General features: G+C 42.1%; 7 protein-coding genes and 1 long non-coding RNA gene across 17 annotated transcripts; 4 read left to right on the top strand and 4 right to left on the bottom strand.

Annotated features, from left to right (window-relative positions):
* Positions 1-13,046: 13,046 nt before the first annotated feature.
* desi2 (desumoylating isopeptidase 2) lies at positions 13,047-59,505 on the top strand. Its single transcript, XM_024388180.2, has 5 exons — positions 13,047-13,591; positions 41,796-41,868; positions 43,782-43,875; positions 55,131-55,272; positions 58,494-59,505. The coding sequence occupies exons 1-5, from the start codon at positions 13,544-13,546 to the stop codon at positions 58,752-58,754; spliced, it is 618 nt and encodes a 205-aa protein (XP_024243948.1). The 5' UTR covers positions 13,047-13,543; the 3' UTR covers positions 58,755-59,505.
* Positions 48,624-53,755, bottom strand: LOC112224562. Of its 3 annotated transcripts, none has more exons than XR_002949467.2 (4): positions 53,151-53,755; positions 49,324-49,976; positions 48,870-49,041; positions 48,624-48,761 (listed from the first exon to the last, which is right to left on the bottom strand). It is a non-coding gene; the product is annotated as an uncharacterized LOC112224562 (long non-coding RNA). The 3 variants fall into 3 exon arrangements; XR_006079951.1 differs by having other exon boundaries at positions 49,870-49,976; XR_006079952.1 differs by lacking the exon at positions 53,151-53,755 and having other exon boundaries at positions 49,870-50,338.
* A 4,772-nt stretch (positions 59,506-64,277) lies between the features above and the next one.
* si:ch211-132e22.4 (ovarian cancer G-protein coupled receptor 1) lies at positions 64,278-67,157 on the top strand. Of its 2 annotated transcripts, none has more exons than XM_024388179.2 (2): positions 64,278-64,916; positions 65,443-67,157. In XM_024388179.2, the coding sequence occupies exon 2, from the start codon at positions 65,532-65,534 to the stop codon at positions 66,384-66,386; it is 855 nt and encodes a 284-aa protein (XP_024243947.1). In that variant the 5' UTR covers positions 64,278-64,916; positions 65,443-65,531; the 3' UTR covers positions 66,387-67,157. The 2 variants fall into 2 exon arrangements, with proteins under 2 accessions (XP_024243947.1, XP_024243946.1); XM_024388178.2 differs by having other exon boundaries at positions 65,438-67,157.
* Positions 67,158-67,228: 71 nt separating this feature from the next.
* Positions 67,229-68,875, bottom strand: lhb (luteinizing hormone subunit beta). 2 transcript variants are annotated; one of them, XM_024388177.2, is made up of 4 exons: positions 68,790-68,875; positions 68,179-68,315; positions 67,858-68,053; positions 67,229-67,657 (listed from the first exon to the last, which is right to left on the bottom strand). In XM_024388177.2, the coding sequence occupies exons 3-4, from the start codon at positions 68,038-68,040 to the stop codon at positions 67,412-67,414; spliced, it is 429 nt and encodes a 142-aa protein (XP_024243945.2). In that variant the 5' UTR covers positions 68,041-68,053; positions 68,179-68,315; positions 68,790-68,875; the 3' UTR covers positions 67,229-67,411. The 2 variants fall into 2 exon arrangements, with proteins under 2 accessions (XP_024243945.2, XP_024243944.2); XM_024388176.2 differs by having other exon boundaries at positions 67,858-68,041.
* On the top strand, positions 68,874-72,457 carry LOC112224556 (cytochrome c oxidase assembly protein COX20, mitochondrial). Its single transcript, XM_024388175.2, has 4 exons — positions 68,874-69,032; positions 69,407-69,521; positions 71,482-71,545; positions 72,052-72,457. Exons 1-4 carry the CDS (start codon positions 69,003-69,005, stop codon positions 72,197-72,199), a joined length of 357 nt encoding a protein of 118 aa, XP_024243943.1. The 5' UTR covers positions 68,874-69,002; the 3' UTR covers positions 72,200-72,457.
* Positions 72,458-73,192: 735 nt separating this feature from the next.
* Positions 73,193-75,231, bottom strand: LOC112224555. The gene is made up of 2 exons (XM_024388174.2): positions 74,761-75,231; positions 73,193-74,657 (listed from the first exon to the last, which is right to left on the bottom strand). Exons 1-2 carry the CDS (start codon positions 74,875-74,877, stop codon positions 73,992-73,994), a joined length of 783 nt encoding a protein of 260 aa, XP_024243942.1. The 5' UTR covers positions 74,878-75,231; the 3' UTR covers positions 73,193-73,991.
* A 93-nt stretch (positions 75,232-75,324) lies between these two features.
* On the bottom strand, positions 75,325-117,382 carry arfgef3 (ARFGEF family member 3). 6 transcript variants are annotated; one of them, XM_042306197.1, is made up of 34 exons: positions 116,999-117,382; positions 115,798-115,849; positions 111,583-111,664; positions 111,102-111,233; positions 109,930-109,998; positions 103,991-104,104; positions 103,586-103,631; positions 102,773-102,857; positions 102,352-102,456; positions 101,776-102,106; positions 101,476-101,588; positions 100,297-101,273; positions 99,897-100,063; positions 99,525-99,690; positions 99,252-99,359; positions 93,017-93,232; positions 92,459-92,569; positions 92,065-92,215; positions 91,566-91,853; positions 89,894-90,027; positions 89,623-89,768; positions 89,061-89,240; positions 88,844-88,985; positions 88,436-88,567; positions 88,166-88,269; positions 87,702-87,975; positions 87,366-87,542; positions 86,927-87,041; positions 86,731-86,833; positions 83,339-83,470; positions 82,873-83,003; positions 82,620-82,628; positions 80,462-81,704; positions 75,325-79,944 (listed from the first exon to the last, which is right to left on the bottom strand). In XM_042306197.1, exons 1-34 carry the CDS (start codon positions 117,081-117,083, stop codon positions 79,753-79,755), a joined length of 6,612 nt encoding a protein of 2,203 aa, XP_042162131.1. In that variant the 5' UTR covers positions 117,084-117,382; the 3' UTR covers positions 75,325-79,752. The 6 variants fall into 6 exon arrangements, with proteins under 6 accessions (XP_042162131.1, XP_024243937.1, XP_024243938.1 ...); XM_024388169.2 differs by having other exon boundaries at positions 88,166-88,266; XM_024388170.2 differs by having other exon boundaries at positions 88,445-88,567.
* A 2,897-nt stretch (positions 117,383-120,279) lies between these two features.
* Positions 120,280-126,897, top strand: LOC112224553 (p53 apoptosis effector related to PMP-22). The gene is made up of 3 exons (XM_024388168.2): positions 120,280-120,671; positions 123,976-124,116; positions 125,343-126,897. Exons 1-3 carry the CDS (start codon positions 120,467-120,469, stop codon positions 125,552-125,554), a joined length of 558 nt encoding a protein of 185 aa, XP_024243936.1. The 5' UTR covers positions 120,280-120,466; the 3' UTR covers positions 125,555-126,897.
* The last annotated feature ends 6,413 nt before the right edge of the window (positions 126,898-133,310 follow it).

Genomic DNA, 133,310 nt, shown 5'->3' with positions numbered 1-133,310 from the left:
TGGAGCACGCGCTATGGGTGGGTGCTGCTATGGTGACCAGGGAGCTGAGATAAGGCGGGTCTTTACCTAGCAGAGACTTGTAGATGACCTGGAGCCAGTGGATTTGGGGACGAGTATGAAGTGAGGGCCAGCCAACGAGATCATACAGGTCGCAGTGGTGGGTAGTATATGGGGCTTTGGTGACAAAATGGATGGCACTGTGATAGACTGCATCCAATTTGTTGAGTAGAGTGTTGGAGGCTATTTTGTAAATTACATCACCGAAGTGGAGGATCGGTAGGATGGTCAGTATTACGAGGGTATGTTTGGCAGCATGAGTGAAGGATGCTGTGTTGTGAAATAGGAAGCAGAGTTTACAGTCTAACCAGACACCTATGTATTTGTAGTTGTCCACATATTCTAAGTCAGAACCGTCCAGAGTAGTGCTACTGGACGGGCGGGCTGGTGCGGGCAGCGATCGGTTGAAGAGCATGCATTTAGTTTTAATAATCATGGCCTCTAAACCTTCAAGCTGCATACTGGACCCTATTCCAACTAAACTACTCAAAGAGCCGCGTCCTGTGCTTGGCCCTCCTATGTTGAACATAATAAACGGCTCTCTATCCACCGGATGTGTACCAAACCCAATAAAAGTGGCAGTAATAAAGCCTCTCTTGAAAAAGCCAAACCTTGACCCATAAAATATAAAACACTATCGGCCTATATTGAATCTTCCATTCCTCTCAAAAATGTTAGAAAAGCTGTTGTACAGCAACTCACTGCCTCCCTGAAGACAAACAATGTATACGAAATGCTTCAGTCTGGTTTTAGACCCCATCATAGCACCGAGACTGCACTTGTGAAGGTGGTAAATTACCTTTTAATTGCGTCAGACCGGGGCTCTGCATCTGTCCTCGTGCTCCTAGACCTTGGTGCTGCTTTTGATACCATCGATCACCACATTCTTTTGGAGAGATTGGAAACCCAAATTGGTCTACATGGACAAGTTCTGGCCTGGTTTAGATCTTATCTGTTGGAAAGATATCAGTTTGTCTCTGTGAATGGTTTGTCCTCTGACAAATCAACTGTACATTTCGGTGTTCCTCAAGGTTCTGTTTTAGGACCACTGTTGTTTTCACAAAATATTTTACCTCTTGGGGATGTCATTTATAAACATAATGTTAGCTTTCACTGCTATGCGGATGACACACAGCTGTACATTTCAATGAAACATGGTGAAGTCCCAAAATTGCCCTCACCAGAAGCCTGTGTTTCAGACATAAGAAAGTGGATGGCTGCAAACTTTCTACTTTTAAACTCGGACAAAACAGAGATGCTTGTTCTAGGTCCCAAGAAACAAAGAGATATTCTGTTGAATCTGACAATTAATCTTGATGGATGTATAGTCGTCTCAAATAAAACTGTGAAGGACCTTGGCGTTACTCTGGACCCTGATCTCTTTTTAAAAAATGTATTTTTTTTATTTTTTTTTACCCCCTTTACTCTCCAATTTCGTGGTATCCAATTGTTAGTAGTTACTATCTTAGTAGTTTACAACTCCCGTACGAGCTCGGTAGAGACGAAGGTTGAAAGCCATGCGTCCTCCGAAACACAACCCAACCAAGCCGCACTGCTTCTTAACACAGCGCGCATCCAACCCGGAAGCCAGCCGCACCAATGTGTCAGAGGAAACACTGTGCACCTGGCAACCTTGGTTAGCGTGCACTGAGCCCGGCCCGCCACAGGAGTCGCTAGTGCGAGATGAGACACGGATATCCCTACCAACCAAACCCTCCCTAACCCGGACGACACTAGGCCAATTGTGTGGCACCCCATGTACCTCACGGTCGCGGCTGGCTCGACAGAGCCTGGGCTGAACACAGAGTCTCTGGTGGCACCACTGCGCCAACCGGGAGGCCTGCCTGATCTCTCTTTTGACGAACATATCAAGACTGCTTTTTTCCATCTACATAACATTGAAAAAATCTGAAACTTTCTGTCCAAAAATGATCCAGAAAAATTAATCCATGCTTTTGTTACTTCTAGGTTGACTACGGCAATGCTCTACTTTCCGGCTACCCGGATAAAACACTAAATAAACTTCAGTTAGTGCTAAATACGGCTGCTAGAATCCTGACTAGAACCAATTTTTTAAAATCATATTACTCGAGTGCTAGCCTCCCTACACTGGCAAGGGCTGATTTCAAGGTTTTCCTGCTAACCTACAAAGCATTACATGGGCTTGCTCCTACCTATCTTTCTGATTTGGTCCTGCCGTACATACCTACACGTACGCTACGGTCACAAGACGCAGACCTCCTAATTGTCCCTGGAATTTCTAAGCAAACAGCTGGAGGCAGGGCGTTCTCCTATAGAGCTCCATTTTTATGGAATGGCCTGCCTACCCATGTGAGAGACGCAGACTCGGTGTCAACCTTTAAGTCTTTACTGAAGACTCATCTCTTCAGTAGGTCATAAGATTGAGTGTAGTCTGGCACAGGAGTGTGAAGGTGAACAGAAACGCTCTGGAGCAACGAACCGCCCTTGCTGTCTCTGCCTGGCCGGTTCCCCTCTCTCCACTGGGATTCTCTGCCTCTAACCCTATTACAGGGGCTGAGTCACTGGCTTACTGGTGCTCTTCCATGCCGTCCCTAGGAGGCGTGCGTCACTTGAGTGGGTTGAGTCACTGACGTGATCTTCCTGTCTGGGTTGGCGCCCCCCCTTGGGTTGTGCCGTGGCGGAGATCTTTGTGGGCTATACTCGGCCTTGTCTCAGGATGGTAAGTTGGTGGTTGAAGATATCCCTCTAGTGGTATGGGGGCTGTGCTTTGGAAAAGTGGGTGGGGTTATATCCTTCCTGTTTGGCCCTGTCCGGGGGTATCATCGGGCGGGGCCACAGTGTCTCCTGACCCCTCCAGTATGCTCTCTCTAATTCTCTCTTTCTTTCTTTCTCTCTCTTGGAGGACCTTAGCCCTAGGACCATGACTCAGGACTACCTTGCATGATGACTCCTTGCTGTCCCCAGTCCACCTGGCCGTGCTGCTGTTCCAGTTTCAACTGTTCTTCCTGCGGCTATGGAACCCTGACCTGTTCCCCGGACGTGCTACCTGTCCCAGACCTGCTGTTTTCAACTCTCTAGAGACAGCAGGAGTGGTAGAGATACTCTTAATGATCGGCTATGAAAAGCCAACTGACATTTACTCCTGAGGTGCTGACTTGTTGCACCCTTGCCAACTACTGTGGTTATTATTATACGACCATGCTGGTCATTTATGAACATTTGAACATCTTGGCCATGTTCTGTTATAATCTCCACCCGGCACAGCTAGAAGAGGACTGGCCACCCCTCATAGCCTGGTTCCTCTCTAGGTTTCTTCCTAGGTTTTGACCTTTCTAGGGAGTTTTTCCTAGCCACCGTGCTTCTACACCTGCATTGCTTGCTATTTGGGGTTTTAGGCTGGGTTTCTGTACAGCACTTTGAGATATCAGCTGATGTACGAAGGGCTATATAAATAAATTTGATTTGATTTAGTTTTAGTTTTACTTGCATTTAAGAGCAGTTGGAGGCCACGGAAGGGGAGTTGTATGGCATTGAAGCTCATCTGGAGGTTAGTTAACACAGTCCAAAGAAGGGCCAGAGGTATGCAGAATGGTGTCGTCTGGGTAGAGGTGGATCAAAGAATCACCAGCAGCGAGAGTGACATCATTGATGTACACAGAGAAGAGAGTCGGCCTGAGAATTGAACCCTGTGGCACCCTCATAGAGACTGCCAGAGGTCCGGACAACAGGCCCTCCGATTTGACATTATGAGCTCTATCGGAGAAGTAGTTGGTGAACCAAGCGAGGCAATCATTTGAGAAACCAAGGCTGTTGAGTCTGCCAATAAGAATGTTGTGATTGACAGAGTCGAAAGCCTTAGCCAGGTCGATGAATACGGCTGCACAGTAATGTCTCTTATCGATGGCGGTTATGATATCGTTTAGGACTTTGAACGTGGCTGAGGTGCACCCATGACCAGCTCTGAAACTGGATTGTGTAGCGGAGAAGGTATGGTGAGATTTGAAATGGTCGGTAATCTGTTTGTTAACTTGGCTTTCGAAGACCTTAGAAAGACAGGGTAGAATAGATATAGGTCTGTATCAGTCTGGGTCTAGAGTGTATCCCCCTTTGAAGAGGGGGATGACCGCAGCAGCTTTCCAATCTATGGGAATCTCAGACGATACGAAAGAGAGGTTGACAGGCTAGTAATAGGGGTTGCAACAATTTTGGCAGATAATTTTAGAAAGAGAGGGTCCAGATTGTCTAGCCTGGCTGATTTGGAGGGGTCCAGATTTTTCAGCTCTTTCAGAACATCAGCTATCTGGATTTGGGTGAAGGAGAAGTGGGGAGCGCAGGTCTGTTGACCGGGGTAGGGGTAGCCAGGTGGAAAGCATGGCCAGCTGTTTAAAAATGCTTATGAAATTCTCAATTATTGTGGATTTATCAGTAGTGACAGTGTTTCCTAGCCTCAGTGCAGTGGGCAGCTGGGAGGAGGTGCTCTTATTCTCCATGGACTTTAGTGTCCCAGAACTTTTTTGAGTTTGTACTACAGGATGTAAATTTCTGTTTGAAAAGCTAGCCTTAGCTTTCCTAACTGCCTGTGTATATTTGTTCCTAACTTCCCTAAAAAGTTGCATATCACTGGGGCTTTACACCACTCTAGCCGATGCGTGGCATTGCATATGGTGAGTTTAGGCTTGTGTATGGCTGTTCGGCCATGGAAACCCATTTCATGAATCTCCCAACGAACAGTTATTGTACTGACGTTGCTTCCAGAGGTAGTTTGGAACTCGGTAGTGAGTGTTGCAACAGAGTATGCGCTTCAGCACTTGGCGGTCCAGTTCTGTGAGCTTGTGTAGCCTACCACTTTGCTGCTGAGCCATGGTTGCTCCTAGACGTTTCCACTTCACAATAACAGCACTTACAGTTAACCGGGACAGCTCTAGCAGGGCAGAAATTTGATCAACTGTCTTGTTGAAATGGTGGCATCCTATGAAGGTGCCACGTTGTAAGTCACTGAGCTCTTCAGTAAGGCCATTCTACTGTCAATGTTTATCTATGGAGATTGCATGGCTGTGTGCTCGGTTTTATACACCTGTCAGGAACTGGTGTGGCTGAAATAGTCAAATCCACAAATTTGAAGGGGTGTCCACATACTTTTGAATATATAGTGTATGTGGGCCGTGTCATATCCCAGTAATCTGAGGGGGTGGAAGCCAAATGAACTCAGAATGTACATCACTACAAATTTTTTGTATTTGGTAGGTATCCGATACACATGTGATTGGTCTCAGATCTGCACAAATACAGAATAGTTTCTGGAAATTTAAAAACAGTTAACCTTCCAGTAACTCCATCACGCGGCTGCATACTTTGTTGGCCAAAAATGATTTTAACCGTCTCTGTGAGCGAGCCACAGCAGAGCTAGTTATCAAGTGGCTAAATATCAAGCTAGACACGATTAGGGGGGTAAAAAAAAAGACTCTTATTGTACTTCTGAAAACCTCATTAATTGTCCGGGTATGGAGGTAATTTAATTAACTAGCTACCCATTCCACCCAAAATAAATTCGATATCTAGTTAGCTAACATGGGCTAACATTCTTAGCAAGCTTTACTTAGCTACAGTAGGTAGCTAAGAGCGGAAGAGGCTAACGTTAGCTAGCTAAGCTTACAAAAAGGAGCAAGCTTTTAGGTAAGTAGCCAAACATTTTTTATATATATAATCTTTGAATTTATTTTACAGATACAATAATATTTTGTAGGATGAAACTTATTTACACTAAAAATGTTGTATGTGTGCCAACTTAACTAGCTAACTATTAGCAAATACCCTAGCCAGGTAGCTAACAAAATATATTTATAACTAACCCAAGATAGACCACAGCTGGTCGTTTCCAATGGGAACAAATTAGTCATAGTGGGCAGAGCCAGATACTAGCTAGCGAGATCCCATTGGCGTGTTCTAGTATGTACAGTATTTGCATATTTCCGTTGGGGAATGCCTACTCTGTGAAGTGCGCAGGTGCAATAGCTAAATCCACGAATTGAACTTCTAAACAACACTTTTTTCTTTGACAAAGGGTAAAATCAACAAAAACATTTTTAGTCCACTCTGTTCAAAACAAATTCAAGTTTTGGGAACAGAAAACTATTGAGAAAAATGTGCATAATGTCGGCAAAAATCCATCTCGCTCCATCTTCTTCCACTGCCGGCCACTGGGCTTCTTCTCATCATCATATTTGGTAGTGACTGGAAACGCCAAACGAGCGCTTCACACTTATACAGCCAGGGAAATATCTGGCTCATTATCCTGTCTGTGAGCAAACATCAGCTATATTAGCCAAAAAGATGATACACTGAACAAAAATATAAAACACAACATGTAAAGTGATGGTCCCATGTGTCATGAGCTGAAATAAAATATCCCAGAAATGTTCCATATGCACAAAAAGCTTATTTCTCTCAAATGTTGGAACAAATTGGTTTACATCCCTGTTAGTGAGCATTTCTCCTTTGCCATGATAATCCATCCACCTGATAGGTGTGGCATATCAAAAAGCTGATTGAACAGCATGGTCATTACACAGGTGCACCTTGTGCTGGGAGCAATAAAAGGCCACTCTAAAATGTGCAGTTTTGTCACACAACACAATGCCACCGGTGTCTCTCATTCTGAGGGAGCGTGCAATTGGCATGCTGACTGCAGGAATGTCCACCAGAGCTGTTGCCAAATAATTTAATGTTCATTATAAGCTGCCTCCAATGTCAATTTAGAGAATTTGGCAGTATGTCCAACCGGCCTCACAACCGCAGACCATGTGTAACCACGCCAGACCACAACCTCCTCATCCGGCTTCTTCACCTGCAGGATCGTCTGTGGTAGTTTGGGTCTGGAGGTACAGAGCTCCACTTTACTCTTTATATAGTTATCTTGATCTGTTTACATTTCTAACTGCCAGAAGTATATCCTGTCATTGTTCTAGACATTTATATTCTTCTTATCCCATTTGTATTTTATTTGTATTTTCCAGTATAGCTAAGCTGTCTGAACAGTGACATGATTAGCCTGAAAGCCTGAGGGAATTTATTTGGAATTTGTGGAATTGTTGGGGATAACATTGAATTGGGAATTTAATTATTGGAATTGACCTAACATTGGAATTGAGAGGTATTTAATTATCTCTGAATTCAAAGACTTACCTGGAATTTGAATTGAATTCATTGGAATTTACAGAGCGAGGGAATTTATTTAAAATTGAATTTGTGGAATTAATCTCAACCCTGCCACTGTCCTGTGGTTTTATCTGGATCCCCCAGTGGTTGCAAAACAAATAACTTACTCCATCACATTTGAACCTGAAACACTATTGACCAGAGGGCAGTGGTGTAAAGTTCTTAAGTAAAAATACTTTAAAGTACTACTTAAGTAGTTTTGGGGTGTCTGTCCTTTACTTTACTATTTATATTTTTGACAACTGTTACTTCGCTACATTCCAAAATAATTTTTACTCCATACATTTTACCTTACACCCAAAAGTACTTGTTACATTTTGAATGCTTAGCAGCTATACTTTTACTCAAGTATGACAATTCAGTACTTTTTCCACCACTGCCAGAGGGGTATACTACAAAGCAAAAGCAATGAGTTAGTTAGCTAACTTTGATAAACAGCCAGAACTAACTATTGATTTTCTGATTCATTCAGAAAGATAAACGTAGAGATGTGTTTTTGGTTGTTGAGTCAATTAGATCAAGCTTATTTAAAAAAATTAAATAAAAAAACAATGTTATTTCAGAATATTTTGACAAGTCATTGAACCTGCCTTGTAGTATACACCTCAGAAATGTTATTTAGGTGACATTGTTGAATGGACTTGTTTGTGAGCCTTTCTTAGGTCCATGCCTAACTGCCTAAAGTACAGTCATTGGTCCATGCTCATCCTTTCTTGTAGTAACAGGTGGAGGCCACAAGTCGGCAGCTGTCAACCACATTTTGAACTCATCAGTCATGTCCATCAACCATGTCCATAGACTGTCACTGCTTTTTAGCAGGTCTTGGGAAAATACATTTCTCTATACCAGGGTTTCTTGAACTGGGCCCTAGGCTTGTGAGAGGTGGGGCGCGAGTAATGAGAATACATCCATAATCACATTATTTCTTCTTAATTTGGCCGTTGGAGAACGATTTGGGGTCCAGGGAGAACAAACCATTTCTCTTTTGGATCTCAAGGTGAAAAAGTTTATGATCCCCTGCTCTCTACCAAAGATACAAATGTAATGGAATTCTGCCTTCAACCAGCTTTATCTCTTTTCTCTTCTCCGCTTCTGTGACCTTCATGTTGTGTGTGCTGTCCAGACCTACAGTTGAAGTCAGAAGTTTACATACACCTTAGCCAAATAAATTTAAACTCAGTTTTTCACAATTCCTGACATTTAATCCTAGTGAAAAATTCCCTGTCTTAGGTCTGTTAGGATCACCACTTATTTTAAGAATGTGAAATGTCAGAATAATAGTAGAGAGTATGACTTATTTCAGCTTTTATTTCTTTCATCAAATAAAATCAAATGTATTTATATAGCCCTTCGTACATCAGCTGATATCTCAAAGTGCTGTACAGAAACCTAGCCTAAAACCCCAAACAGCAAGTAATGCAGGTGTAGAAGCACGGTGGCTAGGAAAAACTCCCTAGAAAGGCCAAAACCAGGCTATGAGGGGTGGCCAGTCCTCTTCTGGCTGTGCCGGGTGGAGATTATAACAGAACATGGCCAAGATGTTCAAATGTTCATTAATGACCAGCATGGTCAAATAATAATAATCACAGGCAGAACAGTTGAAACTGGAGCAGCAGCACGGCCAGGTGGACTGGGGACAGCAAGGAGTCATCATGCCAGGTAGTCCTGAGGCATGGTCCTAGGGCTCAGGTCCTCCGAGAGAGAGAAAGAAAGAGAGAATTATAGAGAGCATACTTAAATTCACACAGGACACTTGTTAAGACAGGACTTATCCAGTGGATACTCCAGATATAACATATATATATATATATATATATATATATATAGATATATATATATAGATATAACATATATATATAGATATATAGATATAACATATGTAGCCACCCGACACAAACTACTGCAGCATAAATACTGGAGGCTGAGACAGGAGGTGTCAGGAGACACTGGCCCCGTCCGATGATACTCCCCCGGACAGGGCCAAACATGAAGGATATAACCCCACTCACTTTGCCAAAGCACAGCCCCCACACCACTAGAGGGATATCTTCAACCACCAACTTACCATCCTGAGACAAGGCCGAGTATAGCCCACAAAGGTCTCCGCCACGGCTCAACACAAGAGGGGGCGCCAACCCAGACAGGAAGATCACATCAGTGACTCAACCCACTCAAGTGACGCACCCCTCCTAGGGACGGCATGAAAGAGCACCAGTAAGCCAGTGACTCAGCCCCTGTAATAGGGTTAGAGGCAGAGAATCCCAGTGGAAAGAGGGGAACCGGCCAGGCAGAGACAGCAAGGGCGGTTCGTTGCTCCAGAGCCTTTCCATTCACCTTCACACTCCTGGGCCAGACTACACTCAATCATATAACTCACTGAAGAGATGAAGATGAAACCAAGGCTGTGGAGTCTGCCAATAAGAATGTTGTGATTGACAGAGTCAAAATCCTTAGCCAGGTTGATGAATACGGCTGCACAGTAATGGCTCTTATCGATGGCGGTTATGATATTGTTTAGGAACTTGAGCGTGGCTGAGTTGCACCCATGACCAGCTCTGAAACCAGATTGCATAGCGGAGAAGGTACAGTGAGATTCAAAATGGTCTGTAATCTGTTTGTTAACTTGGCTTTCATAGACCTTAGAAAGGTAGGGTAGAATAGAATCAGGTCTGTAGAAGTTTGGGTCGAGAGGTCGATTAGAAAGGCCTGCTCGCTGAAGTTTTTTAGGGAGCGTTTGACAGTGATGAGGGGTGGTCGTTTGACCGCAGACCCATTACGGATGCAGGCAATGAGGCAGTGATCACTGAGATCTTGGTAGAAAACAGCAGAGGTGTATTTGGAGGGCAAGTTGGTTAGGATGATATCTATGAGCGTGCCTGAGTTTATGGATTTGGGGTTGTACCTGGTGGGTTCATTGATAATTTGTATGAGATTGAGGGCATCAAGCTTAGATTGTAGGATGGCCGGGGTGTTAAGTATGTCACAGTTTAGGTCACCTAGCAGCACGAGCTCTGAAGATGGATGGGGGGGCAGTCAATTCACATATGGTGTCCAGGGCACAGCTGGGGGCAGAGGGTGGTCTATAGCAAGCGGCAACAGTAAGAGACTTGTTTCTGGAGAGATGGATTTTTAAGAGTAGAAGTTCAAATTGTTTGGGTACAGACCTGGATGGTAGACAGAACTCTGCAGGCTATCTCTGCAGTAGATTTCAACACTGCCCCCTTTGGCAGTTGTATCTTGTCGGAAAATGTTTTAGTTAGGGATGGAAATGTCAGGGTTTTTGGTGGACTTTCTAAGCCAGGATTCAGGCACGCCTAGGACATCCGGGTTGGCAGAGTGTGCTAAAGCAATGAATAAAACAAACTTAGGGAGGAGGCTTCTAATGTTAACATGCATGTAACCAAGGCTTTTACGGTTACAGAAGTTAACAAATGAGAGCACCTGGGGAGTAGGAGTGGAGCTAGGCACCGCAGGGCCTAGATTAACCTCAACATCACCAGAGGAGGAGTAGGATGAGGGTACGGCTGAAGGCTATGAGGACTGGTCGTTTAGTGCGTTCAGAGCAGAGAGTAAAAGGAGCAGGTTTCTGGGCGTGAGAGAATAGATTCAAGGCATAATATACAGACAGAGGTATGGTAGGATGTTGGAGGTAAACCTAGGCATTTAGTAATGATTAGAAAGATATTGTCTCTAGAGACGTTTAAACCAGGGGATGTCACTGCATATGTGGGAGGTGGACCTAAATGGTAGGTTAAGGCATATTGAGCAGGGCTAGAGGCTCTACAGTGAAATAAGACAATAATCACTAACCAGGACAGTAATGGACAAGGCATATTGATATTAGGGAGAGGCATGCGTAGCCGGGTGATCAATAGGGGTGTGAAATTAATGTAGGATAATATAACACATTAGATCTGGTAAAACATAATACAAACAAAAAACATGCTTTTTCAATTTTTTGATCTTGTTCCATCAGGTTTGAATGCAAGATAAAGGCTATAATATAATATTGGAGGTTAGGGGCAATTTAGATTTTGGCCCCTAGATGGGAGCAGTGTGTGTGCAAAGCTTCAGTTTGATCCAGTGAAGTGTTGCAAATGTGCTGAATTGGTCAATTGATACATTTTCAAGTACATAGCTATAGAGAACATACAACAATGATATGGTAATACAAAATTTAAGTTTACACACTCCCAGGAATGTGTCACAATGGATCACTAGCTTATACACTATCTTATACACATAGGCCGTCATTGAAAATAAGAATTTGTTCTTTAACTGACTTGCCTAGTTAAATAAAGGTAAAATAAAAACTAAATAAATAGATGGTGGGGTGGGTGTGGAGCCATAGACAGGAGGGGCTCAAACTGTAGAACCCAATTCCTACATTTGAATATAAAAATAGATTTTATCAAACAAAACTATGCTACATTTTATCTCTGGGACCCTCAGGATGACAATTACTACATGTAAGTATATTGTTGGATGTTGCATTTATATTTTTGTTCAATATACATGCATGTATGGTGTTTACCTTATTCTCACTCTGCTATTCTATAGTTACTGTCTGTGACAATTTTCAGGAATCAGCTGGCAACTAGAATGCATTACTGTTTCTAATGATACAGTGCCTTTGGAAAGTATTCAAACCCCCTTTTCCACATTTTGTTACGTTACAGCCTTTTTCTAAAATGGATTAAATAAATAAAAATCCTCAGAAATCTTCACATTACCCCATAACAACAAAGAGAAAACAAGGTTTTAGAAATTTTAGCACATTTATAAAAAAACAAATAACAGAAATACCTTATTTACATAAGTATTCAGACCCCATGCTATAAAGACTCGAAATTGAGCTCAGGTGCATCCTGTTTCCATTGATCATCCTGAGATGTTTCTACAACTTGATTGGAGTCCAGTAGTGGTAAATTAAATTTATTGGACATGATTTGGAAAGGCACACACTTGTCTTACAAGGTCCCACAGTTGACAGTGCATGTCAGAGTAAAAACCAAGCCAGGTGGTTGAAGGAATTGTCCGTAGAGCTCAGAGACAGGATTGTGTCGAGGCACAGATCTGGGGAAGGGTCCCAAAACATTTCGGCAGCATTGAAGGTCCCCAAGAAGACCTTTTGGTAGGCCGTCATTGTAAATAAGAATTTGTTCTTAACTGACTTGCAAAGTTAAATAAAGGTTAACAAAAATAAACAAACTCAGCGGCCTCCATCATTCTTAAATGGAAGAAGTTTTGAAACACCAAGACTTTTCCTAGAGCTGGTCGACAGGCCAAATTGAGCAATCGGGGGAGAAGGGCCTTGGTCAGGAAGGTGACCAAGAATCTGATTGTTACTCTGACTGAGCTCCAGAGTTCCTCTGTAGAGATGGGAGAACCTTCCAGAAGGATAACCATCTCTACAGCACTCCACCAATCAGGCCTTTATGGTAGAGTGGCCAGAAGGAAGCCACTCTCCAGTAAAAGGCACATGACAGCTCGCTTGGAGTTTGCCTAAAGACGGATGTTTAAGAACCAATCCTAAAAGTAATGTTGAACCTTTTGTATCTTTATTTCTTGGTATATGAGTACTCTTTAAAATAATTGATAATAAACCAAGGAGAATATAAACCAAGGCCGGGTAGTTATGTCTAACCTTTAATTTTCATGACGATTTTGCTAGATTAGCTGGATCATTTAAAGCAATAGCAATTTGATAAAATGTATCTGAGGCTTCATAAAATTTTGTATTTATAAATGTTAGGTTGAGTAATGGATAGCCGATCCTGTCAAATCTCATCAGCGATATCCAGGTTGACTAAACGACTGTCGATGTATCGTTCAAAACAGCACAGCAGTGGCCACCCGTTACCTGAGAATACAGTCGATTTTCAGTTGGATATTTTTGTGGGGGGAAAAAATTCAACTTGGAAAGTAGTTCACATGATTTGGGTTTATTAGAAGAAATGTCATTTTGGTGTCTGAATGGCAATTTCACGCAGAAAATATTCACTTTCGCTAACGACTCCCTTTCATCGCGAACTGTCTCCAGTAGCTAGCCTGCCAGCTAGTCGACTGCCGTGCACAGCTGTTTGCTTATGGAGAAAATTGGACAAAGCTTTCGGATGCGGGGCTCTTGTGGTGAACTGAATGTTTAATTTGCCTGTTAGTACGATTAACTAAGTCAAGTAGTTAGCAAGCTAACTACAGAAAAAAAAAAGATTACTAGTTAACTAGAAGAGGGTGTGTGGATCGAAGCAAACTGGCGAAAGTGCACCAGGATCCGAAGAAATTCCTGATGCCAGTGATGGCAAACGAGCCGATAATTTTGAACGTCTATGATATGGTAAGTTGTGTGTAGGTAAATGTATCATTTTCATTAATCGCATACGGTACATTTTAAGAACACACTTACCAGAACACACTAACTCGCATCTATTAATAACTCGGTAACGTAATTTAATTGGCGAGCTAACGCGTTAGTTAGCTATAAAGTGAGCTAGCTCTCCAGCTAGCTAACAAGATTCGTGTCTGAAACTGAGGATGTATACAGCATTGGAAGAGCACCGAACCATGACTGCTATATGGCTATGGAAATGTTAACCCCCAAACTAACGGTTTAGTTAGGCTGCCAGCCAGGATCAGGATGTTTGTCCCCGGGGCATCTGTTTTGTAAATTTGTCTAAATCAAAATCTGCCGTCGGTGGGAAACCAGATTTTGGACTCGCAATCTTCCAAATGAGTTTACTAACGTTACTAAGAGTGACCAAAATGTTTTAAAATTATATTTGTGTACTTTACTACTTTATATAAATAATTACCTGTCTGATTGAAAACACATGTGTATATAAATTACATACATTGAATAATGTATCATGAAGTTGGCTTGTTATCCTGTGAATGAACAATTTTAAATTGAATTTCCATATTAGGAGCTGTGCGAGATGAGTGTGTTTCTCTCCAAATCTGCTGCTGACTGACCCTGATTAGCCTAGGCCCTGTTAAGCAGACTATGGGTAAAACATTACCCACAGTGTAGCAACAAAAAAGTATTTGACTTTTAGGTCTAATCCAATGTGGTCCGGTGTTTAAATGTATTAAGCCACAACATTCTAATTGCTGTCGTTGTCTGTTTGATTTAATGACAGGAATATGTTAATACAGTTCAATACTGTGTCTAAAGGATACCAAATTATTATTAGTAAAGTATTTGCCCAGTAATTCTCTTGAAAACGGTCTGTCAGATGGTTGATGTGAATGATCTTTACACCTCACAATGTTCATCCTAAAGCAATTGAATCGGGACTTGGTTATGATAGTATCTCCTGTTTTAAGGAGCAGACTACTATTGGAAGAGTGCAAAGGTCCTCAGAACAATAAAGTAATTAATACATTTAAAAAAGCTCCTTGTCACAATCGGTCAATGACCAATGCTTTTGGAGTGTCACCTCCTATTTCCTCCCAGTCTAACTCAATAGCTCCTGTGTTCTAGGTTCCATAGCTCTGGTTTGCTGGAAAGGTTGTATTTCAGACTTCTCCAGTCCTGTTTAACCTTTCAGCTGACCCAAAGTACTGGACACTCAGTTTGTCTGTCAAGCTTATCCAAGCATGGTGCTTGTTAGATTGGTAAATTGCGTTCTGGCTTGAGTATGATAGCTGTGGATGACAACCAAGTGGAAAAAATGTAGGTGTTGGGTGTTTTGGAACTTTAATCATTTATGTTTGCTGGTGTTTGTGTCTTGTTTCAATGGTGGATTTATGTTGCTGTGTGACATTTCCTGTTAACCTTGTCTCCCAGTCTTGATGTCTGCACATTGACTGGAGTGAATGGATTTACCATGCTTTTAAAATAGGCTGACTGAATGCGGTGTTTTAGATGGCTGCTGCTTGACACCACCTGTCCTGTTGTTGATGAGATGTAAACTGACACTGAATGAGTTTGGTACAGGACTGTCTAAGCGGCCAAGTTAGTCTTGTATGCATAGGCTGATTCAGCTTATCCTACAGTTTTATAGTTGTACAGTATTTGCATTAAATGTCCTCTGGTCTATTTAGAGGATATTTTAGTGTCGATTCCCTTTTGTATGATAGCCTATATCACTCACTTGCACCAACAGCTATGGGCTTTATGGCTATAGTTTAAAGATTAGGTTCCACATTGAAACATAGCCTAAAGGGCTCTCTTCAATTTTTATCACTGAATTTTAATGTAATTTCCGATTTAGGTGACATGTGGCAGAATTTACTGTGAATACAGTCTCCCCTAATGTGGGAACTTTGCCTCTAAATTTCAATCATGCTGTAAAGCTGAATTTCTGTCTTACAGATTGAATAGAACCCCAAATATTTTCTATTCAAATTGGACATGTAAAAAAAAAGACTGAGCCTTTTCATATTTGGCTTTGCTTGTGTTTGCCACAAGGTACAAGCTCCATAAGTTATTCGCTCTATTTTATTGGATCTTGCTCTTAGAGGCTGCTGATGGAATGCCTGTCTTTGTGAGTGCACATTGTCAGCACTGCCAGGGGTGAGGCCTACAATCTGTCATGCTAGCCACAGAAGGCATGGTAAGAGGTCCTCTCTCTCCCGCATGGTTGGCCATTAGCCATCTCTGGACAGTGACAGAATCTCTTCTTTCACATGACTGGCCAATGTCCATGAATGGACACTGTCATACCTCCTCGTGTGTGTGTGTGTGTGTGTGTGTGTGTGTGTGTGTGTGTGTGTGTGTGTGTGTGTGTGTGTATCCTGCTGTCCAGCCATGTATGACACACACACCCAAACACGGTCGCCTATCCAACTGAGGGGATGATCATTATGTTGGACCACAATTCTACTGTCCATACTTCTGATTGGTTTTCAGTTTATTAATCCTCCTTTTTCATTAACTATTTGCCAATTAAAGATCTGTAGCCTACTTGAGCATCTTGTATACCCATCCTGCTGTATCCACATTCCACCCCCTTTATTAGCTCATTGACATTGGCCTGACTGAACCTTGGACACAGCAAATGTGGTAACCTTAGTGGGGGTAGGTAGCCTGAAGACATCTAATGGTATTGATTTCACTTGCTCAGTAAAAGCATGTGTCCAGCTGAGCCAGCCTTGTTAGTACTCAGTAGTAGCCTACCTCATTATGAGATTCTTGGAACTCACCGGATTCAAAATGTTCCACCATCGTGAGGCTCCTTTCGCTATGAGGCAGAATTACAATAGGAGCGAGTCGAAAATCACAAAAGTAATTTGGATGGATTTTTTTGTTTTTTTGTTGGTGAGGTAGGTTGTGATTATCATGAGCTCATTTAGGCCTGATTTTATATAGGCTATTGCCATATAGCTTGTTGGTTTATTTTGTGACCTGGAAGGAGAAGAGAAAGGGCAATGTTATTTAGGAGCTGTGACAGAAATGTTTAAGTGAGCCAACATAAAGTTCAGGAGAATCCCTAACGTGATTCAGTGTTGAAACTGAGTTCTCTTAAAGTAGGCTTTAATAAAGCCATCTCCAGCAGATGATAGCCAGCTTAATCTCAGAAGTAAAATCTTGCTGAATTTGTTCAGCTGCAAGATTTACTTCTGGGTCTATACGTGTTACAAATTGAAGGTGCCGGCGTTTGGGAAGTCTCCACCGTCGCAAAAGTAAACTCGGCCTTCTCCCAATCCTGATATGTCCATATAAACAGTGACCCATTCCAGCAGATTCTTTGGTCTACATGCAGAATCTTCCCAGGGGAGATTTATAGCCACCATAACCCAACATCCTATGGGGAAAAAAAGTGCGCACTCAAAGCAACAAACCCCTCTGTCCTTCAATCAAATAACAATAGGAGGTACATGTACATTTAGGAAACGAACAGGAGAAACCTAAACATACATTCTCACATCAAGCCAGTGTCTGGATGCCTGATGCCTCTCCTCCCTTGTGATTCATCTCACCCCACTCTATCCATATTGCCTTTCCCTTTCACAGAGAAACCAAGCCAGGGAGGCATATCTCAATCAGATCTGGGGAAAGCCCAGGGCTTGTTTGACTAGAGCAGCATCCCAGCATGTCAGCTGTTGCTATTTGCAGATTTGGGTTATTGCACTCTCCTTTCTCTACTTTAGATCTATCTGACAGGAGTTTCATTGCTCCTGCAGGCTCCCATCAGGAGGAAAGCAGCAGCACAGGGGAAAAAGGGGCTTTTCATGTGTCCTGAGGGGGATGAGCTCCTACATCCTAGTCCTAATGGAATCAGACTCTGTTATTCCTGCTGCAGAAATGAGCCTTCATTGAGGGGAATCAGTCTTTCCTTTGTCTCATTGATGCTTTTTAATTTATGCATGCACTGTAAGCATACTTTACATTATCCGTGGACTATGGATGACACATTTTCATAATCAAGAGAAATTGCATTGCTACTGAGCATTAAGTAGCTCTCTCGCAGCTTTAGTCTGGTGTTTTTCTTCCTTCCCCTCCTACAGTTTTCACATGGATCATTTCATGAACACAATACTGAGAGGTTGTTGTGTGACTCAGACTGATGGTTAAGACACTGATGCTGTTTTAAGATAGGCTCGCTCGATGATTCATTCATTGACTCCCCCAATTAGTGTGCAGTGGTTGATCAAATAAAGAGTGATGAAACTCCAGTGCATATCATATCTCCTGCATAACTGGATTTCCCTTGGAGAGCTGAGTGTTTTTGCAACATTGGTTAATGAGGAAATTATACTGTGCACCACCTGTTCGTGGTGATACCATTTGCCTTGTCAAGATGAGCTGGTATTAGGATTAGGACTAGCCGAGGAGAGCGCATTCACACTGCCCATTTTTTGCATTGCAGTGTCTCAAAGAATTCTGGAAACGTGTTCATATCACATGTACTACCAGATAATCACAAGGGATGTCTGGCTGCTATCCTGAGGCGGATATGGGTTGACTTGATCTTTTTTTCCCCATTATCCAGCCATCATGTATTGAATACAAAAAGTAAAATAGGCTTGCGATTTGTTTTTGCTAGGAAATCTCCCTGCCTCCTTAATGATAGCGGCTTCAGCCAGACTAGTTTATTCAGCGTTGGGAGTTTGAGGACCTTTCCCCTGGATAGACAGAGCTCTCCAGCTCCACTTAGAATCACATTAGAACAGTGCCAGACAGGTCTGCTCATAATCACAGAGCTGGGAGGCCAATCTCTCTCTGCACTTTGAAGGATGCCTTTAATAAGCTTTAATGTAATTGGGGTCAGAGGGATTCAAAGCTGAGGAGGAGAAGGTGTTAGTGTAGTGTGTATGCCCTCAGCTGTAGCAACCGCTTCTGTTTTGCGTTGTTCCCTTCTAGGTGTTGCTGCATATGAAAGCGTCTGTGCTATTTTAGTCTATTTGCAATGCTATGGTCTGAACTTGGAAGTCTGAGTGATACATTTATAGCCGTCTGTTTTTTTTCCCCCCAAAGTATTCCTGTAATGAGATGACTGTGCCCTCGTACATTGACTCTGTACCGGTACCCCCTGTATATAGCCTCGCTACTGTTATTTTATTGCTGCTCTTGAATTATTATCATTTATTTATTTATTGCTCTTAACTGCATTGTTGGTAAAGGGCTTGAATGTTTTTGGGGGAAAAAATGTATTTCACTTTTATTTAACCATGTAGGCCAGTTGAGAACAAGTTCTCATTTACAACTGCGACCTAGCCAAGATAAATCAAAGCAGTGCGACAAACAACAGTTACACATGGGATAAACAAATGTACAGTCAATAACACAATAGAACAATTTATATACAGTGTGTGCAAATGTAGAAAGGCTATAAATAGGCCATAGTGGTGAAATAATTACAATTTAGCATTACAACTGGGGTAATAGATGTGGAGATGATGATGTGCAAGTAGAGATACTAGAGTGCAAAACAGCAAAAAAATAACTATGGGGAGAAGGTAGTTGGGTGGGGTATTTACAGATGGGCTGTGTACAAGTGCAGTGATCGATAAGCTGCTCTGACAGCTGATGCTTATAGTTAGTGAGGGAGATGTAAGTCTCCAGCTTCAGTGACTTTTGCAATTCGTTCCAGTCATTGGCAGCAGAGAACTGGAAGGAAAGGCGGCCAAAGCAGGTGTTGGCTTTGGGGATGTCCAGAGAAATATACCTGCTGGAGCACGTGCTACAGGTGGGTGTTGCTATGGTGACCAGTGAGCTGAGAAGGCATATACCTAGCTATACCTATACCTAGCAAAGACTTATCCATGACCTGGAGTCGGTGGGTTTGGCGACGAATATGTAGCGAGGGCCAGCCAAAGAGAGCATACAGGTCGTGGTGGTTAGTATATGGGGCTTTAGTGACAAAATGGATGGCACTGTGATAGACTACATCCAATTTGCTGAGTAGAGTGTTGGAGGCTATTTTATAAATGACATCGCCGGAGTCAAGGATCGGTAAGATACCGTCGTAAAACTGACTGTTTGGCAGTGCGACTGAAGGAGGTTTAGTTGTGAAATCGGGACCTTTGCATCGGATCATTGCTGCTACCTCGTGGCTATAGCGGCTAACACCCCTGTCCCGAAGGTAGCACCAGTTAGCCGCGAGCCAGGCGCATCTCCCGGCTAGCAAGCGAAATAACTACAATACCTCGTTCTCCAACTGGCCTGGACCCTTTGTCAACACGGCGCCCCGACGTACCATCACGACTGGTCTACCGACGTAACTCCATCCGCTGTGCCCTTGCTGTGCCGGATGTCAGAGCAGACACTTTTACTTGCCCTGGCCTGCTAACTTTAAACGCTGTGTCTCCCGCTTGCTAGCATAGTAACGACTTCCCTGTTTCATCTATTGCTGTTCACTGGACCCTATGATCACTTGGCTACATAGCTGATGCCTGCTGGACTGTTAATTAATCACAGTTCTCCATTTTGTTTTATTTTTTGTTTATCTGTCGGCCCCAGCCTCAAACTCAGGCCCTGTGTGTAGTTAACCGACCTTCTCTGTCCATCCATCGTCATTTTACCTGTTGTTGTCTTTGCTGATTAGTTGTTGTCTTACCCGTTGTCTTAGCTAGCTCTCCCAATCAACACCTGTGATTGCTTTGTCTCTCTCAAATGTCAATATGCCTTGTCTATGGTTGTTTAGGAAGTTATTGTTTTAGTTTACTGCGGCGCCCCTAGTCCCACTCAACATGCCTCAGAAGATACCTCTTTTGTCCCACCTCCCAAACATGTGGTGACCTCACCCAGCATAACTAGCGCGTCCAGAGATGCAACCTCTATCACTCAATGCCTGGGTTTACCTCCACTGTACCCGCACCCCACCATACCCCTGTCTGTACAGTATGCCCTGAATCTATTCTACCACGCCTAGAAATCTGCTCCTTTTATTCTCTGTCCCCAACGCACTAGATGACCAGTTTTGATAGTTTTTAGCCGTACCCTCATCCTACTCCTCCTCTGTTCCTCGGGTGATGTGGAGGTTAATCCAGGCCCTGCGTGTCCCCAGGCACTCTAATTTGTTGACTTCTGTAACTGAAAAAGTCTTGGTTCCATGCATGTTAACATCAGAAGCCTCCTCCCTAAGTTTGTTTTACTCACTGCTTTAGCACACTCCGCCAACCCTGATGTCCTTGCCGTGTCTGAATCCTGGCTTAGGAAGGCCACCAAAAATTCAGAGATTTCCATCCCAACTACAACATTTTCCATCAAGATAGAACTGCCAAAGGGGGATGCATTTCTCTACGGCTGGCCATGCTTTCCTCCTGGCTACCTCAACCCCGGCCAACAACTCCGCACCACCAGCAGCTACTTGCCCAAGCCTCCCCAGCTTCTCCTTTACCCAAATCCAGATAGCAGATGTTCTGAAAGAGCTGCAAAACCTGGAACCGTACAAATCAGCTGGGCTAGACAACCTGAACCCTCTCTCTTTCTAAAATTATCCGCTGCCATTGTTGCAACCCCTATTACCAGTCTGTTCAACCTCTTTTGCATTGTCCGAGATCCCTAAAGATTGGAAAGCTGCCGTGGTCATCAGCCTTTCCCCCTGAAATACAGGGAAGGAGAGACTCTTGTGTTGCCCTTTGCATTTCTCAGAAATCTCATAGCAGAAATGAGATGACTGAAAGATCAATTCAGTTCTCCACCTCTACCCACAACCCAAATTGACTCTAACAGCTATTGGCCTTTCCTGAAAGAACACAAATTGAGTAAAAATCAGGTTACCCAGACCCAATTGAGTTTCTGTACCTCTTTTTGTTTATTGATTTACTGTACCTCTTTGTTTATCTGTCGGCCACAGCCTCGAACTCAGGCCCTGTGTCTACCTAATTGACCCCCTCTGCCCATTCATTGCCATTTACCCGTTGTTTTTTTAGCTCTCCCTACCAATTGCTTTATGCCTCTCTCTAATGTCAATATGCCTTGTCTACTGCTGTTTCGGTTAGTTATTATTGTTTTATTTCACTGTAGAGCCACCAGTCGAGAGAGAGAGATGTTCAAGTCCGGACACTGGCTAGCCCACTCAAGGACATTCAGAGACTTCCGAAGACACTCCTGCATTGCCTTGGCTGTGTGCTAGGCTCGTTGTCCTGTTGGAAGGTGAACCTTTGCCCCAGTATGAGGTCCTTAGCGCTTTGGAGCAGGTTTTCATCAAGGAGCTCTCTGTACTTTGCTCTGTTCATCTTTCTCTCGATCCTGAATAGTCTCCCAGTCTCTGCCGCTGAAAAATAACCCCACAGCATGATACTTTTGCCAAACATGCTTCACCATAGGGACGGTGCCAGGTTTCCTTCAGGTGTGACTCTTGTCATTCGGGCCAAATATTTAAATCTTGGTTTCATCAGACTAGATAATCTTGTTTCTCATAGACTGAGAGTCCCTTAGGTGCCTTTTGGCAAACTCCAAGCGGGCTGTGATGTGCCATTTACTGAGGGGTGTCTTCCGTCTGGCCCTTCTACCATAAAGGCCTGGTTCGTGGAGTGCTGCAGACATGGTTGTCCTTCTGGAAGATTCTCCCATCTCCACAGAGGAGTTCTGTTAATGACCATCGGGTTCTTGGGCACCTCCCTGACCAAGGCCCTTCTCCCCCGATTGCTCAGTTTGGCCAGGCGGCCAGCTCTAGGAAGAGTCTTGGTGGTTCCAAATTTCTTCCATTTAAGAATGATGGAGGCCACTTCTTGGGGACCTTCAATGCTACAGAAATGTTTTGGTACCCTTCCCTAGATCTGTGCCTCGACACAATCCTGTCTAGGAGCTCTACGGACAATTCCTTCAACCTCACGGCTTGGTTTTTGCTCTGACATGCACTGTCAACTGTGAGACCTTATGTAGACAGGTGTGTGTGCCTTTCCAAGTCATGTCCAATCAATTGAATTTACTACAGGTGTGGCGGTCACAAAATGAAGGCAGCCGGTGATTGTCAATTAAATAACCTGTAATTAACCGTTAATTAACAAACACATTTAGCATCTCCTAGCTTCCACACACAGCCTACAAGCCACTGATGAAGACCTTTGGAAAAAGTCTAAATCCATGTAATATGCCCCATTCAAAAAATGTTGGAACTAAGAACCGATCTATCCCTTGGTACACTCCAGACTGGTTCACTCCAGGCATTGAATAGTCCCCGCGATATGCAACTTTTCAGGGAAGTCGGGAACCAATTTACGCAGTCAGTTCGGAAAGCAAAAAATAGCTTTTTCAAACAGATTTGTATCCTGCAGCACAAATTCCAAAAGGTTTTGGGACACTGTAAAATCCCTGAAGAATAAGAGCACCTTCTCCCAGCTGCCCACTGCACTGAGACTAGGAAACACTGTCACCACTGATAAATCTGCGATAATCGAGAATCTCAATAAGCATTTCTCTATGCTTTCCACCTGGCTACCACCAACCCCGGCCAACAGCTCTGTACCCCCCCACTCCCCTGCTTCTCTGTCACCCAAATCCAGATAGCTGATGGATCCCTACAAATCAGCTGGGCTAGACAATCTGGACCCTCTCTTCCAAAAATGATCTGCCGCCATTCTTGCAACCCCTATTTCTAGCTTGTTCAACCTCTTTCGTGTCGTCTGAGATTCCTAAAGATTGGAACTCGGCCGTGGTCATCCCCCTCTTCAAAGGAGGAGACACTCTAGACCCAAACTGTTACAGACCTACGGTTGAAGTTTACATACACCTTAGCCATATACATTTAAACTCAGTTTTTCACAATTCCTGACATTTAATCCTTGTAAAAATTAGGAATGTGAAATTCAGAATAATAGTAGAGTGATTTATTTCAGCTTTTATTTCTTTCATCATATTCCCAGTGGTCAGAAGTTTACATACACTCAATTAGTATTTGGTAGCATTGCCTTCTAAATGGTTTAACTTGGGTCAAATGTTTTGGGTAGCCTTCCACAAGCTTCCCACAATAAATGTGTATTTTGGCCTATTCCTCCTGACGGAGCTGGTGTAACTGAGTCAGGTTTGTAGGCCTCCTTGCTCACAGACACTTTTTTTTCTGTTCTGCCCACAAATGTTCTATGGGATTGAGGTCAGGGCTTTGATGGCCACTCCAATACCTTGACTTTGTTGTCCTTAAGCCATTTTGCCACAACCTTGGAAGTATTTCCATTTGGAAGATCCATTTGCAACCAAGCTTTAACTTCCTGACTGATGTCTTGAGATGTTGCTTCAATATATCCACATAATTTTCCGTCCTCATGATGCCATCTATTTTGTGAAGTGCACCAGTCTCTCCTGCAGCAAAGCACCCCCACAACATGATCCCGCCACCCTCGTGCTTCACAGTTCAGATGGTGTTCTTCGGCTTACAAGCATCCCCCTTTTTCCTCCAAACATAATGATGGTCATTATGGCCAAACAGTTCTATTTTTGTTTCATCAGACCAGAGGACATTTCTACAAGAAGTACGATCCTTGTCCCCATGTGCAGTTGCAAACCGTAGTCTGGCTTTTTTATGGCGGTTTTTGGAACAGTGGCTTCTTCCTTGCTGAGCGGCCTTTCATGTTATGTCGATATAGGACTCATTTGACTGTGGATATAGATATGTTTGCACCTGTTTCCTATAGCATCTTCACAAGGTTCTTTGCTGTTGTTCTTGGATTGATTTGCACTTTTTGCACCAAAATACATTCATCTCTAGGAGACAGAATGCAAACGCATCTCCTTCCTGAACAGTATGACTGCTGCGTTTTCCCATGATGTCAAGCAAAGAGGCACTGAGTTTGAAGGTAGACCTTGAAATACATCCACAGATACACCTCCAATTGACTGAAATGATGTAAATTAGCCTATCAGAAGCTTCTAAAGCCATGAAATCTGTTTCTGGGATTTTCCAAGTTATTTAAAGGCACAGTCAACTTAGTGTATGTAAACTTCTGATCAACTGGAATTGTGATACAGTGTATTATAAGTGAAATAATCTGTCTGTAAACAATTGTTGGAAAAATTACTTGTGTCATGCACAAAGTAGATTTCCTAACCGACTTGCCAAAGCTAGGGTTTGTTAATGCAACCGCTGTGTCAGATTTCAAAAAGCTTTACGGAAAAAGCAAACCATGCAATAATCTGAGTATGGCGCTCAGACAAACGCATACATATATCTGCCATGTTGGAGTCAACAGAAGTCAGAAATAACATTATAAATATTCACTTAGCTTTGATCTTCATCAGAATGCACTCCCAGGAATCCCAGTTCCACAATAAATTTTTGATTTGCTCGATATTGTCCATCATTTATGTCCAAATAGCTACTTTTGTTAGCGCGTTTGGTAAACAAATCAAAACTCACGAAGTGTGTTCACTAGTTTCAGATGAAATTTCAAATAGTTCTGTGACAGTCCATAGAAACTTGTCAAACGATGTATGGAATCAATCTTTAGGATGTTTTAACATAAATCTTCAATAATATTCCAACCAGAGAATTTCTTTGTCTTCAGAAAAGCAAAGGAACGGGAGATACCTCTCATGTGAAATGCGCGTGACCAGCTGCTGGCAGACCTCTGACTCATTCCCCTCTCATTCAGCCCCCCTTCATAGTAGAAGCCTCAAACAAGTTTCTAAAGACGGTTGACATCTAGTGGAAGCCTTAGGAAGTGCAACATGACCAATATCCCACTGTAACTTCAATAGGGGCTGAGTTGAAAATCGACCAACCTCAGATTTCCCACTTCCTGGTTGGATTTTTTTCTCAGGTTTTTGCCTGCCATATGAGTTCTGTTATACTCACAGACATCATTCAAACAGTTTTAGAAACTTCAGTGTGTTTTCTATCCAAATATACTAATAATATGCATATATTAGTAACTGGGACTGAGGAGCAGGCAGTTTACTCTGGGCACCTCTGGGAACCTTATTCATCCAAGCTACTCAATACTGCCCCACAGCCATATTAACAAATTTGTGGAGTGATTGAAAAAACAAGTTTTAATGACTCCACCCTAACTTCATGTCAACTTCCAACTTAAACTGTATATATATATATATATATATATAATCTCTAAAGTCTTTGAAAGCCAAGTGAACAAACATATCACCGACCATTTCGAATCCTACCGTATATTCTCCGCTATTCAATCTGGTTTCCGAGCTGGTTACGGGTGCTCCTCAGCCACGCTCAAGCTGCTAAACGATATCATAACCGCCATCGATAAATGAAAGTACTGTGCAGCTGTCTTCATCAACCTGGCCAAGGCTTTCGACTCTGTCAATCACCGTATTCTTATTGGTAGACTCAACAGCCTTGGTTTCTCTAGTGACTGCCTCGCCTGGTTCACAAACTACTTCTCAGATTGAGTTCCGTGTGTCAAATCGGAGGGCCTGTTGTCCGGACCTCTGGCAGTCTCTATGGGGGTCCCACAGGATTCAATTCTCGGGCTGACTCTCTTCTCTGTATATATCAATGATGTCGCTCTTGCTGCGGGTGTTTCTTTGCTCCACCTATACGCAGATGACACCCTTCTGTATACATATGACCCTTTGGACACTGTGTTATCAAACCTCCAAACTAGCTTCAATGCCATACAACTCTCCTTCCGTGGCCTCCAACTGCTCTTATATGCTAGTAAAACGAAATGCATGTTCTTCAACCGATCGCTGCCCGCACCCGCCTGCCCGACTAGCATCACTACTCTGGACGATTCTGACTTAGAATATGCGGAAAACTACAAATACCTAGATGTCTGATTAGACTGTAAACTCTCCTTCCAGACTCACATTAAGCTTCTCCAATCCAAAGTTAAATCTAGAATCGGCTTCCTATTTCGCAACAAAGTCTCCTTCACTCATGCTGCCAAACATACCCTCGTAAAACTGACTATCCTACCAATCCTTGACTTTACATCCAATTTGCGGAGTAGAGTTTTGAAAGTCAGTCTATCACAGTGCCATCTGTTTTGTCACCAAAGCCCCATATACTACCCACCACTGCGACCTGTATGCTCTTGTTGGCTGGTCCTCGCTTCATACTCATAGCCAAACCCACTGGCTCCAGTTCATCTACAAGTCTTTGCTAGGTATACCTCTGCCTTTTCTCAGCTCACTGGTCACCATTGCAACACCCACCCGTAGCACGCACTCCAGCAGGTATATTTCACTGGTCATCCCCAAAGCCAACTCCACCTTTGGCCGTCTTTCCTTCCAGTTCTCTGCTGCCATTGACTGGAACAAATTGCAAAAATCACTGAAGTTGGAGACTTACATCTCCCTCACTAACTTTAAGCGTCAGCTGTCAGAGCAGTTTACCGATTGCTGCAGCTGTACACAGCCCATCTGTAAATAGCCCATCCAACCAACAACCTACCTCATCCCCATATTTGTTTTTCTGATCTTTTGCACACCAGTATTCCTACTTGCACATCCTCATCTGCACATGTATCATTCCAGTGTAAATTGCTAAATTATGATTACTTCGACACTATTGTTCTATTTATTTCCTTAACCTCACTTCATTTGCACACACTGTATACTTATTTTTATATTGTGTTATTGACTATGTTTGTTTATCCCATGTGTAACCCTATTGTTTGTCGCACTGCTTTGCTTTATCTTGGCCAGGTTGCAGTTGTCAATGAGAACTTGTTCTCAACTGGCCTACCTGGTTAAATAATGGTGAAAAGAAAAATAATACTGAACAGTAGTCTAGGTGTGACAACTAGGCCCTGTAGGACCTGCCTTGTTGATGGTGTTGTTAAGAAGGCAGAGCAGCTCTTTATTATGGACAGACTTCTCCCCATCTTTGCTACTGTTGTATCAATATGTTTTGACCGTAACAGTTTAAAATCCAGGGTTACTCCAAGCAGTTTAGTCACCTCAACTTGCTCAGTTTCCACATTATTCATTACAAGATGTAGGTGAGGTTTAGTAAATGTTTTGTCCCAAATACAATGCTATTAGTTATGGAAATATGTATTAGTAACTTATTCCTTGCTTCCCATTCCGAAACTCACTGCAGCTCTTTGTTAAGTGTTGCAGTCATTTCAGTGTTCTTAGGTAGCGGTATGACTATAGCTTCCCTCCAGGCCTGAGGGCACACACTTTCTAGTAGGCTTAAATTGAAGATGTGGCAATATCGTCCGCCGTTATCCTCAGTAATTTTCCACCCAGATTGTCAGACCCCAGTGGCTTGTCATTGATAGAATTCAAAAGTACAATTCTTGTCTTCCATAATTTGGTCTGATATACTTCGTTGTGTCATGTCAGCATTTGTTGCTGGCATGTCATACCTACAATTGCTTATCTTGCCAATGAACAAGTCATTAAATAGTTGGCAATATCATTGGGTTTTGTGATGAAGAGCCACCTGATTAACTGAATGATGGAGCAGAGTTAGTCTTTTTTCACAATTTTATTTTAATGTGCTCCAAAGCTTTTTAGAATAGTTCTTTATTTTTTTTTCATAGTATAATTTATTTAGTTTAGTCACATGATTTCTTAAATTGCAATATATTTGCCAAACAGTCGGGCTGCCAAACTTATTTGTCATACCTTTTGCCTAATCGATCTCAACCATACAATTGTTCAATTCCTCATCAATCCAAGGGGATTTAACAGTTTTTACAGTCATTTTCTTAATGGGTGCGTGCTTATTAGTAACTGGAATAAGCAATTTCAGAAATGTGTCAAGTGCATCGTCTGGTTGCTCCTCCTTACATATCACAGACCAGCAAATATTCTTATCATATGAATCAATATAAAACTTCTTGTATGTGACATCTTATACACTATATTAGGCCCAGCCTTTGGTACTTTGGTTTTCTTAATTATGGCTACTATATTGTGGTCACTACAGCCTATGGATTTGGAATCTGCTTTAAATCAAAATTTTGCAGCATTATTAAAGATGTGATCAATACATGTTGATGATTTCATTCCTGTGCTGTTTGTGACTACCCTGGTAGGTTGACCGATAACCTGAACGAGGTTGCAGGCACTGGTTAGTTAAAAAAAATATATTGAGTGGGCAGCTTGATGAGAGCCAGTCAATATTTAAATCACCCAGAAAATATACTTCTCTGTTGATATCACATTATCAAGTATTTCACACGCATTATCCAGAAACTGACTGTTAGCACTTGGTCTATAGCAGCTTCCCACAAGAATGGGCTTAAGTTGGTGAGGCAGATGAACCTGTGGCCATATTACATCAACAGTATTTAACATGAGATCCTCTCTAAGCTTTACAGGAAGGTGGTTCTGAATATAGACCGCAACACTGCCTCCGTTGGCATTTGTCTTTTCGGTAGATGTTATAAACATGTATTGCTAACACTGTATCAAAGGTATTATCTAAGTGAGTTTTAGATGGTCAGAATATGAATGTCATCTGTTAGAAGCAAGTTATTGACTTCATGGACCTTGTTTCTCAGGCTGCAAATGTTAATATCAGCTATTTTTAGCACTTCTGGGTTGCTTGATTGTTTTTAATGCTTTACTGGGAAGCTTATCAGAAGTAGACTTGCTCATGTTATTTATATTGGAGCTGATAGTGCAGGGTGAGCTGCACACAGTGGTCTTCCTACTAGGGCACACCACCTCAATGCTAACAGTATAACTCATAGTTTATAGGCACATGATTTACTGCATAAAATAGATGTAGGATCAACAAAGGTATTCAGGGCAGTTCGAGGGACAAATTAAGTTACTTACATTGTCGGCCAACGCCCTTATGATGATGTACATTTAATGCAGCATTTTGATGACGCATTGTCACAATGGTAGGGATTAACTGAGCTGGTCTTGGGTCATTGATAAATCATTGTTTCAACACAGCCTTGAAATGAGTGTACAGAGTCCAGGAGCCTTGATGATTTAGATGGACTATGTCATTCCTGTAGAGTATTTTCGAGAGTTGTCAAAGTTACCTATAAAAGTGATTCCAGCAGAGCTACAGTAATCTTTTAGGCAGATGTGTAATCCCAGTATCCTGTTGAATCTGTCACACCCAATGATGGTACTGGACCTGAAATGATTGGCTGTTTTTTGGAATCTTTTAATGTTAAAATCAGTTCTTTAAATTCCGTTTTCAGAGGTTCCGAGCTAGCCCTCCTGATGTTGTTTTGACCCCACATGGACTACAACAGCGTCAGCTCCCGGCATCTGTCGTAGAACAGTCAAAATCAGCCTTGTGATGTCCTGTACTCGTGCACCTGGGTAGCACAGGGTTTTTGCATTGGGAACCAAGATGTTTCTCACCATAGAGCTGACGACGATGACAGTTGGTGATGTTGAGTGGGCTGGTCTCTCAGGCAGCCTCACGGTCTGATGAGGGTGGGAGCTCTGAGGATCTGAATCTGAGGTAGAAGCCATCGGAGAGGGAGGCAGAACTGAAGACGAATACGCGGGTACCTCCGGATCTGATCTCGAATGGGAAGCCGCTAATGAAGAAAGCACCGGAACCTCTGTATCCAGGGCTGCAAACCAGTTTCTGGTCTGTGTCAGGTCCGGGCTTAACATCTCCAAGGAGACCCCAGTTGCCAGAGGACGCTTTCTCCGACTTCCACGGTGAGTGACGTATCTCCATGGCTGGTTGGGTCGAGAACAGCTTCGTTCTCCAGGGAAAGGGGAGAACCCTTCGGGATGGATCCCTGCTGAGCACTGGCCAGTTCGCTGTGGAGAGCCGACATGGCCGCGTCACTTCCACAAGAGCGGCGTCCGGCTACTGGGGTGAAATAAAAAGTAGGCGGTCATGGATTCCCCAGTAGCTTGTGTAGGTTTACTACCTGCTTGCTAAGAGTAGCCACTTCACCCCTGTAGTCCTCCACAAGCAATTGAAAGTCAGCGCGGTCCACATTGTCCCGGAACAAAGCAAAGTAAACAGCTCCTGCAGCCCTGGAAATGTTCATATAGCGACCTCTATTTGAGACCGCCGAGCCAGCTAGGCTAGCTGGCCTTCTGTGTCTGTCCCCCTATGAGCAATCTGTCAGGATCCCGGGGCAGACGGCAGAGCTCACAGCAACTAAGCTCAACAAAGCTGCAGGATCCAAAATAAAAGTATATAAAAACAATATGTATACAGGGCTCCCAAGTGGCGCAGTGGTCTAAGACACTGCATCTCATTGCAAGAGACGTCACTGCAGTACCTTGTTCGAGTCCAGGTTGTATCACATTCGGCCATGATTGCGAGTCCCATAGGGGGGCGCACAATTGGCCTAGCGTCGTCCTGGTTTGGCCGGGGTAGGCCGTCATTGTAACTAAGAATTTGTTCTTAACTGACTTGCCTAGTTAAATAAAGATTTTCAAGGGAACACTGTCAGCTTTACAAAAACAATATACCGAGGTCTCGCTTTTAGCATTCAGCATTCAACAAACATACGTCGCTCTTGGGGCTACATTAGTTCATTTAGCAGAGATTTGTTTTGAATTCCGTGGCAATATTTTATATTTTTTTAGTATGAAGAATACAATTGAACAAAGCTGAATAAAATAAAGGATATTTCTTTCCAAACCATTTGAGTGCACATGCAGCTGTTCTATGTTGAGCTGGTTAACAAAAAAAATATTAATTAATGTAACTTTTGTTCTACAAACAGGCTTTGTTTGGATTTTTAATACATTGCAAGGCTGCATGATTCAACTCTAATGATGTTTTGAAAAAAGTTGCATGAGCTCTTTTTTTTTTTTGCGCAGGCTGTACACACTAAATCAGTCTCTCATTCACAATTTGACAAGCACTTGATAATGCCTCGAATTTCCCGGCGTCCCCTTTGTGTGACCGTAATGCCCCGTAAAAAAAATCCATGCCTTATGCGGCCAGTGGCCGTTGTGCCTTTGGGCTGAATATAATAATTATCATTACCTTCTTCCTGAGTGATGTGTGCTCTGAAGCGCCTCACTCACATGGCTCTCCATCATGTGATTGGGTCTTTCTCACAGGCTATAAGTGAAGACAGACTCATACGGGACACAACAGCGTGCGTCCTTATCCTTACCTTGTGTATATTGAAGATATTGGAATAACTGTCCACATTTACTTTGTCTGCCAACAAGATGAGTAAGCCTAACGAACAGCAAAACCACTAGCCTATGGTAATTTACTATCACCCATAGTAAAAAAAAGTCAACCTATTCTATGCGAGAAGTAAATATTCTAAACCTAGTCTGGGACAGTTGTGGGAGATAGATCCCAAATTAATACAACCACTAGTATAAAACTAGTATAAAATGTTTTACGCAATGAGGCTGATGCAACATATTAGAATGTTTAGCTTAATATGCTGATAAACTATTAGGCTATTTCTTAACATTAGAAACCCAGCAAATCGCACACGGCAGTAGGCTATAAGCGTGAATGTTCCATTAGCGGATAAACACTTGTCAAAAGATACCGCAAATGCGATTATGCATGTAATGCTTTTATTATAGTGGTGCATTTTTATGGTAAATTCTTTCCCAAACTTAACTCACCCACTGCTTATGTATTCCAGTTAGGCTCTACACCCCTTGTAAAGCGGAATAATGTGCTTAATTTTAAGACGTTATTTGGCCACTTTAGTTGTGATCCAAACCTTATCAAAACATATGGGCTAGGCTACATGAGGAGGCGACTATGATACATTTTTTTGATAAAACATGCCATTGTTTCTTGCCTTACATCGGGCATCATTCACAAGTTCTTAAAATAAAAATTACCTTGCAGGAGCAGCACTATCTAGTGGTCAGAACCTGGTAATATCAGGATATAGGATAGAACATCAATGACACATTTTTCTATAGGGGCAGGACACAATTCACTGAGAATACATTCCATACATAGGATGAAGAAACAATGCTCCATACTACTTGGATTCCTCATGCCTTACTCATTGTTAGAAAAAAGTTAGGTCCAAATTGGATGTTGTGTACTATATTTATTGGATATTATATGAATCCTATAAATAAAAATAGCCAATTTGGCTGCAGTCAATTAGCTTAATTTCTCAGGTCAAATTATATTTCAAGATATAATGTTGCAGGAATGCTAATCTAATCTGTTTCTAACTACAGAAATTGTTTCAGAACAATCTGAGCTGGTGGGTGTCATCGCTTGCAGAAATGACATGGAACGACTACTCTAAATTGATCACTAACGTTTTGAAGCTGAGCAATTTGCTCGTGCTCTACGTAGTACAGTCATATCTGACTAAGATCATAACCGAGTCAGAAATGCGTTAATCCTGTTAAATATAAAACGGGAGAGATTATTTCACAGAAAAAAATAATCTTCCTTGAGTTTTGTCGGAGTTTACAGTGACGAAAAGAAGTGAACTTCTAACTTCCAAGCTGAGCCGTTGCTACGGATACTCGCAGACCCATGAGCAGAGCGCATGCAAAGCCTGCCGTGCACAGGGAGCGAGTGACAGGAGCAGCAAATGGATTTACTGAGGAAATTATGTATGATTTCGGACAGGCCCAGACCTTAAATTTTGAAGTCTCAATCGGACCTGGGTACTAGGGTAGGGCCTGAACACCGCAGTCATGGTTAGGGCTCGGGCTTAAAGTTCATGCCTGTCCAGGGCTCTAGTATGACTCACTGAGATGTCTCTAGTCATTCACTTTATTCAAACCAAATGCCCAGTGGCAGATTTTCTGAAAGAGCAGATTCAAGTTCTCCTTTTGATTCTAAAGAGAGCTTATTCCTAGCATTTCAAGCATATATTAGACGAGTGACTGAGTCAACCTGCATCTGCATCACTACTCATTTCTGTCTACTTTAGCAACTGTGGAAATTGGGAGACTCAATAATAGTATGTTAACCTCAGTGCTAATGTCACAGGGAAAATACAGATATTTTTTCAATGCAGATGGTAGTTCTGCAATAATACTAGCACTCTGAATGAGCCTGTACTCAATTTGCATGACTAAAGATGTCAAGCGGGATGGAAAAGATTATCTAACTGTTCTCAATTTGAAACGAATCTTGATTGGTTTTGCAATGCAAATGCACACTTATGCATGGAAAAACAGCTCTGCCAGTTAGGTTCAAGAGTGCTTCTGTTTATGCATCATTGCTTTTCATGTGCTTATGAGGGAATGGAGAGAATATGTGTAAGTAGGAAAGAACACACTCTAAAATGGTAGCTTTTCTTTCAAGTAGCCTACTTTCCACTCTTCTGAGCAGAAGCACCAGTCTGCAGTCGTCACTGTCGTGAAAATGGTATGTTAACAACAGGAGACCGTGGGTAGTCTAATAGATTTTAATATCCTGTGCTACAAACAGGAATGTATCATTGGGAAACATAAATGTATGGGCCCTGGTGACAATATTGTCGGCCTGTTTTCCCAAACGGATGTTTTGGAGGATTGGGGATGTAAATTGAGGATTCCCTATCTTCAATGACACAGATCAGGCAGCTGCATCAATAATTCAAGAGACTGGTCCAATCTCAGAGATAGGCTACTCCAGTCCTCAGGGGCCTGATTGGTGTCAAACTTTTTCCCTAGCACCAGTTAACACACCTGACTCCAATAATCAGCTAATCATGATCTTCAGTTTAGAATGCAATTATACTGAACAGAAATATAAACGCAACATGGAAAGTGTCACATTTTTCATGAGCTGAAATAGATCCCAGAAATGTTCCATATGCACAAAAAGCTTCTCTCTAAAATGTTGTGCTCAAATGAGTTTACATTCCTGTTAGTGAGCATTTCTCCATCGCCAAGATAATCCATCCACGTGACAGGTGTGGAATATCAAGAAGCTGATTAACCATAACCAGCATGATCATTAAACAGGTGCACCTTGTGCTAGGGACAAAAGGCTTCTCTAAAATGTGCAGTTTTGTAACTCAACACAATGCCACGGATGTCTCAAATTCTGAGAGTGTGCAATTGGCATATTGACTGCAGGAATGTCCACCAGAGCTGTTGCCAGATAATTGAATGTTCATTTATCGAGCATAATCTGCCTCCACAATGTCGTTTTAGAGAATTTGGAAGTATATCCAATTTGGCCCTACAACCGCAAACCATGTGTAACCACTCCAGCCCAGGACCTCCACATCTGTCTTCTTCACCTGCGGGATTGTTTGAAACCAGCCACCCGGACAGCTGATGAAACTGAGGATCAGCTTCCTTGATATGTCACATATGTCCGGTGGATGGATGACCAAATTTGTGCAAAGAATTTGAGAGAAATAAGATTACTGTGGGTATCAAATTTCTGGTATCTTTTATTTCAGCTCATAAAAATTGCAACCAACACTTCACGTGTTGCATTTTATATTTTAAGTATACACTACCGTTCAAAGTTTGGGATCACGTAGACATTTCCTTCAAATAAAATTACTTTTTTTTTGTCCATTTAAAATAACATCAAATTGATCAGAAATACAGTGTAGACATTGTTAATGTTGTGAATGACCATTGCAGCTGGAAACGGCTGATTTATAATGGAATATCTACATAGGCCCATTATCAGCAACCATCACTCCTGTGTTCCAATGGCACGTTGTGTTAGCTAATCCAAGTATATAATTTTAAAAGGCTAATTGATCATTAGAAAACCCTTTTGCATTTATGTTAGCACAGCTGAAAACTTGTGCTGATTATAGAAGCAATAAAACTGGCCTCCTTTAGACTAGTTGAGTATCAACATTTGTGGGTTCGATTACAGGCTCAAAATGGCCAGAAACAAAGACCTTTCTTCTGAAACTCATCAGTCTATTCTTGTTTTGACAAATTAAGGCTATTCCATGCGAGAAATTGCCAAGACACTGAAGAGCTCGTACAACTCTTGTGTACTACTCCCTTCATAGAACAGTGCAACCTGGCTCAAACCAGAATAGAAAGAGTGGGAGGCCCCAGTGCACAACTGAGCAGGAGGACAACTGCATTTCTATAACTTCATAAATATTTTTTCACACTGGTGGAGAGTGCCAAGATGGAGACACGGTTGGCTTTAACACAGCACAGCTTATCGGTCATTGTGTGTGTGTGTGTGTGTGTGTGTGTAAATCATTAGCCCCATCTGGTGCTTTTGGAAATTGTATTTTTTGGTACTATTTAGCTTTGTTAGGCCTGATAAGTTAACAGTGAGCTGGCTTCAGAAAAACAATTATGTAATTTTCCAGACATATCTCCTGTTTATTGGGATCTCTCTCTCTTTCTACACACCATGTGCTTGCTGCTCATAGCAGACAGAGGGAAATTAGGTCTGTGGAGGCCTCCAGCCGATCCAGGGGCCTTTGGCGGGCTACACGAGCAGCAGAGCATGTGTCTGGATGTGGTGGGAGCAAAGTAGACTGCCAGAGGCCTTGTCACTCCGCACTGACACAGCAGAGGAGCCAGCCGCACAGAGACCAGGGTTGTGTTCCTTAGGGAGATAACTTTTTGAAATGGGGAGCTACTATGTGTGGCTCAGTTGGTAGGGTTTGATTCCCATGGGGGACCAGTATGAAAATCTATGCACTCACTCTGGATGAGCGCGTCTGCTAAATGACGTTAATGTACTACCTTGTCCAACAAAATGTTTACTGTGGTGTGCCCTACTGAACGCAACCCAAGGGTGGTTGGGAAGAGAGCTAACCTTTAATAGACCACTGTTCACTGCTAGCCTCTGCATGCACTGTTCTTAAGTACTTGATGTTAAGTATGTTTTAACAGTCCCTTTTCACATGTATGTTACAATGTGTCCAGTCTTAAAGCTACATGCAAGAAATAGGCTTGCCACTACAGTCTGTTAGCTAGGCGATTTATAACTCTTTCTTATATCTCTGGTTCCTTGCTATTTCACAATCAAATAGTGATTGCGTTTTCTCTTTTGCTTCACTACCAGATATAGGCCTACCGTATGAGCTGTGTCTTCTCTATCAGTAGCAGGGACTCTCTTGGGTGTCGCTGATCTGTGCTGGATCAGCTCACTCAGCCTAGCTGTGATTAAGACATATCCCTGAGTTAATCGGGCTCTTTGCTGCTGCCAAGGTTGTAATGGTGCTGATGGGTGATCGTTTTAATCACCTGGCTAGCCTAGCTTAACACTGCCTTTCGGACAGACCTGGTCGAGCAGATTTTTTAGTGGTTAAGGCTGAAATTATGTTTTTGCACCTACACTTGAAGTCAGAAGTTTACATACACTTAGGTTAGAGTCATTAAAACTAGTTTTTCAACCACTTCACACATTTCTGGTTAACAAACGAAAGTTTTGGCAAGTCGGTTAGGACATCTACTGTGTGCATGACACAAGTAATTTTTCCAACAATTGTAAACAGACAGATTATTTCACTTATTAACTATCACAATTTCAATGGGTCCGAGGTTTACATAGTTGACTGTGCCTTTTAAACAGAAAATTATGTCATGGCTTTAGAAGCTTCTGATACGTTAATTGGCATCATTTGAGTGTACCTGTGGATGTATTTCAAGGCCTACCTTCAGACTCAGTGCCTCTTTGCTTGACATCATGGGAAAATCAAAAGAAATCAGCCAAGACCTCAGAAAAAAAATTGCCGAACTCCAAGTCTGGTTCATCCTTCATCTGGTCTGATGAAACAAAAATAGAACTATTTGGCCATAATGACCATCGTTATGTTTGGAGGAAAAAGGGGGAGGCTTGCAAGCCGAAGCTCACCATCCCAACCGTGAAGCATGGGGGTGGCAGCATGATGTTGTGGGGGTGCTTTGCTGCAGGGGGTACTGGTGCACTTCACAAAATAGATGGCATCATGAGGGAGGAAAATGATGTGGATATATTAAAGCAACATCTCAAGACATCAGTCAGGAAGTTAGAACTTGGTCGCAAATGGGTCTTCCAAATGTACAATGACCCCAAGCATACTTCCAAAGTTGTGGCAAAATGGCTTAAGGACAACAAAGTCAGGGTATTGGAGTGGCCATCAAAGCCCTGACCTCAATCCCATAGAACATTTGTGGGTAGAACTGAAAAGGTGTGTGTGAGCAAGGAGGCCTACAAACCTGACTCAGTTACACCAGCTCTGTCAGGAGGAATTGGCCAAAATTCACCCAACTTATTGTGGGAAACTTGTGGAAAGCTACCTGAAATATTTGACCCAAGTTAAACAATTTGAAGGCAATGCTACCAAATACTAATTGAATGCATGTAAACTTCTGACCCTCTGGGAATGTGATTAAAGAAATAAAAGCTGAAATAAGTCATTCTCTATACTATTGTTCTGACATTTCACATTCTTAAAATGACGTGGTGATCCTAACTGACCTAAGATGGAATTTTTACAAATGTCAAGAATTGTGAAACTGAGTTTAAATGTATTTGGCTAAGGTGTATGTAATCTTCCGACTTCAACTGTACCCGTACATTTTCAGATTTGTTGGTATTTTGGTCCATTTTTCAATTGAGTATTTTCAAAAAGTGAACCATGTCAAACTTGATGGAAATGTATGTTTTCTTTAGTTTATCATACAACTGTTATCAACATTTTGTATGGATTTTAGCCACTATAAAATGGACATGCATCAATAATTTCAAAGCTCACTACATTGTACATAATTTCAAAGCCCATTTCATAGAGAATGTTACAAACTTGACTACTTAACTTAGACCCAATGACCATCTCTTCAAACTAATTAGACGTTTGGTAGTCTATTTTTGGTAGTCTACCGCTATTTCCCGAAAGTCACTCTTCCAAAGCGTAAACAATTTTTTTCTCAGATTCAGAATAATCTTTATTCACTAAATTATGTGTGGTTATCATTACATTTATTTTCCAGATTTGCCCAGAGGGAATTGTTGATATGTTTTACATTTGTTTTATTCTAGATAACATTTTATTTGTAAAACTGCGGCAAAAATGCATTTTACATACACGTCTTGAGTGTTTTACAGATAGAAAGATGAAAAGTATTTATCCATAATCTGCTCTGGAAAATTCCGGTTCCGCAGTGTCTTAACAAGTTGAAACAAAATATTTAGGCTGACTGCATCCAGTGTCCAGATGTGTTTTTACATTTGTGTGGTAAACCTTTATTTTCAGAATGTAAAAGGCTGCTACTACAATTTCAATAAAGGAAATTGTCTGTATATTTCAGCTGTTTCCAAAACATTGCTTTGCTATAAAAAAAAAAAACATACTAGAAAAGTGTTGGCTCAAGGAGAAAATTTTGTTTACACTGCCCTGCTTAGTTTGGCAACTGTCGGGCGAGTGTCGTGTGCTTCCTCTGGAGGGAGTGGTCTAGCATGACAAGTTTGCAAGTTTACATTGCAATAATTTGTGTAGCCGAGGGTATTTTTACGAAAATTCTTCGTCGTCTGAAGACCCTTTTTGTTAGGAAAGAGGCTCCTGTTATTCTTTTGAGGTGTGATTATGCTATAATACTGATATTCCTATCGGTATGAATCTTTTTTTTCTGGGAGACTGCAGTGAAAGTGAGAGGCAGGAGGCCGCCATTTAATTAGCAGCTGTCAAGCTCTCTCTTCTCTGAGTTGTGACGCATGCTGTTAAGGACATGACAATGTGTGTTAGCAGGGGTGTGTGCAAGAGTAAGAATGGGGAAATTACAGGCTTATTACAGTGGTCTACGGGTTTTCTGTCAAATACACAAACGAACATCACCTTGAATAACTTGAATGTGAGTAATGGCTTGGACCTGAAAGTGACAGACTGAATCCACTGCAATGACAGACGGGCCTGCCAACAATATAATGATGTGGCAGTTCTAACGATCCGTCCGTATTTAATCTACAGGGGCGGGCACGACCAGATTGTACAAGTAGATCAAATTACTGTCCACATCGCTCACAGGAGGTTTTAATCAGGGATCTTTTGTCACTTAATTTATGTCCTTCCGCATATGCAGACATGAGCACTGAGCAGGCTTTTGGACTTCTGGGAAGGGGGTGTTATGCATTTATGCACGTCTGTGCGTGAGTCCAATTGGTTTCCATGGTTACCTGGGGATAAAGTCGTCTGCATGCTTCCGAGCCGAAACAGTTCATGCATACACTGAGTATACAGAACATTAGGAACACCTTCCTAATATTGAGTTGCATCCCTTTGCCCTCAGAACAGCCTCAATTCGTCTGGACATGTCTTTTACAAGGTGTCAAGTGTTCCGCAGGGATGCTGGCCCATGTTGACTCCAATGCCTCCCACAGTTGTTTAAGTTGGCTGGGTGTCCTTTGGGTGGTGGACCATTCTTGAAACACACAGGAGACTGTTGACCTGGCACATACTACCATACCCTGTTCAAAGGCACTTAAATATTTTGTCTTGCCCATGGCACACAATCCATGTCTCAATTGTCTAAAGGCTTAGAAATCCTTCTTTAACCTGTATCCTCCCCTTTATCTTCACTGATTTGAAGTGGATGTAACAAGTGACATCAATAAGGGATCATAGCTTTCATCTGGTCAGTCCGTCATTGAAAGAGCAGGTTCTTCATGTTTTGTATACTCAAAATATAATGTATATTATGATAACATTTTGTGACGTGTTGGTCTTCGGCAAGGTTTTCTTTCTCCTGTTCATGCGCACATTTTTCCCTGAGGCAAGCTGATGTTCGGTAGCTGAAGTCAACTCCCCTTCGTCAGTAATTGGTCAACAGTAGGGATTCTTCATTGAAGTGTTTGTTGTCATTAAACGAGAGACCTGGTTTCATACAAATGTTTTCACTTGAGAAATACTATACCAAACATCTTAGTTAGATGTAAAATTGCGCGACTAAGACCTCGGCATAGTCCTATAACTCAATTTTTTTATTTTTTTTATCTTGGATTAATTCAGACTTTTGATCCTGGTTACAGTGTCTTAAGAGGGACAAACGGTACTATTGCAACTTTTTTCTCGTATTTCAAGCGAAGGTCTTTTTAAGGGAGTATCCGTGGAACAGATGTTCACTTCGCCCAGTAGAGGTCTGCTAGGAGCAAACCAAACCTAGTATGCAGACGCTTTATTAGGTCACTGGCACTTTGGTTTTCCAATTTTGGCTCTGAGTCAGTCGTCTATGAAGCGCTCCTGTCTGTATGTCAGATCTGAGAGACTGCTTTGTTCAGTGGAAGGACTGATGGTCCAGATGTAACCTTTCATATTTGACATTTCCCAGGCACATCTCAATTTGAGCTCTGAACAATGTCAGCTATGTAGACTGACTGCATGGGACTCTGGGGCATCGACCAGAGAAGGAGGATTTTAGTTCATAGAAAACTATGCTCTCTGATTGTGTGCTGTTGGGCAGTGATTTATTGTTGTCTTGTCTTTCATTTAGAATAAGTGGATTGAGAACATGAAGTTAGGGCTATACCCTAACGCGTACTGTATAACCTTACATTACACTAAAATAGCCCAGAAATGTCCTATTCAAAACAAATTATGAGGGAGGTAACATCTATCTTCTGCTTCTCCTCCAGTTGTCTCTCAGCACACTGAGGGCATGTGGAACTCCGTTAGAGTTAACGATCATTAACATGCTCCATCTTAGACTCCCCTGTTTGCTGGCACATCAGAGCCCCGTGAGGCCTAATAAAATGGTGTTTCATTCAGTAGAACAGAGCCTTCAACCTCCTTAGATAATGACACTAGCTCTCTTACTGATGGCTCTCTCCATCAACTCGGAGCAGTAGTAGGACTGGGGACCTGGCTGATGAGAACACGGTGGCGCCAGATGCCAATTAAAAAATCAAAATAAAATCTATTTATTGGTCACGTACACAATATGCAGATGTTATCGCAGGTGCAGTGAAATGCTTGTTTCTAGTTCCAACTGTGCAGTATTACCTAGCAATACATTTAAAAAAAAAAAAAAACACATAATCCAGAAAAATAAAGAAATTAAGAAGTATCTCAACAAGCAATGTTAGAGAATGTAATATAGAATTGGTATGATGAATGTCATCCACATCATACAGGGTCTATCAACCTATCATTATCAAATGCATACATGTATCATTACTGAATAGAGTGAGAATGCACATCGTCTTGCAACAGATGATTAGTCTTTTGCTCACTGTTCAGACTGTCAAGCTTGTGTTTTCCACACACTGTCCTTTCATAGATAAGTGACTTTTACATGTTTTATTCACACCATCTGTTAACCTGTAGTAAACATTTGAAAGAGTCCCCTGTGTATCTGTGTATTACTCATACTTTTTGTCTGGAGGCAGTCGTAATGATCACGGGTGTTTTCGGTTTTCTTTCAGTACTGGATCAACGAGTTCACCACCAATCTGGGAATTGGCGTCTTTCACTCAGGGATCGAGATCTATGGCAGAGGTAAGGAAACCTCCCCGCTGCTATTTAACAGCCCTGGGTGGGGTTGACTGACCAAAGCTCAACCAGGCACTCCAGTGAACTGCTGGGCTGTCAGGTGCTGCTGGGTAGAACTCCTCTGTCTGCAAGGCCTCGTCAAGTAGAGAGGGCATTGAGTCCGATACTATGGTACTATTAGTACCTGACATCAGGACTGTAACAGATGGTGGTAGAAATAAAATAAGGATAGAAGTATAAACTTGTAAGAAGAGTTTCAAATTGTTGTAGCTGCTAACTCGTCTTTACTCATAATGCCTACACGTCTCAGATCCCCCCCCCAAAATACAAGCCACATCAACCCAACCTAACCATTTGTTAGCTAATTACCAGCTTCACTACAAACCAGACACACACTTTTGCCATTTTATTGTTTCTGGCTGTTTGTTATTCAGGATCAAATGGGTTCTTCCTCTAATTAAAAAATAGACCCAGCTAAATTACATTGCTATGAGCTGCACTGCAGATATTGCGATTAGCAAGATTCAAGACTGCTGTCACACACAATCTGCGCATTTGCCCACGTTCGTTTCACGGTGTTACAGCGTGGTAGCCAGGGCACCAAAATCGCAGAGAAGTTGAGCCTCACCCTTCACGTTTCACTCTTAATTCTTGCGGAAATTGACCACCTGGTTTACTGTCTGCATCTGTCATATCTCTGAGTCTATCTTTTTAAAACCGCTTTATTCTAGAATCAGCCTCCCAGTTGCTCTGTCTAGCCTGTGTGTCTTGGAGGATTGGCCTTCAGCCAGGATGTGTTCAGCAGCCACTGCTTTATTGATCAAGAAGGAGAACTGGAAGTGTTATTTTAGTTGAAAACACTGGTGGTTCAATCTGTTAAATCAGCGTCTCGCCTGTGGTTTCAACCTCACAGCTCAGCCTATTAAAAGCTGCTTTCATCTATACATTTTAAAAGAAAGCTCTGAGTTTAAATATATCCTCATGGCAACCCCTTCAGTTGCATGGTAGGATGGACCTGGGTATTTCTAATGCCTGGCTTGTTTACCCTTAATTGAGCTGATTCAGGGAGACTGACAATCCCAGCAACAGATGGTGTGGATTAGGCACATAATTATTGCCTTTTACATTACTTTATGAGCAGCGCAAGCTGGCAATTATTTACTGTGTGTCTGTCTTTATGAGAGTGTGAGTTTGCCAAAACTGACACTGTTTATACATTCTGTGAAATGGATGTGCTGTGTGTATCTATGTCATTCATGGAGAAAGTGCATGAGTTATTGTAATTCAGCACAAGCGTTCAGATCAGGAGTTAGTAGCAGGCCGGATGAGTACATCAGAGGGGTGGGAACAGGGTCTTTGGAGATCCCCATCCGCTGCATTCATCATGGAGCTGGGAGCTAGACGGACTGATAGCGCTAGACACGGACTGATAGAGCTATAAATACCTACCGCGTCTGCGACTTGGCTTCCTCAGACTGCCTCAGCCCATCACAACAGACTACAATACTACCCCACCTGCCCTACACTCACCTCAAACACAGCAATTCCATTATTTTACTTTTAGATCTGTGTATGTTGTTGTGAATTGTTAGATATTACTGCACTGATGGAGCTAGGAACACAAGCATTTCGCTACACCGCAATAACATCTGCTAAATATTTGTATACGCCCAATAGTTAGATTTGATTTGATCACTGGTCCACACTCACCTCAAACAGAGCAACTCCACCCGTTCCAACTCATCTCAAACAGAGCAACACAGCCCCACACTTACCTCAACACAGTAACACCACCCCACAGCCCTGTTAATTTCCCACCAACCTCTACTAGTACTACTGTTATGTGCTATGAATCTTTGTATAGTGTGTTTGACTTCCTCTGTGTGATCTGATCAATGGCCTGATCTTTGACCTTTCAGAGTTTGCCTATGGAGGACACCCATATCCATTTTCAGGGATATTCGAGATAACGCCAGGGGATGCCACAGAACTCGGGGAGACATTCAAATTCAAGTGAGTATCATGGCTTAAATCGAGGGCACTTAGGGTTTTCTCACTGTATTTCGAAAAACAAGTTATGGTTAGTTGCCAAATACTTGCGCTAAAACATGAGAACATCCTTAAACCTGTTTGAAGTGGAACTAGTACTGTTGCTGACGTATATGTTCTTCTTTCATTGCTTGTGATGGATTCTGAACTGGTAATTTCTATTCATATTGGTAAAGTTGATTTTTTTCTGTTTAAAGCAGAACATAGGATCACGAGAATACCGTGAAGTCACATAGGATTTCTGCTTCAAGCGACACAGAGGGTCACATCAATAGCTAATGGTTACTCACAGATTTTTTTTCTTCAATTGTTGTGGAGACAACCTGCATGGCCAATTTCTTGTCTTTATCTTGCAATCATTTTGTGACAATAATGCTCCCTAAAATGGTCATCATTATATACTGCCTTCTTGTAAAGGACACTCTGCCGAGTTGAAGTGTCGAGCCTTTACAGCTATGTTCAATGAAGCACACTGTTACAATGACAGTGATGGAGGTGGAAGAAGAGGAAAATCCCAGCTGGACTGACATAGAATGTTATGAATACACTTGACTGTATAAGAGTACAGAAGAATGTGTGTGTGTGGGGGAGTTGGGGTGTTTCTACAGCGTGTCATTGCAGATGTGCATGCATTCATGCAAGCCCCAAGTTGGTGTCTGGCTACTTTTGATTGTGTGTGCGTGCCTGGTTAAGTCTGGGGGGACTGTATGTGTGTGTGCCTGGTCTGTGTGTACTGTATGTGTGTCTGTGTGTGGGGCTCTATAGCTTGTTTGCATAAGTTATGCTCTAGGTCAAATCAAACTTTATTTGTCACATGAGCCGAATACAAGTGTAGACCTTAGCATGAAATGCTTACTTACAAGCCCTTAACCAACAGTGCAGTTCAAGAAGTGTTAAGAAAATATTTACCAAATAAACTAAAGTAAATTTATTAAAGTAACACAATAAAATAACAATAACGAGGCTATATACAGGGTGTACCGGTACTGAGCCAATGTGCGGGGGTACAGAACCTATGAACCTCAGCTATCATAGTTGTTGTATCAACTTCAAGTCTGAAATGCATGAATGAAGCCTATGGATAGAGTAGAATATAACAACTCTATTGTGCCAAGGATGCAAGTACCATATACATGTACTGTAGTTATTACCACACATGAGATCCCCACATTGTAGCCTGAACATTGAATATATTCACTGATCATGTACTTTTCCTTGGCAAATAAAGAAGCAGTTCAGTTATGAATCTCCGAAAGACATTCTTTTTCAGTCATATCCAATACCAGGTGTATCAAACTCCATTCTTTGAATGATGCTGTGTCTGCATGTATGTATTACAATTATACACTTCGACAGTGTTTACCGCTCCTGGGACATCAATGATTACACATTGTAACTATGCAATAGACTAGAAACGTGATTTAAGCAAAGGCTGATTTAATAATTCATATATACATTCTGGAAAAAAACTGCATCTAACTCCCTTCATCTGCATTAATCTGAGGACACAGGATAGTATTTTAATGAGATACTTAATTTCAACCAGTGGAGAATGTGAAACGCTTTATTGAAAGTTCATTATCCAGGTGTTATACATACATAATAAATGCATTATAATTGTAATATTATAAATACGAGTTCAATCTGTACATCAATGCACTTATGGTGTGCATTATAAAACGAGAAAGAAAGACGAGGTGGGGAGAGGTGTAGAAGACAGAAAGGGAAAGAGGTAAGAACAGAGGCAGACAGCATATGATGAATGAATTACAGTGCTACCCTAATTCTCTCAGTTCATCACAATTAATCAAATGTTCACATACACATGGTTAGCAGATGTTAATGCGAGTGTAGCGAAATGCTTGTGCTTCTAGTTCCGACCATGCTGTAGTATCTTAACAATTTCACAACAACTAACTGATACACACAAGTGTAAAGGAATGAATAAGAATATGTACATATAAATATATGGATGAGCAATGGCCAAATGGCATAGGCAGTAGATGGTATAGAGTACAGTATATACAAATAAGGTTAATAGTGTAGGGTATGTAAACATTATATAAAGTGGCATAGTTTAAAGTGACTGGTGATACATTTATTGCATCCAAATTCTAATTATTAAAGTGGCTAGAGATTTGAGTCAGTATGTTGGCAGCAGCCACTCAATGTTGGCCTTGAGGAGCTGTTTTTCAGTCTCTCGGTCCCAGCTTTGATGCACCTGTACTGACCTCGCCTCCTGGATGATAGCGGGGTGAACAGGCAGTGGCTCGGGTGGTTGTTGTCCTTTTATCTTTTTGGCCTTCCTGTGACATTGGGTGGTGTAGGTGTCTTGGAGGGCAGGTAGTTTGCCCCCGGTGATGCGTTGTGCAGACCTCACTACCCTCTGGAGAGCCTTGTGGTTGTGGGCAGTTTGTCCGTGATTTGTACGCTGAGGAACTTAAAACTTTTCCACATTCTCCACTACTGTCCCATCGATGTGGATAGGGGGGTGCTCCCTCTGCTGTTTCCTGAAGTCCACGATCATCTCCTTCAACTTTTTGTTGATGTTGAGTGTAAGGTTGCTTTCCTGACACAACACTCCGAGGGCCCTCACCTCCTCCCTGTAGGCTGTCTTGTTGTTGTTGGTAATCAAGCCTACCACTGTAGTGTTGTCTGTGGACCTATTGGGGCGGTAAGCAAATTGGAGTGGGTCTAGGGTGTCAGGTAGAGTGGCGGTGATATGATCCTTGACTAGTCTCTCAAAGCACTTCTTGATGACGGAAGTGAATGCTATGGGGCGATAGTAATTTAGCTCAGTTACCTTAGCTTTCTTGGGAACAGGAACAATGGTGGCCCTCTTGAAGCATGTGGGAACAGCAGACTGGGATAGGGATTGATTATGTCCGTAAACACACCAGCCAGCTGGTCTGCGCATGCTCTGAGGACACGGCTAGGGATGCTGTCTGGGCCGGCGGGCCTTGTGAGGGTTAACCCGTTTAAATGTTTTACTCACGTTGGCTGCGGTGAAGGAGAGCTCTCAGGTTTTGGTAGCGGGCTGTGTCGGTGGCACTGTATTGTCCTCAAAGCGAGCGAAGAAGTTGTTTAGTTTGTCTGGGAGCAAGACATCGGGGTCTGCGACGGGGCTGGATTTCTTTTTGTAATCCATGATTGACTGTAGACCCTGCCACTTTCTCTTGTGTCTGAGCCATTGAATTGCGACTCTACTTTGTCTATACTGATGCTTAGCTTGTTTGATTACCTTGCAGAGGGAATAACTACACTGTTTGTATTCGGTGATGTTTCCGGTCGCCTTGCCCTGATTAAAAGCAGTGGTTCGCGCTTTCAGTTTTGCGCGACTGCTGACATCTATCCACGGTTTCGGTTGGGGAGGGTTTTAATAGTCGCTGTTGGTACAACATCACCAATGCACTTGCTAATAAACTCGCTCACCGAATCAGCGTATACTTCAATGTTGTTGTTCGACTCTATCCGGAACATATCCCAGTCCACGTGATCGAAGCGTGGAATCAGATTGGTTGGACCAGCGTTGAACAGACCTGAGCACGAGCGTTTCCTGTTTTAGTTTCTGTCTATAGGCTGGGAGCAACAAAATGGAGCCGTGCCTTTATGGAGGGCGAGAGTTGGCTTTGTATGCTTCACCGAAGTTAGAGTAGCAATGATCCAGAATTTTCCCATCCCGGGTCGCGCATTCGAGGTGCTGATAAAAATTTAGGGAGCCTTGTTTTCAGATTAGTGGTGTCTCCTAACCTTCGGGCCAACTGGGGGCCCAAGGCCGGTTATCTTAACTTCTTTTGGCTGCAGGGGCAGTATTGAGTAGCTTGGATGAAAAGGTGCCCATTGTGAACGGCCAGCTCCTCAGTCTGTTGCTAATATATGCATATTATTATTAGTATTGGATAGAAAACACTCAAGTTTCCAAAACTGTCAAAATATTGTCTGTGAGTATAACAGAACTGATATTGCAGGCGAAACCCTGAGGAAAATGAAAACAGGAAGTGGCTTCTATTTTGAAAACTCCCTGTTCCATAGCCTCCCTTTGCTGGATTTAAAGGGCTATGAACCATAATCTTTTTCCTATCGCTTCCTCAAGGTGTCAACAGTCTTCAGACATAGTTTCAGGCTTTTATTTTGAAAAATGAGCCAGAACGATAACATTGCGTCAAGTGGTCACACAAGTTTTGCTCGCGCAACAGAATTTGGATAGGTATTGCTTTTCCCTCTCCTACTGTGAAAGACGTTTGCGGTTGATATATTATCGATTATATATTTTTAAAACAACCCGAGGATTGATTATAAAAAAACGTTTGACATGTTTCTGTGGACATTATGGAAACTATTTGGAATTTCCGTCTATGTTGTTGTGACCGCTCTTTCCTGTGGATTTCTGAACATAACGCAACAAACAAACTGAGGTATTTTGGATATAAAAATCATCTTTATGGAACAAACGGAACATTTGTTGTGTAACTGGGAGTCTCGTGAGTGAAGATCATCAAAGGTAAACGATTATTTTTGATTGCTTTTCTGATTTTCGTGATCAAGCTTTCTGATGCTAAGTATACGTTATGTTATGCTATCGATAAAATTACACAAACGCTTGGATTGCTTTCGCTGAAAAGCATCATTTCAAAATGTGGATTAACAAAAGGCTAAGCTGTGTTTTTCTATATTGCACTTGTGATTTCATGAATATAAATATTTATAGTAATATTTACTGTATGTAGCGCTATGCTATTCAGCGGTTGTTGATGACACTTATCCCGATAGGGGGATTGCAGCCATAACAAGTTAAGAGTGGGTGAGGTGGCAATGACGTGACTGGCTTCCTCTCTCATATCAAAACATACCTGCAGACGAGAGACAAATGGGTAGAGAGAGCATGATTAAGCCTTGTTTTTTTTTATTCTAACACAGTCAGTCATCATAATCATCAGGAAGTGAAATGCAAAACTGACCTTGGATCATTAACTCCGGGACTACTACATCTCTGTATTTCAATGTAAAGCATCTCTTTAATAATACTTCCTTGTTGACCCGACCAAGTGACCTCCCACCTATGATTGTGTTGTGCCCTCTGTGTCAGCCAGTTCAGATGCGGGATGGGTTTACCAACACAGCTGATATAACCTAGAGGATTTAGGGAGAAGGGGATGAAGTGAAGGGGAGAGAGAGACTGTTATTGTGTGTGGTCTAACTTGGTGTCCACACTAAGTGGTTACAGAGTACTTTATGCTGAAAAACAGAGACATGAGGACAAACAGGAGATGTCATTATTAGACATAAATACCACTTAAAGTTTGATGATGACTTGATCATTTGAATCAGCTGTGTAGTGCTAAGGCAAAAACAAATGTGCACAGGTGTTTGGAGCATTCCGATATATCACAGCTGTTGAGGTGTCAGGTTCACCTTAAAGGGTGATTATTCCAACTCTCTGAAAAGGTAGGAACACATATCCCACACAGAACAGGTGGATAGAATTCGACAGGTCAAGGTATCCTTCCTCCAAACTGCAGTAAGTTGTAGTACTGACATGTCACAGCACTCCAAACATCTCTCCATTAGTGTTCCACTCAAATCTCCGTGGTCCTGTGGTCTTCCTACATGAATAGTGAATGCTGAGGTGGGTCCGAGGTTATAGAAATGCAAGTTGTGTGTGGCTCTGAGGTGTCTGCATCACATGCATTCCATAACCTCTATCGGAGTAAACCTGAAACGTTTAAATATAGAGGGCTATGTCTCACCACTTGGTTATTGCAAGGCTAACCCCCAGGGAAATCATGACTTGGCAGCAACAGACAGTCCAATGAAAAATGTCTGAGTGTTTATGTGGTGTAAATCTGTAATTTAGCAGCATCTTTAAAAAAAAAAAATATGAATGCATGTGAGACAGGTTCCATGTACAACAAGACAGGCAGAGAGGAAGAGAAAAAGAACACAAAACAGTTTAACTACCTCTGGTTACGGACACTTTTGGCAGCAATAAAGCTTCCACGGCCTGTTCCTCGGACAGTGAACATCTGGCAATATCTACATTTTCGACCCCTTGATCAGCTCGCACTCTGAAAGTAAAGAAAAAAGGTTATTTTTTTTTGTAGATATGAACACAATAACAGATATGACCATTCAATCTAAAGCAGCAGATGTCATTTTCAGAATACATCAATACAGCACAGAAAGCTTAACACCAGACTGGTAATTGTGGTTGTTTACCAGGTGATGGGAAATATGCAATATGTATACAAAATGATATACTTCTTTGAAAATCCATCTATACCGCCAAAGATGACAATGTATCTTGAAAAAGAGCATTGGAATTAAAAGTGATGTGTTTAACCTATTAACCTGCTTCATTATTTACAGTTTAAGTCGGAAGTTTATATACACTTAGGTTGGAGTCATTAAAACTCGTTTTTCAAACACTCCACAAATTTCCAGTTAACCTCTCTGGGATATGTGGGACACTAGCGTCCCACCTGGCCAAACGCCAGGGGAAATGCAGAGCGCCAACCACTAGCCTAACCACTAGGCTACCCTGCCGCCCCTTTGATGAGCTTCTTTTGTTGGCACTCCAATATGTCCCATAAACATCACAAATTATCCTTTTGTTCGATTAATTCCGTTGATATAGATCCAAAATGTCCATTTATTTGGCACGTTTGATCCAGAAAAACACCGGTTCCAACTTGCGCAACGTGACTACAAAATATCTCAAAGTTACCTGTAAACTTTGCCAAAACATTTCAAACTACTTTTCTAACAGTACACTACAAGTGACCATCGTTCTGAACAGTGCTACTTCTTCCTTACACAAAGGAATAACCTCAACCAATTTCAAAAGACTGGTGACATCCAGTGGAAGCGGTAGGAACTGCAAGAAGGTCCCTTAGAAATCTGGATTCCCAATGAAAACCCATCGCCTGCTAAATCAGTCCTGCTGTACTCACAGACATGATTCACACAGTTTTAGAAACTTGAGTGTTTTCTGTCCAAATCTACTAATAATATGCATATCCTATCTTCTGGGGATGAGTAGCAGGCAGTTGAATTTGGGCATGCATTTCATCCGGACGTGAAAGTACTGCCTGCCCCCTGTTAACAAACTATAGTTTTGGCAAGTTGGTTAGGACATCTACTTTGTGCATGACACAAGTAATTTTTCCAACCATTCATTAGACAGATAATTTCACTTATAATTCACTGTGTCACAATTCCAGTGGGTCAGAAGTTTACATACAATAAGTTGACTATGCCTTTAAATTCCAGAAAATGAGGTAATGTCTTTACAAGCTTCTAATAGTCTAATTGACATCATTTGAGTCAATTGGAGGTGTACCTGTGGACTTATTTACAAGGCCTACCTTCAAACTCAGTGCCTCTTTGCTTGACACCATGGGAAAATCAAAAGAAATCAGCCAAGTTGTAGACCTCCAAGTCTGGTTCATCCTTGGATGCAATTTCCAAACGCCTGAAGGTACCACGTTCATCTGTACAACCAATAGTACGCAAGTATAAACACCATGGGACCATGCAGCTGTCATACCGCTCAGGAAGGAGATGTGTTCTGTCTCCTAGAGATGAGCGTATTTTAGTGCGAATAGTGCAAATCAATCCCAGAACAACAGCAAAGGACCTTGTGAAGATGCTGGAGGAAACGGGTACAAAAGTATCTATATCCTATATCAACATAACCTGAAAGGCCGTCAGCAAGGCAGAAGCCACTGCTCCAAAACTGCCATAAAAAGCCAGACTACGGTTTGTAACTGCACATGGGGACAAATATTGTACTTTTTGGAGAAGTGTTCTCTGATCTGATGAAACAAAAATATAACTTTTTGGCCATAATGACAATAGTTATGTTTGGAGGAAAAAGGGGGAGGCTTGCAAGCCGAAGAACACCATCCCAACCGTGAAACACGGGGGTGGCAGCATGATGTTGTGGGGGTGCTTTGCTGCAGGATGTACTGGTGCACTTCACAAAATAGATGGCATCATGAGGACGGAAAATTATTTGGATATATTGAAGCAACATCTCAAGACAGTCAGGAAGTTAAAGCTTGGTCGCAAATGGGTCTTCCAAATGGACAATGACCCTAAGCATACTTCCAAATCTGTGGCAAAATGGCTTTAGGACAACAATGTCAAGGTATTAGAGTGGCCATCACAAACCCCTGACCTCAATCCCATAGCAAATTTGTGGGCAGAACTGAAAAAGCGTGTGTGAGCAAGGAGGCCTACAAACCTGACTCCGTTACACCAGCTCTGTCAGGATGAATGGTCCAAAATTCACCTAACTTATTGTGGGAAGCTTGTGGAAGGCTATCTGAAACATTTGACCCAAATTAGACAATTTAAAGGCAATTCTACCATTCTAATTGAGTGAATATAAACTTCTGACCCTCTGGGAATGTGATGAAAGAAATAAAAGATGAAATAAATAATTCTCTCTACTATTATTCTGACATTTCACATTCTTAAAATAAAGTGGTGATCTTAACTGACCTAAGACAGGGAATTTCTACTAGGATTAAATGTCATGAATTGTGAAAAACAGAGTTTAAATGTATTTGGTTAAGGTGTATGTAAACTTCTCACTTCAACTGTATGTATCACCAACTCCAAGTTCATACATCATTGAAAATGTGTCTCTGAATAAGTAAGAATAAAAAAGTAAAATTAACTTCTTAGATTTGGTGACATTATACATCTTAGTACCTTATCAATTTATGATTTGTATCAATATGGATGAGAGACTGGGGAGCATGAACAGAGTATTTTTGCAATGCAACGAAGTGGGATCATTCTGGCAATGATACCTGCACCATCTACACGCTGCAAAGACTCCCTAACCCTTCTCCATTGTACACGATGGCCCATTGCTCTGAGACTTCCTTTGACCATTCTAAAGCCTGCATGGGGTATCCTCGCCTTCATGGCCCTGACTTTCTGGTCGAACTCTTCATCTGACACATCAGAATAGCAATCCCTGATAGACATATTGTGTTCTTTCATCCTTCCGTAAAAAAAGCTACCTGTTACTCTGTCATGAAATATGATTCTATATCGTCTATGAAATAAATAGGACATGGCCTGCTTATGAGTTGCCATGAAAGAATGTTAGATTAATTCATCTGAAAACGGCGAGAACAGGCGTTCATAGGTAAATGCTTTTGGTTAACTTGAGAATAGTAATTGCATGATTTATCATTCTACGGTATGTACGTTACGATACGTACCGACACTGAATCATAGGAGATATGTGAAAGTTGGATGGAGGACTGCCCAGTGTTGGTTACCTGAGATGCCATCATCTCACAGTCCTTTGTAGAGGTCCGCTATGACTTCCTTTGAATTGGAAAAAGTTGCTTTCAGAACAGTTATTGTCAAAGGTTTTGCTCTCGACAAAAAGACACATGTAGCTCCATAGCACATAACAATTTGCCTGTGAATAACCAGACAGTCATACAAACTTGCTCTGCAGAATTCTTGACGCACAACCGAAGGTGCTTCCATATCCTGCCAGCACGCCCACAGAATGACATGTGGAAGAGGGTGAGGAACGAGATGGGAGTAACAACAGTTTGTTGCAAGTTGGGGAGGGGAGCTAATAGCTGAACAATGGACTATTAAACCTTTTACTAAAGAATAGTCTAATAGCCGAGCTAGGTGTGAAATCCACCTATCACAGACCAGATTTGCCCTAACGACCAAGAGATAGCTTGCTACTCAATGTAATACAGTAATGACTTTTCAAATAAGTTACCTTACACGTTATGTTGGCTGACAATTTGTTAGCTACGCTGTCGTTACGAACCACATAGCATATCATTAAAGCAGTATGTACCGGTATGTTAGCTAGCTACCAAACGTTAGTAATTATACATCAAACTTGCCAGTATATGGGGGCCTCCCGGGTGGCGCAACGGTCTCTGTGCCACCAGAGACTCTGGGTTCAAGCCCCGGCTCTGTCGCTTGGGAGAGACTAAGGTCGAGAGCCAAGCCTACTCCCGACCGTCACATTGTACAGCGCCATATTTGGACACACCTACTCATTCCAGGATTTTTCTTAATTTTTACTATTTTCTACATTGTAGAATAATAGTGAAGACATCAACACTATGAAATAACACCTATGGAATCAGTTAAGAACACATTCTTATTGACAAGGACAGCCTACTCCTTCCTCTCTGTCGGGGAATTTAAACCCGGGGAATTTAAACTCGGTTGGCTGGAGAGCTTTGTATGCATCACTGTGTGGAGTGAAGGTCTAGAGTTTTTTTTTCTTTTTTTTTTTTCTGGTTGCCCATGTGACAGTTAAGCAGCCCCATGGCACCACATGGCACTCTGCTACTGATGCCAATGAGTAGAACATGTTCTAAGTAAACTTTGTGTGTTTGTGTATCTGCAATAGGAGGATACTACTGGGAGAGACTATAAACACCATAGTAATGTTGGTTGAATGATGCAATTGTTTTGGCGTTCTACTTAAAAATAAAATAAACTTGCAGTATCTACAATATAATAATTTCCAGGGGTTGCCTTACTATTGTCACGCCCTCTCACATAATGCCTCCAGCATGGATTTCTAGGTCTCTTTTCCTTAACTTACCTTTATCTATATAGCTCTATGTGCACTACTTATTTGTATATAATGTATGTGAACTCCTGTATGTATTCTGTCTCTAAATGTTGTCCTTCAAGAACAGAACCATATCACCAAGTACAATTCAGAGTGTGTAAATGTCCTTGGTGAATTAAGTTGATTCTGATCTTCAGATGATGGTGGTTGTTGAGTGATGAGGCTGCTCCTGTCTTAGTACAGAATGCTCCAAAGATACTATAGTGGCTAACACTGTGGTCCCCTTCTCCCCCATGGCTCATTTTGGTTAGGCTGAGTCACTCCTGTGAAGATGAAGAGCTTAATCTATAATTGAAGTGAACTCTGCCTGTGTAGTCATTGTGCAGATGGTTGTGTAGATTCCATGCATACAGTAGCATTTTTTATCTAAAAGATGACAAGGGGTAGATTATGAAGTCTTAGGCAACATTTTACATCCGCAAAACTGCCCTTTGAGCTCGGCAAAAAATCTTGAATACTCACAATAAGTAGGAAGTAGGAATTATAATTTCTCATGGTAAAACATTTTCTTCTATGATGAAAAAATGTGCTTAGAAGTGACCTTCTCTCTCTGTGTTGATCCTGTTCCTGGAATCAGAGAGGCCATTGTTCTGGGCAGCACAGACTTCACAGAGGAGGATGTGGAGCGCATCATGGAGGAGCTGGGGAAAGAGTACAAGGGAAACGCCTACCACCTCATGCACAAGAACTGTAACCACTTCTCCTCAGCCCTGTCGGAGGTAAGGGACGCTCTGAACATACCCACTCTCTCTCGCTCCCTCTCTCTCACCCACTCACGTACATATATTATTTATGCCCAAGCTCTCCTTAAGGAAAGACAAAGGCCTATATCCCTGCGTTGTCCAGGGTGCGTCACAGGGCTGGGCTAGAACATTCTAGGTCAGGGTGCCTGGATGTAGTGCCACTTTGCCCTGACGTTGAACCTGCCAGGTCCAGCCTAGCACAGTCTCACAAAGAGAAGAGAAGGAGAATCCCCCACCTCCCACAGGACAGACGACAAATATCTCAACCTGTGTTAGTTCAGTGCATTGAGTAGAAGCCAAGCAATATGAGTTTAAAAGTACAGTGTTAGAGCAGATTGGTGGAGCGGGTGAATAATGAGTATGATTACACCCAGCATCTGTGTTGCAGACCGGGATTAGAGAGCTCTGCTACAAGCCCAGACACACTGCCCCAGCTGCCAGGCCTGTCATACACCATTGACAGAAACTCCTCCTGACTCATACACCTACATATGCAAATACAACACACACCTACTAGCAAACACAGACACACTCATTCTCACACACATGCATGCTCACACAATGCATAGGTTCAGGTTACCCCTGGAGATGGGGGCTCTTCCCTTCTCTGGGCTTTGGTCTCATGCTTACTAAATTAACATCCTCCTTGGAAGAGATATTAAGATTACCATAACATTTGCTCTGCGGTGTTTTACAATGTGACTGTTTGAATAGAATTTCTTGCATAGTTAAATGTTTTTTTTCTTTTTTCTCTACTGTATTATTGACTATGTTATGTTTATTCCATGTGTAACTCTGTTGTTGTATATGTCGAATTGCTATGCTTTATCTTGGCCAGGTCGCAGTTGCAAATGAGAACTTGTTCTCAACTAGCCTACCTGGTTAAATAAAGGTGGGGGGAAAAAAGAAAAAGATTTCCTCTGAGAACCCAGTGTAATCGACCCAAATTGTTCTGAGAGAGGAAGTTAGGCTAATTGTCCATTCTTACCGAGCATTCTGCCTTCTCCCATCATTTATACCCCTTGGTCTTGTTGATTCCCATCTTTATAATGAAACACTGCACTAATACAGTGGATATTCACTTCTGTGGTGGTTCCTGTCTATTAGGGGCCATCTTGAGCTGTGAAGTATGTGTGAGTGTGTGTGTCCTGGGGACGGTGAAGAGGGAGGTGACTAATACTCCAGATAGTCTTTGATGTCTCTGACACTGATAATGTCTCTGCATTTGAAAGGCAAATGAAGTGGGCCTGATGACACTCTGGATAAGAACATATTTACAGTGAAACCAGCTCCTCCCTCCTCCTGAAGTGTTGAAACACTCATTTACCTCATTGTCTTGTTAACACTTCTACAACCACACACACGTCTAGTATGACAATGTATGGCTATATTGTGTAGACTGAGTCAGAGCGTTGTTTCTAGTCATTTACGATCCCCCCCCCCAAAAAATAAAAAATAATCTGTGTTTAATGTAAGCAAATCATTATTCAAGATGATATACATACTATGCATAGCCTAGATATGTACTCTTGTTGTAGAGTCCTCTCCCTATTGGATGATATAATTGTTCAGGAATAGAATGGGAATGTCCTCCCCGGTCTGCCTCAGGCATACAGCGCTTCTCTCCCTTCCTTGTTGTAGAGTCCTCTCCCTATTGGATGATATAATTGTTCAGGAATAGAATGGGAATGTCCTCCCCGGTCTGCCTCAGGCATACAGCGCTTCTCTCCCTTCCTTGTTGTAGAGTCCTCTCCCTATTGGATGATATAATTGTTCAGGAATAGAATGGGAATGTCCTCCCCGGTCTGCCTCAGGCATACAGCGCTTCTCTCCCTTCCTTGTTGTGTGGGAAGTATCTGTTTGACAGTTTCATTTTCTGCCAGCCTGATTTGCTCCTGGGATTGTGCACGTTTGCGCCGCAGTGAAGGAATCTGTGAGAGAGAACTTGGAATGGGATTAGCTCTGCAAAGTCCACCACAGATCCCTATCTCTATGTGTGACAGTTATTTATTTCAGACCTGTATGGTTTCTGTACTGAAATCCTACATCCAGAACGGCAGCCTGTAATTGTCTTTTTCTCTGTGGTCTATTTTAGGTGATATTTTGCAAAAATGAAGATACTGTATGGGAGAACACAGTATTCCTACTGAAACGGATTACTCAACCGTGGAGAATCAGTCCACTGATTGGTGGCCTAGTTCTCATGGGAAGCCTATATAGACATATGTATGTCTGCCTACATCAAGCCTCATGAGCAATGTCTTGCCTTTTCATGTGAAATGTAGGCAAAGACTAACAACCTCACAATCACATTGTGCAGTTGAGAACATGAATGTCACTGCTCGCAAGGATGTTAACCCATGCACAATTGAAGCCCATCATAGCAGGCTTGTTTGTGGCATTAAGGCTATTTTATAGCTCCATCCCATCAGACCTCCAGAATGTGGCAGTGGAAATGATTCTCCTCCTTCTCTTCTCTGCCTCAGGGCTGCTGCTGTTATCACACGTGGCTAGTTTTTCACAGCCAGAGGCTTTTCCCATCCAAGACTGGGTTTTTCCAAAATGGAATAATTCAATTTGACGTCAGGAAGACTAAAGATAAAATCTACAGTTAATACCGCTTTGAAAGAAAGGGCCATTTGTGTTTCTCTGCATTTACTGGGTCAGTTGTTTGGTGTTCGCTTTGGACCACATGGCTTGAAAAGATTGGTTTTAATGGTTGCACTATTTTCACAGGAGAAATATTTTTATTCTGATGTGAGAAATTCTAAGTATGTCATAGGTGTTAGAGAAGTGATAGGGGACAGATAACAATTCAACACAGATGTCTTTGTCAGAGTCTTGAACAGAAGTAAACTCTTCCATTCACTCGGGTGATAAAAGGAATGGTCCTGGCTAGTGTCCATTAATGAAGGCATTACATTGTAATGATGTCCGTACTTAGCAAGACGATACAGACACACTATTTTCACATTGAAATAGCACCCAGTCCATCAGATGAATAAGGGTCCAATTGAATACAGTCTAGTGCAGTTCATTCTAATACCTCAATGACCATTAGCTCTATCCTGCTTAGCAGGGCCAAATGCCTTAATGCTACAGTGTCATCAGATCCATTTCCAGTAAGGCCTAGCACTCTAGTATCAGTGCTGCATGTCTCACTGTTCCACTCTGCACTCTTCCTGTCTGTCCATCAGATCCTGTGTGGCAGGGAGATTCCACGCTGGGTGAACCGGCTGGCCTACTTCAGCTCCTGTGTGCCCTTCCTGCAGAGCTGCCTTCCCAAGGAATGGCTGACCCCGGCCGCCCTGCAGTCCAGTGTCAGCCAGGAGCTCCAGGGGGAGCTGGAGGAAGCAGAGGACGCCTCCGCCTCTCTGAGCTCCATGCCTTCCCCCTCCCTCTCCTCTCCTTCTCCCTCCAGGCTGCCCAGAGTTCCCCGACATCAGCCACGCCGATAGGACTAGTCTCAGGGTTCACCATCGCCTTCAGTGACGGGCTCCAGCAGGGCCCCCCCACATGGACAGGCTTACTGTACTGTACACCACTCTGCCAATAGACACTACCCCAAACCCAACCCACCCCTACCCACCACCCCTGCCTACTGCGCTCCTGATGAGACTTGCCATCCACCAGCTGCATTGAAGCCCCGCCTACACTGCCTTGACTGGCAGACTTGAGGTAATGGCTACAGGCTCAGAGTACGGTTGTTTTACACATAGAAAAACAACATTCAGATCATGTTTTGTCATTTCTTCATTTTCTTGGCCTTTATTTTATATACTCAGGACTCTGAAAAATATTTTATATGTTTTGCTTCTTTTGCTTTTCTGACACTTTTGTCATCACTCTATATAGCATTTTTAATCCTCTTTTGTTTACAACCTGTTTGTGTGTGTATGTTTTGAGTGTGTTTTACGATTACCGAGAAGCTACCACCTGGGCCAAACTCCTCCACACTTTTCTTACAACACACACAGCTGATGTCTACCCCCGTGGCAGCTGTGCCTGAAGATTTTTACTGTACCTGCTCGTTGAGCTCTGCACTGTTTCTCTATAGTTGACCTGTTTCTCTCTTTGTAAAGCAGCGGACTCCTTCTTAACCTAGAATATCTAACTTACTTTAGATGTTTTCCACTGTTTTTAGAGTCTTCTGTGTAACTGAAAATATTTGTATCCCATTTTAAAGTTATTAAAGAAAAATATATGACAGATTGTTTTAATGAGTTATAAACTAAAGCTGTTCTCCCTACTGAGTGTGGTGCTGATGTCAGTATAGCTTAATTCCATTTCTAATAGCCAGGAGGGAGTCAGCCTATTTGTATGCTGACTCCCTCCTCCTCCATCTGGGCTGCTGCTGTTGCACTTGACTGCAATAACATCTCTGTGACGGAAATCTGATTGGCCTCCATTGTTTGGGATTGTACTTGGCACGTACCTATGGCTATTGAACAACACTCAACTTGTATTAACATGAGTTTTCCTGTTGAAGTAGCAGTTGTTGCCCAAACAGGATATTTTCCCACAGTATATGAAGGCTCCAGACTGATTAATGTTAGCAAAGAGAATCTGTAGATTTCCCACCATTCATGACTCCAAAAAAAAACTAGATTCAAGTTTACTGTATTTTCTCTCAAGATGATAAATGTTCTGTGAAACTGACCTACCTGCTCAGGATGTGCTACCTCAATGGGGATTTTCATGGAACTTTGTCAGATGTAGAAGTTCTGGAAAAGTGAGCTGTCCTTCATAACTCAAAAGCCATAGAGCTAACTACTGAATGTAATCCTTAATATTTACTCACTGTGCCTTTTTGTCGCTAGATACGCAATCCTGTTAGCCAGAATTTCCATTTGGAATGAGATAGCTTAGATTGTCAGACCACCAGGTCCTTGAGCGGTTGCTGGCAGTGTCAACTGTTCTCATTCAGATCTCTGTGTTGACATGTTTTCACCAGCCAAGGCACCAAAGGACAAAGTCCCCGAGATCTACTCTGTGGTGGTGACGTGAGTGTCACACTGCAGATATAGCTGTCGTGATGGCCTTTTCCTCTGGAAGTCTTGTTTCTGTTACACCTCTGAGGTGTGATGACCCCTAGTGGCGTAGTGAACACATTGCTCTGTGGAGTTTAAATGAAAAATATGTCCATGAACAGTGCTCTCTGTGTAGCATCAGTTTATTGAATGATGAGGATGAATTAATTGAAATTGATCTATCAAAGTCAAACAACCATTTTAAAATTATTCCTAAGCACCATTGTAACAGGAGAGGGCGATTATTGACAGAATTGAGGAATTCTGAATTTGAATTGATTTATTGTCCGTGCTAAAGGCGTGTCTCAGTGACCGTCTCTGACAGAGTAACCACAGTCTGTGTCTCTGGCTGCCGGCTCAGCTTTTTACAGCAAAGCAAGGACTCCACTACCTCTCTGGGGCCCTTAGTCATGAAGATGTAGAGGAACGGGTCCACTAGAGGATTCAGATACAGCAACAGATTGGCAATCAGCCCTAAGTAGCATACTTCCTCCTTCAACGACTCGAGCAGAATGTTCAGAATGAAGGGAAGAAACAGCACAGTATAATTGGTTAGGATTGCCGCCAATACAACCACAGACCTTTTCTTCTCCGCTGTAGAAGTTGACCTGAAACATAGCAACGCTCTCCATGAGTCGAGGAAGAAAAACAACAGAAAAGGGAAGGGAGTGAGAAGGGCCACTGCAAACCAGAACAAGTATTTAAACAAGGCGAGGGCCAGAACAGCGGAGGGCGCTCCCCACATAGCCAGGGAGATGATGAAGGACTGTTTAAGCTTGCTGCAGCAGCTGTAGCACTGGGGGTTCGTCACCAGCAGGTGTCGCTCTTGTGCAATGCAAACCATAAAAGTTATGTTGGATATGATGCCAAAATAAAAGATCAGGGTAGCAGTGTCAGCCGATAGGATACTCCCAGTAGCAGCCTGTGGTCTTCCAATGAAACTGAAAATGTCTGAAACAAGAAGGCTGATGACATGGACAGGAACAGGGTTTGGACCCTTGACCAGGTTCTTCATTGTGTAAAGGGCCAATCCAATGGCAGGTAGCCCAACGGCAAAGGTTATCCAGCCAATGACCTCAGCAACACGGTCAAAAGTAGTGTCAGTGTTGTTTGTGTTGTTGTTAACAGACCCTATATTCATATCTTTATCCATGGCGTTCTGGTCATTTGAGCTGGTTTATGATATGTTTTTGTGGTGTTTAGTTGCATTAACCGGTATAGTCATTTTGTGACAGTGTCCTCTCATCTTTCACACACTAGAATGACAGCAACAGGAAGAATGTATTAAATACCTTTAGAAGGAGTATGTGTACAACATTTTAAATATCACATTTGTTTAGTCTGTCAGTGACAGCCTATAGTACATTCTAGGCTACAAACAGCACATAGGCATTCTCCCAAAATCACTTCTATGTCACTCTACTTGTCCTCTTTAATAAGACCATGCTCTAACTAGCTACTGTTGCTTAAAGGCTACTCGCATAGTTCCGTCCCGTGTTCATGGAAATTTTACATTTAAAATGTTTCCTGAATTCCATTCATCCCCATAGCATTTAGATCATTTGGTACTGCCTCCCCTTGCCAAAAATAGACAGAGATAATCCATGGCCTTACCTGAAGTAGCTTTGGAGAGAACCGCATGGAAAGAGCGTTGTGAGTTCCTCCTCAGTGTGTTTTACCTTGCTGTTGATGGGTGAACGTCAATTACTGTACCTGGATGATCCCCACAGTAGATGGTGCGTCTGGTACCTGGATGATCCCCACAGTAGATGGTGCGTCTGGTTCCTGGATGATCCCCACAGTAGATGATGCGTCTGGTACCTGGATGATCCCCACAGTAGATGGTGCGTCTGGTACCTGGATGATCCCCACAGTAGATGGTGCGTCTGGTACCTGGATGATCCCCACAGTAGATGGTGCGTCTGGTACCTGGATGATCCCCACAGTAGATGGTGCGTCTGGTACCAGGTCCGTGCTATGAATTGGATTGATTTGCTTTTGGCTTTTTTATATAAATGTTTTATTGGTGCTGAATAGCATAGTCACTTATCTTCCTAGAACTGCTAGATAAGCGGTTTCACAGAAGCTATACAGACTCACATTTCCCTAAGTTCCAGTTGAGCTATGCTGATGGTATTGAAAAGAGTCAATTTGCATTTTGTACTTTCCTCAGTCTATAAGCCAGGGCCTAGTTCCTCCTAACAGACACTGATGTCATTTAAACACATTCCTGGAACATATCAATGAATCTTAAAGAAGCTCAGTCATCCTAACCAACAACACTTAAGAGTGGTTGAACTCATGAACTTCCCTGTCAAAGAACTACAGTACCAGTCAGAAGTTTGGACACACCTACTCATTCAAGGGGGTTTCTTTCTTTCTTTTTTTCTACATTGTAGAATAATAGTGATGACATCAGAACTATGAAATAACACACATGGAATCATGTAGTAACCAAAACATCAAACTAAAAAAGTTTTAAACATCAAAATATATTTTAGATTGTAGATTCTTCAAAGTAGCCACCCTTTGCCTTGACAGCTTTGCACACTTGGCATTTTCTCAACCAGCTTCACCTGGAATGCTTTTCCAACAGTCTTGAAGGAGTTCCCACATATGCTGAGCACTTGTTGGCTGTTTATCCTTCACTCTGTGGTCCAAGTCATCCCAAACTAGGTTGAGGTCTGGTGATTGTGGAGGCCAGGTCATCTGATGCAGCACTCCATCACTCTCTTTGGTCAAATAGCCTTTACACAGCCTGGAGATGTGTTGGGTCATTGTCCTGTTGAAAAACAAATGATTGTCCCACTAAGCACAAACCAGATGGTATGGCGTATCTCTGTAGAATATGGTAGCCATGAATTTAAAATAAATCAGACAGTGTCACCAGCAAAGCACCATCACACCACCTCCATGATTCACGGTGGGAACCACACATGCGGAGATCATCCGTTCACCTACTGCGTCTCACAAAGACACAGCGTTTGGAACCAAGAATCATTGTCCTGTTGAAAAACAAATGATAGTGGGACTAAGCGCAAACTAGGTGGGATGGTGTATTGCTGCAGAATGCTGTGGTAGCCATGCTGGTTAAGTGTGCCTTGAATTCTAAATTAATTTCAGACACTGTCACCAGCAAAGCACCCCCACACCTACATGCTTCATCGTGGGATCCACACACGCAGAGATCATCTGTTCACCTACTCAGCGTCTCACAAAGACATGGGGGGTTGGAACCAAAAATCTCATATTTGGACTCATCAGACTAAAGGACAGATTTCCACTGGTCTATTGTCCATTGCTCGTGTTTCTTGGCCCAAGCAGGACTCTTCTTATTATTGGTGTCATTCATTGGTGGTTTCTTTGCAGAAATTCGACCATGAAGGCCTGACACTAAAGCATGTATTTGGGCTGGTAACTAATGAACTTACTCTCTGCAGCACAGGTAACTCTGGGTCTTCCTTTCCTGTGGCGGTCCTCATGAGAGCCAGTTTCATCATAGCTTTAAAAGTTCTTGAAATTTTCTGACCTTCACGTCTTGAAATGGTGACTGTCGTTTTTCTTTGCTTATTTGAGCTGTTCTGGACATCTTGGTATTTAACCAAATTGGGCTATCTTCTGTATAACACCCCTACCTTGTGACAACACAACTGATTGGTTCAAACGCATTAAGAAGGATAGAAATTCCACAAATTAACTTTTTAACAAGGCACACTTGAATTGAAATTCATTCCAGGTGACTACCTCATGAAGCTGGTTGAGAGAATGCCAAGAGTGTGCAAAGCTGTCATCAAGGCAAAGGGTGGCTACTTTGAAGAATCTCAAATATAAAATATTTATTTCCAACGTTTTTTGTTGTTGGTTACTACATGATTCTATATGTGTTCTTTCATAGTTTTGATGTCATCCATATTATTCTACAATGTAGAAAATAGTAAAAATGAAGAAAAACCCCTGAATGAGTAGGTGTGTCCAAACTTTTGACTGGTTCTGTATGTAACCCCACAATTTCAACATTAGTGACAAGGAAGACATTTTTCTGAAGTATTTGCACAATATTTTGTTTGTTGCATTTGTGTGTGGTGGAGGACTGCTGTCACGTTTCATCATTGTCTCAACATATTGGTTTTAAGTCTGATGGACCTAAACATTGTGACTGACCTATAAAAGTATGGTGGATTATCACTAGTAAGTTTGTTTTATTCTCCAGTAGCTGCCTGTACCACAGCACATCAAGTCTGTGAATATAAAACTAACAGCTTCTTCACCCAAAATGGTGTATGCATATTATAAGATGTGTGAATGAAGTGTATGATGTTACACGTCAGATGTAATATTCCTGTTGTCATTCTGAAATACATTGAAGTAGAAACTTCGTGTGGAATGGATTAGGTCCGGGATCTTTTAACCACTGTTAGTAATGTCATATGATCTCCCTGGCCAATAAGAAATCGAAGACTGACAAATGCTATAGTAACACAAATTGTGCAATGACTTTTGACATCCTGGAGTGGTGGACTTCCCGTCTCACAGTATTTAAGGCTCAGACGTACATGCTGTATGGTCACTGGGTGTGCACCGTGAGTATCTGTGAGTATCTGTGCTGTAAAAAATATTTAAAAAAATGACTAGACTATTTTTTTGCATGTTTCTAACTGTAGATCCCACATGGTTGCTAAAGGGTTATTTGAACTTTTCTTGTGCTACACATGTTAAACACTGAAATGCGCAGTGATGATTTAGTTATTCTTATTTTTTTCTATTATATGATATTCATAAAAATGTAGTAATGGCTCAATTGATGAGTTAATTGCATAAAAAAGAGACGTTTAAGGTATCCTTTTACACAATGTAAGAATTTACACATTTACACAATGTAAGAATGTTAATATCTATAGACATTGCACTTTGACAGGTCTATTTGTATTACATGTTCAGTTTTACTAAAAATACGCAGAACATAGAACTATTGAGCATACTTCCTGTTTCTTTAGAAGGGAAATGCTTTTAGATTTAGAGTAAAGATTCATAATGCAGCTCAAAACTATACCTATTTTAAAGAATCATGACCGGGATCTTAGATGTTATAGCTATTTCACTTTTTTTCTTAGTGTAGGCACAGCAGGAAAATATTAAGGACCTTGAACTTGGAATCTGAAGAACCCTGCCATTCACTAGTTCCTGCAACAACAAGCAGCATCAAGGATGGAAGCAAGCCTCTGCAATATTTCGGACAACATCACATCAAATAGGAGCCTCATTGAAACCGTTGTACAGTGGACAACATTCTCCATTGGTTTTCCTCTGATCTGTCTGTCAATTTATGCCATGTACTTCCTGATCAGAGCTGATCACATCGCTCCAGTCTATGTTATCAACCTTCTTATTGCAGATCTCATTCAGATTTGCATGAGGCCATTCATACTGTCTGGTACCTGGCAATTTATAGTCATGTTGATTGAATTCTTTGGTGTTAGTGCAAGCATTGGTTTCATGGTATGTGTTGCTCTCGAGAGATATCTTGTGATTGCATTTCCTCTCTGGTACCGTTTTCGCCGTAACATCAAATACTCGCTCATAATGTCCTCCATTATCTGGCTTTTTCCTTTCATCCAAATCTCCATGTTTTACCTCGCACCGACTATTGAGATTTCACTTATTTTGTTTGCAGTTAACCTCCTCATACCCTTTCCACTGCTTGTATTCTTCCTAGTGGGCACGTTGAAAGCTCTGTCCGTCTCAATCTCTGTGCCAGCTGTCGAAAAGAGACGGATTATTGGTACCCTGGCCCTTGTGCTGGGCAATTACACAGTCCTGTTCCTACCCCTCATCATACAATATCTGATATCAGGGGTAACATGCCAACACAATGTGGAGATTGGGACCATCTTTGAGAGATTCAGCCCCCTTGTGGATCCTCTACTCTATGTGTTCATGAGAAAGGGAGCTAAGGACACTCTGGCCTTCCCCTGCTTCGACAAGCTCATGGGTGACGAGGAGCAGAGTCAGGTCACCAACACTATGACCATGACTGATAGTGGAGTAGAAGGCTCCAGGTAGGACAGATCCAGGATAATGGACTGTATCTGTAATATTCACTATGTATAACTCCTATCAACTATTTGTTAAAATTATCGGATTGAAACGTTGTCAAAAAAGCGGTGAATTGGGAGCTTTAACAGTGTGAACATACCTTGTTCTTTTCTTTGTTAAAATTATACCATACGGGCCTCCTGAGTGGCGCAGTGGTCTAAGGCACTGCATTGCAGTGCTTTAGGCGTCACTACAGACCCGGGTTTGATTCCAGACTGTGCCATAACCGGCCGTGACCGGGAGTCGCAAGGGGTGGCACACAATTGTCCCAGCATTGTCCGGTTTAGGAGACGGTTTGGCCAGGGGGGATTTACTTGGCTCATCACGCTCTAGCGACTCCGTGTGGTGGCCCGGGCGCCTGCACGCTGACTTCAGTTGCCAGTGAATGGTGTTTCCTCCGACACATTGGTGCAGCTGGCTTCCGGGTTAAACGGAGGATGCATGACTCGACCTTTGCTGCAACTCCCCAACGGGCTCGAGAGGGGCAATGAGACTAGATCGCAATTGGATATCACGAAATTGGGGAGGAAAAAGGGGGTTAAAAATTAAATAAACCTACTTTACTTTTATTGTTGTTAAAATGTGAAGAGTACATGCCTTTTCAATATACAATGCATAACATACTGTATTGTACACAGCCCTATTCTGCATTGCACTATCTTTGTTGGGCTTGTATTGCAGCTTTTCAGAAAAATATGGACTCCTTTCCTTCAATAAATTGATAATGTGGATATTTGAGATTGCTCTTTCTCCTCTATTGTTCCCATTCTCTCCTGGAGTCCCTCTTAAAAGAGGACACCTGAAAGTGGTCAGAGTTGGAGCCAGTTTATTCAGATCCCAAAATGAGTACAAGTACATTCACATACAACCTACAAGCCCATGTCTGTAGTACCTATGAAGTTTGAGTTCACCATACATTGGGCCTACATGTCATTACATGGGCGGGTGTAATATAACATGTCATTACATAGGCAGGCATGTTGGCTGACATGTCACCACATGTCACCATCCGTTAGTACTCTTTGGGTAATGCAGAAGTCTGGCTGCAGGCTCTCGATGGTACAGTCAGAAGTGTCCATGTTACAGAGGCTGCAGTCACAGCTCAGAGCCACAGGGTAGGTGACATGAGGGTCCACCCACGGGGGACAGTCAGGTAGGCGGATCATTTCATAGCGGACGTCCCGGTAGGTGCACACATGCTGGTACACGGTGGAAAATGGGCTCTTGAAAACCGGCTCCTGGTAAATAAATACACAGGAGGAAAGGTAAATGTAGATCAATGTTTTTTGTTTTCATGCATAAGGGGTGTTTCTAGTATTTGATACGCAATTATGAAGAACACATTGACAATTAAAGGAAGTTATGGCCTTCTAAATAAGATGACACTAACCACTGTATAGTACATTCAGATGATACTAAACCACTGTATACATTGTACCTTGGTGACACAGTGGCCACTGCAGATAGGGGTTTGAATGACTAAGCACGTTGGGCAGCCTTCCTTCTCCAGAGACACAGTCTGGTTGATGGGCTGACAGGGCTGCATGAGAGACCCCTCAATGGGTTCCAGGAGAATGCACAGAAACAGGGAGATCAAGGTGCCTACATGAAGACCTAACATCCTGAAAGAGAGCCTAAGTGAAAACATGATTTTCTCTGGCATTAGAAATGGTACAGTGTAAATTGCTTATTATTTGCCAATTGTTGTAATAACTAGATATAACAATAAGAGAAGTCTGATCAATATAGATAGGTTTACCTGAAGGACTCAAAGGGTTCAGCAGGCAGCAGAAAGTTGTGTCTTGATGGGCAGTGTGTTTGGGCATTTATACAGTGGAGGAGGCTAGTATTCAGGGTTGGATGCTCTGCTCATGATTTCTCCCCCTTCACAACAACCTTGAATAGAATCCCATGTTGGTAACAGAATGGATTACTTTGACACAATGACTTCCTCCTGACCTCTACTTTGCACAGTTTAGACTTCTGCATGTGGATGATGACATTGCATCAAAATATTAATTCATTCGACACCCTAATCCCTCAAGAGTTGATGGCTTTATAGGGTCAGATTGACATAATTGTCATAGAGTTAGATCCCTGCTGTACACAGGAAGGACGTGTTTTGATGTTAATGCTGCACATGTTATCAAGGTCCAAGCAAGTACATTTTGTTGAGATATAATTTCATTGACAGGATTAACCCTATTAATCACACACTTGTTCATTGGTACAACGGGTAGTCATTTGAGTTATTCTGTGAATAGCCCACTGTTGGATACTGCTCAAGGTTTTGGTAAATCATGCTGTATCAGTTTGAAAGAATTGACATGTAAAAAAGTCAATATATCAAATACATTTTTGAAAGCATACCTTATTTTTCAATAAATAATCTGTGTCAGCAATACTTGGAGAAAGACTTCCCGGAACACAAAAGCTTTTGACCACTGTTTCCTTTTATGAACTCGTGGGTTAATTTCTAACGAACCTGCTAGTGCGCATGCTCAGTGTACAGTGTGATTACGAAAGTAAATACAGGCGATGCTGAAGGTAAATTCCTCATAACAGGGTCAATCTAATGCCATAATGGCCGGTGAAGAGGAGAGTGACAAAAAGGTGAGTGTCCTAGACAATGTCATTCAGAAAACATTGTCTGTGACAATGCTAACTTAGCTAGCAGCAACTCATTTGTTGAAGGTCAAGAGTATTATTGGTGGTGATGTCGCTACAGTAGTTGTCTAGTTTGCTTAAGTAGGTAGCTAGCTAGCTAACGGTAGTGTGCTATAGCTGAGTATGTGTTTCTTCATTAAATTTTGAACTAACGTTAGCTACCCCTCTTTCGTGTCTGCTAGCTAACAGTATGAATGTAATATCATGTGATGCTTGATACAAGATACAAGTAATCACGGTTTATATCTCAGTAATTCTCTGTTTATTCTCTGTGTAGTTTCATTTCCCATAATGTGTTTCATATACGGTATGCCATTTAGGGTTTCAAGGTGCTGGGTATTCTGGACGTTCAAAACACACCTTGTGCCAGAGAGGCTCTTCTACATGGATCTGGGGGATCCCTGGCTGCTGGCCTTTTGCACTTTTTGGCCACAAGTGAGTTTGATTTCCCTGCAGATTCACTGGCATACATCAATGATTTGTTTGTTTGAGTGTAATCTCAGAACCCATAACCTAATCTCGTTCCAGATACATGTAACTCTGTCTTGAGCGATTTGTTTGGGTGAAATCTAATCTAATGTCCATTAATATGAGCATAGTAAGAATATATTACTTCTGTCATAGGTTTCTCCATAGATTATATTGACAAGATAGCCGGGTGACTGCTCTAACAATGGAAGTTGCCTTGTGCATCCACATACAGTACCAGTCAAAAGTTTGGACACACCTACTCATTCAAGGTTTTTAATTATTTTCTTTTTTTTTTAACTATTTTCTACATTTCAGAATAATAGTAAAGCCATCAACTATGAAAGAACAAATATGGAATCATGTAGTAACCAGAAAAGTGTTAAACAATTTAAACATGTCTTCAAAGTAGCCACCCTTTGCCTTGATGACAGCTCTGCACACTCTTGGCATTCTCTCAACCAGCTTCAGGAGGTAGTCACCTGGAATGCATTTCAATTAACAGGTGTGCCTTGTCAAAGTTAATTGGTGGAATTTCTTTCCTTTTTAATGTGTTTGAGCCAATCAGTTGTGTTGTGACAAAGTAGGGTTGGTATACAGAAGATAGCCCTATTTGGTAAAACACCAAGTCCATATTATGGCAAGAACAACTCAAATAATCAAAGAGAAATTACAGTCCATCATTACTTTAAGACATGAATGTCAGTCAAGAACTGAAGAGTGCAGTCGCAAAAACCATCAAGCTCTATGATGAAACTGGCTCTCATGAGGATCACCACAGGAATGGAAGACCCAGAGTTACTTCTGCTGCACAGGATAAGTTCATTAGAGTTAACTGCACCTCAGATTGCAGCCCAAATAAATGCTTCACAGAGTTCAAGTGGCAGACGCATCTAAACATCAACTGTTCAGAGGAGACTGTGTGAATCAGGCCTTCGTGGTCAAATTGCTGCAAAGAAACCACTACTAAAGGACACCAATAAGAAGAAGACTTCCTTGTGCCAAAGAAACATGAGCAATGGACATTAGACTGGTGGAAATCTGTCCTTTGGTCTGATGAGTCCAAATATGAGATTTTTGGTTCCAACACCCCATGTCTTTGTGAGACGCTGAGTAGGTGAACGGATGATCTCTGCGTGTGTAGATCCCACGATGAAGCATGTAGGTGTGATGGTGTGGGGGTGCTTTGCTGGTGACAGTGTCTGAAATGTATTTAGAATTCAAGGCACACTTAACCAGCATGGCTACCACAGCATTCTGCAGCAATACACCATCCGACATGGTTTGCGCTTAGTCCCACTATCATTTGTTTTTCAACAGGACAATGACCCAACACACCTCCAGGCTGTGTAAGGGCTATTTGACCAAGAAGGAGAGTGATAGAGTGCTGCATCAGATGACCTGGCCTCCACAATCACCCGACCTCAACCTAATTGAGATGGGATGAGTTGGACCGCAGATGAGGGAAAAGCAGCCAACCAAGTGCTCAGCATATGTGGAAACTACTTCAAGACTGTTGGAAAAGCATTCCAGGTGAAGCTGGTTGAGTAAAATGCCAAGAGTGTGCAAAGCTGTTATCAAGCTATTTGAAGAATGTAAAATATAGTTATTTTGGTTATTACGTGATTCTATATGTGTTATTTCATAGTTTTGATGTCTTCACTATTATGCTACAATGTAGAAAATAGTAAAATAAAGAAAAAACCTTGAATGAGTAGGTGTGTCCACACTTTTGTTATTATGAAACTTATTTTCAATCAAACAAGCCTCATGTAATTCAACACTCTCATAGACCTCCAAACAAAAAAGGGCTTATCTCACAAGGACAGATTTTCGGCAGAGTAAATCCTCTCCTTCAGCTCTTCCTCTATTGCTTCTCACAGTATTTCTCCATTTCTTACACATGCCTTTAATTTGTCATTCACAGGTCGAGTGAAGCGGTCCTTTGACATAGGTTTTGCAGGATTCATGCTTACCACACTGGGATCATGGTAGGCTTTGAAGTCAGTGTTGATTTATAAGCTTAGCCTACTTGTTGGCTAGTTGATGTCCATTAAAAGTGAGAATCCTTATTTGCTTCATCCATTTTTGGACTTACAAATTAATGAAATAGACCCACTGATTCTTGAAATATAAGATTGTTTTAGTCCAATGTTTGTAAACAATGTATAGCCTCAACATGGTTAAAACTATACTTTTGCTGTCCTTTCATCCATTGCTCTGTCTGTGAATTTGAGAGTGGTTACTTTTCTCCAGGCCCATCCCTCAGCTTTTTACCAAAACACAGGCGGGGTGACCACTTTATTATTGTCTCATTTTAGAATATTTATTCAGCATATTCATGAGACGTTCTCATCTATTTGTGTAGTACTACAACCCCTATGCAGCCAATTTAGCCTATACCCCAAGGCAGCCAATACAGCCTACACCCCTATGCAGGTCCCTATGTATTAACCAGCCCTTTACACTGATGGTCTATTTCTGCTGGCGCTCTCAGGTTCTACTGTAGAATTACCAATGCCAAGCTCCGTATGCAGCAAAGGTTGATCCAAGATGGCATCAAGAACAAGGTCATGTATGAAGGCACGAGTTTGGACACCGTCAGTAAACCAAAAGAGCAGGAGCCTTGCCCTTCATGTCCTTGAGATTATTACATGTTCCCGTTGTCAAATCATTGATTCTTTCACACACCCTTGACTGCAGTTCACAATGGCCACAGCCTTTAAATGTTCTTCTATTTATCGGTCTTATTGGATCATGTCAGGCATGGTTTGTCTGACAGATTTGTTATTTCTATGTAAAATATTCTGTAACAAGTGTTGTTTTTGTGCACAATGGTAGATCTATTCATAATTATTTAAGAGATGATTGGTTGTGCGCTGAATAAATATTGATTGACTTTCTGTACAGTGTTGTGCCTTTTGGTAGGCCATCATTGTAAACTAGAATGTCTTCTTAACTGACTTACCTAGTTAAATAAAAATTAGTATGTATGGACTAAATAAGAGTACTGCAATAGTCTACCAGATGGCCACTAGATGGCACTCTGCATCATATACCACAGCACTGTAGTAAATCTTCCACACCTCACTGTCTCATCCAGCCCTACTCTCTCTCATTCACTCCAGTACAAATGTGTATGTGTGCGTTCTGGGTCTTTAGGTCTGACACAAAGCTACAGCGGAGAACTAGTCCTGTCTCCTGTCCTTCTTTCACTCCTGTTGCCTCTGACTGCAAACTGTGTGCATATCTTTGTCACACCGAGGCTAGGGGCTAATGCCACAGTGGAGAAGCGGACCTCTCCACAAACTCCCAACACACAGGTGCATCTGTGATGACAGTATGGGTGTCTCGATAGCTCACTGGCCCCTCCATCTAGGGTCCAACTCATAGCAAAAATAAAACAATGTAAGTTCATATTATATGCCTCTACCCTGCATTGGCCCTGTACTGCCACATAATGGGCCTCTCAGATGGCATTGTTCTTCTCAGTGTGCAGCATTGTCGAGGGCCTACATCCAGCTTACTAAGCAACTTGTGGATAGTTTGTCCCAACGGTCGGTAAATGTCAGTCTGCAGCAGCCAGCCAGTGAACTGTTTACAGAAAAATAAATTAAGACGCAAAAACAATATTAGATGTCAAGACTTTAATGTGTTTACAATGAATTGATACATATTTGGACTATCAAATATCACTTTTCAGTTAATGAAAAATATTAAGAAATATCTAAAATAGACCACTTATTTACATTTGGTATTTCATTTTCCTTAGCTGTGCAGTCCAGGAAGGGAGTAATTACATTAGAAATAAGTCTTATAATGATATGAATAATATAACTATAAATAAGAATAGCAAGATATGTTCTTTCCTTTTTTAAACATGACCAGATGACAGAAGAAATAGCTTTATAGACATTTCTGCAACTATCAAAAGCTCCTCAGACAGGTGTTAAACAGTATGAAACGCACAGTAACAGTACCATCTTGATCGGATTATTCTGAATAATTCTGACCATTGACCTCCATGCATTGCTTAACACTATCATGAAAAACTGCACAATATGCTGTACGACACAGCCTAGGAGAAACCCTGGTCTCATACTGGATGTGCTGTTGCCAACTCTTCGGTCATGCTATACATGTTTAGTATGACAATGAAGGAAATACAGAGAGGAGTTAGCAAGAGCACAAACAGACTGTTCCATCAGGCTACAAAGGTACATTTTACAAACACAAAGAGAAGCTGCTCTATGGTTTCAGCTCTTAGCTGCAAGAAATTAAGGAATGACGATCCAGAGATGTTATTTTGATATTGGCCAGGATTCAATCCAGACCGCAGAAGATTTGCATTGACCGCGTTAACATTTGCTTAAAATGGTGCATTGCCAGAAAGGAGCTATCCGATTGAATCCTGCCCTTAGTCCGTGGACTGTTCCTTCACTGAGTCTGCATCTGTCCGGGTTTCATCTGTTCTCCCTTACCAGCAGGTGGATTGGCGCTATTGATGCTGGCAGCTCGATCCGCACCTCTGGAGCTTCTGACAGAGGCAGATCGGTCTATCTTAGGGGGATCCACATCTCTCGAGTTTCCGACAGTGGCAGCTCGATTCAAACCTCTGGAGGTTCTAGTGCCTTCAGCTTGATCCACACCTCTGGAGCTTCGGACACTAGCAGACCGATCCACACCTCTGGAGCTTCGGACACTAGCAGATCGATCCACACCTCTGGAGCTTCGGATGCTAGCAGCCCGGGCTAACTTAGTGAGGGTCTCCTCATAGGGTGTTGGCAGGTAGACCATGAGGAAGACTCCATCAGACATGTCTGTCTCAGAGCTGCAGCTGGGGATATGGTCTCTGTGCAAGGCCAGTGAGGACAGGAAGTCAGTGCTGCTCTCTGGGTCCTGGAGGTCCTGCAGATCTTGGAGGTCCTCCAGGTCCAGGGTGATGACGTTGGTCAGAGCCAATTTGCTGGTAGAGCATCTCCTGTAGACCAGGAAGCCAACGAGGCTGATGAAAAGGAGAGAGGTTGTTGCTACGACAACATAAAGGATGAACTCTTTGCTCATGATGTCCTCACTGGGGGTCAACTCATTCCAGTGGTCACCCTGGCAATAGAGTAAAAGGTGAATAACACTAGTTACTTCTATTTCACATACTTTTAAACATCTCATCCATTTTGTTTAATGTGCATCCTGTTGATCAACTCACCTGAGCATGTTTGTCGAGAGAGGGGAGCGGCGACGGCCCAGACCCAGGGACCCAGTCAAGGCTATCTCTGCCCGCTGGCCCAAACTTCATCCAACCGCTATCCAGTAACATCCGCATGATGCTGGGCTGAAAGCCTGGGCTTGGAGCGCAGAGTGGAGCGACAATCAGAGCGATTATCACTCGTGTCAGGGTGTACAATACTTACAAATGAGGGCATGACAAGCATGGGTCCAGCTAAGAGATCACTGAGGATGTAACAGTGTCCAATCACAGCCAGGCTTCTCCAATCTCTTTGGATTTACTCACAGCAGCACCACATTTGGCCTACATTGCAAATAATGGTTACGTGGGTGGTTGGTCAACTGATGTGGCGAGTGAGGCGGATTTAATTTGTAGTGGGAAAATGCACTCTTAGAGAACCCCCCCCCCTCCCTGTCGGAGAACCAGGTAAAACCCTTTCACCCACAAACACTGTTTTGAGAAAAGTTACTGACCCCCTCTTAGATCAAGAGAGAGTTACATAATTGAGACCAATATAAATTGTATAAAATAAATCATCAGATCTGGTAATCGATTTGTTTGTTTATTCTACAACACAACATAAACGCGCTTTGAAATATGCTGAGTATGAATACAAACATGAATACGTACAATCTGAAGACAAATTACATCAGCAAGGGAGTCAAGCCAGAGAAAGAACACAAACATTATAATAGTTATTTATCAAAGGCAGAAAAAAAGCTTTTAAAAATCACTGACAATATTGGCCCTCTTAGGGCTCTATTAAATCTGTGTCGTTGAAGAATTACAGATTGTGTGATAGATATTTAAAAGGTACTGTAATTCCTGATTGAGCCGACATATGCAGTGTTTTCCATGAATGCAGTCCTAACGAACGCTGAAACGTTGCCTTTAAATTTCATGCTGTAACACAGAACTTTCACGATAGGGATTGAATAGAGCCCTAAGCAAGACATTCTTTCTGCCAGGCTTGTGCCATTCAGTTCATCCATAATACCGACCATAGTCATTCAGAGGAAAATGTACAGAACTTACAAACTGGCAGAAGTTTGACGGTATATGTACACTTAGTTGCCAAACAGTCAAATATTCATAAGACATATGCATATTAATAACAATATATTAACCAAATGTTTTTAATAATCAGTTAATTGAATTTTGTTTGGCTAAACACTTAAGATTGCAGAATTAATCTGTTAACAAAACAGTCGTCTTAGTGCATGAAAACGTTACAGAAACCGTCAGGCATGCTCCACACATTCCTTTCTACATTTTAGAACACTTTCTCACTCTAATTGCCTTAAATTAAGCATTACACAATACACCTCTAGCTACAGGGCCCAGCTGTAAAGGAGACCTTGGTCTCAGTCTGTGTTCCTTGTTGAAATAAAGGTATAATAATACCATTGATGTCAAGTGATTTGAATTCAATCATGTGCTTTTGGTTATAAGACAAAACACATTGAACTGTGTTGAAAACAATTGCCATCTCATGGGACCATACTTTATGGGTTCCAAAAGATTTTTTAATGTTTCTCAAATATTGTTTAAATTGCTCCAAGAGGAATTGCCTTGAATCTTTTTTGAATCATGATCATACAGTATTCATGCGCCATTAAGTAATGTGCTCCCACACTGCAGAACATATGGAATTGGACTATTGATGGTTTCAAATAAATGCATCAACACAGTTTGGGGCAGAGGAGTAAAAATGTGTTATAGGAAGCAATGATATTGCCACAGTCTAGGACGGTTAGATACACAAACACTCCATTGTTTTTAAAATCCACGTCCATCATCCCATAAACTGATCATTTTGAACAAACTGTGTCAAACAATTGGGTCACAATCTACCCACAAATTATCAACTCAGACAATAAGGAATAGTCGACGGTTTCTCTCTCAAAGCCGCTTATATGCCTACGCACTCTCAGGGTCCTGCTCCCTTTTCATCCTCAATCAGCAGATAGGAAGCTACGGCAGATGATACGTTTCTTGGAAAGGATCAACAGTTAGAAGATAGTGCCTCTATATAACACATTCACAAGCTGCATGCTCAGCATCATTTCCAGTGAGATGATGCTGTAAAAGTATACAACGAATGGAACTTAATAATCATCAGCAGCTTACATCAAGGGCTCCATTCAATCTTTATTGCTGAAGTTCAGCTTTACAGCATGATGAGCCTGGTCTCAGACTATAGGTAACAATAAAAAAATTTACATTTTGGGAAAACTCAATAGTTGGTATGTTTACATAACACAGAAGGCTATCGAAGGCAAAAACAAAAGGAGGATGTTTGGTTGTAATATAACGCAAACGTATAGTAACCCAAATGTTGCGTGTTCAAATCTCATCATGGACAACTTTTGCATTTAGTAACTACTATTTTTTTCAGCTACTTAGCATGTTAGCTAACCCTTTCCCTAACCCTTTCCACCTTAACGTTAGCCAGCTAGCTAAATTTAACCGCAACAAATTGGAATTCGTAACATATCATACATATTGCAAATTTGTAACATTGTATGAATTGCAATTCATAACACATCATACGAATTGTAATTTGTAATATATATGGAATGGATGATGGGCATCCACAAATTAATACATACCATACAAATTGACTATGATACCCCTGAGTTCAGGTTGGCGTGACTTGACATTTTAACAGCAATAATCCTGTGGAGACTGTATTCAAGGTAAACGCCGTATGTGTCAGCTCGATCGGAAATGACCTTTACATTTCTAAAATCGCCCCAATCTGTAATGCTTCAGCCATCCAGATTGAATAGAGCCCCTAGACACATACAGTGGGCAGGTCTTTGGTCATTGTACAGTCATTTTCACCTCCCAAAGTTGATCATTTCATTAAGACAGTAAACAAAAAGGTGCATTCTATAATAAACAGTATGTATGCAAAAAAGACTGTCCCAGGTTGTCAGAAGAAAATACACTATAAAGTAAACTGTAATGCACTGTAATAAGTAAACTTGACACTGAAAATTCTACCCCCAGTACTGCAATGGAGACCAGATGAGAATATGCTCAACAAATTATGCAATGAAAGCAATTACTAAACTTTTCAATAGTAGAATATTACATTAACTCTCATGACAGAATTCTAACATAATAACATGTTACTTTCTAGATATCTACATTTAAATGTACTTATTTTTCCGTTTTCTTCTGTATGAAATCATCTTGATTCATTGTAAAAGTGTGTTACTATAATGAGCTTGAGAGTGCTTCCATATAAAAATGTACTATATTCACAAATGCATTTTGGCCAACTTCAATTTTTTTTCTGATCTGTTTTTTTCAATTCTTGCCTATTTTAGAGTACAGTAGAGCTGAAAACCTAATAAGATATATTTATTTTTAATACCTTTTAAGCGCAGACATTTACTACCAGAGATTCAACTAATCTTTGGAGGCCAGCATGAAAATGTCAACTGTATCAAAACATTAGGGAACAAATGTACATTCAAGGGAACATGTTTTGAGAGCAGGTGCATATTATATCTACTAATAAATAATCCACTAAAGTTACTAAAATCCTAGACAAACTTGTGTGGGTGGGTACATAAAAGGCTGTTCTTTGACTGCTCAAATTTACACAAACAGCAATGGCGAACATATATTATAGTGATACATGTACTGAGTGTTCAATCATCTGTCCCTTTTCATTAATACCCAAGCAGATGTCAGCTATTAGAGCAGGGTCAGAGAGGTCAGAGAGGGACAACACGATAGCAATTCTGACATTTCCTATAGAGGGGCTAGTGAGGAGTCCGGCTATGGTCAGGGAAAGGCGTAGTGATTGGAGAATCATCATGTTTGGGTCTGACATTATCGAAGGATGACCGTTTCTAGACAGGCCAGGTCTGAGCATGGCTCCAACCCAAACTGTTGTTGAGGGTATATGAACGAAACATAATCCTGCCTTACAGTATTTGTTGGGTTGTTTATCAACAGCGCTCTCAATGAGGATCAGCATGTGGGGATTTGCTCTCTGATTTCATTGGACATTAATGAGTACGACTCATTGACCTATATGGTGAGATCTCAGGCATGCTTAGATAATAGCAAGGCTGTATTTCTATCATGTTAAAGAATGGATGGATTTGGGCAGTGGTGTAGTGGAGGGTAAACGCCAGTAAAATCATTTTGGGCCCAACAGTTTACCTACCTTTTGCAAAAAAAAAATCCCCGAAAGTATAGGGAGCCGTACTCTTTTCACTGCGACAGCCAATTAGAGTTTATCCACCTAGGGTTTTTACCACTGGATTAGGGTCATGTGGTCTATTTACCTAGTGGGGACTGGGTCACTTTCACCAAGGCCTTGTGACTGGCTGGTGTCATCAAGGCATCTCATCTCCTCTCTTAAACAACATTTGTTAATGTTAATTAATACTAAAGAGAATATCATCCATTTCACTGAGAGGGGCCTGGGCTTGGTAAATCATTTTGCCTGATTTATAGATTGGAATCTTGTCAGAGTGCAGTACACCAATTTACTACTGAAATGTGTAAAGCTAACTGGAACTAATTTCTTCATATAGCACAATATCTGATTTATATACAGTTATTCCAATGTCAAATCACAAATATAAATAAAAAATATATATATTCTTAATGTAATAGCATATTTGCAGTTGTAAAGAATTTATATAAATAATATGTAGTAAACATAAATTGGGGTCTACAATAAATAGCTATGTCAGCTAATTTAAAGACACAACGATTCTATTTTTGGTAAAAAGCTCACTTCCATTTCATTCAGGAGTGACAGCGTTAAAGCAAAACCTAGCAAAGATAAACTGCATGACTTCCTGTAAATTACAATCAAACTGTATGACTTCCTGTAAATTACAATCAAACTGAATGCGGCTAAAAGTGGCAATGCAGATTCTCATTGGCTGAGCCTTTGAGTCTCCCTTTTACAAACACTGTAAGGAACGGAGCTGATCCTCACATAGTGATGTCATACATTCTTCCTACGCGACTCAGCCACTCTCGCACTGCCTGGCGCACACGGAGGTCAGTCACGTGACAGGTCAGCTGACTAATGCAGGGGAACACGGCGGGCTGCAGGGCCACGAAGGTAGGGTCTGGAAGGAGCTGGATCTGAGTCAGGATGGTCAGAACCATGTTAGTCCATGCCTAGAGAGAGAGTGAGAGAGGCAGAGAGAGAACGAGGGAACAAGAACAAAATAAAGAGAACGAGAGAGGATTGAGTGTTTATCCAATCATGAAAAGAGAACTGGACCTGTATCTGGCAATGTTTTCCCTGCATGCAGTCCCACCTGTATCTGGCAATGTTTTCCCTGCATGCAGTCCCACCTGTATCTGGCAATGTTTTCCCTGCATGCAGTCCCACCTGTATCTGGTCATGTTTCCCCATGCAGTCCCACCTGCAGTCCCACCTCCCACCTGTATCTGGTCATGTTTCCCCTGCATGCAGTCCCACCTGTATCTGGCAATGTTTTCCCTGCAAGCGGTCCCACCTGTATCTGGTCATGTTTCCCCTGCATGCAGTCCCACCTGTATCTGGTCATGTCTCCCCTGCATGCGGTCCCACCTGTATCTGGTCATGTTTCCCCTGCAGTCCTACGTGTATCTGGTCATGTTTCCCCTGCAGTCCTACCTGTATCTGGTCATGTTTCCCCTGCAGTCCTACCTGTATCTGAGCCTCTGAGTCTCTAATGGAGACGCTGTGGGAGCTTGCTGTAGAACCGGAGCGGGGTCTGATCTTCTCCTGCCTCAGCACCTCTGGCCCGGCACTGAACGAGTGTCTCATGGGCCCCGGGTCCACCAGCTGCTGGGGCCTCTGTGGGTTGGAGGACTCTGGGCCCCTCATCGTCCCTGCCTCGCCCCTGTTCTCTCCCCCCTTGGTCTCCTTCACGAAGGTGGAATGGTTGTGCTGCTGCTTTCTCTTCTTGTACTCCATCATCAGCTTGGTGATGGTCTTGTCGGTGGCGATGGTGTATAGCTTGTTCCCAGCACTCTCCCACCACTCCTTCTTGCGGCCCGCTGGGTCTCTCCTCTCCCCTCTCAGGTGTGGCAGGCTGTCCATGCAGTAGCCAGCAGTAGGGCTGTGTGTGTCCTCCGACGGCGTCTCTGCCAGGTGGGAGCGCACGCTGTCATCTGAGGGTGTTCCCCGGCCGGACAGGCCTCCCGTGGAGGGAGTGGGAGTCTCTGGGGTGGAGGGGAAGAAGGGCAGGAAGAAGAGGGGGTCCCCCCGGAAGACGGGCACTGCCTCGTCCACCAGGTTCTCCTGGTCCAGGTGCATCTGGATGTAGTTGTTGCAGAGGTCCATGCAGAGCTTGTGCAGCCGCTTGACCAGCCAGGCCCAGTCTGCGCTGCTGACCGGCTGGATGCTGAGTGAAGGGATGGTGGCCCTCCACTGGCGCTTCTCCTTCCCCCGCGGGGGACTCACCTGAGCCGTCTCCTCGAAGATGTCCTCGTCCTCGGAGGAGCACTGCTGGGAGGAGTCGGAGCTGCCTTCGCCCTCCTCGTAAAGGATCTTCTTCACCAGCTCAGCCGTGATACTCTCTTGGTTGGTGAGCGTGGCACACAGCAGGGCCTGGAAGTAGATGTTGAAGCTCATGGCAGACTGGCGGTACAGGTTGGCAGCGCCACACACCCCAGACACCTTCATCAGCAGGTACTTGAGGCCCGGGCGCGTGTCGAAGTCTCGGGCTGTGCGGTAGGAGTCCAGCAGCAGGTCGAAGATGATGGCCAGGTTCTGCATGGAGATGTAGCGCAGGAAACCAGATGGTCTAGGATCAGATACTGGGGTGGTCTTCTCCTGGGTCTCAGCATCACCAGGGTGCTTAAACTCCTCCAGCAGAATGTCATACAGGTTCTGGAGCAACACTTGATGAGAGAGTAAGCTAACCACTATAGTTCTGAAAGGAATCCTATAGATCAGATGGAGAAAAAGGTTAATGAAACCATTTATGTAAATAGATTCCTATTTGACTTATATTTGGTTTGTCTGATTGTCAGAAACATGCAACAACTTACTGGGATTTAAGCTTTAAAGTTTTACGACACTGCTTTTAAAAGCTACAATCCTTAGTTGCTGCATCCATTTTTGGACATATAAATGAATGATATGTACCCATTGATTCTTGAGGAATATAACTTAGAAATACCTCATGAGCTTAGTTCAACTGTCGTACCCTATCATCAGAACCCAAAATATAAGCTTGGTTGTTTGTAAACAATAAAAATGTAAACAAACAGTAGCCTCAAAACATGGTTAAAACTATAATTTTGATATAATTGATGGTCAGTCCTTGCATCCATAGCTCTGTTTATGAATTTGAGAGTGGTTATATTTCTCCAGCCCCATCCCTCAGCTGTTTACCAAAACAAAGGTATGCTATTGTTTCAATTAAGGACTCTAGCTTTAAATCTCAGACATCAATTTCTCCATCCTTCAGGGCATCATATGAGGTTTCTGATAAACAGCATTAAAGAAAAGGTCCTTAACTGAAAGTCAAAAGCAGATTTAATAAAACCACATTGTAATCCCAAAGAGCTTGATCAAAATAATAATACTGTATCAGAGGTCAGAGGACTCTGGGAATATTCTTATTTTATAAAAAGGGAAAGAATTTCATATCTACGCATGGTGGATAAGACAAAGTCTTCATCATCTGCACAGTAGCTTATGTCATCTGATAACAGATGTTGACATGACATAATATGGTCCATGACATTGAATGGATGCTTAAAGGAAAAATGTAAATATTGAATATACAGGTGGGCATAAATGCTGCTCACAGTAAACCAGAATCATGGTATGGGTGTCATCGAAGTGCTCTTACCCAATTTTTCTGTTGTAAGTCCAGCACATGAGAGAGAAATCAGCACATAAGGAGATAGAATATACTGCACATCGAAAGCTACATTCTGAGAACGGGCTGTGAACCTAGATAAACTGTAACACACTATATATAGATAGTGAATAGATTAGAATAGAGCAATGATTCAAAGTTGATGGTGTACTGTACACGACAGGTTGAACACACAGTATACAAAAGCCACCACACACCAGCTATGTGATTAAACATTGCAAACCTTTTCTGAGTGTGACCATTGGATTGCTGGTCTGAAGGGAGCTCTATGATGAGCACACAAGACTGGGCATGCTCAAAGCCTTCTTTGTTATTGGGGGTTTTAGGGGAGCACTGGGTGTCCAGCATAAACACCTAAAGACAGGAGGAAGATAGGAGACATGTTCAACAACTATAAAGTTATACTGAACAATATACATGAATAATGAAATGTACTGTCTACATAGAAGATTTGAGACTTAATACAGAGGTTTGAAATGTTGTTTAATAACATCTAGATTGATGAATAGTAGTATTGGACACAGGTCTGACTGTGGACAGCCACACATGTATACGTCATTTCACATCAACATGCATGTAAGCCTAGGCCTGGATTCAATCCGGACTGCAGAAGATCCGTGCAATAGGGCGACTGACATTTAAAGGTGATTTCCGATTGAGTAAACTAGTGTGTGGTGGTGGAGGGTCACCTGCTGGGCCATGGCTCTGATTCTCCAGTACTCTGCCTCAGCAGAGGGGGAGTGGGACGGAGCGGCCACCTTAACCTCACAGGCGTCCCCAGAGAAGCTGTCTGAACCACTACGGAAACACGCCAGCAGGTTCTACACAAGAGGTAGAGACACAGAAACACACACAGGTTCTGTGTGGCACTCTGGCATGCATGCTGAAGCTATACAGTCTGGAGCACAAGGTTACATACAATGTGATCCAATCAACAGGATCTAGAACACACTGATCAACTGCAACTCTCTCAATCAGACACACATGGAACGTCATACAAACAGTTGAGACAGTGAAAGTATACATACACCTAGGATAATTTTTTATGTCTAAAGAAATTAATGAATGACAGTAATCCCAACATTCATTACTGGAACTAAACATCTAAATTATAGTGGACATTTACTTTTACTAGGGAATTAATGACCTGTCCTGAATGTAGATGACCCATTTACAACAACTATGACTCTTTTATAAAGCCCTTTTTACAGTTGTCACAAAGTGCTTTAAAGCCCCAAAGAGCAAGCAATGCAGAGGAGGAAGCACAAAAAAAGCACAAGCCTGAGAAAGTTGGTCTTGTCCATACAGTATGCCTGCGTGCATATAGAGTCTACCACTATATGTTTTAAGACAGTCTGAATAAACAATGCTGTTAGTGAAGACACAATCCATTCTTAAGTAGAGTAATCTCTTGCAAGGTCACTATATTTAAAGGTCTGTTATTGGTAGTAATGAATCATGCATTTAAGCCCTCTTTCTACTACAATACAAGTAGAGACAAGCTTTTTATTTTCTCTCTAAAAAGGCTGCAGCTTTAAGCTTTAAAGAAGATTATATTTGGTCCTCTCATATTGTGCAGGGCTGGGACTGAGGAAAATACTTGTCGTGAGACGTATCCTTCTAAATGTAGCCTACCTAGTGTAGGAATGATATGGGGCTAGAAACATGCATTCACCTGCTGCCACACAGCACAGCCATAATCAGAATGAATGGGTTAAAGGCCCAATGCAGACATTTTTTATCCCAATATCAAATCATGTCTGGAAAACAAGTACAGTGCATTCAGAAAGTATTCAGACCCCTTGACTTCAACATTTTGTTACATTACAGCCTTATTCTAAAATGTATAAAATATATATTTCCTCATCAATCTACATACAATACCACATAATGACAAAGTAAAAACAGTTTTTTAGAAATTGTAGCAATTTTTTTTATATCACATTTACACAAGTATTTAGACTCTTTACTCAGCACTTTGTTGAAGCACATTTGGCAGCGATTACAGCCTTGAGTCATTTTTGGTATGACGCTACAAGCTTAGCACAACCGGTTTTTGGGGAGTTTCTCCCATTCTTCTCTGCGGACACTCTCAAGCTCTGTCAGGTTGGATAGCCATTTTTGTCCCCCTGTCTCTGTTGCTGCACAGCCATTTTTGGGTCTCCAGAGATGTTCGATCTGGTACAAGTTCAGGCTCTGGCTGGGCAACTCAAGGACATTCAGAGACTTGTCCCAAAGCCAGTCCTGTGTTGTCTTGGCTGTGTGCTAGTGTCGTTGTCCTGTTGGAAGGTGAACCTTTTCCCCAGTATGAGGTCCTGAGTGCTATGGAGCAGGTTTTCATCATTAATCTCTCTGTACTTTGCTCAGTTCATCTTTCACTCGATCCTGACTAGTGTCCCTGTCCCTGCCGCTGAAAAACATCCACACAGCACGATGCTGCCACCACCATGCTTCACCGTAGGGTTGATGTCAGGTTTCCTCCAGACGTGACGCTTGGCAATCAGGCCAAAGAGCTCAATCTTGGTTTCATCAGACCAGAGAATCTTGTTTCTCATGCTCTGAGTCTCTTTAAGTGCCTTTTGGCAAACTCTAAAGCGGGCTGTCATGTGCCTTTTACTGAGGAGTGGGCCACTCTACCATAAAGGCCTATTTGGTGGAGTGCTGCAGAGATGGTTGTCCTTCTGGAATCTTCTCTCATCTCCACTGAGGAACTCAGGAGCTCTGTCAGAGTGACCATTAGGTTCTTGGTCACCTCCCTGACCAAGGCCCGTCTTGGTGGTTCTAAACTTATTTTATGTGAGAATTATGGAGGCCACTGTGTTCTTGGGAACCTTCAACACTGCAGAAATGTTTTGGTACCCTTCCCCAGACCTGTGCCTCGACACAATCCTGTCTCGGCGCTCTACAACAATTCCCTTGACCTCATGGCTTGGTTTTTGCTCTGACATGCACTGTCAACTGTGGGACCTTATATAGACAGGTGTGTGCTTTTCCAAATCATGTCCAATCAATTGAATTTACCACAGGTGGACTCTAATCAAGTTGTAGAAACATCAAGGATGATCAATGGAAACAGGATGCACCGGAGCTCAATTTCGAGTCTTATAGCAAAGGGTCTGAATACTTATGGAAATAACGTATTTTGTTTTTGTATTTTTATCAAATGTGCCAACATTTCTAAAAACCAGAAGGACAAAGCGAAAACGGGTTAGATGTGTAGATTGATGTAGAACATTTTTAATTTATTCCATTTTAGAATAAGGCTGTAACAAAAATGTGGAAAAAGTCAAGGGGTCTGAATACTTTCTGAATGCACTGCAAATACCTTACTGTAATAGCTTTTAATTAATATGTTAAAATTAGCTTTCTAGCAAAAAACTATTTCTCAAGCAAGAATTTTGCAAGGACTGTCTGGGAGTGGTCTGAGTGGGGAGGGGAAATGGATAACTAGCTGTTATTGGCAGAGGTTTGGAACTCTTTCTTATTGTTCTATTAAATAATTCACCATCTGGTGTTGTAATTTTGACTGCACTGGGCCTCTAAACGAGGTGATTTTGTGTCCTATTATTGTAATTTGTTCATGGCATTAATATCACCTCATGAGATCATTGCCAGGGAAAGCTTTTTACATCATTTTCTAAACGGGTGTTGATTATTCCACTGGCCTCAACCCTGAAGAAGGCACAGCGTTGACGAAACGTTGATTAGGTTTACCCATTCAATTGTTGGGAGCATATAGAGTGTGTGGCTTGATTTTTATACAGTTTATTCCACTGGTCTAAAATAACAACCATGGAAAAATTTGAGAGGAAGTTTGCACCTTTAATTATTTTAAGATTAAACCCCATTGACACAGGGGATGGCAGGGGGTTCTGACTACAGGGAGTACAGCTACGACCGGAACTTTTCGTAGCAGGTTTAGTAGCATTTTCAGGTAGCATTTTCAGTAACCCTAACCCTTTTCCTAACCTTAAATCTCCTAACCTCCCACGTGAATTATCCTAACCTGCTATGAAAAAGTCAATTCTGGTCGTAGCTACACTACCTCTAGTCAGAACCATGGCACGGCCCAGGTATTTACCTTGACAGGCTCCAGGGTGGCAGAGAAGGCATCCTGCAGGGCACAGCATGCCAGACGCCACATCTCCTCAGTGAAGACTGGGCCTACCGTCACCAACACGTACCTGCCACAGGAAGAGACAAACACCTGTCATCTACAGCTCAGTCATACACATTCTGTGTGTGTGTGAGCGTGCACAGCGCAAGTGCATGGTCACCTGATGCAGGAGCAGCCCACTCTAGAGATCGTCTCAGCAGGTTCAGCCACACAGGCCACCAGCAGCTTGAAGAGGTCCTTTAGCATCAGGTTGATCAGATGCTCATAGCCAATATCTACAGGAGGACAGAGATATCAAGGATACAGACAGGGGGACAAACAGGATCTGGGGGCGTATGTATCAGGGATCTCAGAATAGGAGTCAGGATCAAGTTTTCCTTGCCCATGTAGAAATGTTCAATGTGATCTAAAAGGCAAAACTGATCCTAAATCAGCACTCCTACTCTGAGACCCTGGATACATACGGCCCCTGGGCTACATAAGTTTCACAAAGACCTATTTTGTCTGTTTAACTGCCTAAGTGCACTTCCATCTCTGCTGACAGCTTTGTGTACACTATGTTTGACCACCACTCAGGAGTCATTCCATGGCCACTGTACCTGAGTGGATGAAGCTTTGAATGTGCTCCACTACCAGCTCACAGCACAACCCAATGGCGTGCTTGAAGTTGGCTGCGGCTATGTCCCAGTACGCATGGTCGCCATGGCTACGCTGGAGCCAGAGTGACATCACAGGAAGAAGAAGCTGGATCACAGAGAATATGGCAAAGCCCGGTCCTATGGAGGTGGAGAAAAAAAATAACCGGTTTTCATGTAGGCTACATTCATAATGACTATGTTTATCTTATAAAATTATCACCCAGACCATATAAACCAAACTCTAGTGGAGAGTGTTGAATCTGATCTGTCCTTTGGTGTTATGGTATCACTTCTAACCTGGCAAGTTGGTGAGCGCTCTGAGAAGTTCAAACAGTAGTTCCAGGGTGGGGGGCTGGTGCTGCCGGGGGCAATTCGATACCGCTGCAGTCAGCTGCTCCAGCAGCAGGATCCAAACCTGGATCAAGCCTGTGTCATCGTCAAACTCAGCCAGGACGCAGTCCATGCCATCCTCACTGCTGACAGACTTCTCCTGGGCCCTCATGGGCAGGCTGGCCAGCCGGGCTCCCAGGAACACTGGCTTGGAAGGCATCTTGTAGATTTTGGCAAGCAGCTGCAGAAGAAAACCTCATCATACAGTGTGGATACACTAAACGTAGATGGAAAGTTCTTCCTTTAGCCCGTTGTGTGACCCTTTATCTATTTTAATAGACTTTCTGGAAGCCTGTCTGATAAAATAACTCATTCTCGTGTGACGCCCATTGAAAATAGTTAAGGTGGCCCATGGGCCAGTGTTTTCCTACCTGAGAGCACTTCCTCAGGTAGTCCAGAGCAGGGAGGCACAGGTCTGTAGAACTGTAGCCAGTGGCATTGACACAGTCCCCAATCTCCTTATAGTCCACTTCTCCTGGGAACAAGGCCAACACACTCACTGATGGCAATCAGAGTAATCAATTCCATTATTTCTTACCAAATAAGATGAACATTCAATGTCTCTACCTAAAAATGTGACGATCATGACAGTAGTATTACACATCCATAGAAAAATAAAATGGTGTAATCATCTCATTTACCTGACTTACCTAAACCTTTGACAAACTTCATAAGGCACATGATGTAGTCAGTTGCTGCGTTGGCGAAGACCTGAATGTTGTCGGTGTTGATAAACGCTTCAAAGACATCAAACACAGGTGCCTGAGACTTCCCTGCATTACAGACAGAGCAGAAAACAACCTCAACAAAAAAAAAACAGCGATATACAGGAATCTCCTTCGAGAGAGGAGACGAGGCTCTGTGCCAACATACAGTTTCTCCTGCTGAGACTCTCTCTCATAAGCCATCATTACAGACAACACAAAGAACCAGAATGCATGTGAATACAATAGAAATACTGTAGCCGGGCAGTAACTGAGGGAATACAATAACACATAGAAACATTGAGATGTAACAAACTCAACGACTAGGCTGCCTGTCATACATACCCATGGAATATTCTCCTATCAGGTAGTCTTTCATGTCTGGCTTGTTCCCATGCACAGTCCTCAGGGCACTGAATAGAGGTCTCCAGCCAGACTGGATCTGAGGGGAACACATCTCTACCAGCTCCCCTATGGACGTGACCACCTGAGGGACAAACAATAGGACGTTTCAACTACCGGGTCAACTAATTATAAGAGGTGTGTGTGTGGGACAACTCACCTGGTCCTGCACGTCCTCGTCACACAGCTCCAGCTGCATGATGTGCTCGAAGGGTCTGAAGAGCGCCTCGTTAAAGTGGAAGTGGGGAAGCTCTGCCCAGCTGGTCAGCACCTCCATCAGAACATCATGGATGAAGGACACAGCCTTTTGGGAAACATGGCGCTCTTTGTGGCAGGCAGCCTAGGAGGAGACAGAGAGAAACAGTAACGAGAACAATGCCCAATGGGCAAAAACTGGTAGAATCAACACTGTTCCCATGTCATTTCAACAACAAAAACTCTATATGTAAATGACATTGAATCAACTTGGAAAACTAAGGGAATTACATATTTTCTCACCAAACTAAATCCAACGGCCGCATGAAATGTTTGTTGATTTCACGTTAGTTCACGAACGTAAATCAAAACTAGATGTTGAACTGATGTCTGTGCCCAGTGGGTATAGGCCTAATATAACCTGCAGAAAGGGTGAACCTATTAGGCTATACCATATTAGTGATCGTGGAGGAGAGGACATCAGCAAAGGAGGCTACACAGTTGAGACGCATTCCCTGTGCTCCTACCTCCACCAGGTGCGGTGCCACTATGCTCCAGGCCCTCATCATGTGCAGCAGGGGTCTGGTCTTATTCCTCACGATCCGCAGCATGGCCTCCCCCAGCCGGAACAGATGCAGGGCGCTACGCCTGTCCATGGTGGACTTTGCCTCTCCTAAAAACACACAGGCAATATTGATGTCCTTTGGGACTGTTCTGTTGGTTCTATTCTACTGGGCAAATTTGACCCAGGGTTTTTATCTAAGTCTGTTGGGGATAAGCATGTGCTGTGTTTGGTACCTGGCATGGCTAAGGAGTAGTCTCCTGTCTCAGTGACTGAGTCAAAGAGCTGGGACTGAGATGCTCTCCTCAGCTGGTGCAGGAAACCCACCAGGCTAACCATGTTCAGTTTACTGACAGAGTCCTCAAATAACCTGCAAAAAAGGTCATACAGTGGAATCAAAATTATTGCCACTATATTCTTCAAACAGCAGAAAGGAATCACCACAAGCCAATTAGAAAGCTGTGGGACTAGTAGGAGAGTGAAACATCTGCCAGATAAGTGTTTTTATTATTTCCTCTAAAAGCGGCCTAGTGCTTATGTAGTTATATAAACACTGCAGGCAGGGCCGGATTAATGCAGGGACTCAAGCCCGTAGGGGGCCCAAGAGTCCCCCCAAAAAAGAGATAAACCATTTTATTTATTTATTTTTATCCAACCACAGAAGCCCACTCTGAATGTTCAAAATACACCAGAGTATAATTTTGCCACAGAGGACCAATAGCTAAAAAAAAATAACCGGGGACTAAATTTTATCACAGGCACATACAGGTAACTTCCAAAACACTTAAAATGTCTTAAAAGGGTGTTGGGCCACCACGAGCTGCCAGAACAGCTTCAAAGTGCCTTGGCATAGATTCTACAATAGGACCTAAACCATGGCAGGAAAATGCACCCCACACATAACATACTGTATATTTTGTATTCCTCATTTACTCAAGTGTTTCCTTTATTTTGGAAGTTACCGGTATGCCTACAGTGGGGAAGGTCGCAATTTGTGCTGCATGCAGTGCCAAATATAGGACAGTCTGTTGTGTTGTGGCCATAGACATATAATCCATAGAAGATTTTTGGAACATCTAACCCTGGCAATTTGACTGTTAAACTCATGGATACACTAGCAATGGCTGCCAGACCTGACTTGAATGGGAACTGCCATCTATGAATTATATTTATACGGTTGGTTGCGGCTGTTAGTTTGCCTTTTGCAAATTTCAAAATACAATTGCAGGAAACACATACAGTTTGAAAAGTAAATGCCTACCGCTGAAAAGAGAAGACTAATCTTTCTGTAGAACCAATATATATATATTTTTCTTTCTCAACTCCCAATTTTCAGCAGCACTGTTTTTCAAAGTAGTTTATCATGAGATATGCTATGGCCTTGACGAGACCATCACCGGTGAGTAGCCTACAGCTTCATCTTCTTCATTAGGTGAGACAGTGTGACACTGGAAAGTGTATTTAGGTACCCTATAATACACAGTTTATATTTCCTCAGAATATTGTACAAATCTGTGTGTCACTTCATGATGATTTCTTAATCTGGCCCTGACTGCAGACTATAACTTATCCATGTGTAATTGGCCTATGTCCAGAAGAGAAAGTGCTGCATGACCATGTGACTCTTAATTTGTACAATCAAGAGTACCACATCACATACTGGTCTGGGTCAAATACTTTCATGTACTTGAGCTGTGCTTGATCCACACTGCCACCAGGTGGCCATTTAACATGGGCTGCTGTTTCTTTCACTGACAACTTTTGTATTTCAGCCTAGTCAGTCAACAATAACTATATTGTTTGTTTCATATTGCTATTCAGGCATGAAAGTCAATGAAAAAGAGAGCGAGAGGAGAATATGAAACTTAGTATGCTATTCAGACAGTTCTGTAGCCTATACTGCAGTACCTGTCTGCCTGTGTAGATAGGGTGCAGACGGCCTTGGATGCGCTGGTCCCAGTCATCAGGCTACGGTCCAGGCCTTTCCCCCCCCTACCCTCCCTTAGCAGCTCCTGGATGGACTGGGGCTGGATGACCGGCTGGCTGCTGAGGGCCAGATCTCTGTCCGGACTAGGCTCGCCACACAAATCCAGCCCCAGGTCTACAGCCTGCTGGGCCTGGGTGATGGTCATGGTGGCCTGGGAGCTGCCGTCGCTGAAGTGGCTGTGCTCCAGAGAGCTGACATATTCGCTCACCCTGGATAGACAGAGACCAGTACGCTACTGTATTGTTCAGTGTGTCGTTACAGATGAGAGTTCACATTATAGATGAGTGTTAGTAACCTGTGGCTGCAACTGTACCGAGAATCCAATGTAATATGCCATCATGCCTTTTTCTCAGTGGTTATGGAGAGGGTTGTGACTTCGATCTCTGCATCGCCTGCCCTGCCACAGCTTGGCTGTATTACCTGAAGACATGGGGCCAGCAGTCCTGGTTGTGGCTGCCCATCTCCAGGCCCACGTTGAGGATGGCCTCCATGCAGAGCACATGGGCCGTGTGCAGCCGCACCCCCTGAGGACGTCCCATCTGCTCAAGCTTCTGCTCCACACGCTGCTTGACTGGGAACACACACACCCAACAGACACAGGATCAGATCAGATCCCAGCACTCTAGCTAGCACCGTATCAAAAACTAAAATGTGACCATGTAACTATGGGATTTATCCTCTATGTGTCTTGCACAGTAATGACAAATGAAATGTCATCTTTGGTGTATACACTACTTTTATAGTACGGTATGTGTGTTTGAAAAAGGCAATTGAATCCCTGTGTACAGTATGTTATGTGGGATGCTGTAAGTACCATGTGTGATGGCATCTCCAGACTCGCCCACCTCCCTCTCCTCCTTCTCCTCCTGCACACACGAGGCTGCCGCCATCTGGGCCAGAGCCGAGGCACAATTGGCAGCCACACCTAGAGAACGCAAGAATATTCATATTCATTAGAGCTGATGGTAATCAAAGACAAGCTGGGCTGAGAGGGCCTACGGCACAGGTCACAGAGTGCCAGGCCAATACTTTATCATCATATGGTCCTGATTCATATATGTTTTCAGGGACATTTCAATAGCTACACAAATAGACCTATGAAGTATTCAGATATTGTTCAAAATCTAAGCAAAACCTTTGCTTGAGTTTGATTCTCTCAAAACGTGATGTTTTTGTACTTATGTCTTTGTGGACACACATCTAAACCAGACCTGGAATCAAATAATTTTCTTTCAAATACTTTGAGCCTTTGACCCAGCCAGCCTCTGATCTAAACACACTAGCTAGTGGGTTAACTAAACGCTTCCTGTTGAAGATTATATTCAGTCAGGAAGGCCTTATCCACAGTCACCGTGATGTTGGGTCCTGTTACCTAGAGCACAGCTGAGCCCGGCTGCCTTGCGTAGTCCATCCAAGCTGAGACAGATGGTGTCTCTCTCCCTCTGGCTCTGCTCCTTCAGCCCCTCAGACCCCAGCATGAAGGCCAGGCCCTTGGAGCTGCCCGCCATGCGCCCCGTCAGTGGGGTGGACAGGGTGTCCATCAGATTCTTCCAGCAGCCCATCAGGATGTAGCGAGCAAACACTATGCCTGAAATAATATGAATGAATGTTGAGTGAGTGAGTGAGCCAGACACTTATCTGTGCACTGACCAAGACAATATGTATGAAACAGGGTCAAATGGGGGTTGGGTCAGACCCTTAAAGCTAGAATCTGCAGCTGAAAGGGTCACCCTGCCTCTGTTTTGGTAAAAAAAAAAAAAAAAAACAGATGGGCCTGTAGAAATGTAACCATTCTTAAATGCATAGACAGAGCTAGGATCCAAGGACTGACCATCCACAATATAAAATAATTATAGTTTAAAACTTATTAGGGATAGGGGGCAGTATTTTCACGTCCGGAAGAAAAGCGTGCGCAAAGTAAACTACTTGTTACTCAGGCCCAGAAGATAGGATATGCATATAATGGGTAGTTGTGGATAGAAAAAAACTCTAAAGTTTCTAAAACTGCTAAAATAATGTCTGTGAGTATAACAGAACTGATTTGGCAGGCGAAACCCCGAGGACAAACCATCCAGGGTGGAAAAAAATTGTCATAGTATTTCCCAATGGTTTTCTATGGGAAGCCCTATTTAATAGGAACCTGGTTGCAGTTCATATGGCTTCCACTAGATGTCAACAGTCTTTAGAAATTGTTCGATGTTTTTCTTTTGAGAAATGAAGTAGTATGGCTGTTCATTGTAAGTGTCACTCCAGGTGGACTCTACTGTTTGGTGCGTGTGAACTGGAACGCGCTTCACGTTGTTTTTATCCGGTATTGGAAACAGTTTATCCCACCTTAAAGTTTATCAATGATTTACATTTTAGGATACCTGAGGTTGGATTAGGAATGTTGTTTGAAATGTTTGGACCAAGTTTACAGGTAACTTATTAGATACTTTGTAGTCATGTTGGGCGAGTTGGAAGCGGTATATTTCTGAACCAAACGCACCAAATAAATTGACATTTTGGGGATATAAAGGAATTTATTGACCAAAACGGCTATTCATTGTGTCACTGAGACATTTGGGATTGCAAAAAGAAGAAGATATTCAAAAGGTAAGGCATTTATTATATAGTTATTTCTGACTTGTGTCGCCACCTGCCTGGTTGAAAATTATTTTCATGTGTTTGTCTGCAGGGCGCTGTCCTCAGATAATCGCATGGTCTGCTTTCACCATAAATCCTTTTTGAAATCTGATACTGCGGCTGGATTAACAAGAAGTTAAGCTTTATTTTGATGTATTACACTTATATATTTGTGAATCTTGAATCTTGATATTTCTGTAGTTTGAATTTGGCGCTCTGCAATTTCACTGGATGTTGTCAAATCTATCCCGCTAACGGAATTGGCGCGCGAAGGGATCACTAACAGGCATTCTTTGAGGCTATACAGTGTTTGTTTACATCAACTTTATTAACAAACATTGGAGTAAAAAAATATATATATTTTGGGTTCTGATGAGGTGACAATTGAAGTAAACTCATTTATGAGTTACATTCAAGAATCAAATGGGTGTACAGTGCATTCTGAAAGTATTCAGATCCCTTCACTTCTTCCACATTTCATTACGTTACAGCCGTATACTAAAATTGATTAAATACATTTTTTTTTAGATTTGCAAAAAATAAATAAAAAACAAACCGTTTTTGCTTTGTCATTATGGGGTATTGTGTGTAGATTGAAAAACAACAATTCAATCAATTTTAGATTAAGGCTGTAACGTAACAGTGTGGAAAAAGTCTAGGGGTCTGAATACTTTCCGAATGCAATGTACAGTACCAGTCAAAAGTTTGGACACCTACTCATTCAAGGGTTTTTATATGAAATAACACATATGGAATCATGTAGTAACCCAGAAAAGTGTTAAACAAATCTAAATATATTTCAGATTCTTCAAAGTAGCAACCCTTTGCCTTGATGACAGCTTTGCACACTCTTTGTATTATCTCAACCAGCTTCATGAGGTAGTCACCTGGAATCAAATCAAATTGTATTTGTCACATACACATGGTTAGCAGATGTTAATGCGAGTGTAGCGAAATAAGTAATCTAACCTAACAATTTCACTACCTTATACACACACAAGTGTAAAGGAATGAATAAAAATATGTACATAAAAATATATGAATGAGCGATGGCCGAACGGCATAGGCAAGATGCAGAATGCATTTCAATTAACAGGTGTGCCTTGTTAAAAGTTATTTTTCTTTCCTCAATGCGTTTGAGCCAATCAGTTGTGATGTGACAAGGTAGGGGTGGTATACAGAAGATATCCCTATTTGGTAAAAGACCAAGTCCATATTATGTCAAGAACAGCTCAAATAAGCAAAGAGAAACGACAGTCTATCATTACTTTAAGACATGAAGGTCGGAACATTTCAAGAACTTTGAAAGTTTCTTCAAGCACAGTCGCAAAAATGATCAAGCTCTATGATGAAACTGGCTCATGAGGACCGCCACAGGAAAGGAAGCCCCAGAGTTACCTCTGCTGCAGAGTCCATTAGTTAACTGCACCTCAGATTGCAGCCCAAATAAATGCTTCAGAGTTCAAGTAACAGACATCAACTGTTCAGAGGAGACTGCATGAATATCAGGCCTTCATGGTCGAATTGCTGAAAAGAAACCACTACTAAAAGGACACTAATAAGAAAAAGAGACTTGCTTGGCCCAAGAAACACAAGCGCTGGACATTAGACCGGTGGAAATCTGCCCTTTGGTCTGGTGTCCAAATTTGAGATTTTTGGTTCCAACCGCCGCAGAGTAGGTGAACGGATGATCTCCGCATGTGTGGTTCCCACCGTGACGCATGGAGCAGATGGTGTGTTGGTGCTTTGCTGGTGACACTGGCAGTGATTCATTTAGAATTCAAGACACACTTAACCAGCATGGATCCACAGCATTCTGCAACGATACGCCAACCAATCTGGTTTGGGCTTAGTGGGAAGGTAATTTGTTTTTCAACAGGACAATGACCTAAAACACACCTCCAGGCTGTGTAAGGGCTATTTGACCAATGAGAGTGATGGAGTGCTGCATCAGATGTCTTGGCCTCCACAATCACCTGACCTCAACCCAATTGAGATGGTTAGGGATGAGTTGGACCACAGAGTGAAGGAAAAGCAGCCAGCATGTTCTCAGCATGTGAGAACTCCATCAGACTGTTGGAAAAGCTTTCCTCATGAAGCAGGTTGAGAGAAGGCCAAGAGTGTTCAAAGCTGTCATCAAAGCAATGGGTGGCTACTTTGAAGAATCTAAAATATATTTTGATTTGTTGAACACTTTTTTGGTTACAACATGAATCCATGTGTTATTTCATAGTTTTGATGTCGTCAGTATTATTCTGCAATGTAGAAAATAGTAAAAATAAAGAAAAACCCTTGAATGAGTAGGTGTGTCCAAACTTTAGACTGGTACTGTACAGTTGTGGACAAAATACAAAATACTGTACAGAATGACACAAATATTAATTTTCAAAGTCTGCTTCCTCAGTTTGTATGATGGCAATTGGCATATACTCCAGAATGTTATGAAGAGTGATCAGATGAATTGCAAAGTCCCGCTTTGCCATGCAAATTAACTGAATACCAAAAAACAAACATTTCAGCCCTGCCACAAAAAGACCAGCTGACATCATGTCAGTGATTCTCTCGTTAACACAGGTGTGAGTGTTGATGAGGACAAGGCTGGAGATCACTCTGTCATGCTGATTGCATTCGAATAACAGACTGGAAGCTTTAAAAGGAGGGTGGTGCTTGGAATCATTGTTCTTCCTCTGTCAAACATGGTTACCTGCAAGGAAACACGTGCCGTCATCATTGCTTTGCACAAAAAGGGCTTCACAGGAAAGGATATTGCTGCCAGTAAGATTGCACCTAAATCAACCATTTATCGGATCATCAAGAACTTCAAGGAGAGCGGTTCAATTGTTGTGAAGAAGGCTTCAAGGCGCCCAAGAAAGTCCAACAAGCACCAGGACTGTCTCCTAAAGTTGATTCAGCTGCGGGATCGGGGCACCACCAGTACGGAGATTGCTCAGGAATGGCTGCAGGCAGGGTTGAGGCGAAGACTTTTGGAGGATGGCATGGTGTCAAGAAGGGCAGCAAAGAAGTCACTTCTCTCCAGGAAGAACCTCAGGGACAGACTGATATTCTGCAAAAGGTACAGGAATTGGACCGCTGAGGACTGGGGTAAAGTCATTTTCTCTGATGAATCCCCTTTCCAATTGTTTGGGGCATCCAGGCAAAAAGCTTGTCCGGAGGAGACAAGGTGAGGGCTACCATCAGTCCTGTGTCATGCCAACAGTAAAGCATCCTGAGACCATTCATGTGTGGGGTGGCTTCTCAGCCAAGGGAGTGGGCTCACTCACAATTTTGCCTAAGAACACAGCCATGAATAAAGAATGCTACCAACACATCCTCCCAGAGCAACTTCTCCCAACCACCCAGGAACAGTTTGCTGACAAACAATGCCTTTTCCAGCATGATGGAGCACCTTGACATAAGGCAAAAGTGTATAACTAAGTGGCTCGGGGAACAAAATATCAATATTTTGGGTCCATGGCCAGGAAACTCCCCAGACTTTAATCCCATTGAGAACTTGTGGTCAATCCTCAAGAGGCGGGTGGACAAACAAAAACCCACAAATTCTGACAAACTCCAAGCATTGATTATGCAAGAATGGGCTGCCATCAGTCAGGATGTAGCCCAGAAGTTAATTGACAGCATGCCAGGGCGGATTGCAGAGGTCTTGAAAAAGAAGAGTCAACACTGCAAATATTGACTCTTTGCATCAACTTCATGTAATTGTCAATAAAAGCCTTTGACACTTATGAAATGCTTGTAATTATACTTCAGTATTCCATAGTAACATCTGACAAAAATATCTAAAGACACTGAAGCAGAAAACTTTGAAAATGAATATGTGTCATTCTCAAAACTTTTGGCCACGACTGCATATCATTAATATAAAGTAAAAAAATGTGTGTAGCAACTAAGGATAGAGAGCATAAGTAGTACAGCTGTGTAGACTATTGATCAGGAACTAAGCATAATACAGTATGAAGGAAGGTTGAGTAAGTCAGACCGTCATCTTTGTATTGACCAAGACCTATGCTACAGCACAATGGGGTTGAGTCAGACTCTTAACTGTATACAGTACATCCACATGTGTTTTGACAAAGACCCCATGCCTGTAAAAGCACCAATGGGAGTTAAGTCAGAACCTACACTACACCTATCTGTGTATTGATTCAGCAGCTCTGTAATGTGCTGTGGCCTTATTTGCTGAGAGGCAGTGAACAGACAGGCAGTAAACAACAGTCCCGTTAGACACCTTGAGAGATTTAAGCGCTATAAAAGGCACTCTGTGTGACAATAACATTTCATACAGGGAAATAAGTAGAACTGACAACGGTCCCTTTTCTCCGTTCCATGTTAATATAGTCGTCCCTGTTGATTATGTGTACATAGCTAGCTTATTACATGAAAGCTTTAAAAGACTAATGGGCAACTCAGCCGCGGTTGCCATGGTAACGAGGTTGCTCAAGTGCTCGATGGTGCATCTTTTGTTCTCAGTGGTAATAAAAGAGGTAGGCAGATGCTGGCAGCTCTCCATTCCCTCTCCTGTGAGGGACACAAGGAGAACAATATATTTCTCTCTCCATGTGGAGTACAGCATCTAGGCCAGCGTTTCCCAAACTTGCTCCTCGTGACCCCAAGGGGTGCACGTTTTGGTTTTTGCCCTAACACGCCACAGCTATTTCAACTTATCAAAGTTTGATGATTATTTGAATCAGCTGTGTAGTGCACCCCTTGGAATCTCGAGGACCTGAGTTTGGGAAACCCTGATCTAGGCACATATATGCAACCCCAGAGACCAGGGTTCAGTCCCTGTCTCCACCCTTCCCACTAATCTATCTCCCCCGACGTTTGAATAAAGCAAAAAAAAATACACACTACAATATGCCTAAATATCGAAGCAAAATATAGTCAAAAACTGCCTTGTCTAAGCGACTCAGAAAGGACAGCTGGGGTACCTGGTGGTGTCAGTACCTGGGGGGTGTCAGTACCTGCCATGAGGGTGTCACTGCCACTCTTGTCACAGCTGAAGGGGGACTGTGTGTTGGCCTTACGGATCAGCTGACCTCCGATGGCACTACTGCCCAGACCATCGATGTCTGACCAGAGACAGACAGAGAGAGGACACAACGTGATGAGAGCCGTCATAATAACATAGCAGAACATTTCAAAGACCCAAAGGAGCATTATGTTAATACTTTTATGTTGACATATAAAGAATCCTCATGAATAAAACTGTGTGGGAGAGCTGTGTCCCATCCTACCAGTTAGCATGGTGATGAGGGGTAAGGAGTGTTCCTCTGGTGAGCCCCAGTAGCCAGCCTCCCCCAGCAAGTTCCGGTCCAGAACCTGGAGGTAGAGCTCCTCGATCCAGGCCTGAGACAGCACCACCAGCACCCCACTGCTCTGGATGAGACGAACAAACTCTTTCTGCAGCAGGAGAGAGAATTCAATGGGGATACCATGAGGCCGGGTGGGATCGCTTTAAAATATATAAACCACATAAACAAAATAATTGGCTACAGTACTATAGTGTTCAGCTGATCACAACACTTGTCTTCAGGCTTCCTCTCTACCATACACAGGGGATGTCAGCTTTAGTGTGCCAACACATTGACTCCACAACCACCACTCACCAGGCTGACCAGTACAGGCATGGGCCTCCTGCGGTAGTAGTCCTGGCAGCAGAGTTTGAGGCTGAGGAGCAAGGCGTAGTAGGAGACCAGGTAAAGGCCGTCAGCGTTCATCAGGGCCTGACAGTTCAGGTTCTCACTGCCCTCATAGCCTGGTGAATGGATGCCACCTGGGAGAGAGGGTCGGATACAGGGTCAAATAGAAAACATTGATGAAACTAGGACAATTAAGACAATGATCTTACCTCGTATCCCCATCAGAAGACATAAAATACTAAATTAAATACTGTAATTACAATGCGACTTTCAATGACTTCTCCACGGATATCTGATGTTATCTCACATCCTCCCTTCATTGTCTCATGCCATCTCCCTTAATCTCCTCTCTCTCTGTATCGCTTACCCGCCTGTAGGCCGGAGCAGAATGTGGAGGAGAAGTTCTGCAGGGACGTGTCCACGTCTGTCGTGCTGTGCATCCCCAGCAGGCGAGGCAACAGGCCGGCCAGAGACTGGACAAAGAGCCGAGCGCTCTGCTGGTCAGCCTCCTGGTTCTTCAGTAGCTTCAGGGAAAGGGCTGCCGTCCTCAGGGAGCGATGACCAGGACAATCCCTGGGTGTCTGCTCCTCATCGGCCAGGGAACAGTTATCAGAGCCCATGTCGGACACATCCGAGCGGCCCGAGTCCTTCTCCGCCGCCATGGAGTACTGGTCACATGAATCAAACTCAGTGCGCGACATCTCCCCCTCATCCACACTGAAGTTGCTCTCGCTGTAGCGCGAGCCGTGAGGGTGCGCCCGGGCATCCACGGACAGGAAGTTAGTGATGTCGGGGTAGACTAGCGCGTGGCTGCGCTGCACCACGTCTGGGGGTCCTCCGGGCTCGGCGCCTGGCTCCCTCACACAGGGGCGTAGCTCAGGGTCAGCGCCCGGCCCGCAGGAGGAAGGCGAAGGCAGCTGGGGTTCTTCACCACACTCCTGCCCCTCTGGAGTGGTCTGTCCCAGCTCCCCATCCAGAGTGGTCTGTCCCAGCTCCCCATCCAGAGTGGTCTTGCCCGTATCTGTGGTGACGCTGATGCTGATGTCAGGACTGCGCTCCGTGGCAGAGATGGCAGAGGGCTCAGAGGGAGCGTGCTCAGACGAGAGGACGTGGCGCTGCCAGCGGAAGTCCGCCTCATTGATCTCCATGGACTCCCGCGTGGATTCTGCCCCCTCTTTCAGCTCGTCCAATCGGCGCAGCAGCATGCGGGCCTGTTCTGACTGTAGGCCACGCCCATGACTCAACTCATCCAGAGCTCCCAGGAGGGCACAGGCACACGACACTGAGGAGTAGCAGGCCTCGATGCCCCCCTTCATACAGGCCTCTGTCATGCCATCCATCACCCTGTAGGCACACAGACACATCATAAACACTATGTACCAGTTTACAACAGTACTACTTCCTTTTCACTATAGTACATGATGTATGGGTTACAGGCTTATACAGCAGGTAGACGCATATCTTTTGGTTCACAAGGTTATACCGGTAAAGGTTATACCAGTAAAGGTTATACCGGTAAATAAAATAAGAGAATGTGGGTCCTCACAGTTTGAGCAGGTCCAGGTGAGACTTCCTCTTGGAGAAGGACCTTTTCCTAGACTCAGGCTCTATAACACAGGGACCAGCCAGGTCAAACAAGCGCTGAGGACTTCCCAGAATCTACAAAACGCATACAAAGACACTTTGGTTCATTTTTGTTCATCGCATCCCTTCTGCAACACTCAAACTGGTTCTGTTGATAAAGCAGCAACATTCCACTGTCTAATTCAATTGATTGCTCTATAAACATTATGTTAGGGGATTTGAGGTGACTGGTGAACAGTGAGGAGTCTGGGGCTTGGACCACCTCCTTCATGATCTTGATGGCCTCCACACGGTGCTGTGGGGGGGGATAGAGCAGGATGCGGTGGTACAGCGACTGCAGAACAGGCTTCATGGACTCCACACAGCCCACCAGGCGCACCAGCTCAGCAGCCACGTAGCAGATGGTCCGCACCACCGGGCCGATCATGGCCGGGGTGGTGGAGGAGCAGCCGGATCCCCGGCCCTGGTCAGACACACCACCTAGAGAGGGGTCTGGATCCTGACACCCCCCTCCGTGGCCGTGGGCCGAGGTGATGGTCTTGTCGTTCACAGGGTTTCCCATGATCACCACCAACGACGGACAAAGTTGCTTCCTGAGAGCAGGGGACAAGACATGTCACGTGTTTTATGTAGACAGATAATATGGTAACACTTTACTTGAAGGAGCATACTTTATGAAGTGCTCATGTTCTGCTTATGAATGTGGCATGTATGCATTATGAAGACCGTATATAGGGTCCCCTCGAGATAAGAAATCAGACTGAAAAGGAGGCAGGTATTCAGACAGGGAAGCGTGACTGTCAATATACTGTATGTGTTAGCCACAGCCAGGCCTTACCAGATCAGGTCTGTGAAGCCTCTGTTCAGGTGCATGGTGGGAGGACAGCTGCTGAGCATGGACAAGATGCACTCTAGGTAGAGCAGCTGGAGCAGCTGGTTCTCACTGTGAAAACAAACAGACCATTAGTCAGAGTGTCAGGCTTTTATCCCAAATGGCACCCTATTCCCTATGGGTTCTGGTCAATAGTGCACTATGAATGGAATGGCATTTGGGATGCAGCCTCAGGTGTCTCACCTTTATAAAAGCCAAGCAAGAAACATCTCTATAAAACATTGCTGTAAAACTGAATCATGCTTTGTAGAGGTGACCTTTAAAACAGCCAGCAGGGTAGACAAGGTGGGAGGAATGATGTGTTCTCCGGATGAGAGAGAAACATACAGTTCAGGGCTATAAACTCTGCATAAAGAATCATTCTTACTGGTCAACCCCCTCTAGCTTCTCACAGAAGACGGTTATCACAGTCACAACGTCCTCACACAGGGACTGTGCAGTGGGAGACACATCTAAAAACATACAGGCCAACAACCATTAGAGACACCACACTCAGGAGAACAAACGCAACTGATAACATACCTTATATATAGCCTAACTATGTTAAATACATACATGGGATTCCAAGCTTGGCGTTTTAACTTTTGGGAACATTGGAGAGCTACCGTCCTCTAGATTTTCACTCCAACCCTCATCTAGCCCACCTGATTCAAATAATTATCTAGTTGATAAGCTGAATCAGGTTAGTTCCAACTAGGGTTGGAGCAAAAACCTACAGGGGGATAGCTCTCCAGGAACAGAGTTGGAGAGCCCTGCTGTACAGTATGGTGCAAGGAAGAGATGTGTTTTCGGCTTTTATTCAATTTGTTTAAGAATTCCCTTTATAGTGATTCCAAGTTTGGAGTTTGAACTTTTGGGATTATGCCATTGGGTGCATTGTCCAGGGCAAACTAAATGAAACGCAGCTCTGTTTGACAAATGCATTTGACCCAGGTCTGACAGAACAGTTGAACCACAAGACACACTGCACCAACGCCTCATAATAGTCTCATCTCTCACACTTTTAGACGTGGACTCGAGGTATGAATCACCCAGCCTTGCAGTAAAAGACGTGTGATGTCTAAACAACCTGTATTCACGGCTTCATAAAAAGGGACATTATAGTCCCTGTGGAGGTATATTCCACCTGGCATGCGAAGGGCAGTGAAGGCTTTTGCTATATAACAGGGCTATAAAGTACCTCTGCGCTGGTGTGCGGGCACTGGTGGGTCTTCGCCATCCACTCCCTGCAGAGACCCACAAGACAATAGTATAGAATTTCAGACACTGTATGGTGGCTTCACTTCATCTATGATTATGCATGCAATGCATTCCCATGCATATTCAAAGAATTTGTGATCTTATTAGTGATTCTTATAATCACAGCAGTACAACAGTCTACCAAAATGTATAGAACACAGTGCTGTATTTTATGTAGCTATTTAATGAGGTGATTACAAGCTCTCGTATGAGCTCTCAAGTGTGAAATGAAGATGTGCCTCACTCTAGAACCACTCCCCTCCCCACCCAACCTATATTCATTCAAGTTGCTTCTAGTCTGAGTGGGTGATAATGTGAGAGGTCAAAGGTGCCTGGGGTGGCTGACCTGTCTGTGTCTGAGCTGCAGGGCGAGGTCCCCCAGGATCTGGCTGAGGGTGGCCCTCACGGCTGTGTTGATGCTGCGCTGGTGACAGCTGGACATGTACGTCTCGATACACACCTGGAAAACAGGACACACACACACACACATTACAACACAGCAGGGAGCTTACCGTTACACCCAACGACTATAAATGAAGGTAAAACCTCTCAAGAAAAAGCTTGCTGGACTGAAGAAAGTCTGACATCAGGAGCGAATGAACATATAATCTTTAAAACAACACTGTGCGATAGCCAAATTGAATTAAAGCAAGTGAGATGCCAAGCCCTAAGGAGACAGTATAGGACACATAACTGCTTTCCGTCACTTCACACTTTTCATTTCTTCCCACTCTACATAAATCAGTATAGAAATCTACATGACATCCCAGTGGCTAATTGAATTATGACCGCCTCTGAAAGCTGGTCTCTGTAGCATACGGAAGATGACACAAGGGCTGGGAATTGCCAGGGACCTTAAGATACGATGTTATCACAATACTTTGGTGCCAATATGATATGTATTGTGATTCTCACGATTCTATACTGTATGTATAGAGATTTGATGTTCCAAACATGTTGCTCACCATATGTCTGCTGAAGAGGGACAAGAGAGAACCAGGAGAACAATGTTTTAATCAGTCGTGGAAATAAAAGACCTGAAAACAAATTGGCTCCATATCTAAAAATTAGATGGAGAACAAACTATGAAGGAGAAATACTGGAGTTTTGGTGCAGGTACAGCTAACTAGCTCAAAAATAATATTGCGATATTGTCAATACGATATATCGTCAAAAATAATATCCAAATATGTAACTGTAGAAATGTTTCCTCCATCACTAGATGACACACAGCTAGAGGCAAGGCAAATAAAGCATGACTGGAACATTCTCTTAACCCTCTCCTCTAGTACAATAAAAGCAGGTGTCACCATTCAGAGTGGTTATCCGGCAGGTGAGATAGAACACTTTTCCACTCTGTTCTGTCTCATCATTCACACCTTATCTGCTGGATCCAATCTAAAATAAAGACTCCCAGTCGCTCTGGTAATTAACATGCAGATTAAAATGTGAAAGGCAACTGCTATTACTCATGTTTCTGTTCTGTTAACCAAGAGTAATCCTTGTGCATTTATAATCCATCCTGAGCAGTGATTCATGGTATGAATCAACTATACGACTAAAATAAGACTTTAATAGCTAGGTCAGTCAAATTATGAGATGACTGCCTAGACCAATGTCTATATAAATGAAGTGACCAGACCAGTTCAGCGGGGCCCCAGGGACGAAGGTCAAAAGGTCAGAAGGCAACTTCAGTTCCTTAAATCTGATTCCAAATATCAACTCTGTTGTTCTCAAAAAATAAACGTTTTTCGTGGGGGTACTGCATCATGAAGTATAGTCATGGTCACATCTCAAGGAGTGTGTTGACACTAAGGAAAGTGATGAGCCCACAGATATGCATCTGTTAGTTCTGTGAATAACAAATACATTGAACATGCGTCACTCTTTGAATACTGGTCAACCTGACCCCAGACCAGTAGATCTGATAAATGACAACATATTTTTGCTAGGGGGTAAGGAAGTTAGGTACAATATAGAATGAGTCACAATAATTGTTTTCTAAAAAATGTAATGCAATGGCAATCCTGGTGATATGTAACAATTCTTTGCAAGAACTGTCGCCATTATTAAGCATATTAATTATTCATGATGGAATATTAAAAAACGAATATACAGTCGTGGCTAAAAGTTTTGAAAATGACACAAATATTAATTTTCAAAATCTGCTGCTTCAGTGTCTTTAGATATTTTTGTCAGATGTTACTATGGAATACTGAAGTATAATTACAAGCATTTCATAAGTGTCAAAGGCTTTTATTGACAATTACATGATGTTGATGCAAAGAGTCAATATTTGCAGTGTTGACTCTTCTTTTTCAAGACCTCTGCAATCCGCCCTGGCATACTGTCAATTAACTTCTGGGCCACATCCTGACTGATGGCAGCCCATTCTTGCATAATCAATGCTTGGAGTTTGTCAGAATTTGTGGGTTTTTGTTTGTCCACCCGCCTCTTGAGGATTGACCACAAGTTCTCAATGGGATTAAGGTCTGGGGGTTTCCTGGCCATGGACCCAAAATATCAATGTTTTGTCCCCAAGCCACTTAGTTATCACTTTTGCCTTATGTCAAGGTGCTCCATCATGCTGGAAAAGGCATTGTTTGTCACCAAACTGTTCCTGGATGGTTGGGAGAAGTTGCTCTGGGAGGATGTGTTGGTAGCATTCTTTATTCATGGCTGTGTTCTTAGGCAAAATTGTGAGTGAGCCCACTCCCTTGGTTGAGAAGCAACCCCACACATGAATGGTCTCAGGATGCTTTACTGTTGGCATGACACAGGACTGATGGTAGTGCTCACCTTGTCTCCTCCGGACAAGCTTTTTGTCCGGATGCCCCAAACAATCGGAAAGGGGGATTCATCAGAGAAAATGACTTTACCCCAGGCCTCAGCGGTCCAATCCCTGTACCTTTTTGCAGAATATCAGTCTGTCTGATGTTTTTCCAGGCCATCCTCCAAAAGTCTTCGCCTCACTGTGCGTACAGATGCACTCACACCTGCCTGCTGCCATTCCTGATCAAGCTCTGTACTGGTGTTGCCCCGATCCCGCAGCTGAATCAACTTTAGGAGACAGTCCTGGTGCTTGCTGGACATTCTTGAGCACCATGAAGCCTTCTTCACAACAATTGAACCACTCTCCTTGAAGTTCTTGATGATCCGATAAATGGTTGATTTAGGTGCAATCTTACTGGCAGCAATATCCTTGCCTGTGAAGCCCTTTTTGTGCAAAGCAATGATGACAGCACGTGTTTCCTTGCAGGTAACCATGGCTGACAGAGGAAGAACAATGATTCCTAGCACCACCCTCCTTTTGAAGCTTCCAGTCTGTTATTCAAACTCAATCAGCATGACAGAGTGATCTCCAGCCTTGTCCTCGTCAACACTCACACCTGTGTTAATGAGAGAATCACTGACATGATGTCAGCTGGTCCTTTTGTGGCAGGACTGAAATGCAGTAGAAATTTTTTTTGGGATTCAGTTCATTTGCACGGCAAATAGGGACTTTGCAATTAATTGCAATTCATCTGATCACTCTTCATAACATTCTGGAGTATATGCAAATTGCCATCTGAGGCAGCATACTTTGTGAAAATTAATATATGTGTAATTCACAAAACTTTTGGCCACAACTTTGTGTGTGATATATATATATATATATATATACACACAGTGCCTTGCGAAAGTATTTGGCCCCCTTGAACTTTGCGACCTTTTGCCACATTTCAGGCTTCAAACATAAAGATATAAAACTGTATTTTTTTGTGAAGAATCAACAACAAGTGGGACACAATCATGAAGTGGAACGACATTTATTGGATATTTCAAACTTTTTTAACAAATCAAAAACTGAAAAATTGGGCGTGCAAAATTAGTTGAGTATACATTGTGTTCCCTTTATTTTTCTGAGCAGTGTATATATATATATATATATATATATATATATATATATATATATATATATATATATATATCCTTGTTTTTGAAAGAAAAGCACATTTGTCGTTCATTAAAATAACATCAAGTTGATCAGAAACACAGTATAGACATTGTTAATGTTGTAAATGACTATTGTAGCTGGAAATGGCTGTTTTTTTAATGGAATATCTACATTACATAGGCCCAATATCAGCAACCATCACTCCTATGTTCCAATGGCACGTTGTGTTAGCTAATCCAAGTTTGTCATTTTAAAAGTCTAATGAATCATTAGAAAACCCTTTTGCAATTATGTTAGCAAAGCTGACAACTGTTGTCCTGATTAAAGAAGCAATAAAACTGGTCTTCTTTAGACTAGTTGAGTATCTGGAGCATCAGCACTCCTGGGTTTGATTACAGGCTCAAAATGGCCAGAAACAAAGATCTTTCTTCTGAAACTCATCAGTCTATTCTTGTTCTGAGAAATGAAGGCTATTCCATGCGAGAAATTGCCAAGACACTGAAGGTCTCGTACAACGCTGTGTACTACTCCCTTCACAGAACAGCGCAAACTGTCTCTAACCAGAATAGAAAGAGTGGGAGGCCCCGGTGCACAACTGATCAAGAGGACAAGTACATTAGAGTGTTTAGTTTGAGAAAGAGATGCCTCACAAGTCCTCAAATGGCAGCTTCATTAAATAGTACCAGCAAAACACCAGTCTCAGTGGCGACTCCGGGATGTTGGCCTTCTAGGCAGAGTTGCAAAAAATAGCCATATCTCAGACTGGCCAATAAAAAGAAAAGATTAAGATGGGCAAAAGAACACAGACAGTGGCCTAGAAGGCCAGCATCCCGGAGTCGCCTCTTCACTGTTGACGTTGAGGCTGGTGTTTTGTGGGTTTGATGGAGCTACAATATTAAAGCTGATCTATCCCCTAAAAAATTAATTTAAAAAATGCATTAAAAAAAAGACAACTCTCGCTATTTCTCCCCCCTGCCTGGTGCTGACGTAGTGGAAAGACCACTTCAGACATCAGTGGCCTTTAATGTTGTGTTTCCATGCCAACGAGATTAGAGGAGGAAAGAGCACCTTGTTTGACTTGGTTTGTTAAGGTTACAGAGGAATTAGTTAGGGACAGTCAAGGTCCTCTGTGTCTCTGCCTGTCTGTGTCTGTACCAGGGATGAGGAAGAGCAGGGCCATCTCTGTGACACGTCAGCAAAGAGATGGATGAGAAATAGTATTCACCCACAGAACACGTCATTAAAATGTTTCCCAAAATAATAATGATAAGTTAGTTTTTACCTGTAAAGCTGTAGACATTAATGTGTTAGGAAAGAATGGGATGTATAAGTTATATGCATCTTAACATGCAGGGATGAAGAGGGTAATCTCTATTCAAATTAAATCCCTCAGGGTAAACAGGATTTTACACCTTCTGTTCCCGGTGCCAGATCGACAGAGCAGGAGCATATATTACATCCAGGACTGCATTAGGTCCAGTTATTTATGAGCTGCTGTTAACAGTACAAGAGCAGCGTTAACGCGGCCGCATACATAGATTCGGTTTGCTGCTAGCAGAACTTGGCTAGGCGAAGCAACCGTCTGGGCTCTCATACTCCCTAAAAGACCCTCACTTGAAAAACTAGAGAAAAAGCTTACATTTCACTGGTGTTTGTTCCTCTCGAGCCAACATAGTCAAACACTTCCTCAAAATAGTCGGAATTAATAAGATAAATCAAGAAATGCGTAATGAATGTGTTTTTTTCCAGAGGAGGTCTTAGTCTTTATATCTAGCTAAGATGTTTTGTGCAGTATTTCTCAAGTGAAAATAATTGCTTGAAAACTAGTAGTCTCTCGTTGAATGACAACAAGCACTTCATGTTCCCACTTACTCGTAATGCATTAGATTACCATGACTGTGACTACCATAAACGTTGGACGCATAGCAGCAACACAGAAATTCACCTTTGTGATGGATGGTCCTCGTTAGGCTGTTGCTGGCAGTAGCAGGGAGTTGATGCTACTGAGGTGGTGTTTTGTGACACATTATGTCAAGAGTCAGCATTAAATCAGCAGCCTGGCGCAAGGCTGAACAGATACAGACCAGACCTGGGTCCAAACACTATTGGGTTTCTTTCAAATAACTATAAGTATTTGACTGAGCTTGTCTGGAGTGTCAGGGGGGGCAGGGGTTGCACTTTTAGGACTATTCCATTGCTGTAGGTAAGCTCAATGAGGTGCAGCTAAAGTATTTGAAAGAGAACCAATACTATCCAGATCTAAAATAGACTGCAACATCCAGCAGGTTGACACTGGCTCCCTGTTCTCCCTTTGCATATCAGTGATACCTCCGTCAGGCTAGGCTTACCTCAGCAATCCTCAGGATGGAGTCTCCATTGATCTCAAAGGTGGAGGAGTACGTGATGCAGAGAAGGACCTGTAGGGCAAGGAGACAAAGGCTTGTAAAACACCCATCGAACTGAACAGGGAAAGAAGATTGGGGGCAGCTGCATAAAGGCGAGGCTCTCAGAGATAATCCTCTCCATCAGGGAACATAAACTCTGTATAGAACAAACACAATGCCTTGTGTGACTGTGGAGAAAAGTACTGTGGCACTGCTGTCAAAACAGACAGCATCACTTCAACTACTCAGCATAGCACAGAGTTTAAAATACATTTAGCTAGAAGTATATATTTACTGTCTTTTTTGACAAAAGTGCTGTTTTTGCATTGCCATATCTGGGATGAAGGAACAATAGGGTCTCAGGTAAGTGTGGAGCAGAAGACAAATGACATGGTTACCCATGGTTACACAGAGCACTCTTACAGGCAGAATGAACACTACACTGATCTTATAGTAATATCTCTGTGGACACTAGAGACATGAGGTGCAGCCCACATACAGCTAATAGTAAAGTAGGCAGTAAAATAATCTAGTTTTAAAAAAGTACAACAAGTGGCATGATCATGAGAGCCACAAAAGCAAACCACAAGTAATCAATACAGTACTGTGAATTGGTGTGCACATGGCAAATACGACCTTTCACTGTTCTCTCATTTTGAACAACTTTGGCCAGATTTACTACACCAGTAAGTGTTTGCATCAGTTCAAAAATGCCCCCCAATTGAACATGTTGAAGTCCATTCAGTTACGTCTTGCTGTGTGACATGATTTACTGGATGCCCCATTCTGAGGTGGCTCTGTGCCCAGTACTGTATGATGCAGAGAGAAGCGTATGGTGGAGCATAATAACTGTAGAGTGATTTGTAGCAAACTGAGACCGCACGTACTGTATCCATGAGTACAACTGACTGGCAACAAGCCAGGGGATGGTCCCGGCTTCATTTTACTACCTGGGGACCCTTTGTGCAATACAGTACAATACACCAGCAGTCTTCACACATCGGCATCAGAGGGGAAAAAGTCAAATTCTTCATTGGATTGTAAAGTATACTCCTTTAATTAATGTTTAGACCAGCTATAACAGAGACTAAGTCATCTGATCGCTTTAATAATCCCAGTGTGCAGAGAGGACTGACCTTCATGACCTCGACCTGCAGGTCCTCGTGGAGCATGGGGGTCACCCTCACTGCATCCAGCATCTGACTCAACAGCTGGCTCTCCAGAGCCTCCGCCTCCACAGCCACAAACCTGTCCTCACACAGGATCTTCTGCAGTCAAACGAGGAGGAGTAGTAGGATGGAGAATGGCACAAAATGGAGGAGAGAGAAGAAGAAAAAAAACACAGGGAGAGAGTTGGACAATACACAGTCAGAAAATGTATACTGTGTGTAGAATATCAGAATTCGCAACAAAAACAATAATAATGCAAATTAGGCTTCACTGAAGGGTAATAGGTTGGGTCTGTAGCAGTAATGCTTGTAATGAACCTACATTTCCTCTCTGTACTGTAGTTTCACAAATGCATGGCTAGCAATGACCTTTTCCTGTACCTGGTTCAACCACATCTGCTGTTTTGTACAGTACATTGTTGCTGCATGTATAGCTGCTGGACTGTACCTGCATTCCTGTGAGGGCAGTCTGGGCCAGTTTCATGTTCTTGGACTCCAGTGCCAGCTGAAGAGGGAGAAGGCATCTTTCTCTGCAAAGGCGAACATATGATTAAGCTACCGAGAGAAAATACAAACACTGAGGGGCAAAGCTTTCATATTTAGGATGGAGAAGGTTGGATTGAGGGCTCTGACAATATTACCTGTGGAGCTTTCCAACAAGAGATTACAGCTAACATGTCCACATTAAACAAAACAAGAGCAAACAAAGCACAAACAAATCTGATGCAAAAATAAGAACGATACTTTCACATCAACCATTTTAAATTCCCAGCCTGTCCCCTGAAACATTATAAAATCACAACAGCCAGCCTACAAAAAAAAAGAGACATTTAATCTCATATTAATCTGTCTGAAATCAAGGCCACAAATCCACAACACCTATTTATTAGTGGCATTTTAAAATCAGATGTTTTGGGAGAATTCTTGTTGCTGCTTGCACTCAAAATGATTTGGCTGATGCAGAAAATCAAAGAAACGGAAAAGCTTTCCTTTTCGAGAACATTGCAGGAAGGAAGATACATTTCCTTTGAAGGAAAGCAAAACAAGCTTTGCCGTTTTTACCCAACTGGAATTCCATTTCCAAGTGGCTACAGGGAGCAAGTGTTCTTAACTAGACAGGTTTGTTCTGTTTAATAAGGAGAAGTCTTCTTTCTACAGTATCAAAATCATGCGTCATGCTGAGCTGAACATCAAATCAAAGTTTATTGGTCACATGCACAGGATACAGGGTGTAAACAGTACAGTGAAATGCTTACTTGCAAGCCCTCCTCAACAGTCCAATACACATTAATACAAATAATCACAATAGGTATCCTGCCACGTGTAAAGGAAATTAGCATGCCATATCTAAAATAAACACAACCTTTTCCTTAAATCAACATACTGAACATCAAATGACAACTTCAGCATAAACTATATACAGTGGGGCAAAAAAGTATTTAGTCAGCCACCAATTGTGCAAGTTCTCCCACTTAAAAAGATGAGAGAGGCCTGTAATTTTCATTATAGGTACACTTCAACTATGACAGACAAAATGAGAAAAAAAAAAATCCAGAAAATCACATTATAGGATTTTTAATGAATTTATTTGCAAATTATGGTGGAAAATATGTATTTGGTCAATAACAAAAGTTTCTCAATACTTTGTTGTATACCCTTTGTTGGCAATGACAGAGGTCAAACGTTTTCTGTAAGTCTTCACAAGGTTTTCACACACTGTTGCTGGTATTTTGGCCCATTCCTCCATGCAGATCTCCTCTAGAGCAGTGATGTTTTGGGGCTGTTGCTGGGCAACATGGACTTTCAACTCCCTCCAAAGATTTTCTATGGGGTTGAGATCTGGAGACTGGCTAGGCCACTCCAGGACCTTGAAATGCTTCTTACGAAGCCACTCCTTCGTTGCCCGGGCAGTGTATTTGGGATCATTGTCATGCTGAAAGACCCAGCCATGTTTCATCTTCAATGCCCTTGCTGATGGAAGGAGGTTTTCACTCAAAATCTCACGATACATGGCCCCATTCATTCTTTCCTTTACACGGATCAAACGTCCTGGTCCCTTTGCAGAAAAACAGCCCCAAAGCATGATGTTTCCACCCCCATGCTCCACAGTAGGTATGGTGTTCTTTGGATGCAACTCAGCATTCTTTGTCCTCCAAACACGACGAGTTAAGTTTTTACCAAAAAGTTATATTTTGGTTTCATCTGACCATATGAAATTCTCCCAATCGTCTTCTGGATCATCCAAATGCTCTCTAGCAAACTTCAGACGGGCCTGGACATGTACTGGCTTAAGCAGGGGGACACGTCTGGCACTGCAGGATTTGAGTCCCTGGCGGCGTAGTGTGTTACTGATGGTAGGCTTTGTTACTTTGGTCCCAGCTCTCTGCAGGTCATTCACTAGGTCCCCCCGTGTGGTTCTGGGATTTTTGAGCCAGAAATTTTGCTTGTTTGTAGGTGACCAAATATTATTTTCCACCATAATTTGCAAATAAATTCATTAAAAATCCTACAATGTGATTTTCTGGATTATTTTTCCTAATTTTGTCTGTCATAGTTGAAGTGTACCTATGATGAAAATTACAGGCCTCTCATCTTTTTAAGTGGGAGAACTTGCACAATTGGTGGCTGACTAAATACTTTTTTGCCCCACTGTAACTATAATTAGGTAAAGAGTATGATAACTTCAGTATTACTGGATGCACTGAATCATAACCATATATAAGAACACCATTAGGCTACCAGTCATCTACAGTGCCGACTTATTTCCGAGTATGGACTAAAAGCCTATCGGAGAAGGTTCAACTTCATGGATTACTGGTATCAAAGGGGATGGAAAGATATTTCCCTCTGAGGCTGCTCCTGGTCTGTCATGGATATACTGTGTCAATGTACTGTAAATATCTAATGTCGGTGCATTGAAAGAGTTATGCAACCACTGGTCAGAGTGCAGGTCACTGAGCTTGAAAACCCACTGTATATCACTATATTATTAATGGCCGAGGCTCAGGCTCATTATACCTACTGTTAACTACTCATGTTATTGATGCTAGGAAGTTACACCTATTGATTCAATTGCATGGCAGTAGAAGACGAGTCCTATGTGTTTCAAAGGGGGCAGTCAGATCATTGATGGAAGATAACTGAGCTGACAAATTAAATCAGGCTATTGAACTTTGCACTAAAAGACCTGAGGTGAAACCTCAAAGAAAATTGCTATGGGGTCCGGCAATGTGATTCTTGACAAGCTCCTGTAATAGGCTACCACTAGCACTGCCAGACTAACATCACAGTGCACACCAGGCAGGGCAACGACCAGACAGCATTCCAAATGACCAGACAGACATTCCAAATAACAGGGCAGCAAGCGTAATATGATTAGATGGAGACAGACAGACACTGAGGTGATGGTATTACTGCCAGATCCAGATCTAACACCAGCCCAGATGAGACATATCACATCTCCAATTTATCCGGAAGGCATAACTCTGACACTGCAGAGACAAAGAGCGCTCCCTCAGTGTAGCGAGCCAAGCTGGATCACCTCGTGGTTTTAAATTAAAACCTCATCATGACCCAATGAATATGAGGGTTGTGGTGGCTCAGTCTCTATGCCTTTAACTGAGGGATTGTAATGAAGAGTTGCTCTTTGCGGAGAGAGTTGACTGTTGTCATTATAATCTCCTCCCTGAACACAAACACTAGTACAGCATCAAACAAAAGAGTCCGGGTTGGGCCAAGTTTGCTAATATCATTGTGCCAGATCTGGATGATACTTCACTGGTATTTAAACATTGGATTCATTTTCAGTTCCAGCATGTTCTGCTGACAGAAATATCACTGAGGAAAGTGGAGGCAGGAGATTCAGAGGTGTGGGTCTCTGCGGTTGCTGAGCTGGCAGAAAGGGAGTGAGCCAGAGAATGTTTTTGGAGGATTAAACTGTGGAATAAGTCATTTGGAATAAACTAATAATTGTAGAAATAAGAGTAAGAGTGAAAAAAGAAAACCTTGCTAACATGAGTAGTTACTGTTAGGGTCTTATGCGAACTGAACCAAAACAGTCTAAATTATTCATTCTAGAATTGTAGCAGCTTTGAAGGTGAATACTGCAAATGTTTAACTAATTAAGAGTGATAGCACTCTCACAGTTCTTCCTATGATACATCATGTTTTTTACACTGCCTTCTTGCCAGCACAGCAGGTGTTGTTGTTTGTGTGTGTGTGTGTGTGTGTGTGATGCTTGGGTGCCTGTGTGCATGACTGTGTTTGTGTAACAGTGTTGCTTCTGTCCCTCTCCTCGCCCCAACCTGGACTTGAACCAGGGACCCACTGCACACAACAACAGTCAATCTCGAAGCATCGTTACCTATCGATCCACAAAAGCCGCAGACCTTGCAGAGCAAGGGAAACAACTACTTCAAGGTCTCAGAGGGAGTGAAGTCACTGATTGATACGCTACTAGCGCACACCGCTAACTAGCCATTTCACATCGGTTACATCTGCATGTGTGGGAGAGGGAGTGGTAGGACTGTGGAGAGGTTGACTTTTTGGATGTGAAACATCACAACAATCACACTGCTGCATAATTAAGTAGCTCCTCAACACTCAAACATGACTAATGTCAAATAAACTTTTGATGATGCCTTAAGTCGGTTTCCTAACTTACCTGAGCCGAGACGGTGGAATCGTGGCCGATACAGTTTGTTTCTGAAGGGTTTCTGTAGTCATATTCAAAACAAAAACAAAAAAATATTAAAGTTATAACATCAAATCACATAGGACTGGACCCATGGTTCTCAGTCTTTGTTGTGGTACAGTATCAGAATAAGAAACACAGGTCAGTTTGTTCCATGTGCTCTAGAAAAAAAGGAAGTTCATAAAAATGTATTACCATATGATGATATTCACATTGAAATGGGAGCATGAATAATGTAGTATGTGTGTGGGAGTGGATAAGTTATCCTTGCCCTTATTTGTGTGCCCGATGTGCAATATTGCATTCATCTGCAATACCTGCTGTCCATTGATATGCAGTGGCAGCAATGAGGCCAGCTGTCTGCTAGGCAACCTGTGCTATCATGTCACTCTGTATTCCCTCAGAGAGGTGACAGGCGCCTTGTAAAAAGCAGGTTCCACCAAGAAGTGGACAATTACAGTACTCAGTAATGTCTGTCACAACAACCTTGCATTTTGTTATTGAATGAAAGCAAAATGTTATTGTTGACAGTAAGAGAGCTTGGCCTGAAATGTTAACATGCAAATGTGGTCTGTGTTGATGTGGAAACTGCTGTGCTGTTATTGAGTCGGCCTACCTGTCTTATTCTGTGAATGAAATTTCCTAAGGGAATCAATAATATGGCACACTATGTGTTTGGCTCGTGAAAAGTACATTATATTACAATACGTCATTCAACAACATTCATAAACATTATGATTCATGCCGCAACTATTGTCCACCTGTCAATTGCGTTCAGGACAATAGAAAATCCCACCAGTAATATGGCCAAATAGGTGAATGAGTGTTGTATTAGCTACACGGACTTAAAATTTAACGACAGCAGCCCATATGGGTGCTGCCAAGCTGGCCATGGCACATAATGCTACGATCGTTTTACACTTTCCAGTAACATGATGAGAATATTTCCGGAAAGTCAACAACAGGCATAGCGGGTACAAATAGCCGATAGTCAAAATAGTTGACCATCTGAATGGCGAACCTATTAAACGGGTTTGTGTTGGGGGCTTTTCAGGAAGCCTGTAACACACAATAGTTTTCATATTTAGCCTATCTTTGGTCAGTTTTCGATTACATGACAGGTCCAACATTGGCTAATGTCTGTAGCAACCTGATAATACAGGCTACTCACCACAGGCGAAGACGCACGAATCGCGAATTGCTTTGTGCTTATTTCCAGATGCGTCCTTCTGTAGCTTCCGCAGTATTTCTTCCATGATAAGACTAAGATGACAAAATGAGCTATTTTAAAATAAGTGCGATGGTCCAGTTCACGGGCGCAGCATCCCTATTCTCTTATGATGATTCACTCCCAGACCAGTGACGTAAGACCGAACGTGAAATCCGCTGAGTTGAGAGGAAGCGTTCATTTACAGCGTCGCATAGCCATTCCAGGGTTTTCGGACTGTTATATATTGATGCAACCGAGCGACCTGATCATTCTCATGAAACACCTGCATTTATTGCGAAAATACATTCTACTGGGCTGTCTTGATTTGAGTATGTATGGTCCATATCATTCCCCCTTAATTCGTTCTGGGAATTCTGAAACTGTGTCCATGGATCGGCTTTGACGACAGACGCAGGTGGTCTGCGAGAGTGTCTTGCAATTGTGTTTTACAGTTTTAGGCCTAAGCATTGAAATATTGTTGGGATGAGGATAGTAATATTTCAGAATAAACTATCTATCCCCGAGCCTGAGTTAAATTTAGACATGCAAACACAGTCGTTCTCCATCCGATCGATTCCATGGAATCTGATTCCATGTATTATATTCCTTCTCACCCTCCATGCAACCGCACCGGCTTCACGGTCGTCACTAGTTACCACAGCCACAATGTCACAATTATGGCTAAACCCAATGATGTATATTTACACTCAATGGCTAACAGGGGGCGCTGTGTTGAAGCTAACATGCCTCCATCTTGGTACTCCAACACCATTGTAAAAGCTATATGTTGGAAGCTATAGAAATGCATTTATTATTGTCTACGTTCGAGTTTACTAATCCCCACTACAACAAAACCTACTCAAATACATGAATTCCATTCATTCCTATGGGGAACTGCTCACAATAATGTCAGTATCGCCGACCAGCGGCTTTAAAGCCTCTCAATGGCCAGCACATAGGATCTGCAATCGAGGTGTGTATTCATTACGGAAACCATTTACCGTTTAACCAAACGGAAACAAACAGAGCAAACGGAATTAAACGGGTGGGACCTACCTGAATTTGTCCAATAGAAACTCTCATTTGTGTTTTCCATTTGGTGTATTGTTTCTTTGCAACATAATCAGCGAAATGATTACAGGGGTGATGTTTATAAAATCATTGGCTAAACCCAACCTATTTCTAATTATATATATTTTTAAGATTTTAAACACAACACTTACCTTAACCCCATTGCTAACCATTGTTTTCAGGAATTTTTACCATAGACAATTTTTACTTTGGTAAGTAGTAATCACCGAGCTTCACCGTTGCTACTCCCAACACAACGCAAAACATGACATATGTAATCCTGAAACATTCTATGGAGTAGCTGCCCGACCTGGCCCATTCGGCGACATTCTCTAACTCCGCAGAATGAAACATTGTACCGAAAAACACTATAAAGAGGTGTCTTATTTTGATTTTGGACACAATGTTGCGTTTTGCATTCATTAAATAACAGCCTGATCCACATAGTAAAGGTAACTCAAAATCTGTATAAGGTTTAGAATAGGCCTATAATATAGCCTAATATACAGTGAGCAAAAATATAAGCGCAACATGTATAGCGTTGGTTTCATGAGCTGAAATAAAAGATCCCAGACATTTTCTATGTGCACAAAATGCTTATTTCTCTAAACTGTTGTGCACAAAACATTTTTACATCCCTGTTAATAAGGATTTCTCTTCTGCCAAGATAATCCATCCACCTGACAGGTGTGGAATATGAAGAAGCTGATTAAAAAGCACGATCATTACACAGGTGTACCTTGTGCTGGGGACAATAAAAGACCACTCCAAAATGTGCACAACACAATGCCACAAATGTTTCAAGTTTTGAGGGAGTGTGCAATTGGTATGCTGACCAGAGCTGTTGCCAGAGAATTGAATGTTCATTTCTCTACCATAATCCACCTCCGATATTGTTTTAGAGAATTTGGCGGTACAGTACGTCCAACCGGCCTCACAACCTCCAGGACCTCTACATCTGGCTTCTTCATCTGTGGGATTGTCTGAGACCAGCCACCCGGACAGCTAATGAAACTGTGGGTTTGCACAACCAAAGAATTTCTGCACAAACTGTCAGAAACCATCTCAGAGAAGCTCATCTGTGTGCTTGTCGTCCTCACCAGGGACTTAACCGGCATCATAACCGACTTTAGTGGGCAAATGCTCACCTTTGATTGCCACTGGCACGCTGGAGAAGTGTGTTCTTCACGGATGTATCCCGGTTTCAACTGTACCGGGCAGATGGCAGACAGCGAGTATGGTGTTGTTTTAGCGGGTGGTTTGCTGATGTAAATGTTGTGAACAGAGTGCCCATGGTGGCGATGGGATTATGGTATGGGCAGGCATAACCTACGGACAATGAATGCAATTGAATTTTATCATTGGCAATTTGAATGCACAGAGATGCCTTGATGAGATCCTGATGTCCATTGTCGTGCCATTCCTCCGCCGCCATCACCTCATGTTGCAGCATGATAATGCACGGCCCCATGTCGCAAGGATCTGTAAACAATTCCTGGAAGCTGAAAATATCCCAGTTCTTCCATGGCCTGCATACTCACCAGACATGTTACCCATTGAGCATGTTTGGGATGCTCTGGATCAACGTGTATGATAGTGTGTTCCAGTCAAAAAGGTGACTTTTCTGTGTTTTGTATTTCCACACTACGAGGTTGGAATAATATTATGAAATTGTGGAAATGCCCTTTTAATGAAATAAATATTCAGCCTGTTTTGGTGGGATGGAGCTTTGGCCTGCCTGGTGACCTATTAATTTGTTAATATACCAATAACAAAGAAAGTTCCAAACCTCTGCCAATAACAGCTAGATTTCATCTTGCTTGAGGAAATGTCTCTTTGCTAAGAAGCTATTTTTAAAAAACATTTTTTTAACCATTTTAATTAAAACAATCACGGTAAGGTATTTCATTGTTAACCAAAAATGATTTGATATTGAGATAAAAACGGCTGCACTGAACCTTTAACAACATTTATAATGTATCATCTCCACACTGATTGTACTACTACTTCAACCAGTGTGTTTCCTGAAAGAAAATAGCCTACAGTAGACCTTCAGGTGTCATACAGTGACGAGACCACGCTTTATAGCCTGTGTGGCACTGAAGGAGTTACAATGAGCTGGGTAATATGAAACAGACTGTCAATGGGTTGGGCTTGGAGTTGCTGGTTGTGTTGACTCTCGCCCTTCGTACATGACCAGTTTTACAGGTTTATTAAACAGGTTCACTGTGCACTGATTACATTGCAAACTCGGGTGTGGCTTTTATATTTTATCAGTAAAAAAGGTGTACACAGACCCAGACGCTATCTGGACGCTCGACCGCTTCTATCCGCACTGTCTTTTCTTGTTTGTCGAATATGTTTCGCTGTGGAATTGCGTATCCAAGATGCAGGTGGATCGTACCACTTCTTTTGCTTTTTGCGATTATATTTGATATTATTGCCATTGCTGCTAACTCGGGATGGGTTGAGGACGAGGGTGCAAAGTCCCACTACGCAAGTATGTGGAGCCATTGTCGAGGGCGGAATGACAACTGGGACTGCAAATCTCTCATGGAATTCTGTAAGTTTCATATTGCAGGGGGAAAACAATGATCCACTCAACAGCCCTAATCATAGTGACAAGGAAAATAAATGTGTATACTATGTATTCAGACATGGATTTAGAGACTATAGTGCTGACAGTTACAGGGCTGAAGATCATAACTAATAACCTACCTATACAGAAAAAAAGGTATTCCATGGATGTATTGAATTAGTTTTTAATTGTTTGTAGGGCAGGTGCATAGGCCTAGCGTACTTAATTAAAAAAACATATTCATATGAACAACCTAGTTCTTTATTTTTGTCCACATTTTATTTCCAAAAAGTCCACAATTTCTTTACAACAAGCAAATTAATGCTCTGCGGGGAGTTTTTCAATGGCAAAGTGGCAGCCAGCCAGAGTGAACTTCGAACAACACTTTATTTATCCTGGCTGTTTGCCATTCTCTTTAGCCTGTCATTTGCTTAGATAAACCCAAACTGGTAGCTGTTTATTTGTGTTGGTGTTTTCCTCCAAATTGTACAGGTACTATAATAGATCAACCACTACATCTCAACCTATCATGGTAATCAGAAAATATTTCTGATCAAACACGTATCCACTCAGATCGTTTTCTCATACTAAATTAAAATGTTGGCTGTTATAAATATATGGTAAGAATTTCAATCATAGCCAATGGCAGGATGTGTCAAACTTTCAAAGTGAAACCAATTTTCCCATTCTTAACAATAGAATAGACTCGAACCGAATAGAATATCGAATTGCCTTTGAATATTGGTGTTAACGGGCAGGATGAATTCATATCAAGATGGCTTTCTCAGTCATGCTGTCAGGGCTATTTTTAGAAGTGTGATGAGTGCCTTTACCAAGCTGGAGAGGTCCTGCTATAAACCACTGCCAGACAAGCTGTGGTGAGAAAAGAGAAGTGAGAAAATGTCTCTTTGTCTTCACTGGACAGTGAAAAAGATCCATGTCTGGTACATACTGAACACATGCTCTTTCTTACTCAGGAAGTACTTCTGCAGTCAGTCAGTTAGAACAGCTGTGTTGTCTGTCAGGTACAGTAGTAGTCCAAATGGACTAGTAGTTTCAGCCCTCGGTAAACAATGGCAACATTGTTGATCTTCTCAGGAGGGAATAGAGGCTTACTTACATAAAGACAACCATTCACTTACCCTATATTGTGGGAAGTCATAGCCCAGTAGAGAACAAAGCAGACAGGTGGAATTGGACTCTGAGAAATGCAATTGGAACAAATACAAACCAAGAGGAATGATATATTCCTTTTTATTCTGCAGTGTATGTCGAGTCAGTGCTGTTGGCCAAACATAATGAATGTTTGGGTGAGTGCAGTTGGCTGTAATGTCGCTTTCTGACTTGTGCCATCAAGGTGAACTAGTATTGGCATATTGCCACTGGAACACAACTTTGTTGTGATTAAACAACCTCAGCAGGATTTTGTCCAATCCAAGGGCCACTCCCTGTCCCTTCTTGGGTGTGAACATAGCATGGATGGAGTCTCTGGAATTAGTGGTGTCATGCTGGATTGATGGTGTTATGGGATTTGTTTATCTTCACAACCAAACCAGTGTGAACTTTTTGTTGTATATAGTGTAATAACATAGTAATTCATATTGTATCATCATTGTATTAACATTGTATCAACCTTGTATAAACATTGTCACACAATTTATTAATTTCTTTGAAATTGTATAGAAGAGCATTTTTGTGTGATTATTAGTGTTACCCAAATCAGTAGCTGTCATTTAAATGCATGGTGCATGAATGAAATCAACACTCAAAAGTGCACGTATGAACAAAACAGTGCCAAAATGAATTATAATCTCTGTAGATGACGACTCAACTGATTCAAGCACTTCAAATTCAGACCCATACTTATTCTAACTAACATAATTTGATAGCCATTGGTTGTTTATTTTGAACTTGATTCGGAAAGACACAAGACAGATGTTCCCCATCTGGAGAGTATAAACACTGTCCGGTCTATTTGTGAGCTACCTTCGGCCCTGTAAACTCACCACACGGGTTGGATTGGATTTGCTGACTGACACTAACATTTAAAGAGATCCTTTGCGACAGTCACACAACTGTAACAGTTAGCTACTAATACACCAAAGTTGTTCTCAAACATGGACTTGATATCCAGAAAAGCACTTCATTTTGAGTGTCTCAGTGTGAGAATATTTACATTTTCTGACCACAAGAGACATATTATCCATTCTCACACCATCTGTCTGTACTTCTATTTAATGTTTGAATGATACTCTCTACACTATGTTTTAGCACACAGGGAATAAAACTTGATAGACTAGGACCCTATTGTTAGTTAGAGGGATGTTAGTGCATGACTTCAGTGCCTGAGGCTCAGGCGTAGGCTACCTGCCATTTGATCCTGACGTCAGAGAGAGAGAGTGAATCATTTCAGGTGTGAGCTCTGCATGTGCATGCAGCAGATGTGACCGTATGTCAGTTAATAACCTACCACCTGTAATGGGTGTAATTACATTAGACATTTTAGTCATTCATCCAGAGCGACTTAATGTGTGTTGAAATACCATACAGTTGTGATACTGTAGGACAAATGTTTGTTACCATTTCAATGAAACCTATCACTGCAACGAAACCCCTTTCTCTTCCTGTGGAGACTCCTTGTGCATAAGGGCTGCAGTTGTTCTTGGGAGAATGTGGTGTTACGTAATAGAAAAAACTGTTGTTCCAATATTTCTTCCAGACTGAGTTTATGTTTATTGAATGCACCTGTATCAGTTATCAAGATATTTCCAAATGTAGGGCTATGTGCAAAGAGTTATTTGTGACAAGTATAGTCAAATCCCGTGTGTACAACTGGAAATACATTATGCAATTTTATGTCAAGTGCTTTGCTAAAAACAATCCACTTTCCCCAAAATCACTCAAATTTTTCCGAACCTCTTATCCTTCAAATTCCAAAATACATTTAATTCCAGCTCCGTAGTATACAGATGTAGGATCTTAATTTGAGCCATTTTGCTACAGCAGGAAAATAATTATTCAGCAACAGGAAATGTGAATTATTATGTGAATTATAATTAATTGACATTTCTGGAGGGGTTGATACATTTTTAGTAATAGAAAATCAAGTCTGAAAATTTAAAGTTGAAATTACAAACTTCAGAAGTCTTAAATCTCAAATAGGAATTAAGATCCAACATCTGTACTTCCCAGCTCAAAAGTATATAGGTATTTAACAATCTTTCTAGAAATATGTTTAGCCCAAGTCGTGTCTATAGATAGTAAACACTGTTTGTTGATGTGTTTTCAGCTTGGGCCCAGGCTGTGGCAGCTCTTATGATCATCGGCCTCATCATCCTCATCATCGCTTTCATCATCTCCTGTATCGCCCTCTGCTGTACCCTCAACATCAGCCTGCTGCCCGTCATTGGGGCCTTGCTCTTCATCACTGGTAAGATACATAAAATGTTTCTGTTGTTCTTGGGGCAGTTGTATGGATTCATCTTACTCCTGGACTGAAAAGCAATCTCCATTGAAAATGCTTTTTAGTCTAGTATTAGGCTTAATCTGTGTCAGGGAAACCAACCCCTTATGTTTTTGTACTTCACGTGTCTGGGCTAATGGAGGAGAGGTTAGTTATTGAAGAGAAGAGTAATGAAATATTAACAACTACCTTGCCTTTGTGAATTCAGCTTGCCTCAAAATGTCTGGCTTCAAGACTCAAACTACAAACACTCTCATACTTCACTGCGTTCTATGCTCCTCCACTTTCAGAGGGTGTTCAGGTAGCATGGCATCCAAAGCTACTGTAGAGTTGGAGAGTCCTAAAGCTAGTCTTCCTCTGATTTGAACCATGGCCAAGGACAAGAGGGAGTGGGAGTTGTTTGTGTCCCTACTCTGCTCTGAGGTTCAGGGAAGAAGGGCTGTGGTATGGCGTTACCATGGAATCTGGGAGAATGTTCAACGTCTGGCTGAGTCACAGCACTGATCATAGGGCATTGAGAATTACCACTCCCCCTCCTCGCCACTCCCACTGCTCCCCTTCTGCAGCTGCCACCCTAGTGTGAAACCTGATAGCCCAGCCCTTCCTATGCCCAGAGGGAACGAGAGAGGCTACACAGTCAGTCAGAATTACACTGAAGCTTTCTGTCAGACATAGCTGAATCATAGAGCTGTCTGAGTATAAAGCTGATGCATAGTCCTATCATGGGAATGATTGCGTTTTGCCAGTGTTTTGAGTGTAGTAAATAAGTATTACTATTTAGAACTAGTTCTGGCTGCAACATCACTACCTGTGGACATAAAATAGTAACAGTAGTGTCATCATTATGTGCGATCCATTGTTTGATCCCACTTTGTGTGTGATTTGCCATCCATAGAGTGAAAGTGTAAAATATCAGTCTCAGTTTCTCAACTTTACCTCACAGTACACTTTCTTTCTGATTTCCTTGACTTAGTTACCCACCTTCTGATTTAAATGGCACATAGATGGTGGTTTCATCTAAGCCCATAAAGCTACAGCACTTGCGTACAAAACTATTTCACACACACACCCACACGCTAGTTTTGGCAGGCTCTCACACTCATGTGTCACAGTTCCACAAAGTCAGCCTCCTCCCCTGTTTGGAATTATTCACCACTGACAAACCTCTCTGTTCTGTCTGTTCTTCACCACAGTGGTCATTCAGTTCATCGCCCTCATCATATACCCAGTCAAGTTCAATGACCTGATCTTCGAGGGCCACTATGACTACACCTGGGCCTATGGCTTCGGCTGGGGGGCCACCATCCTCACCATCGGCTGTGGGATCCTCTTCTGCTGCCTGCCTCGCTACGAGGACGAGCTCACAGGCCTCGCCAAGACCAAATACATCTATACATCAGCTTAGAGGAACCACAGACACCCCCAGGCTACATCTCAATAGTCTGAAAAGGCTTCCCTTCTCCGCATCTCCTTCCCTTCATCTGCACTGATGAAAACACAGGATAAGTGTAAGCAAAATAGTGGACACCTGCCAGGTTCTTTCACATCAGTGCAGATGAAGGAGAGGAGATGAGGAGAGGAAGCCCACTTTAGACTATTGAGATGCATCCCCAGGACAGAAGCACCTCTGCCACCACAGAGACCAGAGGACACTGACACTTAGACATATCATTGGATGTCAATTTAGTCATTTCCAACAATGCTGAATGCCCTCTCCGTTGGAAGGATCCCATAGATGTGTATCTCTGTCGAATTTCCAACCCTATACTGACCCGCATATTGATTTGAGTGGCCCACATGTTACCAAGGGAGGCTGCCAGGTATGGCTATTCCAGAGGCTTTGTTTCTATCACATTGGACGTTTTCCACGCTTGACGTTTGTGTAGAGTAGTTGAAGTGACCCAGATGCAATATTTCAGATTATACATAAAACATTCACATAATCCTCCATAATCTTATCCAGACCCTTGCTATAATTCTCCATTGTAAATTAGTTTAATGCAAAATCACAGAAGTGCACTTAATATCAATGTTAAGGAGTCCATCCTTTAGAGTTTGTGGATTATGTCAAGGGTTCTAACCAGCTGAGTAAGAGGGTGTATGTCCTACACACAATGCTAATGCATTTGACTGCAGCATTGTTATTTGGTCTCGTATTAATGGATGTTTTAAGATGTTGCTTTTCAAAGCTTTAATCACTTTAATTCTAATTTGAATTGTTGAGGCTATTGAATGGCTAAACTGAATTATCGTAAGTACAGTAGAGAAAATGGAAACATGAATGTATACTGTACTGCAGGGCTCTCCAACCCTGTTCCTGGAGAGCTGCCATCCTGTAGGTTTTCAATCCAACCCTAATATAGCCCACCTGATTCTAATAATTAGCTAGTCGATAAGTGGAATGAGGTTAGTTACAACTAGGTTTGGAGCAAAAACCTACAGGGGGATAGCTCCCCAGGAACAGAGTTGGAGAGCCCTGCTGTACAGTATGGTGCAAGGAAGAGATGTGTGTTTTTGCTTTTATTAAATTAGTTTAAGAATTCCCTTTATAGTCATTGTATTATGCAACACAAAGCTGTATCTCAATGCAAGATATTTTGTCTTTTTTTATATTTTTGTTTTCTTACTCCAACAAGGACAATTTTCTTGATTTGAAAATGAATGGGTATGACAATGTGTATTGCTGTATTGTATTGTTAGTGACACCTTTTGAAACCTAAAACACAAATAAAGGGAAAATACAATGTTTTTAAAACGTAATGTCCACTACATTTGTTGATAATGGTAACCAACTTGAAGCACCCAACCACAGACTGTTAGATGTATAGTTCATTCTGCATTTGACTTAATGCTTGTAGGAGACATCTCTGTTAACAGCATCAAGAGAGCCCTATGAGTCTGTTACACAAGGCTAATGTCATACTCAGACGTGCCTTCATTTTCCATAAAATGTGTTGTTGACATATCGAAAAGGACTTCCTATGGACTCATAACAAGTCATGTCAGCTGAAATGGAAAAGGTCATATCGATACTCAATAACATTCTGGTAACCATCGTTGTTTATTTAGTAGTTTAAATAGATCATTTTCAGTAGTGTCTTTTTTTAACTTTCACAAGTTAAATCTTCAGACTTCATGTGCGTGTGTGTGTGCGTTATTACAAAATTATCCTAATTGCATGTTTTGCATGTACTCTATATACAGTTCACTAGGAAAGAGTCCATCATGGTGCTATCAGATATTGCTAGAAGATTTGGAATATTATGAGGTACTTGAGGTAACAGCTAACAGTAACAGAGTATTCCAACTTGAATGACAACGCAATTGCATCCTGCTTTATCCTCTTGCTGAATTGATACAGGCCAGAGGACAGAGACATGACTAGATAAGTAACTGAGCCATCTTATCTAATCGCATGTTTTTAATCAGTAAATCAACCATGTGTTTTGGATTAGTGGAAATGGCGATGCCTCTGCAGTTCGGTCTTGCAAAAACTCTGGAGAAATCAGTCAACCAGTAAAAAAAAAAGCGTGACGTATTGGTCCTTTCATAGATTGACCATGTGGTCAAAGTAATTCCACTCAGACAGTGAAGACTGTCTTTAGGAAGAATGTAGCCCTTGCCTCTGCTGGGAGATTCCCATTGAGAACAAAGGAGAAAGCTTTTGATACACAAAAGAAAGCTAGCTAGAGCACATTCCATAAGGAAAATACATTTAGATAATACAAAGACAGTTAAAGCAACATTTCACTGTGGAGGGGGGAATTTACTCTCTAGAAAAACACAGTTGTACAGTGGACGGTAGATAGCCAACTATATGAATCAAATGAGTCCATTGTCTGTTTTCAGCTTTTATGATTCAGTCTGATCTTTGTGTAAACACACCCATGAGTCAGTACCAGTACGCCACACCTTGGGAGTTGTTGATACAGCGAGAACTGTTTTCTATTCAGCATGCTCTGACAGGAGCTTCATCAGCCAAAGAAAAGCATCTGGTGTGGGATCAGGTCAGACGTGTCCTCATCTAAACTCTGAAGACTGTTTAGTGTTTAGAGTTAATGATCTCACGCTGCACATACAAATCAAGGGAATTGGCACACCCTCTTTGTGTACACTGTACATGCTCTGGATTTCAAAACTCTGAAATCCAGGAAGAGCACTGTTTCAGCATTTTGCCTTTGAAATAAATGACAATTTAAACTATACAGTCAAACATAATATTAAAAAAGCATGCAGGACAAGACCTGGGTCTGGTTGAACCTATGTGAACAGGATAGCATAACTGAAGTATAATTTCCCCCTTTAAAACGTGACTCTGAACAGTAACCACTAGATGTCAGTCTTTACTGGGAAATAATATTGTTTTGGCTTTTTTTATGACACTGAGAACATATGATACTTATGATCAGGTATGTTTGAATGAAGATGATAAAATGGGTTCTCATAATTGCTCCTCACAATACATTTTTGGTGAAACCAGAAGTGTGTAGTAAATATTAATGTTAGGCTACTGGATGGGATTGACAGAACAAGCCACATGATGGCAGCATCACCTACTTGGTAAAAGTATGGTAGGTCTACACAAGGAAATTCTCTCAGGTGCATTTACAGTAGAGGTTGACCGATTAATCGGCCATGCCGATTAATTAGGGCCAATTTCAAGTTTTCATAACAATCGGAAATCAGCATTTTTGGACACAGATTACATTGTATTCCACGAGGAAACTGCGTGGCAGGCGGACTACCTGTTACGTGAATGCAGCAAGGAGCTAAGGTAAGTTGCTAGCTAGAATTAAACTTATCTTATATAAAACAACCAATCTTCACATAATCACTAGTTAACTACACATGGTTGATGATATTACTAGGTTAACTAGCTTGTCCTGCGTTGCATATAATCAATGCAGTGCCTGTTAATTTATCATCGGATCACAGTCTACTTTGCCAAACAAGTGATGATTTAACAAAAGCTATTTCGTGAAAAAAGCACCATCGTTGCACGAATGTACCTAACCATAAATATAAATGCCTTTCTTAAAATCAATACACAGAAGTATATGTTTTTGAACCTGCATATTTAGTTAAAAGAAATAGCAGGCAATATTAACTAGGGAAATTGTGTCACTTCTCTTGCGTTCATTGCACGCAGACTCAGGGTATATGCAACAGTTTTGGCTGGCTGGCTCGTTGTGAACTAATTTTCCCAAATTTTACATAATTATGACATAACATTGAAGGTTGTGCAATATCACAGCAATATTTACTCTTAGGGTTGCCACCCATTCAATAAAATACGGAACTTAAGGTTTGTAATCATTCGTTCAAACTTTACTGCGTGTGCCAGCAGCTCTTAGCAATTCTTGAATCACAGCGATTTGATTTTAAAAAATTGAACATGTTTCATTATTTATTTGAGACTAAATCGATTTTATTTATGTATTATACTAAGTTAAAATAAAAGTTGTCATTGTTCATTCAGTATTGTTGTAATTGTCATTATTATAAATATATTAGCCCGGTATCTGCTTTTTTTGGTCCTCCAATAATCGGTATTGGCATTGAAAAATTCATAATCGGTCGGCCTTCAGAAAGTATTCATACCCCTAGACTTATTCCACATTTTGTTGTGTTAAACCCATCTACACACAATTACCCATGATGACAAAGTGAAAATATATTTTTAGAAATGTTAGGAAATGTAATGAAAATGAAATTCAGAAATATCTCACTTACATAACTATTCAAAACCCTGAGTCAATACATGTTAGAATCATCTTTGGCAGCGACTACACCTGTAAATCCTTCTGGGAAAGTCTCTAAGAGCTTTGCACACCTGTATTGTACAATATTCACACATTATTATTTTATTATTATTAAGCTCTGTCAAGTTGGTTGTTGGTCATTGCTGGACAGCCATTTTCCAGTCTAGTAATAGATTTTCAAGCGTTTTTCAGTCAAAATTGTAACTAGACCACTCAGGAACATTCAATGTTGTCTTGGTTGGCAACTCTAGTGTATATTTTGCCTTGTGTTTTAGGTTATTGCCCTGCTGAAAGGTGAATGTCTCCCAGTGTCTGTTGGAAAGCATGCTGAACCAGGTTTTCCTCTAGGATTTTGTCTGTGCTCAACTCTATTCAGTTTATTTTTATAATTTATAAAATCCCTAGTCTTTGCCGATGACAAGCATACCCATGCCATGTTGCAGCCACCACCATGCTTGAAATTATGATGAGTGGTACTTAGTTTTGTGTTGTGCTGGATTTGCTCCAAACATAACACTTTGTATTCAGGACATGAAGTTAATTTCCTTGCCACATTTCTTGCAGTTTTACTTTAGTGCCTTAACATTGCAGGATGCATTTCTATAGAGGCTTCCTTCTTTTCGCTCTGTCAATTCGGTTTGTATTGTGGAGTAACTACAATGTTGTTGATCCAGCCTCAGTTTTCACCTGTAATTGTTTTAAAGTCACCATTGGCCTCATGGTGAAATCCCTGAGCGCTTTCCTTCCTCTCCGGCAACTGAGTTAGGAAAAACACCTGTATCTTTGTAGTGACTGGGTGTATTGATACACCTTCCAAAGTGTAATTAATAACTTCGCCATGCTCAAAAGGGACATTAAATGTCTGCTTTAAAAAAAATACCCAACTACCAATAGGTGCCCTTCTTTGCGAAGCATTGGAAAACCTCTCATGTCTTTGTGGTTGAATCTGTGCTTGAAATTCACTGCCAGACTGAGGAACCTTGCAGATAATTGTATGTGTGGGGTACAGAGAAGAGGTAGTCATTAAAAAATCCTATTAAACACTATTGTTGCACAGAGTCAATGCAACTTATTACGTGACTTGTTAAGCACATTTTTACTCCTGAACTTTAGGCTCGCCATAACAAAGGGTTTGAATACTTATTGACTCAAGAAGTTTCAGCTTTTCATTTTAAATTCATTTGTAAACATTTCTAAAAACATGATTCCACTTTGACACTGGGGATTGTGTGAAAGACCAGTGACACAAAAAGTATATATTTTAAACATTAATTAAAGCTGTGACCACACAGTAAATGTTTGGGAATAGTGGATTATTTAAGTGATAATGCCTAATAAGCGGTGCTTGGGGGATATTGGCAAGGGTCTGTCTCAGGCCGGCAAACCGTGCCAACATATACTCCAAACACCGGCTTCGAGGGCATTATCACTTTTATACAACAGGTTACCAACACAATCAAATAATGATTGTCATATTTTAATTAAAAAGGTATTTTGATAAATGTATTCATACTATTTCATCCTTCCACAAGATATAGCCCCAACACAAATCTAGGGTTGCTATCCAAGCCAGCTGGTCATTCGTTCTATTGGTTCGGTTGCCAGAGATGCGACTGTGTCTGTTCTGTGTCTATGGGCACGACCCAGTCGTTCAGTCTTTTTGTTTTGTGTCTATGGACGCAACCCAGTTGTTCGTTCTAAATGTTCAATTGCCATACTGGCTGGCAAAGTTCTTATCCCTTGCTTGCTAGCTAGCCAACTACGGCTAACTTACAGTCACATCAAACATAAAAAATAATAACAACAGTAGCTGCATTTGCATTTTTTTAAGCTGTTTTCTAGTGACAGTTATTTGGATACATTCATAACATTGAGCTAATGAGGCGCGATTTCGCCTGGCATAGAAAATGTGCTCTCTCGTCAGGACACTGTTATTCAGAGGAGCTAGCCAACCACTCAGCTAACACAATCCCTTCAAACACTGAAGCTTTAAAGACTGCAAACTAACTGCACTTTGTTTCGTTTGACCTTTTTTCAATTGACCTTTTTTTGTATATATCCATAGAAATTATTACAACTGATTCATGATTTTGACTGGCTGGGAAACGCTGCTTGCCTGTCTGTCTCGTTACGACTCCCGACACGTTCATTACTATGGGACAGCTGGAGATCGAATTTGAATATTGATTTTTTTTTGCAAATGTCGGAGAGATGATCGCAACCCAGTCTCTCACTAATTATGTACTATATGTACAAATTAGCACAATGTTTGTATGTACTAATAGCACACACTCTTGGTATTTGTACATATAGTACATACTTAATGAGAGACTGGGTTGGAGAAACAGACAGCAAGGTTTAAAAAATTCTCAGCTGCTGAAAACTAACTGTTAATCTAAAAGAAATGTGAGATAATGTCTAGATACTTTTTATAGGGGAGTTCAAGTTTATAATTTTCCCTGGCTGGGATGATGAGACAGTGGATTGCTCAATCAAATGGAACCAAGTAAATCAACATTTTAAAGTCATAGCTGAATGCACTTTTAACCAATCAGCATTTAGGATTAGACCCACCCATTGTATAATTGATGATACATACTCATATAAAATTTGAATCATGCTATGGAAATCACCTAATGATTTCATGTCATGTGTCTGTAAACTCCCCAGATGAGACACTTAAACTTGGAAATAAATACATTTATTCAATTTGATGGGAACAATGGTAGAACAATCAAAAATAATCCCAGGTGGGTAATTCCCAAATTTCACTCAGTATGACATGATTCATTTATATGAAAAGGCCATGTGGAATTTCAATGAGAGAGGAAATAGAAAAGGTCTCATGACCTAAACCCAGGTTTATACAAATCTCCACTGTTGAAAACTACATTTTAGTCTAAAAGAAATGCGAGATGCTTTTTATAGTGGAGATCAACATTTCTTGAGCTATTTCTTATGTTTCTCCTTAAGCAAAAACTTAAGAAGAAATGATAATCTTGAAAATAAAGTTATTGGAAATGTTCTAAATTCCAAGATAGCTAAACCCTTGTCTTAAACTCAGGGCAGCGAGAGAAAAATGTTTTAACCAGACAAGTCAGTTAAGAAGAAGAATTATTATTTACAATGAGGAACAGGAACAGTGGGTTAACTGCCTTGTTCAGGGGAAGAATAACATTTTTTTTTACCTAGTCAGCTCAGGGATTTGATCTAGCAACCTTCTGGTTACTGCCCAAACACCACTAGGCTACCTGCCACCCCAGGTACTTCATCTGAAGGGTTCAGCCTTTGGTCCTAAACCCTGAGCCCTTGCATGACGTTTTACATCGTAACATCTGAGTGTACCTTAAATGTCCCTCGACCAAGCGAGGGAGAGTTATGATCAGAAAGCAAAGTTCT

Source organism: Oncorhynchus tshawytscha, linkage group LG25 (genome assembly GCF_018296145.1).
Source record: "Oncorhynchus tshawytscha isolate Ot180627B linkage group LG25, Otsh_v2.0, whole genome shotgun sequence".
Classification (NCBI taxonomy): domain Eukaryota; kingdom Metazoa; phylum Chordata; class Actinopteri; order Salmoniformes; family Salmonidae; genus Oncorhynchus; species Oncorhynchus tshawytscha.
Note: the sequence above shows the minus strand (reverse complement) of the source record. Positions and strands in the feature narration are given on the sequence as shown.

Coding starts and splice junctions, on each gene's coding strand:
- si:ch211-132e22.4 (XM_024388179.2), top strand. CDS start 65,532: ATGGAAGCAAGCCTCTGCAATATTTCGGACAACATCACATCAAATAGG.
- LOC112224555 (XM_024388174.2), bottom strand. CDS start 74,877: ATGCGGATGTTACTGGATAGCGGTTGGATGAAGTTTGGGCCAGCGGGC. Junction 74,658..74,760: donor CTCTCGACAAACATGCTCAG/GTGAGTTGATCA, acceptor CTCTATTGCCAG/GGTGACCACTGGAATGAGTT.
- desi2 (XM_024388180.2), top strand. CDS start 13,544: ATGCCAGTGATGGCAAACGAGCCGATAATTTTGAACGTCTATGATATG. Junction 13,592..41,795: donor TTTTGAACGTCTATGATATG/GTAAGTTGTGTG, acceptor GTTTTCTTTCAG/TACTGGATCAACGAGTTCAC. Junction 43,876..55,130: donor GGGGAGACATTCAAATTCAA/GTGAGTATCATG, acceptor TCCTGGAATCAG/AGAGGCCATTGTTCTGGGCA.
- LOC112224553 (XM_024388168.2), top strand. CDS start 120,467: ATGTTTCGCTGTGGAATTGCGTATCCAAGATGCAGGTGGATCGTACCA. Junction 120,672..123,975: donor CAAATCTCTCATGGAATTCT/GTAAGTTTCATA, acceptor ATGTGTTTTCAG/CTTGGGCCCAGGCTGTGGCA. Junction 124,117..125,342: donor GGCCTTGCTCTTCATCACTG/GTAAGATACATA, acceptor TCTTCACCACAG/TGGTCATTCAGTTCATCGCC.
- lhb (XM_024388177.2), bottom strand. CDS start 68,040: ATGTTAGGTCTTCATGTAGGCACCTTGATCTCCCTGTTTCTGTGCATT. Junction 67,658..67,857: donor GTGGCCACTGTGTCACCAAG/GTACAATGTATA, acceptor TTTATTTACCAG/GAGCCGGTTTTCAAGAGCCC.
- arfgef3 (XM_042306197.1), bottom strand. CDS start 117,083: ATGGAAGAAATACTGCGGAAGCTACAGAAGGACGCATCTGGAAATAAG. Junction 88,986..89,060: donor ACGAGGACGTGCAGGACCAG/GTGAGTTGTCCC, acceptor TTTGTCCCTCAG/GTGGTCACGTCCATAGGGGA. Junction 87,976..88,165: donor ACCTGAGGAAGTGCTCTCAG/GTAGGAAAACAC, acceptor TTTCTTCTGCAG/CTGCTTGCCAAAATCTACAA.
- LOC112224556 (XM_024388175.2), top strand. CDS start 69,003: ATGGCCGGTGAAGAGGAGAGTGACAAAAAG. Junction 69,033..69,406: donor AAGAGGAGAGTGACAAAAAG/GTGAGTGTCCTA, acceptor TATGCCATTTAG/GGTTTCAAGGTGCTGGGTAT. Junction 71,546..72,051: donor CTTACCACACTGGGATCATG/GTAGGCTTTGAA, acceptor TGGCGCTCTCAG/GTTCTACTGTAGAATTACCA.